General features: G+C 40.9%; 6 protein-coding genes across 14 annotated transcripts; 2 read left to right on the top strand and 4 right to left on the bottom strand.

Moving 5' to 3' along the window:
• Nucleotides 1-12,399: 12,399 nt before the first annotated feature.
• LOC117765178 (ras-like GTP-binding protein O-RHO) lies at nt 12,400-18,742 on the top strand. Its single transcript, XM_034591524.1, has 4 exons — nt 12,400-12,510; nt 14,857-15,012; nt 16,425-16,752; nt 18,511-18,742. Exons 2-3 carry the CDS (start codon nt 14,857-14,859, stop codon nt 16,653-16,655), a joined length of 387 nt encoding a protein of 128 aa, XP_034447415.1. The 5' UTR covers nt 12,400-12,510; the 3' UTR covers nt 16,656-16,752; nt 18,511-18,742.
• An 11,756-nt stretch (nt 18,743-30,498) lies between these two features.
• Nucleotides 30,499-41,813, bottom strand: LOC117765125 (targeting protein for Xklp2-like). The gene is made up of 15 exons (XM_034591417.1): nt 41,739-41,813; nt 41,207-41,329; nt 40,768-40,899; nt 40,465-40,588; nt 40,014-40,091; nt 39,213-39,322; nt 38,907-39,055; nt 38,388-38,698; nt 35,323-35,542; nt 35,083-35,178; nt 31,987-32,160; nt 31,756-31,902; nt 31,564-31,675; nt 31,274-31,440; nt 30,499-30,943 (listed from the first exon to the last, which is right to left on the bottom strand). Exons 2-15 carry the CDS (start codon nt 41,313-41,315, stop codon nt 30,833-30,835), a joined length of 2,040 nt encoding a protein of 679 aa, XP_034447308.1. The 5' UTR covers nt 41,316-41,329; nt 41,739-41,813; the 3' UTR covers nt 30,499-30,832.
• A 15,155-nt stretch (nt 41,814-56,968) lies between these two features.
• LOC117765121 (targeting protein for Xklp2-like) lies at nt 56,969-67,472 on the bottom strand. 4 transcript variants are annotated; one of them, XM_034591411.1, is made up of 16 exons: nt 67,420-67,472; nt 66,888-67,010; nt 66,447-66,578; nt 66,144-66,267; nt 65,684-65,761; nt 65,404-65,520; nt 65,091-65,200; nt 64,784-64,932; nt 64,258-64,568; nt 60,478-60,697; nt 60,238-60,333; nt 58,623-58,796; nt 58,392-58,538; nt 58,200-58,311; nt 57,593-57,759; nt 56,969-57,262 (listed from the first exon to the last, which is right to left on the bottom strand). In XM_034591411.1, the coding sequence occupies exons 2-16, from the start codon at nt 66,994-66,996 to the stop codon at nt 57,152-57,154; spliced, it is 2,157 nt and encodes a 718-aa protein (XP_034447302.1). In that variant the 5' UTR covers nt 66,997-67,010; nt 67,420-67,472; the 3' UTR covers nt 56,969-57,151. The 4 variants fall into 4 exon arrangements, with proteins under 4 accessions (XP_034447302.1, XP_034447303.1, XP_034447301.1 ...); XM_034591412.1 differs by lacking the exon at nt 67,420-67,472 and adding an exon at nt 67,137-67,404; XM_034591410.1 differs by lacking the exon at nt 67,420-67,472 and adding an exon at nt 67,137-67,160 and having other exon boundaries at nt 65,404-65,526.
• LOC117765128 (DENN domain-containing protein 2D-like) lies at nt 66,414-101,433 on the bottom strand. 6 transcript variants are annotated; one of them, XM_034591422.1, is made up of 19 exons: nt 101,172-101,429; nt 97,294-97,360; nt 97,081-97,167; nt 96,831-96,896; nt 94,958-95,044; nt 94,708-94,773; nt 85,596-85,643; nt 84,596-84,691; nt 83,082-83,257; nt 81,743-81,855; nt 80,250-80,319; nt 80,075-80,152; nt 77,550-77,690; nt 73,764-73,912; nt 72,844-73,015; nt 72,695-72,742; nt 71,210-71,293; nt 70,890-71,127; nt 68,947-69,258 (listed from the first exon to the last, which is right to left on the bottom strand). In XM_034591422.1, the coding sequence occupies exons 1-19, from the start codon at nt 101,199-101,201 to the stop codon at nt 69,191-69,193; spliced, it is 1,884 nt and encodes a 627-aa protein (XP_034447313.1). In that variant the 5' UTR covers nt 101,202-101,429; the 3' UTR covers nt 68,947-69,190. The 6 variants fall into 6 exon arrangements, with proteins under 6 accessions (XP_034447317.1, XP_034447313.1, XP_034447312.1 ...); XM_034591421.1 differs by having other exon boundaries at nt 70,890-71,132; nt 71,212-71,293; XM_034591426.1 differs by lacking the exons at nt 68,947-69,258; nt 70,890-71,127; nt 71,210-71,293 and adding an exon at nt 66,414-66,424 and having other exon boundaries at nt 72,634-72,742; nt 101,172-101,433.
• A 2,624-nt stretch (nt 101,434-104,057) lies between these two features.
• Nucleotides 104,058-120,121, top strand: LOC117765139 (serine/threonine-protein kinase 38). Its single transcript, XM_034591450.1, has 14 exons — nt 104,058-104,136; nt 107,265-107,402; nt 108,081-108,132; nt 108,535-108,657; nt 110,138-110,221; nt 110,319-110,442; nt 110,531-110,685; nt 115,038-115,149; nt 115,279-115,340; nt 115,939-116,056; nt 116,148-116,271; nt 116,474-116,569; nt 117,411-117,505; nt 117,596-120,121. The coding sequence occupies exons 2-14, from the start codon at nt 107,272-107,274 to the stop codon at nt 117,730-117,732; spliced, it is 1,413 nt and encodes a 470-aa protein (XP_034447341.1). The 5' UTR covers nt 104,058-104,136; nt 107,265-107,271; the 3' UTR covers nt 117,733-120,121.
• A 1,897-nt stretch (nt 120,122-122,018) lies between these two features.
• Nucleotides 122,019-131,522, bottom strand: LOC117765156 (mitochondrial carrier homolog 1-like). Its single transcript, XM_034591482.1, has 12 exons — nt 131,324-131,522; nt 129,179-129,263; nt 128,280-128,386; nt 127,380-127,442; nt 126,230-126,287; nt 125,847-125,898; nt 124,274-124,333; nt 124,075-124,168; nt 123,377-123,415; nt 123,231-123,298; nt 122,619-122,694; nt 122,019-122,441 (listed from the first exon to the last, which is right to left on the bottom strand). The coding sequence occupies exons 1-12, from the start codon at nt 131,498-131,500 to the stop codon at nt 122,367-122,369; spliced, it is 954 nt and encodes a 317-aa protein (XP_034447373.1). The 5' UTR covers nt 131,501-131,522; the 3' UTR covers nt 122,019-122,366.
• Between the last annotated feature and the right edge of the window lie 3,717 nt (nt 131,523-135,239).

The following is a 135,239-nucleotide window of genomic DNA, read 5'->3' as shown; positions in this document are numbered from 1 at the left end:
CAAAATGGCGGGCTTCCTGTTTGGTCGAGCATATCTATCCAAGAGACTTATTTGTTTGTTATGAAAAGACACATGTCCCTGTCGATTTTTGTACATTTCGGCCAATCGTAGTGCCGGGGCTGCACTTTAGGGGGCGCTAGTCAGTTATTATGCCACGCCCATTTCTTAAAACCATCTGAATGTCTGCAGGGGGGGGCTGTTGCTACACAAATGTAGTTTGAGGGAGTTTGAACCTCCAACACCGAAGTTATAGTAATTTCGTGTGTCACGGCGAGGTGATGAACTTTGATGCCACGCCACTATTATGGCGTTTGACGAAAAGTTACAGTAATCTTATGCCTTCATTATCAATGTCTTGAGACCCATTTGAAACAGGTTTGACGTGGCTGCGGGCAGTGGGTGAGGAGGAATACCTCCACGTGTAAGACGTTCCAAAAACAAGACATTTCCTGTTGCCACCAGGGGGCGCTGTGATTTTAAGTCATGATTTCTGTGTAGATGTCATCAGGCCGGGACTCTTGTCTTACATGTCTAGTTTGGACTCGATTGGACCATGTATGTCCGAGATACAGAACCTCGTGTTTTGATGGCGTGTAATCAAATTTTGACGCCACGCCACGGTCACACCGTGTGACGAAAAATCGATCTTTGAGTTAATTTTGATCTCCGCCTTGTTGTGATGACACTCATCTCAATTAGAAGTTGATCAGATAAAAGCCCTGGGACAAGTACATCAAAGTAAAAATGTGGAATATGGCCAAAATGGCCACTAAAACCAAAATGGCGGGCTTCCTGTTGCGTTTTTCATAATGCTCCTTGAGACTTTTTTTCATGATTGGTCACGATACACCTGGGCTACGATTTTTGTGAAGATCGGTCAAAGGGAAACCTAGGGGCTGCGTTCCAGGGGGCGCTGTTGAGCCATTTTGCCACGCCCATTTCAAATTACTCCAGAATACGTAAATTTTCACCACTTACTAATTTCCTGCAAAGTTTGGTAAGAAGTTCAGCATGTTAAAGCCCTCAAAAAGCCAATTCACTTTAGTCACAATAATCCTTTCAATTTCAATAGGGCCTCTCACCATTCGGTGCTCGGGCCCTAATAATAATAATAATAATAAGAATAATCCTTTCAATTTCAATAGGGCCTCTCACCATTCGGTGCTCGGGCCCTAATAATAATAATAAGAATAATCCTTTCAATTTCAATAGGGCCTCTCACCTTCGGTGCTCGGGCCCTAATAATAACTAGGGCTACGTTGTAGCACTGACGGGCCCGAGCACCCGCACGTTGAAGCCTGTTGCGGTCGGTGGAGAGAGCGATCAATGACCAAGCGCACGTCTCCGCGTTGCACGCGTTTTGTGCACTGCGGCAAGGACAAACGCTTCACTTCCTGCGTCCGTCGAGCGACGTCGAGCCTTGCCTGCTAATTGCGCATTACGATCCACGCCATCAATTGCACATCACACTGTGAACATTTTATGTAAATCGAATGATAGTTGTAAAACAAAGCTTACTTCCTGTTGCCAGTAGGTGGCGCCATCACTATTATTACCTACAGACCGATATATCTGTTCAAGTAGGGGCTCTGATGTAGCTTGAGCAATTTTGTGTCAATCGGACAATGTTACAACAACGTAATTTTCACACTGATCAATAGGTGGCGCTATGACCCTGAACTAATATTAATATATGGATGTGTTCAGGTCAGGATTGTGATCATAGGTCAGTAGTTCGGAGCCGGTTGGATAATGCAGAGTGGATTTACAAAGTACTTCCTGTTTCATGGCGAATCAGTAGGTGGCGCTATGACACTGAGTAAATATTGACACATGGAGCTGTTCAGGCTTGGACTATAAGCATGTGACAGAAGTTTGGCAGTGATAGGACAATGCACACTGGAGTTATGACAACATCGTCTCCTTTGGCGAACGATGATCCTTCGCCGCACCTCAATGTTTACACGGTTTGAGGAAATGTCACAATTCTGACCATGGTCAAATGACTTGACTGAGCTCTTTTGAGCTGTACATTGTAAAGCAGCCAGGAGCAGTGCATCAAAGTATAAAACATGTCACTTCCTGTAGCCAGCAGGTGGCGCTGTGATTTTAAGTCATAATTTCTGTGTAGATGTCATCAGGCCGGGACACTTGTCTTACATGTCTAGTTTGGACTCGATTGGACCATGCATGTCCGAGATACAGGACCCCGTGTTTTGATGGCGTGTAATGAAACTTTGAGGCCACGCCACGGTCACACCGTGTGACGAAAAATCGATCTTTGAGTTAGTTTTGATCTCCGTCTTGTTGTGATGACACTCATCTCAATTTGAAGTTGATCAGATAAAAGCCCTGGGACAAGTATATCAAAGTATAAATGTGGAATATGGCCAAAATGGCCACTAAAGTCAAAATGGCGGGCTTCCTGTTTGGTCGAGCATATCTATCCAAGAGACTCATTTGTTTGTTATGAAAAGACACATGTCCCTGTCGATTTTTGTACATGTCGGCCAATCGTAGTGCCGGGGCTGCACTTTAGGGGGCGCTAGTCAGTTATTATGCCACGCCCATTTCTTAAAACCATCTGAATGTCTGCAGGGGGGGGCTGTTGCTACACAAATGTAGTTTGAGGGAGTTTGAACCTCCAACAACGAAGTTATAGTAATTTCGTGTGTCACGGCGAGGTGATGAACTTTGACCCCACGCCACTATTATGGCGTTTGACGAAAAGTCACAGTAATCTTATGCCTTCATTATCAATGTCTGGAGACCCATTTGACACAGGTTTGACGTGGCTGCGAGCAGTGGGTGAGGAGGAATACCTCCACGTGTAAGACGTTCCAAAAACAAGACATTTCCTGTTGCCACCAGGGGGCGCTGTGATTTTAAGTCATGATTTCTGTGTAGATGTCATCAGGCCGGGACTCTTGTCTTACGTGTCTAGTTTGGACTCGATTGGACCATGTATGTCCGAGATACAGAACCTCGTGTTTTGATGGCGTGTAATCAAACTTTGACGCCACGCCACGGTCACACCGTGTGACGAAAAATTTATCTTTGAGTTAGTTTTGATCTCCGTCTTGTTGTGATGACACTCATCTCAATTAGAAGTTGATCAGATAAAAGCCCTGGGACAAGTACATCAAAGTAAAAATGTGGAATATGGCCAAAATGGCCACTAAAACCAAAATGGCGGGCTTCCTGTTGCGTTTTTCATAATGCTCCTTGAGACTTTTTTTCATGATTGGTCACGATACACCTGGGCTACGATTTTTGTGAAGATCGGTCAAAGGGAAACCTAGGGGCTGCGTTCCAGGGGGCGCTGTTGAGCCATTTTGCCACGCCCATTTCAAATTACTCCAGAATACGTAAATTTTCACCACTTACTAATTTCCTGCAAAGTTTGGTAAGAAGTTCAGCATGTTAAAGCCCTCAAAAAGCCAATTCACTTTAGTCACAATAATCCTTTCAATTTCAATAGGGCCTCTCACCATTCGGTGCTCGGGCCCTAATTACATTTAAACCCGTATTATCCGTCGATATAACCAACGAATTCTTTAAAAACCCTAGCTCCACTGAGATTGACCATCTCGTCGATAGCTCTGTAAAGTCATTACCATTAACATTAGACTCAATAGCGCCTCTAAAAAAGAAACATGTAAAACATAGTAAATTAGCTCCGTGGTATAATTCCAAGACACATGTATTAAAACAAACGTCAAGAAAACTAGAAAGGAAGTGGCGCTCCAGCAACCGTGTTGAAATTCACCTAGCCTGGAAGAATAGTGTTGAAGCATATAAGAAGGCCCTCCACAAAGCAAGAGCTGCCTACTACTCCAAATTAATAGAAGAAAATTAAAACCCCAGGTTTCTCTTCAGCACTGTAGCCAGGCTGACTGAGAGTCACACCTCCACCGAACCCAGTATTCCTCCATCCCTGAATAGCAATATCTTTATGAACTTCTTTAATGATAAAATTCTAACTATTAGAAATAAAATCAACCATCTCCTGCCCTCAATTGGCACTAATACACCATCAAGAATAGAAATCTTAGAAACTGCTGAGAATCTTATCAATTATTTAGACAGCTTCTCTCTGATCACCCTTGATCAGCTGACCAAATGAAGCTCATGTTCTAAACCAACAACTTGTATCTTAGATCCCATTCCTACGAAATTACTTAAAGAAATTCTGCCCCTAATTGATAGTTCGTTACTGAACACAATCAATCTGTCATTATCATCAGGATATGTACCACAGTCCTTTAAACTAGCTGTAATCAAACCCCTCCTCAAAGAATCCACCCTGGACCCGGAGGTTTTAGCCAATTACAGACCGATATCCAACCTCCCCTTCCTGTCTAAAATCCTTGAAAAAGTTGTAGCCAATCAGCTGTGTGAGTTTCTCCAGGAAAGTAATGTATATGAAGACTTTCAGTCGGGGTTTAGAGCCAATCACAGCACGGAGACCGCCTTCTTCCACTTGTGTAATATCTCAAAAATCAGACATGTCCTTTCTCAAAAAGATGCAGAAAAAGTAGTCCACGCCTTTGTTCCATCCAGACTTGATTATTTCCTTATTATTATTTCCTTAGTAATTCCTTATTATCAGGCTCCAGCAGTAAGTCGTTAAAGACTCTGCAGCTTGTCCAAAATGCTGCAGCACGTGTCCTGACAAGAACCAAGAAAAGAGACCACATTTCTCCAGTATTAGCTTCACTACACTGGCTTCCAGTTAAATCTAGAATAGAATTTAAAATTCTCCTCCTCACTTCAAGGCCCTTAATAATATGGCACCATTATACCTCAAGAGCTGATAGTACCTTATCAACCCACTAGAGCACTGCGCTCCCAGAATTCAGGCTTACTTGTCGTCCCTAAAGTCTCTAAAAGTAGAGTAGGAGCCAGAGCTTTCAGCTATCAAGCTCCTCTTCTGTGGAATCATCTCCCACTTTCAGTTCGGGAGGCAGATACCATCTGTACGTTTAAGAGTAGGATTAAAACCTTCCTTTACGATAAAGCTTATAGTTAGAGCTGGTCCAGGCTTGTCTTAGACCTGCTCTTAGTTATGCTGCTATAGGTCTAGAATATCGGGGGACACATGACACACAGAGCTTCTCTTCCCAGCTTTTCTTTCCTCATCACATCAAAGAAATTAATATCTCATCAATACATGTTACTGGGAATCGAACTGCCGACCTTCACGTTGGAGGACGACTGCTCTACCTCTCAGCCACAACCACCGCCACCCATAGCCCACTATAGTCCACAATTATGATCCATTGCCGCCATCAGGATCCACCATCAGCTGCCACCTCAATCGTGGTCCACCACCACTATCAGAAGCCAGAACGATACAGGATCCACCATTACGATCTCTGATACGCGATCCACCATCATAATCCATGATGTGGCAGCAGCTTCGGCCCTGGATCTGCGGACGATAAGGCAAAGGGACTCCGGGGAAGAAGTCAAGTCAGTAACATGATGGTGGATCGCGTATCAGAGATCGTAATGGTGGATCCTGTATCGTTCTGGCTTCTGATAGTGGTGGTGGACCACGATTGAGGTGGCAGCTGATGGTGGATCCTGATGGCGGCAATGGATCATAATTGTGGACTACAGTGGGCTATGGGCGGCTGTGGCTGAGGGGTAGAGCGTGTCGTACTCCAACCTGAAAGTCGACAGTTTGATCCCCAGTCTTCCCCATCTGCATGCCGAAGTGTCCCTTGGGTAGATGCTGAACCCCGAATTGCCCTCATAGAACAACAAAGTGTTGCTAATAGATGCACTGTATGTGTGTGTGTGTGTGTGTGAATGGGTGAATGTAAAAAACTGTACTGTAAGAGCCTTTGAGTGGTCATCAAGACTAGAAAAGTGCTATATAAATACAAAACCATTTAGTGGCATCTGATCTTGATGGTGGATCATGGTGGCTGCTGACCATAGACTATGATTACAACAAGACTGCTTGATATACAATATGTCTCCTCAGATACTCGACCATTACTGACAATAATTCATTGACCTTCAGTTATGCTACAAAGTGTTTATTTATCTAATCAACTGCTGCAAATACCTTTATCTTTCTGATGTTCTCCTTTACACTTGACATCTATTGCACTTCTGTCCGTCCTGGGAGAGGGATCCCTCACATGTGGCTCCTCTCTGAGGTTTCTCTACCTCTTTTTACCATGTTTCCTTACTCTTGTTGAGGGTTAAGGGCAGAGGATGTCACACCTTGTAAAGCCCTATGAGACAAATTGTGATTTGTGAATATGGGCTATTACAAAATAAAGTTGATTGATTGATTGATTGATAACACAATGCAAAGCTGTGGCTAATGTTAGCATGCTATATAATAATAATGTGAATGAGATATTTGCATAAGAAGTCTTATGCCTGTTCCCTTGAAACTTACTGTATTATTCTGCCGAATAAATAAATTGATAATTAATCCTAACATTTCTAATTCTACAATAACTGATCAAATCAAGATGATCCGTTTTATATTATATGTACAAATTTGACAGATTTTATCCAAAGCGATTTACACCTCTGGGACATTGTTTGTCATTATTCAAAACCTGATGATCCAGCATTAAGTGAGTTGGGGGTTCAATATCTTGCTCATGGACACTTCAAAATGGCAATTAGCCATGTAGAATCTTTCTTTTGCTGCCAGTCAAACCCACTGAATTCAGTTTCCCTCGCAGAATACAATTTGCTTCAAACTAGTGAAAATAAGAGTGTAATCAGGCAGAAAGGTGTTTCTGGCCTTTTGACCACAACATAGTAACAGCTGTTTGCGGTCACCTTGATAAGGCGGTGGGGAGAGCTCTCTCCTTGTGGCTGCTTGCGTCACAGTCGGATAATATTATTCACTCCCATTTCTTCCCATGCGGGGCTGCTCCAACAAAGCTTCCAGTCACATCTGATTCTCATGGCCATGCTGTTGTTGTCAAACCAAAGGGTTAAATGTTAGACTGGCAACATTTTGCTAAATAATATTTTTAGTTGCATCCATGGTTAGGAGCAGCTGATTTACAGTGAGCTCAGCAACATTTCTATCTTCTGTCGTCAGAAGTCGTCAGAGCTCGCCTTGGTTTCTCTCTTTCGTCTATTTCCAGCAGGTCTGATACAGAGAAGTATGGATGTACATTTCATGCAGACTTCACCTATCTTGCATTGTGACCAATGAGCAAGTCTATTATTAGAAATAATGCACCTCTGCTTTCAGGTCAATGCTATTAATGAAAAATGCTGTACTCACCTACAGCTTAAAAACTATGGTTGTGGGATGACAATTTCACCACATTATTATAGTATCAAATAACTTATTAAAACCACACTTAAATCATTTGATGTGTACTTTTTCTTGTCACATCGACATGATTTCACTTCACTCTGGGAGCTGTTATTGCATTCATCTTTAAATACGTGGCTAGCTCTGTGCTATTACATAGGCTAGCTTTGCCTCTGGTTAAGGTGCATGTAGATGCTACGTTCCAAGGCAGATGTGAAGTCATGTCACATAACCAGCTAGTTTGTGCTTCGTGACTTTTGATATCTATATCTATCTCTCTCTCTCTCTCTCTCTCTCTCTCTCTCTCTATATATATATATATATATATATATATATATATATATATATATATATATATATATATATATATATATATATTTATACAGACTATAGGGGGATGGGGGTGGGAGTGGGGTGATGATTGGTAGGGGCCAAACCCAGGGTCTTTTGTCATGCTAAGTACAATATCAGCTCTTGTACTATTCTGTATTTTGATGTTGGTGATGTAAGTAATTTAGAAATGTGTTTTTTGTTTTTGTTATTTTGCAGTACATGTACAAAACACCAGACTGCTCTGCTTTGTGCACAAACACAGACACCACAGACCGTGAACAGGTCCACCTGTACAGTTCAGTGCGACTGTCTCTCTGTCAAGGCTGCTGAGGGGTCTGGATGCTCCTTTTCCTGCTGTCATATCAGCAGGGTCACATCTGCAGCACAGCAGCTGAAAACACACAACACAATGACAAGTTACAGCCAGCACTCAATCTGGACCAATAACACATGCTGTGGGCCCCTTTACTCCTGCACTGAGCAGGTATTTCCTTACAGATATAGGTAGGCCTAATTTATCCTGTGGCGCTGTTGTTGTTTTCTAATGACTGTCTCTGTGTGGTTGTATTCCTAATGTATATTCATTTATTCTCAGCATTTCTGTCATGGGAACTTCTAGAATACAAAAGAATCCACAACTTTATACTTACAACCACAGTTGCTTGGACACCTGTGCATACGTCACATGACATGCGTACCTTTTATGGCATGAGGCCAAGTTAAAAAGGGACATTAGAAACTATGTGGCCGTGATTTAAATAGAATAAAATAGAAATAGGCCGACAGGTGGGTTAAAGAATATGCTATATTTTTCCAATTCTCAATTATGAATTGTTTCAAGTGTATGTCTATGGAGGACCCAATAAAACTAAATTGAATGGTCTTAGTCGTCAAAAGCTGCTTTCAGACATTCACTGAACTCTAGCCAGCCCCCCCCCCCCCCCAAAAAAATAAGAACTCCACAGAAAGTCCAGAGGAGCCGCTGTAAGAACACAGCAGAAGATCCTCTGCATGATTCCCTGCAAGCGAGTGGGCGTGTCGATGACGTTTCTAACACGCAAGAGATGCAAAAAAGAAGCGGTGCTCAAGAGCGCTTTTGGAGATAAGAACCGGTGTCAATGTGCTGTAAACAGAAACATGTGATCTCCGCAGCAGAATTCATTCATTACATCCTGCCTCTGTCTGCTGCACCACCCCACCCTGATTTTTTTCTCTGTTTCCTTTTAAAAATCTAAAAATAGAATCTATCAGCCATTTTGTTACCAAACATAACAAAATAGTAGTTACATTTGAAATAAACCCAAATCAACATCATTGTCATCAGCCTTCTGATTTTCTCTGTTCCTACATGACCCATGCAGTGATGAAGCCAGCATCAGTTACAGCAGATCAGTTTGTCAGTAAGTCAATAAAAGAAACTAAGAATAACTAACATGCATACAGTACATAACCATGAGTACAAGTACAATACTGAGACTGATCCTGCATTATTACCTAAAATCTTTACCATCAAACTGCATAATTTTTATCATGTGGGCCAAGATCCCATTTATAGTAATAAAAATACTATCAGCAGCAGTTACACACATACCCAACACTATACTGTACAGTGTCGACAACAACAGTGCACGAAACAGACGAAACAGTGTGTTGGCCTTCAGTTTTTTCTGAAATGGATATATACTGTATGGTATAGTATGAGTAGTAGAGAGGTTCATGACACAGGCACTAATAACAAAGTTTTTAAACAATTCAGTGAGGGTGTGGGCTGAGTGCCACGTTAATAAAATACAGTGAAACAGGCACAAGCTTTACTTATCAGGCTGTTCATTGTCTCCTTTTGTTGTTTTGTTTTGCTCTTGGTGTTAGCATGATAAAACAAGTGTACTGTTGCTTGTGATAAGTGTGTGGGTACACTGTTAAGATTAGAAAGGATGTAAACGCACCATCACCAAATAGGACCGGCAGAGGGTGGATCATCTAGACATCTAAACATTTTTTAGTCAGCGATTTGTCACGCAGCCGTCTTTTTTCATCTGCTGCTTTCATCACCTCTACCAGACATCTGTGAAATACACCCTTTTCAGCCATTTTGACATGAAATAGGTAAACACAGGTATTACTAATCGCATTCATTAAGGTTGGGCTGAATTTAGCCCAACCTTAATGAATGATCCTTATCCATAAAAAAGATGTTACGAAGCATTAAAGCTCCTTCAATCCATTCAATTATTATTATGGCAGCCACTGAAATACTTCCAGGTCATTTCACTCAGTCAGGAACCTTTCAAAGCAAAATGACTATTTGAACACACCCAAGGACTTATGTAAAGAACTGTGTGCCAGAGTGGTGGTGACGCTGTGTTTTGGTGCAGCAATAAAAAGCTGTGATCAAAGTTCAGTGTCCTGTGTGCGCAATGCCGAGACAACCCATGGTGACCTCTAGTGTTACAATGCATATTTGCATCAGATGCTGGCTCCATCCACATGGCCCCTAGGATTTACAATGACATGATGTCAGACAAATAAAAAGGGATTTAAATAAAGTTGTAAGGCACACACAACTGGAGTCACCCAGCAGACAATGGTGTCAAATCAGAAAACAGATGCAGTTCTAAAGGGTCAAACGAAGAGATGACGAAGGTCAATGTGAAGGTTACAGGTATTAAGATTAGATCATATTACAAACAGTGATGTAAATGATAATCAGAGCAGAAAAATGTGAAGATTCCACTAGAACTAGAAGCAAACACAGGAGCAGGTTTATAGGGTTTTATTGTCCAATCAGGTGAGGGGGACACATGACACATGGAGCTTCTCTTCCCAGCTTCTCCTTCCTCTTCTCCATCCTTATCACATTAAAGAAATTAATATCTCATCAATACATGTTACTGACTTGACTTCTTCCCCCGAGTCCCTTGCCTTATCGTCCGCAGATCCAGGCCACATCGTGCATTATGATGGTGGATCGCGAATCAGAGATGTGATAGTAATGGTGGATCCTGTATCGTGTTGGCATCTGATAGTGGTGGTGGACCACGATCAAGGTGGCAGCTGATGGTGGATCCTGATGGCGGCAGTGGATCCTGACTGTGGACTATAGTGGCCTCCGATTGTGATGGTGGATCCTGATCGTGGTGGCTGCTGACCATAGACTATGATTACAACAAGACTGCTTGATATACAATATGTCTCCTGAGATACATAACTGACAATAATCCATCAATTCATTGACCTTCCATTATGCTACAAACTGTTTATTCTAATCAATGCTGCAAATACCCTTATCTTTCTGATGTTCTCCTTTACACGTGGCATCTATTGCACTTCTGTCCATCCTGGGAGAGGGATCCCTCACATGTGGGTTTTTTAGTAGTTTTTCCTTACTCTTGTTGAGGGTTAAGGGCAGAGGATGTCACACCTTGTTAAAGCCCTATGAGACAAATTGTGATTTGTGAATATGGGCTATACAAATAAAATTTGATTGATTGATTAATTGATTGATGGTTTCAGGAGGCAGACACCATCTCTACATTTAAGGTTAGATTTAAAACGTTACTTTTTGATAAAGGTGAGTCCTGAACCAGCCCTTAGTTATGCTGCTATAGGTCTAGACTGCTGGGGGAACTCCCATCATGCACTGAGCACTTCTCCCCTTCTTTCTGTCTCTCTGCCCCCACATTTATTTATTTAACTATATGTCACTAATAATGGTTACACAACTGTTCCTGGTCACCCTTTCCCCCCCAGTCATTATTTCAGGTCTTTTTTGGAAGAAATGGACGCTGTGTACTCCAGACCAAAGATGAAAAGGACCATCTAGACTGTTACCAGCAACAAGTCCAAAAGCCAGGGTCTGTCATGGTATGGGGTTGTGTCAGTGCACTTGTTAAAGGTAACCTACACTTCTGTGATGGTACCATTAATGCTGAAGGGTACATAGAGATTTTGGAGCAGCATCTGCTCCCTTCAAGACAAAATCTTTTCCTGGGACGTCCATGCATATTTCAACAAGAAAATGCAAAACCACATTGTGCACACATTACAATGGCATGGCTGCGGAAGAAGAGGGTGGGGGTGCTGGACTGGCCTGCGTGCAGACCAGACTTGGCTACAATAGAAAATGTGTGGCACATTTTGAAGTAGTACGAAGACCACGTACTGTTGCACACCTTAAGACTTGTTTGCAGGAAGAAAGGGACAAAATGACCCCTGAAACACTTCATCACTTGGTGTCTTCAGTCCCTAAACATCTCTTAAGTGTTGTGAAAAGGAATGGCAACATTACAAAGTGGTGAATGCTTTACTGTACCAACTTTTTTTGAAATATGTTGAAAAAGTTTAAATTGAAATAAGTGTTTATTTTAAAAAACAATAAAATTCATGAGGTCAAACGTCAAATAATGTGCTTTTGTATTGTTTGTATCGTAATACAAGTCAAAGATAATTTATAAATCACTGTTCTCAGTTTTAATTTAAATGTAACGTACCGTCCCAACTTCTTCTGATTTGGGGTTGGAGTTAATGATGGAGTTTCCTCTCTCCAGTCACTAAAGGGTTTGCTCATTGTGGGAACTGCTGTGTTTCTCTCTCATTTGAAGGTCCTTTAAAGACCCTCTATGTCAAGTGTCTTGAGATAATGTATTTTATGAATGGACCTATGCAAATACAGTGGAGTTCAATGTGGGCGGGGCGCAGTCTTCCTGACGCTGTGGGGGGCGGGACTGTGACTCCGACAGGAAACCGACAGAAAGGCGAGTATCTCTGATAAAACAGTAGAATGGCTCCGAAGTGGCTCCTCAGAGGCGCTGTCTGCCTCGGAGCTCCGTGTGGAGCTGGAGCGAGCTGCCGGGTTCAGGCGACATATCGCGGTGTGACAATGTTCTGTGTTGACGACAGGCTAACGGTCCCGATCAACTCAGCCAAGTTACGCCGGGTTCACACCGGAGGCGGAAGCGCCCCGAAACGCCGCGCAGCGCAATTCGGGGCGCTTCTGTAGGGGTTCGGGGGTAAATGATGATGGTCTTCATAGCCCCCCCCCCCCCCCCAACCCCTCTCTTTCCTCTCTCTGTCTGTCTGCTTGTGTGCTTGTAGTGGATGGGCAGATGGGGAAATGTAATCATGTGGGGGAAAAATCGGGCATATTGAAACTCCAGGAGAACAGCAGGGAAATCCAATGTATGGGGTGCATATTTGATCATTTATATATTATATATATGTCATTTATATCGTTTAAAACGATTTTCAGTGTGTTTTCTGGCCCCGAGCGAAAAAAATAGACCAGACGCGGAAAACCATCGCTGCAGAGCGCGATCGCGTCCTCAGCGCTGCGCGACGCTTCGCAGCCGATGTGAATAGCCCAATTGATTAACATGGGGGCGGAAAGGAAGCGGACCGCTTTTCTTGGCGCTGCGCTGCGCGGCGCGGACCATCCGCGTCCGTGTGAACCCGGCATTAGCTACCTAACACTTTCAGCGTCCTTACAGAAGCTGCTACAAGTTAGCTGCTACTTCAGTGCTTCACACAGGCCAAAAGATGTTTGAGGTTAAAAAATAAGGTAGATAAGGTTGTAAAATTATGTTAAATCTGAAGTGGTTCACCAGAGGTTAGGTTGACACATGTGATGGGCCTTTATATGAGAGGTAAACAGCAGTGAGGAAGTGAAGCTCTGATGCAAAGTAAACTTGGCAAATACTCCTGAAACACCAGCTAGCTGAGGAGCTAACACAGTGTGTAAATACGGATGAAGCTGGATGGTTAGAGACTAAAGGGTGTGTATGGTGTCATGTGAGAGAGAAGCCACCACCCTAAACTTCTACATCTGGTTTGACGGGATTTTATTCAGGCACAGTTTGAAAACTCCTGTCAGAGAATATATTCTGAGATTACCATTTCCTGCTCTGGATGGAAATTGGCGGAACCTAATAACATCAGACTATTAAATTGGTTGATCTTATTTTAACAGCATTCAAACACCAAATCCAGAATGCAATCCAAGCTCTCAGTGTGGAATTAGATGGTTTGATATATTATTGCGTTATCGACTGTTATCAATAACACTTATTGACAGGTGTTATTGACTTTTGGCAACAACCTGCTCTAATCAGAAATGATGCCTCATCCCACATGTTTGCATTCACAGCCACATTGCTGGTAGTGATGTGCCCAGTTTTAGTTGTTGGCTGCCACACAAGAGGCGTGACGGATGGTATTTACACAACTCTGTTATGTTATGTAGTGTTTTATCTGTTTTAGGCCAGAGTCTAATTGGAAAATCATAGTTGGTCAGTAAACTGCTTTGGCCCTAAGTGAAACACTGTAAATATCTGGTGGAGTACCCTGAAATACTGTGGGCCAGTTTTTCACATGCCCATGATGCCACAACTAGATGTCTTGTACCTCTTGTCTAACGTGCAACAGACAGAGACTCATATTGGGATTATCATTTGTTCACTGTCTGGGATTTGTTGATCTGAGGTGTGAATGTGATTAAATTGCTACTTGGCTGCACGTCAGCACTGGATGATTGGGACAGTGGAGTAATGTCAAGAACTCCCAATGACGCATTACAAGTGATGTCAGTGTGTGGGCTTACATTGAAAACAATGGATGTACACAGTAATGTGTGCCTGTGTCCGAATGTTGCTCTCCCCCCTCTCTGTTCTCTCTCCCCCTTTCCCCCACCTCTCCTCTCAACACAACCTGTCAAGGCAGATGCCCCCTCCACCTTGTATCTTCCTGTGACTTTCTCTTTGTGGGAACAGTTGAGTTTCTCTATAATTTTGTAAGGTCTCACCCTTACTCTGTAAAGTGCCTTGACATAATGTATATTGTGAATTGGCCCTATACAAATACAATAGAAATACTAATTTAATTGCCTCCAAACTTAAAGGTTCACTTTGAGATTGATGCTGTGTTCAGATTGGCAACAGTGGTGCATGAAAAACGCAGCCTCTCTCACTCCCTCTCCAGCAAAAAGAAAAAGTTACATTTTCTTAGTTTTGCCTGCAAAGCAATTTGGCGTCATTAAGCTAAAGGTTTCCAGAGTTTTGTTAATTCTTTCCTGGATCCATACCTCACACCATCTTCAAACTCTCATCCTATCCTATTTCATCATTGTGCTTGTACACCAATCAAGCTCCTCACCTTGCAGGGTTGTTTTTGCTCTGAATGCACCGAATCAATAACAGAGTACATGTCTTTCTTCATTCTTTCAGATGGCTGCAATCAGAAAGAAACTAGTGATAGTTGGTGATGGAGCCTGCGGCAAAACCTGTCTCCTCATAGTGTTCAGCAATCATCAGTTCCCTGAGGTCTATGTGCCCACTGTGTTTGAAAACTATGTGGCAGATATTGAGGTGGATGGTAAACAGGTAAGCTGTTTATTATAATGTCACATTTTGATGTTCCGTTCTTTTTGTCAGGAGTCAATTAACACAACACGGGTGTGTAGACTGAGCCCCTGACCCTGAAGTTTGTTTCCCAATAGAACCTGAGCAGCACTTGGTTGTTAAGGGTGATACTGATATTTATATTGGACAGTTAAAAAAAAGATAACAATATATCTAATGTTAGTAATGTGTTTTAAACTAATGCTTTTTCCTTTGTGTCAATGAAACATGAACAAAGAGACACTATTTTTAAATGATAAACTTGTTTTTGAAATTCTGTCATTTCATGTCTAAACATACACTGATACAACACATATACATTACAAGGTAATATTGGGTTGTATATTGGCCTGGCTGATTTGTCCATTGACATATATACGTAGAATCCACATTGGCCGCTGGATCGAACGTTAACGTCGCTAATATATTGGGCGCAGAAAACTGGCCTGTAACCAAATGTTTCACAGTTTTAAACATGATTTAAACAAAATCTTGAATTGATTTTCAAGAAAATGTTATAAGATAATAAAAGTGCCTCTGGATTTCGGTTTAGTTGTATTTCAAAGCTTCTCCCTCAGCCAGAATTCGCCTGTTGTCTGAATCTGAATACCCTTCCTGTTTAACAACAGCTGATTATGAGCCATGGCTTTTAAACCTGATAATAAATCACCAGTTTGACATTTTGATGAACTATTAACAAATTGAACAAAGCTCAATAATAACTTGTTTAGCCTGTACATCAACAGAAAGAGAAAATTGACTGTTATGTACTGGAACAATTTTTTGTCGAACAACAGTTAACCTATCTTCACTACACTTCTATCAAACTTATCTGCTGTTTGCCTGGAAACCAGATAATGAGGATATAAGTCCTCATAAAACACACATTTCTCATGTAGTTTTTGTACGAGATACCAGAGGTGTTGTAAGTGTATTTTCAGGATTTTGGAGAGAGCTGGCTCACTGTCTTTCTCTGCACTGAACACATAGACATGAGATTAAAATGCATCTGAACGTGTGTTTTCCAAACCGTTGAACTATTCCTTTATCACCTTCAATACTCACATTTCATATATTGAAAGAGTTATCAGTGATTGTGAAGACATTAATTACATCACAGGGTTATTCTAAATGGTCATTCTAATATTTTCTTTGTCTTCTCAATGTTGATATATTTTATGCTTAAATTTGAGAGTTTCTGTCAATTTATTTCTACAACTACACATATTTTCTAATAATTTACAAACTTGAACTTCTCATTCCATAACCAAATATTTTGTAATGTCTGGTTTGTAATATATGTTTGTATATATTACTATTGGTAGAGCAGTGTCTTTTAATGCTAATTAGGGGTTTGTGAAGTATGTAAGTATTAATGTCCTTGACCCCTGTAGGTGGAGCTGGCTCTCTGGGACACAGCAGGACAGGAGGACTACGACCGACTGAGGATTCTCTCCTATCCAGACACAGATGTCACTCTCATGTGTTTCTCCATCGACAGCCCTGACAGCCTCGGTAAGATTTCTTTCCTGCCATTGTTTCTGACAAATGTACCATTTGCTCCACATTCAACAGGAACACTTTGTGCCCGATGCAGAGAACATTCCAGAGAAGTGGACTCCTGAGGTCTTCTATTCCAATGTGCCTATAATTCTGGTGGGAAACAAGAAAGACCTGCGGAATGATGAACACACACGTCGAGAGTTAGCTAAAATGAAACAGGTGAGTGGGGCCTGTACTTAACTGTGCTCATTCTGCAGCTTATACATGTTTAAACCTATGTGGTTATGTTCATACTGAATTTCATGATAATCCCAAAGGTTACTGATGTCAAAATGCACCGAATTAATCTTGGAAAAACAGTTTGTGAAACTGTAAGAGCGAGGAGTCTCCCATATTCTGCACTTTTGTTCTGGCATCAAAGCTATGCAAGATAGATGGTGTAAATGTATATCTGCACACACAGAGAGATAATATTGTGCAATGTTATAATTCCTCACTCCCTATCTCTCTACCTCTTTGTGTCTCTCACACACATGCACACCTCATCAGTACTCGCACACACACAAACATGACGTGCACGTCTACATGTACACTCAAAACAATGTAACAACTGAAACCTACATTTTGCTGTGAATATCTGTATGAGTTACAGCATGCTAAGCTTTCACTGTGTATGTGTAAGTGTGTGTATTTGTGCGTTTGTTTTTAAAATAAACATTGTTAGTATTCCATGAACAAACTGGCATTTTAAAGGATTGAAATACAGGAAAAAATTAATATTTGATATTTTTGTACACGACTGAAGTTGGTGACAAAACTTAAGTCATTATAAGGGAAAAATATATTAATATATAATTTTTTATAGCAGTTTTGGGTTAGGTGCATATTTGTCCTTACTGTAATGGGAGGATTTTTTTCTTTTTAATGTTATACTACACAAAAACAAATTATGCAAAAACATTCATGTTGTTGCTCATCAGTGTCATATGCCAGGCTCTGTCAACCCTCAAAAATTAATCTCAGTACCATGTTGTATATTAAAAATATGTTTAATATAAAAACTGGTGTCATTCAAACAAACCAGTATTTTTAAAGGGTTAAAATAATGAAAATTAATGAATATTTGTGATCATCATGATCAGGACTGATGTTGTTAAATATTACAGCAGATTTAGGGAGTGGACATTGTTGTACACGAAGGTGCCGAGAGTGTTTTTGAATGTGACACTACACCAATGACATATGCCAGGCTGTGTTAACCCTCAAAATTAATCTCATTACCATGTAGTATATGAAAAAAATCTTTTTTATTTTTTTTTTTTTAATGAATGAATTTAAATATTTATATATATTTATGATCAGGACTGAAGTTGGTTAAAAAATTACTTAGTTATTAAAACTGACAAATAATATATATATGACTGACTATGACATTCAGCTTAGGTCTAAAAAGAGTGTTTGTCATGATTGTTGGAACCAGAGGCCAAGTCCGAAAGAGAAGAACAAGTCAATATCTAGGTCACATCATTATGAATGATTTATGTGATGATGACAATGTGCAGCATCAGTGCTGTATACCCTACTGCACAGTTTCTGTGCAGATGATGTGGAAATAGCACTTTTCTAGGGCTTACTTCACTCACTTTACACAGCACATCTGTGGTGCAGTCAAATCATTTAAAACTGAAAAAGCTTTAGAATGATGCATTCTGAAATTTGATCAAGCTTCAAAAGGGACACGTGCAACCATAAAGTTCTGACATGATTTATCTTGGTCTAATTTTTTTAGATCATAACAACCTGTCATTTTAACAGGGGTGTGTAGACCTTTTTTATCCACTGTATGTATCAGCTGCTAAGAAGATACAAAGATGTAACGAGATCAAACAATAAAGTCATCCCATGTTCTGACACTTTTTAAAAGGATATCGATGAGTTGAGCTGATTTTATTTTTCTTTTTTGATGCGGCCACACAGGAACCAGTGAAGTCGGATGAGGCGAGGGACATGGCTAACCGGATCAATGCCTTTGGTTACTTGGAGTGCTCGGCCAAGACGAAGGATGGTGTTAGGGAGGTGTTTGAAATGGCCACCAGGGCAGCACTGCAGGCCAAGAGACGAGGCAAGAAAAGCGGCTGCTGCCTTTTATAGAGTGTCAGGTAACGCAGGATCAGGAGGGAAATAAACATCCAAGAAAACATCCCTGTGCCTGTTTCACCAAGGTGGGCACAGTTGACTGGGGAGTTGTAGGGATGAAAAAAGGAAGGTCAAATGCTATGGTACAGTACAGTAATCGGACTTATACCTGCCTACCGAACTGTTGGAAGACTTCCATGGCTTGCAGTGTGACTGTGCTTGTCTTTCATTCTGTATGTTTTTCACTCTCCTTAATTTCCAAAGTTAGAACTTTATTTAAACCCGCTTTTCTTTTCTATGAACCTGTAATACTTCATACAATTTTCCATTCAAATACAGAGTTTGATTATTTGCAGTTAAGTATAAATACATAATGAGACCAACTTATGAGTGTTTTATACCTGCTTTTTAATTAACACAAGTTGATTGAGTTAACTTGGCCTTAAAGTGACAAACTGTGATTGAAATAAATCAGAGTGTACTGTCAAACACGCTGTATACGGGTGGGTATTAAAGGGTTAATAAAATGTTATTGCCCTTTGGACAGTTACTGTAAATTCTGAAATAGTAACAGCCCTTAATTTATAACTGCTACAGGGGGGCAGAGCCTTTTTTTAAACAAACTGAAAAGACTTGATTCCTTGATTTCCCCAGTTTTCTGAGATTATTTCATAATTTAGTAAAAATCCTCCCAATTTATCATGTGATCACTTTTAATTTGCTGTTAATGCAAACTGAACACTGTCTACCTGACAAATTCAGTATAATGTACATTTCTATAGCACAGTATCCTTTACTACACAGTTGTGTAGTGTATTTTCTTCCTTCAAAATAAATACTGTTTTCAGTTAGTTTTTGTAAAATTACTTTACCAATATTTGACATCAGTAGGGTAATAGGATGAATTGCTTGCTGCCAGTTTGCTTTTAACGTGAAACATTTGCACAGGACTTGAGTCACTTGTGGAAGTGAGTGAAAACAGTGTTTGTGTTGAAGAAGTGACGCTCAGAGGATAGTTGATGGAATCAGTGCCATGGGACTGTCAGCTATAGTGAATGTTCATCTGCAACACACAGTAATTCCACACCTCAGTGTTTTAACCCTTCTTTTGTTCTCTGGATGTTAGACATTGACAGGGTTTCCCCCCCCCCCCACTCTGCCAGTTCACTCATGTTTACAGCTGTTATTTTTCTGCTCAGTTGTATGTTATGTTATGTTCACTTTGTGATATTCTACTGGTTTTTGTTGTATTATTTGCACACAGCTAAAATCAAGAGGTCGGTGTGGTAAACACTTGGAAAATATATGATGTCAGATTATAAAATACAAAATGCAAGCAACTCCTTAAGGATCGGTCATTTGTAATATTCTTTTGTATACAAATGTATCCTGACATTTCTCCAGTCGTCTTTTGTAACGTATTCTAAAGGAAATAAATTGTAACCGAGAATGACCAAATTGTGCCTCTGGCGTCTTGTGCTTTCTCTCTTAACACCATATCAGTTATGACGAATCATGTTATTGTCCATCGAGATCCCAGCGTTTTCAAGGTTCCCCATGCGTCAGGCTGAGTATCAAATCATACACATTTCCATTTGATTGTTTGGTGCAGCCATATATAGCTTATGGCTGTGAAGAGCTTCTGTTCTGCCAGTTGATTGTTTAATTGTTTTGACCTTCATACTGTAACTTGTCTTTGCAGTTATACTTTGTTTATACACATATCACATGAACAAATTAATCAACATGTGGTAACAAATGCATCAGTAGTACCAGCACTCAATTAAGTAAAACATGGCCTTTATATATCTACTGTTCTGTCTGACTTCCCTGGGGCTCTGTAGAAAAGACAGGGACTTGGATGTAAAAACTCTCTAACGACAGGAGATAAATAATTAACACATGGACACAGAATTAAAACAGAGAAAATGTATTTTTCATTTCATATGCAGAAGTTGGTGGGAATGGGTTAACATTCTCAGTTTTACAAGCAGCATCAAAATCTTTTTAAAATCTATTAGATGTGTCGTGGGAATTCTGTGGGCTCAGATTCCCCTGTTCTGACTGAAAGATCAAAGTCATTCTCGTAATTAGGGACATTTCCACCCATGAACCTTTCCAACCAGTTTCAGTGAGATCAGTGCAGCACCAATACCACACCATCTATGTACCCTCACTTCACAAGTTACTGTCATGTGCTTGCAGTGTTCTTGTGTCTGTGGAGGTGAGTTGACTGAGTCTTGTCACTAATTAGAACAATGTTAATTAAATTCACATTTGTAAATACTCGAGAATGTTGAAATAGCATATTATTGTGAGGAACTACTTATTTATTTACACTTCTTGTTATGGTTTAGACAGATTGATGTCTGTATTTGCCTGCCTTGAATACAATTAGCAGATGACGGGGTCATCTAGTCCTAAATCCCCCAGATTCATCAGATGAAGCCCACCCCCTCACCTCCCTGCTGAGGCTCAGTCCACTTCTAGATGGATTTTGTCTCACAGCAACAGGACACAACTTGGCTTCTGGGAGGCGATGTGCTGAGATACATATAAATATAATCATTCTACGATATGACCCCTGGAGGGACGTCCCACAGAATTGGGTCAGGACTTTCTGCAGAGTTTTGCCTTTTCACACGCAGCAGATTCTTCACTCAGACGTGTTCACAACAACACAGAAATCTTACGGAGGATTCAGGTGAGGGGTGGAGCAGCAGGCAGACGCAGGATATAACGTTTAAATTCCACTAAAGAGATCACGTTTTTGTTTACACCACATCGACACTGGGGTCGGCCATTATCACCAAAAGCTCTCTTGACGTCTCTGTCGGTGTCTTCTATGTGTGACAACACTTTTTCATCTGGAGATATGTTTTCGTTTTCTGCTTCTGTCCTGTGTTAGAAACATCATCCTGTCACAGGAGTCCTGCCACAAATTCCTGATAGTATGGCTCTGAAAGGAGATGAAATACAATACAATACAATCATTGGAAGACTTCCTTAAAAAAAAGTTGTCAACAGATTTGACAATTTACTCCCACAATGAAAGTTGTCTTAAGAGTCACAAACCTGTGTCAGGCTCAATAATGAATGTCTAATGAGGAAGTCCCAAGATCACCATGGCTGAGTTGGGTTTGAAGTCATCAGTGGCCAGCAGTTCTTTGACCTGGAACCATGACAGGGTGGTCAGAAAGCAGTCAGTCTTTGTGATTCTATTCAGAATATACGCTCACCGGCCACTTCATTAGGCACACCTGTTCAATTGCTTGTTAACACAAATAGCTAATCAGCCAATCACATGGCAGCAACTCAGGCATCTAGACGGGGTGAAGACAACTTGCTGAAGTCAAACCGAGCATCAGAATGGGGAAGAAAGGGGATTTAGGTGACTTTGAACGTGGCATGGTTGTTGGTGCCAGACGGGCTGGTCTGAGTATTTCAAAAACTGCTGATCTACTGGGATTTTTCACGGCGCAACCATCTCTAGGGTTTACAGAGAATGGTCTGAAAAAGAGAAAATATCCAGTGAGTGGCAGTTTGTGTGGACGAAAATGCCTTGTTGATGTCAGAGGTCAGAGGAGAATGGGCAGAGTGGTTCGAGATGATAGAAAAGGCAACAGTAACTATAATAACCACTCGTTACAACCAAGGTTTGCAGAACACCATCTCTGAACGCACAACACGTCGAACCCTGAAGCAGATGGGCTACAGCAGCAGAAGACCACACCAGGTGCCACTCCTGTCAGCTAAGAACAGGAAACTGAGGCTACAATTCGCACAGGCTCACCAAAATTGGACAATAGAAGATTGGAAAAACATTGCCTGGTCTGATGAGTCTCGATTTCAGCTGCGACATCCAGATGGTAGGGTCAGAATTTGGCATAAACAACATGAAAGCATGGATCCATTCTGCCTTGTATCCATCCTGCCTTGTATCAACGGTTCAGGCTGGTGGTGGTGGTGTAATGGTGTGGGGGATATTTTCTTGGCACACTTTGGGCCCCTTAGTACCAATTGAGCATCGTTTAAACGCCACGCCTTGTTGAATCTATGCTACGAAGAATTAAGGCAGTTCTGAAGGCAAAAGGGGGTCCAACCTGGTACTAGCAAGGTGTACCTAATAAAGTGGCTGGTGAGTGTATATGAAAAGTCTGACAGGGACAGTATAACTGTAATTTGCAAAGTTGTCCACAGATTAGATCAAATCCCCACTAACCTCCTTTACAACCGACACCACAATCATGAGTCATGAGGTGAGACCAGGACATGGGTAACATCCCAGACACATGGGCTGAAATCAATCACTGATCACTATATAGTCCACCATATAGTGAGTTCGTGATTTTGTAGTGTTGTCCGAATGTGAACATTTTTATATCCTAAATAGTAGACTTATTGTTTCCCACAATGCACTGAGAAAAGTAGTGTACAACCGATGGTCACTATCAAGCAAAATATGCCATCATGTATGTAACGCTTTACCAGAGGACTTCAGACTTGCTTGTCTCAAAGATTAAGCCATGCAAGTCTAAGTACACACGGCCGGTACAGTGAAACTGCGAATGGTTCCTTAAATCAGTTATGGTTCCTTTGAATACCAGAATTCTCGTTTAAGAGTCACTAAAATGAGAAACTATGACAACCCTCATATTATTTTTGGCAAAAGTGGGGATCATTTATAATCCATATCTAACTTGGCACATTTGGAAAAATTATCTCAAGGACTTCCTTTCCTTATAAGTCCCAAAGGCGTAATAGCAATGGATGATTTTCTTTTCAGACACAAATCATTGGAATGCTCGTTCGGTAGTCAACTATAAAAACAGACCTGCTCAAAAAACTCTACAGTTAACAAATAATTATATTACTGTTAAACCCTGTACATCATTTAAATGACTGGTTCCTCTTGATCTATGACGTCATCAGCAGCAGCTTCTTTAAATGGTACCCCGCAAAACGCCAGTGTCAACGTCTACAGTGAAGAGGCGACTCCGGGATGCTGGCCTTCTAGGCAGAGTGGCAAAGAAAAAGCATATCTGAGACTGGCCAATAAAAGAAAAGATTGATATGGGCAAAAGAACACAGACATGGACAGAGGAAGATGGGAAAAAAGTGTTATGGACAGACGAATCAAAGTTTGAGGTGTTTGGATCACACAGAAGAACATTTGTGAGACGCAGAACAGGTGAAAAGATGCTGGAAGAGTGCCTGACGCCATCTGTCAAGCATGGTGGAGGTAATGTGATGGTCTGGGGCTGCTTTGGTGCTGGTAAAGTGGGAGATTTGTACAAGGTAAAAGGGATTTTAAATAAGGAAGGCTATCACTCCATTGTGCAACGCCATGCCATACCCTGTGGACAGCGCTTGATTGGAGCCAATTTCCTCCTACAACAGGACAATGACCCAAAGCACACCTCCAAATTATGCAAGAAACTATTTAGGGAAGAAGCAGGCAGCTGGTATGCTGTCTGTAACGGAGTGGCCAGCGCAGTCACCAGATCTCAACCCCATTGAGCTGTTGTGGGAGCAGCTTGACCGTATGGTACGCAAGAAGTGCCCATCAAGCCAATCCAACTTGTGGGAGGTGCTTCAGGAAGCGTGGGGGTGAAATTTCTACAGATTACCTCAACAAATTAACAGCTAGAATGCCAAAGGTCTGCAATGCTGGAATTGCTGCAAATGGAGCATTCTGTGACGAAAGCAAAGTTTGAAGAACAAAATTAATATTTCAAATAAAAATCATTATTTCTAACCTTGTCAATGTCTTGACTATATTTTCTATTCATTTTGCAACTCATTTGATAAATAAAAGTGTGAGTTTTCATGGAAAACACGAAATTGTCTGGGTGACCCCAAACTTTTGAACGGTAGTGTATATACCTGGGATTTCAATCTTTAGTTTTAGGAGGTTGTTTTCCTCCTCCAGTTGGACATTTCTTTTCTTGAGAGCTGTAGTCCCCCCTCTCTTCTGTCTCTTTCGACTCTCGACTCATCTCTTCTACTCCACTCTCCGAGAGGAGCTCACCTCTCTTTCTGCTCAACTTCAATGGAGGAGAGGTGTAGTTTTCCAGCTCAACAAGCCAGGGAAACTTCCTCGCCACAAACTCTACCAACCTGCAAGCAGGCCTGCCTGGAGCAGACTGCTAAAACCTTCCAAAGGCAGCGACGTGAGAGCCTTCCTAAGAACTTCAGCACAAGAGCTGCATCGCACAGCTGAACCACAAAAACAGGAGCCACAAACCAGCAAGACGACTTCACTGGACTTCAAACAGCACATCAACCTTTTTTAAACTGGGCTTAATAATTATACTAGGCAAAGCAAAGACTTGTTCGATTCCGTGTGATGTTTATAAGTTTGATTTTTTGTTGCTGTGATATTTTGGTTATAAGTTATTTGAAAGTCAATGTTAGTTATGTTATGCTCTTCAGTCTTTCTTTGTGTAGTGGTCAAACGTTTGGGGTGACAGTTGAATGCCAATCGGGTTCACCACATATATCCAGAATAAACGGGAAGGGAGGCTGATGATTCCAGAAATAGACAATGTATTCAAGTCTGACACATGATTTCAAAAGACTGATCAAACAGCACAGGATCATGTGCAAAGTATGGAGTACTGGCCTGTACTTGATATAAATAACAGATTAAAGAGAGAAGTTAAAGACTCAAGACCCAATTTAACAAAGCTAAATTATCATGTGTAAAACGAGCACAGCACACTTTAAGAATCCCAACACTGGTGTGATTGCACGCGATATTATACATTGAAATAACAGAAGAGGATCTCTAGTTTACGGAGCCAATAACTCACCAATATTCAAGCCATTACACCAGGACTGCACAGTACCCGTCAACCATATTGCACGTTGCCCATAGAACAAAATAAAATAAAACAAAGAAACCAGAAATCAAACAAATTAATCAGAAAGAAAACTAATTCTAAACAAGGCCAAATAATCTAAATTAAATCTTAATGTGGGAATGTGGGATCCGTTATCTTTTTTTGTGGCCAGCCGCCTTTTTGAAAGCACACTCACTCACACAGGCACACTCGTACTCACATACACATATTTATATAGTAAGTACACCTTTAGTAATTTGTGTTTTTATACTTTATCTTCATAATAAATGTTTTTCTTTCACAAATGTTTACATTAATGTTGCATAAGTGTGAATTTTGCCAACCTCTACACTGTCAAGAACTCTATATCCTTCAACTTAGCTAACTATCTATATGGTAATTTTGGTTATAGTTATTAATTTAATTGTTAAACAGAGTTCCAAATTTGTAGTTAGTACTTTCATGAGACTTAATCAATAACTTGGCTATCTTTTCCCTTCCTTTGAAGGGTGGTGCCCCGAGGTAACTTTAATCAATTAAAGTTATTTAATATTAATATTTTTAATATGAATATTTTTTCTGATAACCAAATTTATTGAATGCCCAAAGGCACACCATTTATTGGTGTCACGTTTAATGCATCAATTGCACAACAAGTAGTATCAAAATCTTTTACTGTCATAATGACAAGGTTCATGTTCTACATAAGACCTGAAGGGCAAACCCCCCGTCTGACCTCAGGGACCAAAGTGTGAGTGTGGCTGTAGCTGAGGGAGAGAGCGGTCGTCCTCCAACCAGAAGGTCGGTGATGGCAAACTGTACTGTAAAGCTCTTAGAGTGGCCATCAAGACTATAAAAAGCGCTATGTAACTACAGACCATTTACCATCTTCCTAATGGACACCAGCCTCAGCGCCATTTTTCATTCTCACCCTAAAGGCACCCTGTGGTTATTTCATATAAATTAGCAAAATTTATGTTTACAATCAGTGTTTCTCACCAAAATTCATCAGTAGTATCCTTAAACTCCCAAAAATGTGTTCAGAGTTTATATTAATGAGGGAATATTGTTTTTTATTTCAGCGCAAGACTATAAAATAACTAAATGTTAAACAAGAACAGAAAAGAATGACTTTGGGGCATTCTGATGCTCTGTCCACCTTTTAGTCTCATGACCTGATTCCTTGAGGATCTTGTATATTAAAATTCAAACAGGATTGGTTACTGTCAAAGGGGAGTGGTGGACTAGCAACTTCACAGGGTAAAAAGAACATAGAAACCTCAGAGAGAGCCACATGTGAGGGATCCCTCTTCCAGGAAAGACAGAAGTGCAATAGATGCCAAGTGTAAAGGAGAAAGATAAGGGTATTTGAAGCATTGATTAGAATAAACACTTTGTAGCATAATGGAAGGTAAATGAATTGATGGATTATTGTCAGTAATGGTCGAGTATCTGAGGAGACATATTGTATATCAAGCAGTCTTGTTGTAATAATAGTCCATGGTCAGCAGCCACCACGGTCATGATCCACCATCAGCTGCCACCTCGATCGTGGTCCACCACCATTATCAGATGCCAACACGATACAGGTATAAGTGAGAGACATCAAAATGGTTCTACATGCACATGTTCCTGAGCAGAGGTCTTATCAGGTACAGGAAAACAGCAGTGAGGGCTTTAAACTGAGACTGTAGCATAAAACTAAAATTTAGGGTTTGGAGTTAGGGTTAAAGTGATACAATAACAAACTGACGTCAGTAAAATCATCCACACAATATCTAAGGTTTCATAATAAGAGATAGAAATAGATGGAGTTTTTGTTCTGAGGGAAATTTAACACAAGGAATTTTATGTTTCTTCTTAATTTTTTTACTTTTGAAAAAGTGGTCACCAGTTACTTCAATTGTATTGGATTTGGCTGCAATGTTGTTTACCCCTGAGACTCCAAAAGTGTTTTGTTGACGCAAACACTTCAGTTCATTGGCACAGTGACTGGTGATCCTACTTTTTCTGAGACTGAGACTCTGAACATTCTGATAACTACTCTTATGACAATGACTGAAGCAGAGAGCTGTGTCCAGACCTTCAAGAGAATCAAGACATTCCTGTGAAATGCAATACAATAGGAATGTGTGAAAGCACTGGCCACGCTCCCTATGGACAAGGAACTAGTGAACATGCATGAATTTTAAAGAGTGGGTAATATATCACTTTGCATATAATAGATTAGCACATTTTAAGTACAAATGAGTAATGTAATTTGAAGGTTCAGTGTGTAGTATTTAGTGACATCTAGTGGTGAAGTTGCATGTTGCAGCTGAATACTCCTCACCCTCCCCTTCCAAACATGAGAACCTGTGGTAGCCTTCAGTTGTCCTAAAAACTCAAAAGGTGTATAATATGTCCAGTTTGGACAACTGTAAAAAATATCGCGGCCTCCATAGAGAGGACCCGCTCAGGAAGTAAACATAAAGTATTTAAATATAAGTGTCCTATTATAGGGTAAAGAAAACAACCGTTGTACAGTGTAGGTAAAACGCACAAATTAAAACACTAAGATTATTTTATATTCAATTTCAGCCAATAGATCCCATTCACCTAAATCTTACACACAGGGATTAGATTGTGGCTATTTCAGTCATTGTAGAGCAGAGGTCACTAACAGGCAGACCCGGACCTACAGCCAAAACAGAAGGTTACGATTTAAAACCTGACGGGGCGCTTCTATTTGTAACCGGCGCAGCTTTTGTAGTCTTTACGGTAGTGAGTTTAGCAGATGAGGAAACGCACAGACCAATTGCATGCGAGTTAAGCCATCCCACTTGATACTACTCAGCCAATCAAGTCTGTGCATTCCAGGCGGTAAACATTGCGACTCTACAGTGCAGACAGATGAGAGAGTTAGAGGCAAGTTACACATGAAAAGACGGTAGAAAGAAAAAGAAAGATAGATACAGGGAGAGAAAACAAAGGGAGAGAAACAGAGGAGTGAGCCGAGAAAGGGAGAGAAACAGAGGAGTGAGCCGGAGAAAGGGAGAGAAACAGAGGAGTGAGCCGGAGAAAGGTAGAGAAACAGAGGAGTGAGCCGGAGAAAGGGAGAGAAACAGGAGTGAGATGTAGAAAGGGAGAGAAACAGGAGTGAGATGTAGAAAGGGAGAGAAACAGGAGTGAGATGTAGAAAGGGAGAGAAACAGGAGTGAGACGGTGAAAGGGGAGAGAAACAGAGGAGTGAGCCGGAGAAAGGGAGAGAAACAGGAGTGAGACGGAGAAAGGGAGAGAAACAGGAGTGAGACGGAGAAAGGGAGAGAAACAGGAGTGAGACGGAGAAAGGGAGAGAAACAGGAGTGAGACGGTGAAAGGGAGAGAAACAGAGGAGTGAGACGGTGAAAGGGAGAGAAACAGAGGAGTGAGACGGTGAAAGGGAGAGAAACAGAGGAGTGAGACGGAGAAAGGGAGAGAAACAGGAGTGAGACGGAGAAAGGGAGAGAAACAGGAGTGAGACGGAGAAAGGGAGAGAAACAGAGGAGTGAGACGGAGAAAGGGAGAGAAACAGGAGTGAGACGGAGAAAGGGAGAGAGACAGAGGAGTGAGCCGGAGGAAGGGAGAGAAACAGGAGTGAGACGGAGAAGGGAGAGAAACAGACGGCGAAAGGGAGAGAAACAGAGGAGTGAGCCGGAGAAAGGGAGAGAAACAGAGGAGTGAGCCGGAGAAAGGGAGAGAAACAGAGGAGTGAGACGGAGAAAGGGAGAGAAACAGAGGAGTGAGATGGAGAAAGTTGAGAAACAGGAGTGAGACGGAGAAAGGGAGAGAAACAGGAGTGAGCCGGAGAAAGTTGAGAAACAGGAGTGAGACGGAGAAAGTTGAGAAACAGGAGTGAGACGGAGAAAGGGAGAGAAACAGGAGTGAGCCGGAGAAAGTTGAGAAACAGGAGTGAGACGGAGAAAGGGAGAGAAACAGACGGAGAAAGGGAGAGAAACAGAGGAGTGAGACGGAGAAAGGGAGAGAAACAGAGGAGTGAGACGGAGAAAGGGAGAGAAACAGAGGAGTGAGCCGGAGAAAGGGAGAGAAACAGAGGAGTGAGACGGAGAAGGGAGAGAAACAGAGGAGTGAGCCGGAGAAAGTTGAGAAACAGGAGTGAGACGGAGGAAGAGAGAGAGAGAAACAGAGGAGTGAGCCGGAGAAAGTTGAGAAACAGGAGTGAGACGGAGAAAGTTGAGAAACAGGAGTGAGACGGAGAAAGGGAGAGAAACAGGAGTGAGCCGGAGAAAGTTGAGAAACAGGAGTGAGACGGAGAAAGGGAGAGAAACAGACGGAGAAAGGGAGAGAAACAGAGGAGTGAGATAAAATTGGTTGAGACTTTTGAGTCAAGATGTGAAACAGAAAAAGGGAAATTCAAGCTTTTGCTCCCTTTATTTTACTCAAGTTAAGCCCTTTATTTGAACATGCACAATTTTCACATTTTATTTATTTTCTCTTATTTTGAAATGCAGCCCTACTTTTATTTAGTTAATGAGAGAACATTATACATATCTGCAATCATACATATATGTTCAGTTCTTTGTCAAAGTTTTTGAATCGTACTGAATTCATTTGATTTGACAGTCAGGTATTTAGTACATGCAGATGTTGATACAACTACTAGGCCACACACACACACACACACACACACACACACACACACACACACACACACACACACACACACACACACACACACACACACACACACACACACACACACACACACACACACACACACACACACACACACACACACACAAGTTAGACATTATGATCTTCCGGACCTTTGCTTCAAGAAATTTTCTCTAACTGGACCTCTTTAAATTTTAGTTGAATACCCCTGTTGTAGAGCATGTGGAAACTATTGTACTTCTGTCCGTCCTGGGAGAGGGATCCCTCACATGTGACTGTCTGAGGTTCTACGTTTTTTTCCCCCTCCGTTAATAGTTGTTTTTTGTGGCATTTTTCCTTACTATATATTTGTGAATATGGGCTATACAAATAAAATTGGATTGATTAAAAAACATTAAAAAAAACTCATCTGTCATCAAAACAAATTTGCCTCCAAGAAATTGGAGAGGAACCGCCACTGGTTTAAAGCTGAAGTTGACTGGTATTATGCAGGTAATACACATGTTCATTAAATGTGACTAATTTTGTTGACTTTTATTAAGAGTTATGTAGCAAGAAGATTATATACAGCATGTCGTTAAAATCTAAAGCTCAACAGGAAGGAGATAACAAAAAAAAACTGCTTCAACGGTTTTTCAAACATTTCCAACAGAAATAAGTTTTGATCACAGGCGGAAACGATCAGAGAACTTTGGAGTGTGAGGGACCGTGAGAGGAACGTCACTCTTCTTAACCAGAACAGGTTTGTAGTGTTTGACGGGCTGAGCCTTGTGAACCTGCAGAGGAGATGCAGAGGAAGAGTGTCACACACACAGACCATCTGATACAGCCCATACAAGTCATTTTGTAAAAACACAACATTCAAACTGCTAATTGGTTTTAATGCTGAGGCTCGTCCATGCAACTGATTTTAAAAACATGTTGAATCTATTAACAAATTAGTCGCACATTGGTAAGATAACAATGGATTCTCAACTGCTCTTTTAACATTATGTAGATAATATATCATAATTTTCATTACAGGTTAAATATACAGCTACACTGTTGTCTCATAGTATTTCCCCTCATCTCCTCTCACAATGAACGGTGTTGTGTTTGAAAGTGACCTGTTCTTGCCGCAGCCTGGTGATCTCCTCTTTTTGTTGCTGCTCCTCCTCTTGTCTCTGCTCCTCCTCCATGAGCTCACTAAGAGCCTCCTTCTCGCTGACCAGTCGCTCGTACTCCTGGCGCTCCCGGGCACGTCGCTCCGTCGACAGCTCAAAGTTCTCCACAGCTGTGGAAGAGTGAGTGACTTAAGAGCAGTGACAGATATCGTCAAGACGACAGATATCGTCAACTCTACATGTAGCTTCATCAGGCTCCTGGTGAAGAGGAGAAAATGAAATGTCAGTCCTACCTGCTGCAGCTCGCTCTGGCTTTTTGGGCAGGAAAGGTTCTTTATGAGTGACGGTGTTGGGTCTGGCTTTGAATGTTGCTGCTTCCTCCTGTTGCTTCTGCTCTTCTTTCACCTACAAGGCAGAGAGATCGTGTGTGAATGTTGTGAAGAACAAAAGGTGCTTGTGTGCGTTCAGAGGCAGATCCATCATACCATCTGCTCCCAGCGACTGTTCTTCACAGAACAACGTTCATCCAGGAGAAGTCTGAAGGGCTCCGGCTTTGTGGCCTCCAGCTTCTTCTTTTCAGGGAGAAGCACAGACTCAAAGTCTGGCAGCGGCTGGGCCTTGAACTGAGGGACCTGAAACGTTCAGAGGACAGTGATTGAAAACTGGCTCTAAGACATCCAGCATAAAGACACAGCGGCTGAGGAAGTGAGACTCACCTCTTCATTCCTCTTCTCCTCCAGCCTCTTTTCTTTCATTGCCCTCCTCTCTCGCTCCCTCTCGTCAAAGGAGAAAGGACAGACCTCCACATGGTGGTGCTCTGGGAGCCGCGGCTGGAAGGGGAGGCCAAAGTGAGGCACTGGGGGGGGCTTGATTGGTGACGGCTGTTTTACCTACAAGACACAAAAGCAGGTTTAGGTCATTTACAGGGGTCTGAGCAGGGGGAGGAGTTTGTCACAGTTGATGCTGCAAGCATTGATTAATATCAATTACTCTGATCAGTTGGATTTTAATTTGCATCTATTAAGAACAAAAAACACTGAAAATATGTTTTAAATGACTGAGCAGAAGGTGATGGCGTTTTGTTCAACCACTTTTAAAGTCAAGTCAGTAAAAGAAAAAAAGCAGCTAGAGAATTCTCCAGTTGGAGAGACCGTTTATTAAATATCTACTTTCACATTTCTGAACCTAAACAGATTCAAACATCTACAATGTACTTGCCAAGTGCTGGGAACTACTCTATGCAGCATATTATCTGCAGACCTGAAGATTACAGTTTGATGCTTTAGGGTTATAAGTGCTCCTTATTGTGTCAGCGACCCAAGAGGTCATGATGAATGATTGGTTAATCCAAATCAGGTGTAGATTGCATCGCTAATCGTATTGATTGCAAGAGTGAATGCAATATTACAATATATGACATCATTATCTGACGCGTCACATCAAGTCACACTAAAGTGACACTTAATAAAGATGATTTGCTATGATTCTTTCCCAACAGGTGTTGAAACACTTCATCTTCAAATTGAATACCTACAGAGAAATATTGGACCATCATGCACTGAGCAGTTCTCTCTCTGTCACTCCATTTATTTTACTTAATGTCAATATGTATTTATCCCTCTCTTTTTCTGCACGTGTCCCTGATTCCAGAGCTGCAGGATTCAGACGACAACAATTATTATTAGGGCCCGAGCACCTCCGGTGGAAGGCCCTATTGTATTTCGAAGGATTTGTATTTCCCTTTTGGGGCTTTTTCAGGGCCTAGACATGCTCAAATTGTTACCAAAGTTTGCAGGGAATTCAAAACCCCAAAAAGTAATTGTATTCTGGAGTAACTTGAAATGGGCGTGGCAAAATGGCTCAACAGCACCATCTAAGGAAAAGCCCCTCAGTTAGCTTTCACTGATCTCCACGAAAATCGGGACACCTGTGTATCATGACCAGACGCACAAAAAAGTCTAGAGGTGCATTGTGAAAAATGCAACAGGAAGCCCGCCATTTTGGCTTGAGTGGCCATTTTCCACATTTTTACTTTGCAGTACTTGTCCCAGGGCTTTCATCAGATCAACTTCAACTTCTGGGAATGTCATCTCAACAAGATGGAGATATGAACAACCTCGGTATATTTGATTTCATCACACGCTGTGACCGTGGCGTGGCGTAGCATTTTGATGACACGCCATCAAAACATGAGGTTCTGTATCTCGGACATATTTGGTCCAATCGAGTCCAAACTAGACATGTAAGACAGGAATCCCGGCCTGATGACATCTACTTAGAAATCATGGCTTAAAAACACAGCGCCACCTGCTGGCTACAGGAAGTGACATGTTTTATACTTTGATGAACTGCTCCTGGCTGCTTTACAATATACAGCTCAAATGAGCTGAGAGAAGTCATTGGATCATGGTCAGAATTGTGACATTTCCTCAAACTGTGTAAACATTGAGGTCCTTTGGCGAAGGATCATCCTTCGCCAAAGGACACGATGTTGTCATAACTCCAGTGTGCATAGTCCTATCACTACCAAACTTCTGTCACATGATTAGAGTCCAAGCCTGAACAGCTCTATGTGTCAATATTTCCTCAGTGTCACAGCGCCACCTACTGATTCGCCATGAAACAGTAAGTACTTTGTAAATCCACCCTGCAGTATCCAACCGGCTCCGAACTACTGACCTATGATCACAATCCTGACCTGAACACATCGATATATTAATATTAGTTCAGGGTCATAGCGCCACCTACTGATCAGTGTGAAAATTAAGTTGTTGTAACATTGTCCAATTGACACAAAATTGTTCACGCTACATCAGAGCCCCTACTTGAACAGATATATTAGTCTGTACGTAATAATAGTGATTGCGCCACCTACTGGAAACAGGAAGTAAGCTTTGTTTGACAAATATTCGATTTACATAACATTTTCACAGTGTGATGTGCTATTTGATAGCGTGGACCGTAATGAGCAATTAGCAGGAAAGGATCGACATCGCGTGACGGACGCAGGAAGTGAAGCGTTTATCCTTGCCGCAGTGCCCAAAATGCATGCAACGTGGAGACGTGCGCTTGGTCAATGATCGCTCTCTCCACTAACCGCAACAGGCTTGAAAATGCCTGTGCTCAGGCCCGTTAGTGCTACAACGTAGCCCTAGTTATTATTATTATATAAATATCTCACTTACCATTTCCATTATAACAACCAGTCTGATGATTGCACAACTGCTCCTCTTCTCTGTACCCCTCCCTCTTACACCTCTCCCTTTTCTCTGCTCACCCCAACCTGTCGAGGCAGATGACCGCCCACATTGAGTCTGGTTCTAGAGATTTCTTCCAGTTAACAAGTTTTTTCTTTCCTGTTGCCAAGATGCTGCTCATTGTGGGAACTGTTGGGTTTCTGTATACTTTTTCAGGTATCGACCTTACTATGTAAAGTGCCTTGAGATAATGTATATGATGATCTGGTACTATCAATAAAATGTTATTTAATATTGTCCTTCATTTTAATTTGAGACTTTTTCATGACCTGCAGAAACTCTGTCTGGTTACTTGAGATAAACTACATTTTATGAACATCTGAACTAGAATTATCTCCCCTCAGACCCACCCAACTGACTACTTCTCCCAACTGCATCTTTGTAGAAAGCCCTGGAATAGTGGACACATGCATGCTGAAAAATGTCCTGCCCAACACACATGCACAATATTTGTCCTGGTTATTGTGGATATGTGAAATATTCTTGGTGAATATCCAGTAAAGCGAATAAATGTTAAAGTTGCTTTCCATACAAGACAAACAAATGTGTCCTTACTTCCTCGACCTTGCGATCCACACGAACCCTCTTCTTCAGAGCAAAAGCTGGAGACTCTGGAACAGTTGGATGCAGAACTTTCCTTTCTGGCACTCCCTGTTGAGAGAAGGAAATCGACTTTACTACATTTATTTATGGGAAGAACCTTTAAAGCTTCATGTTGTCAGAACAAGAACCCAGCAAGTTTAATGTGAAGCCTGTATCTGACATAGAAGTGTCAGCAGCAAGTTTCAAACTCACCACGACTCCTTCCAGGATCCTTTTGGGCAGAGGCTGGGATTTAAAGGTATGTGGCCTCTCTTCTTCCTCAGACTTCTTGGAAATCTGTCTCTCCTGGAGCCTTTTTTCAATCTGCAGCTCAAAGCCTTCAGGTACTGTGGGTTCCTTCACGGCTGGCTTCTTCAAATGCTCTGCACCTTCCAGTAGTTTCCTGTTTAGCTCCAGAGCCTTGAATTTAAACCTGGGATTAGAACATAAGATTGATTAATTAATGGCCCATGAAACTCAATGATGCACTTTCCAATTGATAATAAACTTGAAACACCATCAGTGTTAGACATTAAATAAAGCCTGAGCCCGTCAGACACTTTAAGACAGGGTGTCAGCTCAGTATTTGTAGCTTGAACTTTGATAGTTATTAGATTGCAGCCACACTCATGTGGTGAAAAGAAAGAGCTTTGTATTTATCTACCTTACCTTGATGTCTTCATCACGCATCGACGAAACAGCGCCTGTGTTTTGATACAAGTTGGGGTTCAGCGTGCATAGTTAGCATCTGAGCAGCAGTGTCAAGTGAAAAGTCTGACAGTGCTTTAAGTGACAAGAGTAGTAAATGCGCGCAGTTGCCAGTAGAGTTGCACCTTGAGTCCAACCACACATTTAAGGCAGCACGACATTGATTTTGAGCCATGTACTGAGTTGATGAGTCTCAGGGTGCGAGCGTGTTAAGCCTGCTCATCCAGTGCAAGCACCCCCAGTAGAGCCAGAGACACCAGTTTTGGTGTTAAGCACTTCATGTACTAGTTTTCACATTTTGTCCTCACTGCTGCTCTGATGGACTTTTCTCTTTCTGGAACAAGTTGTAGGATTTATGTCAGCAGCTCAAAATGTATTTTATGTTAATGAGTCATTCTGTCACTTTTCTTTTGCACCGTCACAGATATTAATGACATTTTTCATGTTGATTTAGTCACATGAGAAAAATGGAACTTCATGCTTTTCCTAATTAAAAGGAAGATATGGGCTAACAACCCTTGACTTTTAGTGGGGACTCTTAAGTTTGACAGGTCATATCTCCCTTAACAGAAATGGTTCTCATATGGTTATAAAACTCTTTTCTAATTCCATATTCATCTTAACAGTATTCTATCCCCAACATAAAAATAATACCATTGTTGAATTGCAAAAGATTGAAATGGGCAAATTTTCTAATGTCATCAACACCTGCACAAAGTATTTGGGTCGATGCCGAGATATCATCACTGAGTCCTTGATGCAACAAAAGCAGAGCCATTGATCAGTCCACTGTCATAAGGTTATGTTATGTCAGTCCAGGCATCTGTGTCTCAGAGCTATGACAGCAAATAAGATTATAACGATTCATTTACAGCAGGCAACATTTACAGTTATAACACTGTTTGCTCATAATATATACTGACCATGACCCTCTGGAGGAGGAAGCGGAGGGACTAATAAATTACTGAGCCATGGCGCTTTGATCCATCTAAATTAATTCATCTTTTCATACAGTTCCCACGTTTTTAAAAAGCTTTCACAGGTTGCCACGTTTCCTAAGCCATTTTCAGACATAACCTGTGGATATAGTCGGGAGAGATGGGTCCGGACTTTACCTGCAGTTTGCTTTTCACACATGCACAACACAGCGGGAGGTTCACAACAGCAACAAATCCTTCACATTATTCAGGCGAGAGGTGGTGCGGCCGGGTGCAGCAGACAGGAAGTCATGTTCATTCTGCTGCGGAGATCATATGAATTTCTTGATAACACACAGACACCGGTGTGATCTCTCATCACCACAAACTCTCTAGACCTTTTCATTGGTGTCTTCTATGTTTATGACACCCCTTTTTCACTGAGGCATATTTGTTTTCTTTTTGTTGTTAGAATCAACATCAAGCAGGGGTTCTCACATCAAATTCACCTGAATTTGATGTGACCTCTTGGGTCGCTGACACAATAAGGAGACTTAAAGGGGACATAGCATGCCCATTTTACCACAAGTTGATATGGTTCCTTGGGGTCTTAATGAAATGTCTGTAACATTCTTTGGTCAAAATACCACAAGGATCATTTCAAACAGCACCCTTTTTACCCTGTATAAAACAGCCCTCCACAGAGTGAACTGTTTTGAGTGCCTGTTCCTTTAAATGCTAATGAGCCAGCTCCCCCCTCCCCCCTCATGATTTTAAACGATATAAGTTACATATTTTATATGATATAAATTATCAAATATGCATCCCATACTTTGTATTCCCCTTCTGTTGTCCTGGAGTTTTAATTTTCCCAATCACATAATTAAATGTCCCCCTCTGCCCATCCACTACAAGCACACAAGCAGACAGACACAGAGAGAAAGAGAGGGGTGGGGGGGGCTATGAAGACCATCATTTACCCCCGAACCCCGACATTCAACGGGTACAACAACAAGCGGAGAAAGCAGAATCGCGGGCTGACCTTATATATACAGTCTATGGGGCTGACCAGCGCGGAGAAATGCGCGTCCCGTGTGAACAGCCAGGCGGCTGCGTGCTTGGGAACGACGCTGTGCTGCCTCGCTGCCTCCGGTGTAAACCCGGCGTAACGAGTGTGGGGGGACGGGGGGGGGGATGAGGTGGGGGTGGGCCAAGGACATGTAGGGAGACTTCCAGTGCCTTGTTACGACACAAAACCCAGGAAGCTCAATCGAGTCACTCAAGCATGACGTTTCTGACTTAGAGGAACTATAACAAAACGCGCGAGTGTTTTTTCCCCCGAGTTTTTGGGTTGGTAGACATGCCAGATACCCACATTAACCTGTAGAAGCACTAACAAAGTGGACTTTGCATGCTATGTCCCCTTTAATATCCGGGGGCCAGGTGGAGAAAGTCTGACATTTGCGTTCAAACATGGCCATCTTCAGGACTAAGTGTGGAGAATCTCTGGAGTTGAATTCATGTCTGAAAGCAGCTCTAGTGTGACTTCTCGCATTTAGTGCACATTTGGTTGAAGGCTCCAGAAAGCAGGTCTAACCACCAGTTTAAGAAAGTGACAAAGACGTGATGGTGTGCTGAAGAACAGGCTCTTACTTGTGAAGTTGGTCCACCTCTTCAGCCTCCAGCTCAGCACTGCTCTTCATAGTGGTGGGCCGGCTCCTCTGGCGGGTCATCAGGTGTGGGGTATGAGGTTGGGTGAGCTTCAGCTGGTCGCCCTTCACTGGATGTGGCCCTCTCTCTTGACTCTGGCGACTACGCAGATGGTAGCGGTCAGGGGTTCGTTTTTGGTACTGCTCAATCTGCTGAGCCATGGGCACATAGGCTCCTGACCCCTCCACCTTTCTCTTGTTGCCCCTCGACAGGTTGAAGGGTTTGGGTATAGTGGCACCTTTCATGGCCTTTACCTTTAAAAAAAATAAATGTATAACATTTTTTTTTTTAAGTAAAGTGTTTTTATTATGTCTCATTTGTTTGCTTTCAGACCATCATATTACTGCTCAATAAAGAACTGAACTCTACTTCTATAGAGACAGGATGAGCTGAACACAATTAAGGCAACAAAATCTGAGTATATTCAGAATTTGGATCAGGTGGATCATATGAAGAACTTACTGGGGAGGAATGTTTGCGAAGCTGACTGATGAAGTCCACTTCTTTATCTGCTGTACTGGATGAAGTAGTCGCCTTAATGCGGTTGTCTGTGGTGAAATTGAATTCTTTAGGCACAGTCATGGACAGGACCACCTTCTTCGGGGGTGGATCTGAAATAACAGTGACACAGATTTCCTTCAAGAAGCAAAGTGAACCTTGATCCATTTAACAGTCATATTCAAATGGTACCAACTAACAGCTTGTTGTTCAGCACATTGAACTGAATTAACTGCAGCCACACAAAGTCAGTCACTAATATCCACTCACTGCCAGCCAGAGCAGCTTTGTAGCTGGCCTCGTTCTGTCTGCGGTGCAGAGCCACTTCCTTCTGGAGGTTCCTGATGCGCTCCAGCTCCTGTTCTTCAGAGCTGCACAGCCTGTTTAACACATCAGCAAACATCTGTCTCATTTAAAGTCGAATCTCCACTTCTATACAGTCAATACTATGAAGATAATTAAGATTGAGAGGAGTTGATCTCATTATACTTTTCTACAGATTTCTGTTTTGGAGTAGACAAAACCATCCAGACAGATTCTGCATGTAGTTAAAGGCAGCCAGCCGATGACTGGTCTCACCAGAAACTATAATATTTCTTAGTTCAACATGCACACAGCATATGAGACCAAATCACCATGTTCAAAGGGCTCTGAAGTCACTGAAAGTCATAAATTAAATCCTCATATCTCAGCATTTTTCACCTCCCTCCGATCCCAGCTGGCTTTTCACTCAGCCTTTGAATGTGGCCGTTCACAACAGTTAACACTTACTTTACTAATGTGATAAAGCGAAAAGTCAGACCAACATATTATTTTCTAGCACAAGCAGACCCATCAGTCCCTTCAGGATGCTTTATAATCGCACAGATATTCTGAGTATAAGTCTTCTTACTCTGGCAACAGGACTCCTAAAACAAACAGCCGCAGTAGAAAACTTGAATGAAACACAACCAAAAAGGGGATACAAAGTGGGGGAGCCGACAAGGCATCACAATCATTTGTAAACATGTAAGAACTATAAGTACTGAATCTATAAACGTCTTGGGATGAAAGGACAATCATGACACTTACGGTTTGGATTTCTTTGATGGTGTTGCAGCCGACTGTGTTGGAGCTGAACCGGTTGTTGTCACTTTACGTTTTGAAATCCTAAAATGAGAGGAAAAAAATAAAAGATTAAAATTTGAATTACATTAAAAGGACAGAGATGCTAACAACTTAATCTCAAGTTCCCCAAACACCTGATTGTGCATTTACTACTTCCTCTGTATGGGACTGAGTGTCAATACAACTTTAAACAAAGCACAAACAAGCAGAACATGAAACCTTTGGCCTCTGTGCTTGTGCACTTTGTCACATGTTTAATTCAGTGTTGCCATTTGATGTTAATACAAATGTATTATCTGATGCCTCAAGAGCGTGCAAGAATAAAGCTGCAGACTTCATCAGCAGTTACTGTGCAGCTTGTGGCAGCACACTTCGATCACACTGTAGTGCATGTGTAGCATCACAAGAACTGCACCTGCTTGGCTGGGCAGGGGGTTGAGTCGCCGTCCTCCTCTTTGGTCGGCCATTAGCCCGAGTCGCAGTTTCAGCTCCCCAGGATGTGACAAGGTTTGGAGGTGGAGATGTGGATGTGCCAGGACCTGGAACATTGATCAGTCCACATGGATTCACATTGACCAAGTCATGAGGACACTGAATTACAGAAGACCAGAGGAACGCACACTAGGACCAAGCAATCTTTTAAAACCACCTTAAAGTAGCTTAACAGAAAATAAGGAGTGCATCCTTTGTACTTGGCTATAATGCAAAGTTAACTAACCGCTGTCTACATCCGTGTTGACTTGAGGAATCACGATGACTTTGGGCAGGTTGGGTGAATTGCTTCTCATAAAGGGCCAGTCAGGTCTTAAAGGTGTAGTAAGGCGACCCTCTGCTCCCCCGACCTGTTGTTCTGCAGGTGAGACACAGAGGAAGTAGATGTGAACTCAAACAGGTGTTTTAACCTACATACTGGTTATTCTTTCATACAGACTGTTTGCACCATCAGTTTCAGAGCCTGGGTGCGTGGGAACAAGAGAGAGAAACTGTCTGCACTAAGATTAACTTTAGAGTGTTTGTATTTTAACATGTAGAACCAGGGTTGCTCATCAGGACTGGACACAGAGGAAAACAGCGTTCGGCTGGTCAACAAAGGTCCAACAAGTGTTTCCTACCGTCTGAGGAGGTCAATGTTAAAGTGCAGTCCCACTGAGACTCACCGAACCACTGATCATCACCGTCGTTATTCTCCAGCTCCTTCAAGTCGACGACGTGGGACGGAGCATCGAACTCGTATCGGTCAGCGGAGCCACAGTCGCTTTCCGCCATTATTCAACACGAAGCTTTAGAAAACACGAGACATCAAAGTCAGTTTAACGCATCAACATGTGTTTAACCAGCAGTTTACACATGACAACCGTCTGAGCTGAGTTAAGAACAGGACCGAAGCGGGACAGATAACAGAGAACCTGGTTTATCTTTAAGAATAAATGATCGGAACGTTCAGTCAGTGAATGTCTCCGGAGACAGTTTCTCCGGGTGAGCTGTAGTCTCCATTGGGTTCCTGTTATGGAGGAAGCGAATGGCTAACGCTAGCTAAGCTTAAACATGAGCTGCTTCAGAAGCGTTAGGTCGTTAAATGAACCAAAGACTCTCACACGTTCAGTATCGATTCAGTCATTTGATCAGAGTTCAGCTTGAATCCTCAGTTTGTGACGTTTCACTCAATATGAAAGAAGCGTTGGAACTTACCGACACTGTTTTCTTTCTCCGAGCGTTCTCGGACTTGGAAGCTGCGCGGAGGAATGTAACGTTAGCTTTTAAATATAAACTGACCAATACCTGACGGCCTGTTCATCAACTCGTCGCTCATTGGTTCATAAAAGCCAACTTCCTGTGACCTGGCCACGTGATCACCGCGGCTTGTATACGGAAATGAGGACATGTTTTTTCCCTTTTTATTCAAATACACACAAACAATAACAAAGAGCCCATAGTGTCGACTAGATGACAGGTATATGAAAGGGGGATATTTGGACAAATATAAGAAAACAAACACACACACACACACACACTCACACACCTCTTACGGTTCCAAACCACCAAAAGGGAGACACAGGGACTTCTCTTGAATAACAAATACATTTTTAATCATTTATTTAAACTACAATGAATATGATATTTACCCCAAAATGGCCTACAGATGTGCCACGTCAGGCAATGATGATGCACTTCTGGATGTTAGCCTAAAGTTGCCCACTTGTAAAATAGCAAATGTGGCCCCAACATTCCAAAACTAAACTGGGCCTTTTTGGCAAACATGCCGTGCTCTAGTCCAGGTGTAATCTGGATGTGAACCTAAAATGGCCCATGTGGTAAATGGTGAATATGGCCCAAATAGCACAAAACAACTTCAGGCCACCTTTGGTTCACATCAATTCAATTTTATTTGTATAGCGATATATCATAATATACATTATCTCAAGGCACTTTACATAGACGGTCACAGGGAAATGTTAACAGGTCGAAATGTCATTGACATAAGTGATAATCTTTGGCCGAAATTTGTTCGAAACAGGGGATTAAAAAAACATGTGTTCTAATGTTTCGTCTGTCTAATTGCAAGGCTCCACCTCAAAATTAAACATGTTTTAAAGAAATTCTGCCGCAGGGTAGAAACCTTGTGTATTGTGTGTAAAGTGGGTCTCCTTGACCTTTGGGGTAATCGCCCATTTGACAAATTTGATTAAAATCATGACAAAGGATGCATTTCAAGACAGCCCTTGTAAATGTGTTGTTACATTTTTAACATTTAGGTTACACTTATCAGTCACTAAATTTGGCAATCCAGAATTCACATTAGATTGCATTAAATGGTTTTGGATTAACTGAATAAAGATAAGGGGATATCTTTACAAAGCTTATTCTTCTCTCTTTGGGTACAATTTAAGTTATATTTAAAAAAGTCCATATGGTCCCAAAGGTTACCCATGCAATCCAATAGATCACTTACAGACAAATTGCCCTTCTCATACCAATAACACTTACTTATAGATTTCCTATTAGTTGTATTTAACAAGTATGTGTGCTGGGACTAACAACAACTCTCAGGTAAATGTGTCATTTATCCTGCATACAATTAAAGAAAAGTACAGAAAATAATGAGTAGACACTTTAAGTCCTGTCTGATGGTTAATGCATAAAGTGTATGTGAGGGTTAAGTCAGGGTGAGATTTCATAAAAACTGTAAAAATTACTATTTCTGGTGGTCCAAGTGGAAAGGTCATGGAGCAGGATTGCCCCTCTGGGAACCATGATTGTGTGTATCAAACTCTGACACTTCATCCAATAGTTGTTGAGACATTTCAGTGTGTACCAAAGTACTGAGCTGAACAACTGACTTTGCCGCCCACTAAAACATAGAGATATGTGTGTGCGTTTTGAGAGAACTGAACGTATCCAGTAGAGGAGGTCAAATTGTGCCCACCTATGATGATACTTCCATGAAACCTGAACCAAATCAATCAGATCCCATTTTTCTCATGAAATACTAAATGCAAAAGATGTTGAGGGTGTATTCAAAATAATGAAAAATGATTATGCATATCGTGTATCTTAACATACTTTTTTTTAAACAGATGTTGATGTATCTTGTGACTTTTTTCTTTTCAAGTCTTTTGTGTGTGTGTGCACGTCTGTGGATCTGGGTGGCTGATGCATGCAGTTGTCTTCATACAGAGAAATAATGTGTTGAACAAATGTTAAGTAGCTATATGGTTGGTTTTATCTTGGTCTATGCATGTTCAGTTCACAGATGAGACGGTTTCTGAAGTTCATGAGTTGTTATGGGAATGAACTGCTGAAGCTTGGTGACACTAGGATCCATCATCTAACTCAATTCTACACCATAAGAAATAGTTAATTTGTGACTTTGAATCATGAAGTGATATGGGATTTTCAAACACATCCACATACATTTGGATGAAATGTAAAGACGACATTTAAACTTTAAATTCTTGATTCTTAAAAACTTGATTCTATTTAAATTAGATACACTGGCAGACATTAAAGTTTATCTAGTCAGATATTCATCCAGATCAGTGATTCCCAACTTACTTGTGACCTGAGTTATTTTTTACTTTTTTTAGTCTAAATGCTGAAGCCCGAGTGCTGACAGGACCTAGAAGGACAGATCATATTACTCCTGCAGCTTCTCTGCATTCTATAGCATTCTGCAGCTTCTATACAATTCAGAATAGAGATCCTGCTCCTCACACACGAAGCCCTTAACAATCAAGTCCCTTCATATATCAAAGAGCTCATAACACTGTATTGTTCAAATAATAATAATAATAATAAACTTTATTTATATAGCATTTTTTTAAAAAGAGTTTGCAAAGTGCTTTGAAAACAAAACAAGACAAGTAAATTAAAACTTGAAATGAAAAAGGGGTAAAATGACAATAAAAACTAGGGCTACATTGTAGCACTAACGGGCCTGAGCACAGGCATTTTGAAGCCTGTTGCGGTTAGTGGAGAGAGCGATCAATGACCAAGCCCACGTCTCCGTGTTGCATGCGTTTTGCGCACTGCGGCAAGAACAAACGCTTCACTTCCTGCGTCCGTCTGGTTTGGTAGTGATAGGACTATGCACACTGGAGTTATGACAACATCGTGTCCTTTGGCGAAGGATGATCCTTTGCCGCACCGCAATGTTTACACAGTTTGAGGAAATGTCACAATTCTGACCATGATCCAATGACTTGTCTCAGCTCATTTGAGCTGTATATTGTTAAGCAGCCAGGAGCAGTGCATCAAAGTATAAAACATGTCACTTCCTGAAGCCAGCAGGTGGCGCTGTGATTTTAAGAAATGATTTCTGTGTAGATGTCATCAGGCCGGGATTCTTGTCTTAGATGTGTAGTTTGGACTCGATTGGACCTTGTACGTCCGAAGTACAGAACCTCATGTTTTGATGGCGTGTAATCAAACTTTGACGCCACGCCACGGTGGTAATAAATAAATTACATTACCAGAGTTTAAATTGATAAAAAATAAGAGTCGGGTTCACAACTGCGGAGACAACCTATTTGAGAAAATAGGTTTAAGAATAGAGAGGATGACAGTGTTTTTTCCGAGCATGGGAAGTCTGAGTTTAAATCAGTTATAGCAACTCAAAACTAAACTGCAATGTGCTGGATTGGGGAGCGTATGAATGTTGTTTAACTGAAGTGAATATCAGGGACTGAACTAATCTCCAAGTCTCAGTGTCTCCGACTACACCCTGATCTGGACTCAGCTCCACCAAGAGAACAACCACAGCCAGCAGTGGTGCAGCCTGATGACCAGTCGGACACTCAGCTGCTACCGCTGCAGAGGGCGCAGGCAGCAGCTCCAGCCGTCCCTAACCTCTATCCAGACTCCGACCTTGTTGCAGCGGAGGATGTGGACAGGCTTCCAGCATACACCACTCCATATGTGGCAGCCCATATTCCACGGCAAAATGGGAAAACGACAATTCATGGCCTAAATGCAACCTCGCAAGCACCGAGGGGGCGCTAGTCAGTTATTTTGCCACGCCCATTCCTTAAAACCATCTGAATGTCTGCAGGGGGGGGGGGGGGGGGGGGGGCTGTTGTTACACAAATGTAGTTTGAGGGAGGTTGAACCTCCAACACCGAAGTTATAGTAATTTCGTGTGTCACGGCGAGTTGATGAACTTTGACGCCACGCCACTATTATGGCGTTTGACGACAAGTCACAGTAATCTTATGCCTTCATTATCAATGTCTGGAGACCCATTTGACACAGTTTGACATGGCTGCGAGCAGTGGGTGAGGAGGAATACCTCCAAGTGTAAGACGTTCCAAAAACAAGACATTTCTTGTTTCCACCAGGGGGCGCTGTGATTTTAAGTCAAGATTTCTGTGTAGATGTCATCAGGCCGGGACTTGTTTTACATGTCTAGTTTGGAGTCGATTGGACCATGTATGTCCGAGATACAGAACCTTGTGTTTTGATGGCGTGTAATCAAACTTTGATGCCACGCCACGGTCACACCGTGTGATGAAAAATCGATCTTTGAGTTAGTTTTTATCTCCATCTTGTTGTGATGACACTCATCTCAATTTGAAGTTGATCAGATGAAAGCCCTGGGACAAGTTCGTCAAAGTAAAAATGCATTTACAAAGCAGAAGTTTTGTAGATTAGAAGTAGAATCCATTGTTTCACCTACATGTGCTGATCTATCCAAGGAGCGAGGGCCCTTTAATACTCCTCGCACCTTTAACTTTACATTGAAGTTCTTAAACCATCATCACAAATACAACTTTTCATCACTGTGTTGGGATAGAGTCGTGATTGCCATTTTGTCTGTGATTCAAAGTTTGAAAATGGTCTGTTCATGTTTGTTTACAAGGGATATTCTACATCTTATCCTATATATTAAATCATATAAACTCTTGTTGCTTTTTACATAAGTGAGATATAAAAAATATGTTGCAGTTGTAATATTTCCATCTTCCTGCAGAAATTGAACTCCAAAATTGAATTAGTTGAGATCTCAAATTTCCTTCAAAATTAAGACAAACACAATCAAGTAACACTGTATCGATTTACGGTGATAGTCAGCAGCAACTGTCTTATTCTGAAAATATCTGACAGTTAGATGCTTACTATCGCTATTTGATCACCAGCCATAATGAGGTCACTCTACTCTGCCTTATACAGCTTGTTGGAGCTAAGTTCAGGTGAAGGTGCTGATGGCTGATGAATTAAAGGAAGAAACTAAACTTGCACCTGTGAAACAGTGAATTTTCAGCTTGTAAAACAGCAAAACTTTAGTCTCAGTGGAATAAATCCTGAGAACAAATTATTCCATTTTGAATCTTTTAATAATTGTTTTAAATATGGGAGGGAACCGGAGCACCTGGAGAAAAGCCACAACAAGACTTAAGTCTGAGTGGAATAAATACTGAGAGCAAATAATTCCATTTTATACATTTTATTCATTCTTATAAATGTGGGGATAACAGGAGCACCTGGAGAAAACATATTTAAATTTGAAAGTGAAGCTATCGGAATAACATCATCCACCTTTTATCTCCGGAAGAAGGAAGAGAAGCCTGCTCTGAAAGAGGAGAAGACGCCAGGCTTTTTGCACAGGCGTCTTTTCAAAGAGGAGCTAATTGATATCTCAAGTTCTGGATCTCTTAAAAGAAAGGAAACCAATAGCATCTCTGGACAAGGCCACTTCTTACACAACTCCTTGAAAATGACCTCGTCAAGGATTGTGTTGGGGTTGAAAGTTGAGTCAATGTCTTTGACCTCGGCCCATATTCTCTCCAGCAGATGATGACTTGTGTCTGTTATGTCGACATCAGTCCGGGTCACCTTTGCCTTATTATAGCTTCGTGTGATGAGCTGGTCCAAGAGAACACTGACATACATTTTACATCTGTCTGCTGCCAGCATCTTTGCAATCTTCTCCCTGGAGTTGCTGTCTGATGATGCTGAGTTCTCCTTTTCTTTGCTGACCTCTGATGATGTTGTCTGCTTCGATCTTTTCTCCTCAATGCTGCTGACCACTGCTGGTGTTGACTGCTTCGATCTTTTATTCCCATTGCTGCTGACGACTGATGATGTTGACTGCTTCGATCTTTTCTCCTCACTGCTGCTGAACTCTGATGATGTTGACTGCTTCGATCCTTTCTCTTCAATTCCGTTGGACACTGCTGGTGTTGACCGCTTCGGTCTTTTCTTCCCACTGCTGCTGACCTCTGATGATGTTGACTGCTTCGATCTTTTCTCCTCACTGCTGCTGAACTCTGATGATGTTGACTGCTTCGATCCTTTCTCTTCAATTCCGTTGGACACTGCTGGTGTTGACCGCTTCGGTCTTTTCTTCCCTCCGCTGCTGACCTCTGATGATGAAGTCTGCTTCGGTCTTTTCTCCTCAATTCCGTTGAACACTGCTGGTGTTGACTTCTTCGGTCTTTCATTCCCTCCGCTGCTGACCTCTGATGATGTTGACTGCTTTGATGTTTTCTCCTCAATGCTGCTGACCTCTGATGATGATGACTGCTTGTTTGTTTCCAGTGAGTCGATGGCCATAAAAGCCTCTGACACCCTTTTTGTGTGGCAGTTAACTTGGTTGTTCAGCCACCAGCTTATCAACGACAGAAAACAAAACACCCTGGTCTGAATGTCTGCATATATGCCCCTGTGTGCATCAGGAACAGCCACCTTTTTCACTGGACCTGAACTAATGTCTGAATTCCTTCCAGGTGCGATGTGCGCATAGATGAGATCTGAAAGCTGTTTTGTGAATACAAGAACCTTTTCAGATGGAGGCTTTTTCAGTGTTTGGAATGCAGAACTTTCATTTCCACCTCCCAGCTTCTCCTTCTCCAGAAGCACAGCGTCAATACTAGCCATCAATGACTGTATCGTCAGCCTCCTATTGACTTTGGTCTCCTCCTTGAATTTTTTCGCGACCCCTGTCAGTATTTGAAGCGTCCCTGCTGTGGCAAAAGTCTTTATGAAAAGACTATTGATCGTCCTCATTCCTTTACTGATTGAGAGGTTTGGCTGTGGAGATTCCTTTCCATTTTTGCTTTCCTTATTGATTGACTCAATAATTTCATCTAAAGCCATATCAATCTCTGGAGAAAACGATGAATTGAGAAAGAGGCTGTCATTGAACTCATTAAAGAAGTCTCTGATATCAGTCAAACTATTGTTGATTGTTTCCTGGACAAGCATCTTCCCACTGTCCATACTGCTTGTTGTTGAACCTCCCTCTGAGGAACTACCTGACTTGGAGCTGACTCCTGAAGAGTGGGAGCTTGAAGAGGTCCTACACATCCGAATGGGATCATCTGAAGCGTCCTGTTCCTCTGAGGAAATGGCCTGACTTCGCCTGCGCGATTGACACTCGAGCAAGAGTTTGATTTTTGCATCTGCCTTTAACGTCTCGCAGGCATAACAGATCATCTTCTGGACTTTAGCAGGGTTAATGAGGCGGGTTGGTATAGGCTTCTCAGAGCTCACACAGGTGGAGCTTGCAGACAAGGTGGAGTTGACAGTCTTCGTCACCTCCTCTACAACCAAGTCTGTGAGCTTATCCAAACTCTTAGACTTTGTTGTGCCTGGTGAAAGACTGTCGTTGAGAGTGTCGCCCAGAATGGACCGAACTTCTTCCTCAGACAAGGGTGCATCGTCGGGACATCGCTTTGCAATGGCATTTGAAATGGTCGTCATTAACTTCAGCAGAAGATCTGCCAACATAAATGTTGTAGCTTCATCCGGTTTGCATGACTTCAACAGCTCCCACTGCTCTGCAGTGATCTTCGTAAAAAAGGACTCGAAGTACGGGCGGACAGTCTCTACCTTTATATCCATTTGTTTCACTCTCCGAGTGATCTCCATTGCGACTGTTGTTTGTTTCAATATGTGTTACGAATTGTTATTTTCGCTGTTCAAGATGTGTTTTCCAAATTCTCATGAAAAATCTCTTATCTTCTTTGTTCTACCAATTCGCTGGTTAGTGCAGACTGATTCTTCACTTCTTATTTTTCTGAGATAAAGAGCATCTTTAAAGAATAGAAAGGGAATTGAAGCAAAGGAGTTTAAAGGAATTGAAGCAAAGGGGGTTAAAGGAATTGAAGCAAAGGAGGTTTAAGAAATTCAAACAAAGGGGGTTAAAGGACTATGATGTGACTAATAGATCAAAGGAAACCATAAACTGTTTTGCCTGCTGCCGTCTGGCCGACGGCACCGCAGCATCCGGGCCCGCACCACCAGGCTCAGAGACAGTTTCATCCCCCAAGCCATAAGACTTTTAAACTCCTCCAATCTGCAATAACTCCACTAAACCAGCACCTTAGCATATTTGCACTATTGCACATAATTGCACTATTGTTTTTTTTCTTTAGGTGTATATATATATTTAGATATATATATTTTATTTTCTATTTTTAATTTTTGATATTCTGTTTTATTCAATATTGTTTTGCTTGTAATATTCGGAGCATTGCTATAAGAGAGCCTGTGACCCAAGCATTTCATTGCCAGCGACTGCTTAATGTAATTGTTGTGCATTTGACATTAAACTCTTGAATCTTGATTCCACTTGGATCGACCTTGTATTGCAGTACCTCTAGGAACGGTGCACCAACTCAGTAGATGGCGGTAATCAGTCCAAAATACTCTGTTTAATCTATGACAATACCATGACACAAAGAAGTTTTTTTACAGTGATCTTCTGGGATCACATGATCAAAGTCCCTTTCCCAACATATTTTAAGGCCCTCCAACTTTGGAAATGTATATAAATATAATCATAGAATTTTGATGCTCCCTTATTTTTGTGCTCCATCTTAGGTGAGAGATCTTCAATTCCAGTTGTACCTTGAAAATGTGTTTATTTGAAATACAGCAATGCCTAATTTAATAACCAATGCCTAGGTACACTGAGTGGAACTAATGCAGTCCCATACAAAATGCCATATATTATATAAATATTGTACATTTCATGAAGGTAGGACATGTGTTAGGGCTGTTGGTGTTGGATTGTATTAGTTTTAGCTTGGTGTACCTAATAAACTGCTTCACTTAGTTCCTTATGCAATACGTTACCCTTCATGTCCATTGTATAATACTTTGTGCATTGTCAGGGATTTGTTCTGCAGTTGAAAAACAAATGACTTAAGATAAATTGTGAATAAAATTCACATATTTTTCCTTTGGAGAAGTGATGAATGTCACTGTCTGATCTGTGTCAGCACCAAAGTTGAGATCTGCGATTTTGTTTTATGGTTTGTATTAAGCATATATTTAACAAAGCACTTTGTCAACTCCAAATACAAATGACTTCTGAGTCCTGTTTTCTATTGCTTTTTTCAAAATGTCAGTTTTTACTATGTATGACTGATCTGTGGAGAAAGGCATTTTCTTCGTCATCATTCCTGTGTATGCTGAGTGAATATAATAGAAGTGACACTAAATCTGATTCTGATTGTGTTGCAAGTTGATTTAGCGCAGCATCGCACAAGCCAAGAAGTTAAAACCGGAACAATACGAGCTCTTCACAGAAATATCAGTAGTGGCATATGTACCAACCAGTAACTAACTAAAAGCTGAAGAGCAGGTTCACACTGAACACATGGGGAACATTATGCTGCCTGTACATTCTACACACTAAACCTTTAAGGTTTCTACATTCTATTGGCCAGGTATTCAGTATCCTAAGCATCCACATTTAGATTTAAAGATGGAAAAATAATTACATTACCAGAGTTTAAATTGATAAAAAATAAGAGTCGGGTTCACAACTGCGGAGACAACCTATTTGAGAAAATAGGTTTAAGAATAGAGAGGATGACTGTGGTTTTTCCGAGCATGGGAAGTCTGAGTTTAAATCAGTTATAGCAACTCAAAACTAAACTGCAATGTGCTGGATTGGGGAGCGTATGAATGTTGTTTAACTGAAGTGAATATCAGGGACTGAACTAATCTCCAAGTCTCAGTGTCTCCGACTACACCCTGATCTGGACTCAGCTCCACCAAGAGAACAACCACAGCCAGCAGTGGTGCAGCCTGATGACCAGTCGGACACTCCGCTGCTACCGCTGCAGAGGGCGCAGGCAGCAGCTCCAGCCGTCCCTAACCTCTATCCAGACTCCGACCTTGTTGCAGCGGAGGATGTGGACAGGCTTCCAGCATACACCACTCCATATGTGGCAGCCCATATTCCACGGCAAAATGGAAAAAGGACAATTCATGGCCTAAATGCAACCTCGCAAGCACCGAGGGGGCGCTAGTCAGTTATTTTGCCACGCCCATTCCTTAAAACCATCTGAATGTCTGCAGGGGGGGGGGGGAGGGGGGGCGGCTGTTGTTACACAAATGTAGTTTGAGGGAGGTTGAACCTCCAACACCGAAGTTATAGTAATTTCGTGTGTCACGGCGAGTTGATGAACTTTGACGCCACGCCACTATTATGGCGTTTGACGAAAAGTCACAGTAATGTTATGCCTTCATTATCAATGTCTGGAGACCCATTTGACACAGTTTGACATGGCTGCGAGCAGTGGGTGAGGAGGAATACCTCCAAGTGTAAGACGTTCCAAAAACAAGACATTTCTTGTTTCCACCAGGGGGCGCTGTGATTTTAAGTCAAGATTTCTGTGTAGATGTCATCAGGCCGGGACTCTTGTCTTACATGTCTAGTTTGGAGTCGATTGGACCATGTATGTCCGAGATACAGAACCTCGTGTTTTGATGGCGTGTAATCAAACTTTGATGCCACGCCACGGTCACACCGTGTGATGAAAAATCGATCTTTGAGTTAGTTTTGATCTCCGTCTTGTTGTGATGACACTCATCTCAATTTGAAGTTGATCAGATGAAAGCCCTGGGACAAGTTCGTCAAAGTAAAAATGTGGAAAATGGCCAATATGGCCACTAAAGTCAAAATGGCGGGCTTACTGTAGCTTTTTTCCAATTGCACCCCGACCTTTTTTGTTTGTCTGGTCATGATACACCTGGGCTACGATTTTTGTGAAGATCGGTGAAAGCTAACTGAGGGGCTTTTCCTTAGATGGCGCTGTTGAGCCATTTTTCCACGCCCATTTCAAATTACTCCTGAATACAATTACTTTTTGGGGTTTTGAATTCCCTGCAAACTTTGGTAACAATTTGAGCATGTCTAGGCCCTGAAAAAGCCCCAAAAGGGAAATACAAATCCTTCGAAATACAATAGGGCCTCCCACCGGAGGTGCTCGGGCCCTAACAAGTGAACAAGTAAAATAAAAGGTGAAAAGAAAACGATAAAATCACAGTATCACATGAAAGCAAGTCTATAAAAGTAGGTTTTAAGAAGTGATTTAAAAGAAGTCACTGACTCTGCGACCCTTATCTCGTCAGGTAATCCGTTCCAAAGCCGAGGGGCCCTGATGCCAAAAGCACGGTCACCTTTCGTTTTTCAACCTTGACTTTGGAACAGCCGGCAGGGCTCCACCTGAGGATCTAAGGCTGCCTGCAGGCACATAAGGGATCAGTAATTATGTGATGTAGCTTGCTTCACTTAAAACTAATTTCTAGGACCGCCTTCTCTCACTTGCATAACATCTCAAAAATGTCCTTTCTCAAAAAGATGCAGAAAAACTAATCCACGCCTTTGTTCCATCCAGACTTGATTATTGTAATTCCTTATTATCAGGCTCCAGCAGTAAGTCGTTAAAGACTCTGCAGCTTGTCCAAAATGCTGCAGCACGTGTCCTGACAAGAACCAGGAAAAGAGACCACATTTCTCCAGTATTAGCTTCACTACACTGGCTTCCGGTTAAATCTAGAACAGGGGTCTTCAACGTTTTTCAGGCCAAGGACCCCCAAACTGGTGGAGAGATGGAGCAGGGACCCCCTACTATATATATTGTATAAAATTGTGTTTTATATTAAAATGGGCCTAGTGCCATGTATAAACATAGCTACCCTGTTATTGTGAATTCAATACTAAGCTATTCAAATAATACACAGGTTCATATATTCATGTTGTTATTTTAAACATGTGCAAGGTATAGGAGCTGCAGTGTGTGCATTGCTGACTGAAAGATAACGTCTTCCACTTCCTCCATTTATCCGTTCGCTACAATATGTTGGATGCATGTTAATGTGTATTTAAAGACATTTAAATTTGTGGGAAAAAAATTGGTTGGAGAAAAAAATTTAAATTAAAAAAATATAAAAAATTGTCTAATCAACGAAAAATGCCGCGACCCCCCTGCAGTACCTCCGCGGACCCCCTAGGGTTCGCGGACCCCCTGTTGAAGACCTCTGGTCTAGACTGCTGGGGGAACTCCCATCATGCACTGAGCACTTCTCCCCTTCTTTCTGTCTCTCTGCCCCCACATTTATTTATTTAACTATATGTCACTAACTTTGTTTTTTCATAGTCTCTTCCTCTCTCTGCAGGTAACTCTTACTCTACAGCTGCAGGATTCAGACAACAACAACAACAATTTATAATTATTATTATTTATTATGTTGCTGCTATCTTTAGAAACATTTACATCTGGGTTAGGGTTAGATATTAAATGGTTAAAGGGTTAAATATACATCCATTCCTGCCATTCAGGCCTGCAACACATTCCCCAAAAAGTTGGGACGGGGGCAATTTAGGGCTAGTTATCAGGGAGAATGATTAAAAAATGATGTGATTTGAAATAGGTGATGTCAACAGGTGATTGTAATCATGACTTGGTACAAAAGCAGCATCCAGGAAAGGCCCAGTCCTTTAGGAGCAAAGATGGGCCGAGGATCGCCAGTTTGTCAACTGAGAAAATTACTGAAATGTTTAAATATAGTGTTCCTCAAAGAAGGATAGGACTGGATTTGGATATTTCATCCTCTACGGTGCATAACATAATTAAAAGATTCAAGGAATCTGGAGGAATTTCAGTGCGTAAAGGACAAGGGCGCAAGCCTAAGCTGACTAACCGTGCTCTCTGATCCCTCAGACGACACTGCATCAAGAACCCTCATTTATCTAGAAGCAATAGAACCACATGGGCTCAGGATTACTTTGGCAAACCTTAGTCAAGCACTACAATACGTAGTTACATCCACAAATGCCAGTTAAAACTTTACTGTGTCAAAAGAAAGCCTTATGTTTACCTATCCAGAAGCGCTGTTGACTTCTCTGGACTGGAAGGCATCTGGGATGGACCATAGCACAGTGGAAACGTGTACTGTGGTCAGACGAGTCACTATTTCAGGTCTTTTTTGGAAGAAATGGACGCTGTGTACTCCAGACCAAAGATGAAAAGGACCATCCAGACTGTTACCACCTTCCCAACTTCTTCTGATTTGGGGTTGGAGTTAATGATGGAGTTTCCTCTCTCCAGTCACTAAAGGGTTTGCTCATTGTGGGAACTGCTGTGTTTCTCTCTCATTTGAAGGTCCTTTAAAGACCCTCTATGTCAAGTGTCTTGAGATAATGTATATTAGGATTGGATTTATACTAAGGCTGTTAACGCGTGCGATTAATCTGGAAACCTTAACGCGTTTTTGTTTTTTTTAACGCAAATTAATCACATCACCAAGTCTGACCACTATTTCCTGCCGTAGTCCTCCAGCGCGGATGTTTACCTGCCTGTGGGTGAAGAAGTAGTGAAGTGATGAGTGAAGAGACGGACCCCGGTGTGCTTAACGGCAAATTTAGATTTAAAAAGCTTCGGAATGGGAGTTTAGATCAAACCAAAGTTGTGTGTACATACTGCAGCGATGAACTGTCTTTCCACCGTAGTACAACGAGTCTGAAGTACCATCTTCGTGGAAAGCACATCTTTGCTAACACAGACGCTAACACCGAGACGAGATCAAGCCGTGCTCCTCAAGCTACACTGGCGGAGTGCAGCAGAGCCGGCTCTGTCAACAAAACGACAACAACTAAGCTAACTAATGCTATCGCTAAATGGGTCGCAATAGACTGCAGACCCATCAACATAGTTGAAGACAAGGGGCTTCGAGACATTATCCAGATCGCCTCAGGGGACTCATCCTACAAAACGCCTTCGAGGGGAACTATTGTCACAAGAATCCATGAACTCTATGGAAGTGAAAAGGCAACGAAAGTGGAGCAGCTGGCACGAGCTTCATTTGTTGCACTGACAGGAGACCACTGGACATCAGTCAGCAACCATAACTACCTCGGCATAACAGCTCATCTCATAGATGATAATTGGCAGCTGCACTCGTTTGCGTTAGGTGTAGTGAAAACAGAGGAAAGGCATTTCGCCGAAGCATGCGCTCGCCAGTTTCTTGACGTGGGGGGATAACGGACAGGGTCATCACTATTGGAACAGATAGTGCTCGGAATATGGTAGCGGCAGCAGGGAGTCTACCATTCGAGCATATGCCTTGTGTAGCGCACATTATACAGCGGACGATCACAGGGTCTCTCCGTGACAGCGGGTTTGATGGTGCATTAGCCAAGTGACGTAAAATAGTCGGACATGTCAAACAGTCCTGCAAACACAGCAGAGCTGAACGTTCAGCGGCACACAGGTGTCCGTGATGAGCAGGTTCAAAGCAAAGGAAGACTTAATGACTGGAGTCATTTGACACAAGTTCACAAGTATCAAGTAATGTTATTCATTGTAGAGTTTGAAAAGGGACTGTTTACTTTGTCTCTTCAAAGACACCATGGCATTCATTTTCTTTTTAAACCTTAAGCCTACTCAATGTAAAATTCATGTGGGTAAAATGTCGTTTTACAAATTATTTACAGGCAAGCAGTTATTTTTGTACTTGATGTGGTTGTCTGCTAATTAAGTTTGCATTTTATGGGTGTTGTTGCTCAGTGAATTAAGATATTCTAATTGGCTGAGATGTAAAATAAAGTTTTAAAAAAGCCCTAACCAGTTTGTTATACATTTCTTTATTCAAACACCCTACTTGTAAATAGTAGTATTTTAATTGTATGATTAATCACAGCCTATTGACATGATTAACTTTTTTAATCGATTAACAGCACTAATTTAAATATAAGGGTCCTATTATCTGGTAAAGAAAACAACCATTTGTACAATGTAGGTAAAACGCACAAATGAAAACATCACTAAGATTATTTTATATTCAATTTCAGCCAATAGATCCCGTTCACCTAAATCTTACACACAGGGATTAGATTGTGGCTATTTCAGTCATTGTAGAGCATGTGGAAACTATTGCACCTCCGTCCGTCCTGGGAGAGGGATCCCTCACATGGGACTGTCTGAGGTTTTAGGTTTTTTTCCCCTCTGTTAATAGGTTTTTTGTGGTATTTTTCCTTACTATATATTTGTGAATATGGGCTATACAAATAAAATTGGATTGATTAAAAAAACGTTAAAAAACAAACTCATCTGTCATCAAAACAAATTTGCCTCCAAGAAATTGGAGAGGAACCGCCACTGGTTTAAAGCTGAAGTTGACTGGTATTATGCAGGTAATACACATGTTCATTAAACGTGACTAATTTTGTTGACTTTTATTAAGAGTTAATGTAGCAAGAAGATTATATACAGCATGTCGTTAAAATCTAAAGCTGAACAGGAAGGAGATAAAAAAAAAAAAACTGCTTCAACGGTTTTTCAAACATTTCCAACAGAAATAAGTTTTGATCACAGGCGGAAACGATCAGAGAACTTTGGAGTGTGAGGGACCGTGAGAGGAACGTCACTCTTCTTAACCAGAACAGGTTTGTAGTGTTTGACGGGCTGAGCCTTGTGAACCTGCAGAGGAGATGCAGAGGAAGAGTGTCACACACACAGACCATCTGATACAGCCCATACAAGTCATTTTGTAAAAACACAACATTCAAACTGCTAATTGGTTTTAATGCTGAGGCTCGTCCATGCAACTGATTTTAAAAACATGTTGAATCTATTAACAAATTAGTCGCACATTGGTAAGATAACAATGGATTCTCAACTGCTCTTTTAACATTATGTAGATAATATATCATAATTTTCATTACAGGTTAAATATACAGCTACACTGTTGTCTCATAGTATTTTCCCTCATCTCCTCTCACAATGAACGGTGTCGTGTTTGAAAGTGACCTGTTCTTGCCGCAGCCTGGTGATCTCCTCTTTTTGTTGCTGCTCCTCCTCTTGTCTCTGCTCCTCCTCCATGAGCTCACTAAGAGCCTCCTTCTCGCTGACCAGTCGCTCGTACTCCTGGCGCTCCCGGGCGCGTCGCTCTGTTGACAGCTCAAAGTTCTCCACAGCTGTGGAAGAGTGAGTGACTTAAGAGCAGTGACAGATATCGTCACGACGACAGGAGCACAGTGAGTTCACAATAGTGAAGGAGACTCGGAGCAGAAGGCTGCAGCTGCTTCACCGTCAGACAACGTTCAATACCTGATCATGTGATCAAATTATAATCAGGCCTTAAGCATGAAGCTGCGATCAACAATATTTTCCAATACTGATACAAACTGTTAAAAACTTCCAATTTCGTTTGAACTATAATGTTTCCACTGATCAGATAATAAAACTCACACAGATCAGTTGGAGTAAAAAAACAGAGGTTGTGTCTTCAGTAAAGAACTGACTCAGCTCCTGTGAGACCATCACTCCACCTGATGGGAACAGAGTCCAGTGGAAACTCTACATGTAGCTTCATCAGGCTCCTGGTGAAGAGGAGAAAATGAAATGTCAGTCCTACCTGCTGCAGCTCGCTCTGGCTTTTTGGGCAGGAAAGGTTCTTTATGAGTGACGGTGTTGGGTCTGGCTTTGAATGTTGCTGCTTCCTCCTGTTGCTTCTGCTCTTCTTTCACCTACAAGGCACAGAGATCGTGTGTGAATGTTGTGAAGAATAAAAGGTGCTTGTGTGCGTTCAGAGGCAGATCCATCATACCATCTGCTCCCAGCGACTGTTCTTCACAGAACCACGTTCATCCAGGAGAAGTCTGAAGGGCTCCGGCTTTGTGACCTCCAGCTTCTTCTTTTCAGGGAGAAGCACAGACTCAAAGTCTGGCAGCGGCTGGGCCTTGAACTGAGGGACCTGAAACGTTCAGAGGACAGTGATTGAAAACTGGCTCTAAGACATCCAGCATAAAGACACAGCGGCTGAGGAAGTGAGACTCACCTCTTCATTCCTCTTCTCCTCCAGCCTCTTTTCTTTCATTGCCCTCCTCTCTCGCTCCCTCTCGTCAAAGGAGAAAGGACAGACCTCCACATGGTGGTGCTCTGGGAGCCGCGGCTGGAAGGGGAGGCCAAAGTGAGGCACTGGGGGGGGCTTGATTGGTGACGGCTGTTTTACCTACAAGACACAAAAGCAGGTTTAGGTCATTTACAGGGGTCTGAGCAGGGGGAGGAGTTTGTCACAGTTGATGCTGCAAGCATTGATTAATATCAATTACTTTGATCAGTTGGATTTTAATTTGCATCTATTAAGAACAAAAAACACTGAAAATATGTTTTAAATGACTGAGAGCAGAAGGTGATGGCGTTTTGTTCAACCACTTTTAAAGTCAAGTCAGTAAAAGAAAAAAAGCAGCTAGAGAATTCTCCAGTTGGAGAGACCGTTTATTAAATATCTACTTTCACATTTCTGAACCTAAACAGATTCAAACATCTACAATGTACTTGCCAAGTGCTGGGAACTACTCTATGCAGCATATTATCTGCAGACCTGAAGATTACAGTTTGATGCTTTAGGGTTATAAGTGCTCCTTATTGTGTCAGCGACCCAAGAGGTCATGATGAATGATTGGTTAATCCAAATCAGGTGTAGATTGCATTGCTAATCGTATTGATTGCAAGAGTTAATGCAATATTACAATATATGACATCATTATCTGACGCATCACATCTAGTCACACTAAAGTGACACTTAATAAAGATGATTTGCTATGATTCTTTCCCAACAGGTGTTGAAACACTTCATCTTCAAATTGAATACCTACAGAGAAATATTGGACCATCATGCACTGAGCAGTTCTCTCTCTGTCACTCCATTTATTTTACTTAATGTCAATATGTATTTTTCCCTCTCTTTTTCTGCACGTGTGCCTGATTCCAGAGCTGCAGGATTCAGACGACAACAATTATTATTATATAAATATCTCACTTACCATTTCCATTATAACAACCAGTCTGATGATTGCACAACTGCTCCTCTTCTCTGTACCCCTCCCTCTTACACCTCTCCCTTTTCTCTGCTCACCCCAACCTGTCGAGGCAGATGACCGCCCACATTGAGTCTGGTTCTAGAGATTTCTTCCAGTTAACGAGTTTTTTCTTTCCTGTTGCCAAGATGCTGCTCATCGTGGGAACTGTTGGGTTTCTGTATACTTTTTGAGGTATCGACCTTACTATGTAAAGTGCCTTGAGATAATGTATATGATGATTTGGTACTATCAATAAAATGTTATTTAATATTGCCCTTCATTTTAATTTGAGACTTTTTCATGACCTGCAGAAACTCTGTCTGGTTACTTGAGATAAACTACATTTTATGAACATCTGAACTAGAATTATCTCCCCTCAGACCCACCCAACTGACTACTTCTCCCAACTGCATCTTTGTAGAAAGCCCTGGAATAGTGGACACATGCATGCTGAAAAATGTCCTGCCCAACACACATGCACAACATTTGTCCTGGTTATTGTGGATATGTGAAATATTCTTGGTGAATATCCAGTAAAGCGAATAAATGTTAAAGTTGCTTTCCATACAAGACAAACAAATGTGTCCTTACTTCCTCGACCTTGCGATCCACACGAACCCTCTTCTTCAGAGCAAAAGCTGGAGACTCTGGAACAGTTGGATGCAGAACTTTCCTTTCTGGCACTCCCTGTTGAGAGAAGGAAATCGACTTTACTACATTTATTTATGGGAAGAACCTTTAAAGCTTCATGTTGTCAGAACAAGAACCCAGCAAGTTTAATGTGAAGCCTGTATCTGACATAGAAGTGTCAGCAGCAAGTTTCAAACTCACCACGACTCCTTCCAGGATCCTTTTGGGCAGAGGCTGGGATTTAAAGGTATGTGGCCTCTCTTCTTCCTCAGACTTCTTGGAAATCTGTCTCTCCTGGAGCCTTTTTTCAATCTGCAGCTCAAAGCCTTCAGGTACTGTGGGTTCCTTCACGGCTGGCTTCTTCAAATGCTCTGCACCTTCCAGTAGTTTCCTGTTTAGCTCCAGAGCCTTGAATTTAAACCTGGGATTAGAACATAAGATTGATTAATTAATGGCCCATGAAACTCAATGATGCACTTTCCAATTGATAATAAACTTGAAACACCATCAGTGTTAGACATTAAATAAAGCCTGAGCCCGTCAGACACTTTAAGACAGGGTGTCAGCTCAGTATTTGTAGCTTGAACTTTGATAGTTATTAGATTGCAGCCACACTCATGTGGTGAAAAGAAAGAGCTTTGTATTTATCTACCTTACCTTGATGTCTTCATCACGCACCGACGAAACAGCGCCTGTGTTTTGATACAAGTTGGGGTTCAGCGTGCATAGTTAGCATCTGAGCAGCAGTGTCAAGTGAAAAGTCTGACAGTGCTTTAAGTGACAAGAGTAGTAAATGCGCGCAGTTGCCAGTAGAGTTGCACCTTGAGTCCAACCACACATTTAAGGCAGCACGACATTGATTTTGAGCCATGTACTGAGTTGATGAGTCTCAGGGTGCGAGCGTGTTAAGCCTGCTCATCCAGTGCAAGCACCCCCAGTAGAGCCAGAGACACCAGTTTTGGTGTTAAGCACTTCATGTACTAGTTTTCACATTTTGTCCTCACTGCTGCTCTGATGGACTTTTCTCTTTCTGGAATAAGTTGTAGGATTTACACTACCATTCAAAAGTTTGGGGTCACCCAGACAATTTCGTGTTTTCCATGAAAACTCACACTTTTATTTATCAAATGAGTTGCAAAATGAATAGAAAATATAGTCAAGACATTGACAAGGTTAGAAATAATGATTTTTATTTGAAATATTAATTTTGTTCTTCAAACTTTGCTTTCGTCAAAGAATGCTCCATTTGCAGCAATTACAGCATTGCAGACCTTTGGCATTCTAGCTGTTAATTTGTTGAGGTAATCTGTAGAAATTTCACCCCACGCTTCCTGAAGCCCCTCCCACAAGTTGGATTGGCTTGATGGGCACTTCTTGCGTACCATACGGTCAAGCTGCTCCCACAACAGCTCAATGGGGTTGAGATCTGGTGACTGCGCTGGCCACTCCATTACAGACAGCATACCAGCTGCCTGCTTCTTCCCTAAATAGTTCTTGCATAATTTGGAGGTGTGCTTTGGGTCATTGTCCTGTTGTAGGAGGAAATTGGCTCCAATCAAGCGCTGTCCACAGGGTATGGCATGGCATTGCAAAATGGAGTGAAAGCCTTCCTTATTTAAAATCCCTTTTACCTTGTACAAATCTCCCACTTTACCAGCACCAAAGCAGCCCCAGACCATCACATTACCTCCACCATGCTTGACAGATGGCGTCAGGCACTCTTCCAGCATCTTTTCACCTGTTCTGCGTCTCACAAATGTTCTTCTGTGTGATCCAAACACCTCAAACTTTGATTCGTCTGTCCATAACACTTTTTTCCAATCTTCCTCTGTCCAATGTCTGTGTTCTTTTGCCCATATCAATCTTTTCTTTTTATTGGCCTGTCTCAGATATGGCTTTTTCTTTGCCACTCTGCCTAGAAGGCCAGCATCCCGGAGTCGCCTCTTCACTGTAGACGTTGACACTGGCGTTTTGCGGGTACCATTTAAAGAAGCTGCCAGTTGAGGACCTGTGAGGCGTCTATTTCTCAAACTAGAGACTCTAATATACTTGTCTTCTTGCTGAGTTGTGCACCGGGGCCTCCCACTTCTCTTTCTACTCTGGTTAGAGCCCGTTTGTGCTGTTCTCTGAAGGGAGTAGTACACACCGTTGTAGGAAATTTTCAGTTTCTTCGCAATTTCTCGCATGGAATAGCCTTCATTTCTAAGAACAAGAATAGACTGGCGAGTTTCACATGAAAGTTCTCTTTTTCTGGCCATTTTGAGAGTATAATCGAACCCACAAATGTGATGCTCCAGATACTCAACTAGCTCAAAGGAAGGCCAGTTTTATAGCTTCTCTCACCAGCAAAACAGTTTTCAGCTGTGCTAACATAATTGCACAAGGGTTTTCAAGGGTTTTCTAATCATCCATTAGTCTTCTAAGGCGATTAGCAAACACAATGTACCATTAGAACACTGGAGTGATAGTTGCTGGAAATGGGCCTCTATACACCTATGTAGATATTTCATTAAAAACCAGACGTTTCCACCTAGAATAGTCATTTACCACATTAACAATGTATAAAGTGTATTTCTGATTAATTTAATGTTATCTTCATTGAAAAAAACAGTGCTTTTCTTTGAAAAATAAGGAAATTTCTAAGTGACCCCAAACTTTTGAACGGTAGTGTATGTCAGCAGCTCAAAATGTATTTTATGTTAATGAGTCATTCTGTCACTTTTCTTTTGCACCGTCACAGATATTAATGACATTTTTCATGTTGATTTAGTCACATGAGAAAAATGGAACATCATGCTTCTCCTAATTAAAAGGAAGATATGGGCTAACAACCCTCGACTTTTAGTGGGGACTCTTAAGTTTGACAGGTCATATCTCCCTTAACAGAAATGGTTCTCATATTGTTATAAAACTCTTTTCTAATTCCATATTCATCTTAACAGTATTCTATCCCCAACATAAAAATAATACCATTGTTGAATTGCAAAAGATTGAAATGGGCAAATTTTCTAATGTCATCAACACCTGCACAAAGTATTTGGGTCGATGCCGAGATATCATCACTGAGTCCTTGATGCAACAAAAGCAGAGCCATTGATCAGTCCACTGTCATAAGGTTATGTTATGTCAGTCCAGGCATCTGTGTCTCAGAGCTATGACAGCAAATAAGATTATAACGATTCATTTACAGCAGGCAACATTTACAGTTATAACACTGTTTGCTCATAATATATACTGACCATGACCCTCTGGAGGAGGAAGCGGAGGGACTAATAAATTACTGAGCCATGGCGCTTTGATCCATCTAAATTAATTCATCTTTTCATACAGTTCCCACGTTTTTAAAATGCTTTCACAGGTTGCCACGTTTCCTAAGCCATTTTCAGACATAACCTGTGGATATAGTCGGGAGAGATGGGTCCGGACTTTACCCGCAGTTTGCTTTTCACACATGCACAACACAGCGGGAGGTTCACAACAGCAACAAATCCTTCACATTATTCAGGCGAGAGGTGGTGCGGCCGGGTGCAGCAGACAGGAAGTCATGTTCATTCTGCTGCGGAGATCATATGAATTTCTTGATAACACACAGACACCGGTGTGAGCTCTCATCACCACAAACTCTCTAGACCTTTTCATTGGTGTCTTCTATGTTTATGACACCCCTTTTTCACTGAGGCATATTTGTTTTATTTTTGTTCATCATCATCAAGCAGGGGTTCTCACATCAAATTCACCTCAATTTCCACGGACTTAATATCCGGGGGCCAGGTGGAGAAAGTCTGACATTTGCGTTCAAACATGGCCATCTTCAGGACTAAGTGTGGAGAATCTCTGGAGTTGAATTCATGTCTGAAAGCAGCTCTAGTGTGACTTCTCGCATTTAGTGCACATTTGGCTGAAGGCTCCAGAGAGCAGGTCTAACCACCAGTTTAAGAAAGTGACAAAGACGTGATGGTGTGCTGAAGAACAGGCTCTTACTTGTGAAGTTGGTCCACCTCTTCAGCCTCCAGCTCAGCACTGCTCTTCACAGTGGTGGGCCGGCTCCTCTGGCGGGTCATCAGGTGTGGGGTATGAGGTTGGGTGAGCTTCAGCTGGTCGCCCTTCACTGGATGTGGCCCTCTCTCTTGACTCTGGCGACTACGCAGATGGTAGCGGTCAGGGGTTCGTTTTTGGTACTGCTCAATCTGCTGAGCCATGGGCACATAGGCTCCTGACCCCTCCACCTTTCTCTTGTTGCCCCTCGACAGGTTGAAGGGTTTGGGTATAGTGGCACCTTTCATGGCCTTTACCTTTAAAAAATAAAAAAGGAACAGAGAATCGTAAGAAAGTTTCTTAATGTCTGTTTTTATTATGTCTCATTTGTTTGCTTTCAGACCATCATATTACTGCTCAATAAAGAACTGAACTCTACTTCTATAGAGACAGGATGAGCTGAACACAATTAAGGCAACAAAATCTGAGTATATTCAGAATTTGGATCAGGTTGATCAGATGAAGAACTTACTGGGGAGGAATGTTTGCGAAGCTGACTGATGAAGTCCACTTCTTTATCTGCTGTACTGGATGAAGTAGTCGCCTTAATGCGGTTGTCTGTGGTGAAATTGAATTCTTTAGGCACAGTCATGGACAGGACCACCTTCTTCGGGGGTGGATCTGAAATAACAGTGACACAGATTTCCTTCAAGAAGCAAAGTGAACCTTGATCCCATTTAACAGTCATATTCAAATGGTACCAACTAACAGCTCGTTGTTCAGCACATTGAACTGAATTAACTGCAGCCACACAAAGTCAGTCACTAATATCCACTCACTGCCAGCCAGAGCAGCTTTGTAGCTGGCCTCGTTCTGTCTGCGGTGCAGAGCCACTTCCTTCTGGAGGTTCCTGATGCGCTCCAGCTCCTGTTCTTCAGAGCTGCACAGCCTGTTTAACACATCAGCAAACATCTGTCTCATTTAAAGTCAAATCTCCACTTCTATACATTCAATACTATTAAGATTGAGAGGAGTTGATCTCATTATACTTTTCTACAGACTTCTGTTTTGGAGTAGACAAAACCATCCAGACAGATTCTGCATGTAGTTAAAGGCAGATTAACATATATATAAGAGTATAAGTCTTCTTACTCTGTCTTCCCAGTTTTGGAAGCTACTGTCCCAGTCTTAGGTGCAGTCCTGGAATTTGTCTGTCCACTTCTGCGGAGGACACTACTGGATTTTCGAGCTGGTCTGGCAACAGGACTCCTAAAACAAACAGCCGCAGTAGAAAACTTGAATGAAACACAACCAAAAAGGGGATACAAAGTGGGGGAGCCGACAAGGCATCACAATCATTTGTAAACATGTAAGAACTATAAGTACTGAATCTATAAATGTCTTGGGATGAAAGGACAATCATGACACTTACGGTTTGGATTTCTTTGATGGTGTTGCAGCCGACTGTGTTGGAGCTGAACCGGTTGTTGTCACTTTACGTTTTGAAATCCTAAAATGAGGAAAAAAATAAAAGATTAAAATTTGAATTACATCAAAAGTACAGAGATGCTAACAACTTAATCTCAAGTTCCCCAAACACCTGATTGTGCATTTACTATTTCCTCTGTATGGGACTGAGTGTCAATACAACTTTAAACAAAGCACAAACAAGCAGAACATGAAACCTTTGGCCTCTGTGCTTGTGCACTTTGTCACATGTTTAATTCAGTGTTGCCATTTGATGCTAATACAAATGTATTATCTGAAGCCTCAAGAGCGTGCAAGAATAAAGCTGCAGACTTCAGCAGCAGTTTCATGTGTTGTACTGTGCAGCTTGTGGCAGCACACTTCAATCACACTGTAGTGCATGTGTAGCATCACAAGAATTGCACCTGCTTGGCTGGGCAGGGGGTTGATTCGCCGTCCTCCTCTTTGGTCGGCCATTAGCCCGAGTCGCAGTTTCAGCTCCCCACGATGTGACAAGGTTTGGAGGTGGAGATGTGGATGTGCCAGGACCTGGAACATTGATCAGTCCACATGGATTCACATTGACCAAGTCATGAGGACACTGAATTACAGAAGACCAGAGGAACGCACACTAGGACCAAGCAATCTTTTAAAACCACCTTAAAGTAGCTTAACAGAAAATAAGGAGTGCATCCTTTGTACTTGGCTATAATGCAAAGTTAACTAACCGCTGTCTACATCCGTGTTGACTTGAGGAATCACGATGACTTTGGGCAGGTTGGGTGAATTGCTTCTCATAAAGGGCCAGTCAGGTCTTAAAGGTGTAGTAAGGCGACCCTCTGCTCCCCCGACCTGTTGTTCTGCAGGTGAGACACACAGGAAGTAGATGTGAACTCAAACAGGTGTTTAACCTACATACTGGTTATTCTTTCATACAGGCTGTCTGCACCATCAGTTTCAGAGCCTGGGTGCGTGGGAACAAGAGAGAGAAACTGTCTGCACTAAGATTAACTTTAGAGTGTTTGTATTTTAACAACATGTAGAACCAGGGTTGCTCATCAGGACTGGACACAGAGGAAAACAGCGTTCGGCTGGTCAACAAAGGTCCAACAAGTGTTTCCTACCGTCTGAGGAGGTCAATGTTAAAGTGCAGTCCCACTGAGACTCACCGAACCACTGATCATCACCGTCGTTATTCTCCAGCTCCTTCAAGTCGACGACGTGGGACGGAGCATCGAACTCGTATCGGTCAGCGGAGCCACAGTCGCTTTCCGCCATTATTCAACACGAAGCTTTAGAAAACATGAGACATCAAAGTCAGTTTAACGCATCAACATGTGTTTAACCAGCAGTTTACACATGACAACCGTCTGAGCTGAGTTAAGAACAGGACCGAAGCGGGACAGATAACAGAGAACCTGGTTTATCTTTAAGAATAAATGATCGGAACGTTCAGTCAGTGAATGTCTCCGGAGACAGTTTCTCCGGGTGAGCTGTAGTCTCCATTGGGTTCCTGTTATGGAGGAAGCGAATGGCTAACGCTAGCTAAGCTTCAACATGAGCTGCTTCAGAAGCGTCAGGTCGTTAAATGAACCAAAGACTCTCACACGTTCAGTATCGATTCAGTCATTTGATCAGAGTTCAGCTTGAATCCTCAGTTTGTGACGTTTCACTCAATATGGAAGAAGCGTTGGAACTTACCGACACTGTTTTCTCTGAGCGTTCAAATTGTGACGTCACCTGACCGCCCTTTCAAATCAACCAATGGCTAACGAGCTTTTCTTCTACTCGCCGCCATCTCTTCTTCTTCCTCTCAATATCGTATTGGTGGACCGCCGCCACCTTCTGGACTGGAGTGTGATTGGAATAATACAATTATAAGTAATAAAATAATTAAAGTATTATACTCTATGTCCTCCCTGCTGATACTGAGGATATTAAATAATTACTGCTTCATTACCAATCACATCTTTACCACTCATAAATGTACTGTTAATTTTAGTGTCACCTAATCTCCTCGCCGGAATTATGTCTAGATAGATAACATTTGATTGATCGACAGACAGGCTTTATTGATCTCAAACTGGGGAACTCCTGTGCAGCAAGGTATCAGGCACATAACACACTCAGCAACAACTAAAAACACTCTACAAAATATAAAGAATAAAAAATCCTATGTCCAATAAAAAGATGTATCCTTCCCCAGTGAAAAGTTCTCGAGGACTTTGGAGCTGAAGAAGTTAAGATAATAATTAATTCCCACTTCCTCCTAAAATAACAGAGGCTTCAGTCCAGTAAGGATTCAGTCCAGGAAGATTTAACTAACTTCCATGACAGTCGACAATCACATATTTTGTTGTTGTTGAAAACAGGGTCTTGTTATTTCTCCTTAACAGTCTGCTGATGTTGGGGAAATTGTGTGTACAGAAATGAAGATATTTCAAAAACCAAAACCAGTTTAATCCACTGGAAGAATGAGCTAATAAAGATTTGATTTAAATAATTTAAATTTGTCAAACACAAGAATGCCCTTAAGCTGCTTTAATTAGTAGATATTATTAAACTAATGTGAGCTATCCCTATTTTTTACTTTTCATAATTATTATCCAATATCGATATTTATTTATTTTGTTGGGGTTTGGAGTTTTGTTTCCTTATTTCACATTATTTGTACATGATTCTTTCTTTTTTCCCTCAACCTGAGATGGAATTATTTGATCAAGAAAACATGAATTACATTACATTACATTTCATTTAACTGATGCTTTTATCCAAAGCGACTTCCAATAAGTGCTTTCAACCATGAGGGTACAAACTATAACAACAAGAATCAAGAAAGTATATATATATATAATTTCTTCAAAAAAAGCCAAACTACAATGTGCTATAAGTAAGTGTCATTTAGGTGCTACTAAATTGTTAGTTTAAACTTTTGTGCCTTGTTTGTTTGTTACCTCAGGTCATTCCCTCATTTAGGAACCTTCACTATTAGACTGCACCCATGCTTCAAACAGCAGTTCACAAACCAGTGGGTTGCCAATAGTATTTCATTCAGCTTTTTTGAGATCATGTAGATTAAATCTGCTTTGAAGTTAATTCCTGCATAACATTATAACAACATAAAATTGCATTAAGCAAGAAAACAGACAGATATGGACAGACATATAAATAGAAACCAACAAAGAGAAATGAGGGCTATACTTGTTAAGAAATCAGAGAATGCAGGTATGTGGACATGAAAAACTAGTCTTTATTTGAAATGATTTTCCTGCTCATTGGCACAGGCCGCAGGCCAAGAATCAACACCTGGAACTCAACTCCCTCATTCTGCCAGTGTTTGACAGAGTAGCAGCAAGCTAGCCATACAGTAATTCACACATTGCATACATATTTAAAACCAAACTGACACAGGACATCATTCACATCTTTTCCTATGTACTCTATTATATACACCAAAAGCCCCGGCTGAAAGTTAGTGTTTCCTTGCTTTGTCCCTTTTCTTCTTTTCTTCGTATTCTAGGATCTTTTTGTGGAATATTCCTGCAGGACAGAGGACAAAAGCATGAATTAGTGCACCGGGGGAAAAAAGTGTTCAACAGCAGATATTTTTCAAGTTCTTCTTATCAGCTGGCTGTGATTTGGCTTAAAGAAAAATGTAATATTGCGCAGGAAAGTAACTTAAACGCACATAATTAAAGGTAATTCTATAGATGAACGGTGAGACACTTAAGATAAAATACGCTATGATAACTAAGTGTCAAAGAAGAGTAAAAAGTTGAGTAAAAGTAAAAAAAAGACCTAGGTTGAAGTAAAAGAAGTGAAGTGTGTGATTAAAAAGGTGAAGTGAGTCTTTTTCGGACCACTGTTTTCCTCCTAAGGGGGACGGACATGTCCCTGGGGGCAGTCACACTGTGGTCATCCCTTTTGGAGAAGGAGTGAATTTGCATTGTTTAATTGTGTCACCTAATGTCTAAAGGGTGAGGTCGCATTCTATCTCCACCATGAACCAATTAACATTCATTGTGTATAAAATCAAACAATAAAGCAATATAAGGCAGAAGGGGAATTAGACAAATGTGTGTTGTAGGAAATCATTGATGGAACGATATACAACAACATTAGAAGTAATTTTGATAATAGTATTATGAACTATTATAACATTAATAAATATTACTAAGATTCATAAATGCATGCAGCTATATGGCAAGGGAAATAAAACATAACATTCCTAGCTGCAGTGTGTTTATTTGGTAAATGTGTAGATGTATGTTAGAATATCTCAGACTTCTAAATTCTCAAATTAGCTTTCATTAAATATGAATGGCGTAGGAATTTTAATCAATTTACCTGAAATCAATTAGAAATCTCTATTAAACAAATCACATCATTGCACTAGTTAAGTTGACCTGACTTATAACTTACAGGTAATGACCGACTGTTAAATATTGTCGCCCATGTTTAGGTGTGGAGAGTGACAGAGTATGCAGTTCAAAAGAGAAATGCTGTTTTGTAACCATGTGAGGCAGCTGGATTCAACACAAGCCAGAATCCATCTTTCCAGACTCAAGGCTGCGGTTCTTTCTCTCATAGGAGAACTTGTCTGTCACCCTTTAGTCTGTGTACCTGTCACTTGGAATCTGTTGCATCTGAGAGAGACGTCCGTGCGTGTGCATGGGCACTCCCAAAACTGCCACAGATTATGTTGCATAATTATTGATTATATTGCATATTTAATAAAAAAAGGAACTCTTTGAGCTGCAGTGTGAATGTGATGTGAGTTCACTGAAGTCCGCTTCTCACATAGATATCAAACTGCAGTCCCACAAGGAATCTGGCTGTCTGGTCTGTCTCATTCTCACTGTGAAGTTCCCCCGTGTGGGATCAATAAAGTTTTATCTTATGGTAAATGGTCTGTATTTATATAGCGCTTTTCTAGTCTTGATGACCACTCAAAGCCCTTAACAGTACAGTTTTGCCATTCACCCATTCATGCAGTGCATCTATGGATAGCACTTTTTTCAATGAGGGGCCATTCGGGGTTCAGCAACTTGCCCAAGGACACTTCGGATCGAACCGTCCACCTTCAGGTTGGAGGATGACCGATCTACCCCTCAGCCACAGGCTTATCTTTAACTTGGCTCATTTGTGTGTGATGTCTTCACAGTCCTCACCTTGCTGCGGCCCAGGCTGCTGCTGCTCCACCTCCTGGATAAACAGGTCAAACATCTGTGTCTGGAGGAACTTCTTGACAAAGTGTCGAGTGGTCTTGGGCTCAATGGCCTTGTAGAAGCTTCTCTTTTCAAACACTCCCTGCGCCCCGTGACGGTATTTCACATATGAGGCGTAATGGCCGACTGTTTTCACAAAGAAATGCAGGAAGGCTTCCGACACCACTCGGTTCAGCTCCTCCACCGCTGAGAGAAAGAACAGAAAACATTTGTGATGATGGAGCTATGTTTCTCCTCGTCACTGTCTCTTTTTGTGTTTACTCACTTGATGCTTCTTGTCTTTTACTTAGTGCCTCTAGTATTTCTGTTTGGAGCTTTGGGGGCAGAATAGAGGCTTCATCCCCAGTCTGGTAAAGGAGGGTTTTACAATGTTACACTTCAAGAAATCAAATTTTAAGATTTAACGTTATTTGAGTTACTCAACCACAAATTATACATTTGCATACAGTTATGTTCACAGGTAATATTTTTTCTCTCTCACACACACACACACACACACACACACACACACACGTGGCCATGCAGGTTCCAACTCCTTCTATTAGTAGATGGTTAATATGTTCTTTCTTTTGAATCTGGCAGAGAGGACGAGAAATTAAAGAAGAGGCAGGACTGAGATTCTGTCTCTTTTCTTGATCAAGTGTGGGCAGCAGTGTCCCCTCTGCTTTTTGTCTATTACATGTTGGCTCGCGGAACACACACACACACACACACACACACACACACACACACACACACACACACACACACACACACACACACACACACACACACACACACACACACACACACACACACACACACACACACACACACACACACACACACACAAACGTTTTTCTTGGTTGCTTTTCTCCGACATTGTCCTCGCTATATTCAAGTAATATTTCATTAATGGTTTCCATTAATGAAATGTTGGTGCTTTCTTGTTTTTTAAGATCGGCAATATGAGCTTATTAAAAACAAAAAAAATATTATAATAATTTGCCATCCTGTTGGGTATCTAACATATCCAACATTTGGAAATAGATAAATCCATGGTATAAATATATAAATTTACATTTACAAATTCTTTGCAATCTATCCCTCCATGTCTTCCCAAGTCTTTTTGAATGTATAAGAGAGTGGCTCTGAGGGCAGCATTTTTAACTTAGAATTATTCCAAATACTTATTTGGTTGGGATAGTATTTTTTTTTCACAGCATTTAATTTACTACTAATTACAACATTTACTGATTTACCTTTTTGCTTGGAAAAAAGAGCTAGTAGAAAGCTATTAGGCTGCAGCTAATTGATTTTCCATCTCTATCCATTGTTCCTCATTTGCATTGTAAATGATTGAAACATTTGAGTTAAACTGTAAAACTCCAGGTTGAAGAGGTTTAAGCCTCCCTCCTTTTGAGGGTAATGTAATAGTTTCCTCTTTAATCTGTGAGCTTTGTTACACCAGATAAATTAGGAAAGGAGTGAGTTCATTTGTTTAAAGAAAGGGTTTGGTGAGGCAATAGATATAGCTGGAATAAACCTTTTAAATGAATCCTTAAGGTAAACTTTTTTCAGCAAATGGTTCAATTTCCAATGCAAACAAGGAACGTGATAAAGGGCATCCTTGAGCTGTACCTCTAGTTTAGACCATTCAAGTCAGTCGAAAGCCTTTTCTGCATCAACTGCCATTAGTGTTATTTACACAAATTTTAACTAATATTCAACGAAAAGATTCAATACAGTTCAGTTAACAAAGCACTCACCAAAAAAAGGAAGGTCTTCTTTTTATCCTCAGACAAGTCGACCATCAGCTGTGTCACAGAAGAGGAACGGGACAGAATGAGGACGTCGCTCTTGAATTCACAAGTAATGCCACTCCTGCCTTTGTACAGTTTAAGTAATGGTAACTCACATCACTCTGGTCGATGGCCTGGTCCAGCAGGCGCTTCTGGACTCCCAGCAGATAGGGGGTGGGTGCCATCACTACATCAATCAGGATCTCAGGAACAATGGAGATCAAGGTGTGCTGCCAGGTGAAGGGGTAAAGGAGTGCTGCTACTGCATGAATGACTTGGGATAATGTGCTGCAGAGAGATGAGAGTCAACATCAGAGCTGATTATGAGCAAATAGACTGGATTTGATGAACCAATCTGATTGATAGTAAAAATTTCAATATTTCCTAAGGTTTCAGCTGCAGAGTTTAGGCTTTCTATGAGGTGCATAGGTTTTATATCAAAATCAAAATTCAAACAAATGAATTTTCTGCAGACCAATAGATTGGGAGTCTCTAATTCCATTTCCAAGTATTTTGGGAACTTTCTTAGATGATATACTTTGATGACACCAACACTGATTCGATCCATAAAAAGGTTTTCTTAAAGGTTCAGTGTGTAGGATTTGGTGAAATCTAGGGGTGAAGTTACATGTTGCAGCTGAATACCCCTCCCCTCCCCCCTTCCAAACAAAAAGAGAACCTGTGGTAACCTTCAGTTGTCATAAAAACTCAAAAGGTGTTTAGTTTGTCCAGTCTGGGCTACTGTAAAAAACATGGTGGCCTCTGTAGAGAGGACCCGCTCCTGATATAAAGTAATTAAATACAAAGGGCCCGTTCTAGGGTAAAGAAAACAACTATTTGTACAGTTTAGTTGATTATACTTATATATCAATAGGATTATTTTATATTAAATTTCAGCCAATAGATCCCTTTCACCTAAATCATACACACTGGACCTTTAAAGACGCTGTTAAAGAAACAAAAGGTGTTCATGTTGAAAAGCATGTTCCACACTTCTTTTGTTTAGTAGGTGAGTGTCCAGGTAAGTATGTAATACCCCAGTTCATCCGCGATGAAAATGATCCGTCTCTCCAGGACAGCGGCAGCGAACACCAGTAACACCTCATCATCTGTCAGGCAGTCGAAAAGTGTGGCAAAGTTCACATGTTCCAGCCATGAATCCAGTGGACGCGTCAGACTGATGATCTGATGGAGAGTGAAAACTGTCACAAATACGTCAACAGTGGTAGCAGCAGTCTTTTCAGACTGTTACTGCACCTCGGTCTAAAGTCACTATAGCCTTGTTGAGATAAAGTGATAAATGTTGGTTAGTTTCAGTGCTTTTCAGGATTTATTACATCCACTTTACGTGAATGTACTGTACATGATGACAGCAGCAGCATCACTGCCATCATGAACCAGAGGCTTTGTTCAGAAGAACTGGTATTTACATCTGTCCTGACAGATCTGACCACAAGTGGTCAGTGTTCAGCACGTGTGTTCATGTCTGGCATTAACATACATCCTGAATATGTCTCCTGTGACCACTTGTGATCAGATCTCACTTCCCTGCTCTATAAGCACAAAAATGGTAGTTTTTAATGCTAAAAAAAAACCCAACACGTGTGTTTGCAAATATCAGATTTTACAAATGTGTTCCACCCAATGAAAGTTGGCTACAGGAGTTTTATTGTAATGTCCACTGTCAGGTATATAAAAGAAATAAAGGAGACTGTATGGATCAGGATGAAAGACCCTTACTGGGCCCCAGGATGTTAGCGACACACACCCAGGTCTGATCCGCCTCTGGTGGGCCTGCCTCAGCAAAGGGGGCCTTGTGATTAAAAAGAGGAAACGCCCAATGATGCTTAGGTACACAACTCATGATACTCTCCTAACATCCACTGGTAGTCACTTATATCTGCTGGTGATCACTAACATCTGCTCGTGGTTGGTAACTTAACACTAAACTAATGCGGAAGACCTTCAAACGTACAAGGGGTATTCACCATCTTGTCCTATGCTCTAAAACACTGTCACTATGTGTGTGTGTGTGTGTGTGTGTGTGTGTGTGTGTGTGTGTGTGTGTGTGTGTGTGTGTGTGTGTGTGTGTGTGTGTGTGTGTGTGTGTGTGTGTCTGTGTGGGCATGAGCGAGTGAGAGAAAGAGAGGTAGAAAGCAAGCAGAGTCAGGAGGGACTGAATGAATCTCGTGTAGCTGTGAGAAAAGATTTTACCAATTTGTGGCCTAGAACGCATTTCTGTTAATACAGCAAAAAGAATGTGGCCACATTTGTCCCACACCACTGTGGCTTGAGTGATCTCAAGATACATTCCGGATAAAATTTGGTGTGTTCACTCCGGTAATTAGCACTGACCACTTATGATCGGTTCACTCAGGATGAATGCTACCAGGTGTGAAGGGTGTCAGAGTCTTTACGGCGTCAGGGAACCATTTATCTGTCCCTCTTTGAGTCTGAGGGCTGGTCACAGTAGAACTGAACTGCAGCAGAAATGATGGCAACAGTGAATACTTGAGATGACACAGATGCTGAGACATGGTATGTGGCCTGATGGGAGAAGTGTTAGGTTTCTGCTGTGAGCTACAGGTTGGGTAATGCAGGACAGGTTCAGACACAACCTTACACTGACACACCCACCTGGAGGATCTCATGTGACACTGGGTTTCACTGTGTGTGTGGGTTTGTGGGAGTGTTTTTTTATCCTCTACATTCCCAACCTTCAAAGACATAGAAGAGAATCAGTAACCACACAACTGCCTCTGCACTCATGATGATCAGTATCAGAGCAAGGGACTGTCTCTCTGTCCACACAGCTCTTTGGAACCTGTCTTTAGAACCTTCTATCCATTGGCCCAATGTTTTCCTCTTGTGTCACTGAATGTAGTCATACTACTTTAATGCAGCTTGGCTGAAGTCCCAGTCAGCCAGCAAGAAAACACTTGCACTCCTCACTGAAGCCTGCCTGAAATCTCTGATATATATGTTTACTGTCTTTTCACTGTCCATAGTCCTTACAGTTGAGTCAGTCAATAGGCGGTGAAATTATAAGGATTTGTGCGATTCTCTGCAACCTGACTTGTAACCAGGGATGGGCAGTATTTATGATACGTGAAATGATTCATATTTTTTATCAAAATACTTAAGTGTTTTGTATTTTTGTAGTTTAGTTGCGGTTTAAAATACTTTCTGTGAGTTGTCTACGTGATGACTAAAAAAACTGAAAATCGATACATGATGCCTCTGATTGGTGTCTACTCAGTAATTTGCCCAGGCTTGTTGATATCACAACATTTAGGTTCAGAAAATTGATGATCCAGCACAAAGCGAGAACCAAAAAAGAAGCACAAGGTGAGAAATGTGTTGGTGGCCAGATCTCCATGGATTGTTAGCATAAATTGTGACAAATCTTAACAGTTCCTGTTAGGTGTTGGTGTTGTTGGTGTTATTTAACCCAAGCAACATTAGCAGACCTTAATGTTAGCTTTCAGCCTATGTTAAAATTTCATGAGTTGTGCACGGGGAAAGAAAAAACTATAAAGCGTTTCAGGGTTGTTGTTTAACATTACTTTATAATGCCACAAGATGTTTTAACTTAGTAAAACCACATGTTTTTTGTGCCTTATTGTCATTAACAACGTTGTGCTGCAGAGCCATGAAGGAACAGTTAGTTCTCTCATCCACCACTGGCATTTGTTGTACCTCATAACTTCTCTAAGTCCAACTGTGTTACTTAGTGGGGGGTGTTTTGTGTTTAAGGAGAATAACTCTGTGCTATTGCGTGGGCAGTTGAATGATTGATTAATGAATTACTTAGACACTAGTTGCTATGGCTAAATGTGCGATCAGGTGTCTGCAAATGAATGACTTGTTTGTCATTGTCGTCAGTGTTGCTGCTGCAAAGTAGCCCCTTCATTACTGTAGGTCTGTTGACTGGTTGCAGACATAAAAAATGTTTTCACACCCCACACATGGGACATGTTGACAATACAGATGTTTATTTTGATACATGGCGTCGCTGCTGTATTTTGTAGTTTATTTTGATACACTTACAATAAGGGTATTTGATATTTTATTTTTAAATACATTTGGATGTGTCTTTGCACATTCCTGCTTGTAATCTGGATCCCAGCAGTACAGGATTTTAGTTTTGATCATTTTGATCTTGGCACCCTGAGTGTGATGTCACAGGAAAATAACAACTGCATGAATTTGATTCCAAAGCTGCCTTCAGACGTCCAGTGAGCTTCAGACAATCTCCTGACATTCTCCGATAGGGTCTGTATCTGAGAACGCAAATGTCTGACCAGCCTCCATACTCTCTTCTGCCAGCCCTCTAGTAAAAACTCTGGATAATGTCAGAATGAGCCCATGTGAGAACACAGCAGGAGATCCGTAGGCTACGGCGTAGCTTGGACGCAGAACCATGAATTGGGCTTAATATGTGACGTCCTGCCTGCAGCACCACCCCTCACATGAGCGCTCCGCAGATTTCTGTGTTGTCAAAACGTCTCAACGGAGAATGTGAAAGGCAAACTCCAGAGAAAGTCGGACCTCAATTCTGTGGACATCCTCCAGAGTTCATGTCTGAAAACGGCTTTAGTTTGTCAATAAAAAGGTATTGACTTTTTAATTAACATTGGGCTAACTGATAAAACTACAGACAAACTGTTAATTCCTGATAAGATGCTACCAAGACGAGAAGAGAAACGACTATGTGGATCTGCATAGTCTACTGTGTCAATAAAGGAAAAACACTATTGATACAAGCATCGTTAAACTTTATGTGTACTGTTGTGAACAGAAGGAGGGGTTTAGGTCTGACCTCAGTGCCCGACTCAGGAATGAAGCTCTTAATCTCCACAGTGTTTCCCGGAGCTGGGAATGGGGCCTCCCGCAGCTTCTGCATGAATGGATAGATCATAGCCATGGAGATCTGCCGCCGCTTCTCCACCTCGTCAAATATCTGGACACAGACAGGAGAACGCACAGTAATGGGGCATTAACAATATATCTCCACTTACTAATTAGACCAAATGAAACAAGAACATAGTGGGATAATGTGATTCTTTTCTTTTATTGGATAGTAGGCAGTGTTAAAGTCAGCAAATTTATTTCCACACCACTAGTACCATTAGTACAGTCATTGCATACTAATCAATCAGCTGAAAACACTTTCAGTCTAATAGCTTCCGGGTTTACTGCAGTGTTACACAATTACAATCAAATAACAGGAAGTGGATGATAAAGATATTTCTAAGTTTCATTCCCATTTAGAAAGGGTCCACCTTTGACCACTGTTTTAAAGATAAAGAGCTGTAGTTCCAAGCAGGACATGTTTTATTGTGAAGTCTGACCTTTAAACACAGTGGAAACCTCAAAATCAAGCAGAACTTTAGTACTACAATACTGAGACTGTAGACGAGGACAACAGGTAAACATTTTGGAAAAAATATAGTGCTGTGCTAAAGTTTTCAGCACTTATGATTCTTAGATTCTGACTCATCATGTGTCTGACTGAAACTGGTCCCAGATTCCTTCTGCAGCTCGACGATGAGCCCTAACACTAAAGAGACATGGAGAACAAGGAGTCGAGCAGCAGATGGTCTGGTCCCCCCAGGGAGCTGATCTCAGCATCCTGGAGTCAGTGTGTGATCACACGAAGACACAAACACTGAGGCCCGTACACACCTGGCATTAACATCTGGCCTCACATGCGTCTCGTGATCAGATCTCAGATCAGATCTCACTTCCCCCCTCTATACGAAGAAACGCGTACGTCATTTCTGTTCATGAATATCAAGGTCTGTTATTTTCACCCAGTCTGAGTACATGAGAGGGTCCGATGTCACTCTGTTTGTGTGTGTGTCGGCACGAGCGAGCGAAAGAGAGATAGAGAGACGAGTCAGGAGAGTCTGAATGAATCTCGTGTGAAGAAAGAGTTGACCAATTTAAGGAAAGTATCGATCATTATATGGTGATCAGTGTTGATATTGTGGCGGATGTTACAAACAAATCAACGAGAAGAGAATGAATACGTTTGATTTATAGTATTATAGTATATATATATATATATATATATATAGTGAAACTGCAGCGGGTCAGAGGACGTCAACTGAGGTCCTTCACATGTGGCCCAGGACACATTCACATTCCCACTGCTGAAAGAATGTGGAAACATGTGGCCCAGATCACCTCCCAATCTGATCAGATCTATGTCGGATTGGAGTGCATTCCCACCTGTATTTAGAGCTGTCCACTTGAGATCAGATCACAAAAAACACATGTTCATACCAGTTGTGACAGACTGAATCCACTGACTAACTGTGGAAACTCCTCCAAGATGCTCTGTACAAACCACCTGACAACTGAACCTTACACACTGTGCAGGTGAACAGAGAACTGCTGCTGCTGCTTTAAAGGCAGAGTGGTCACAGCAAATATGAAACAGGTTCTTTCTGTTTACTGGAGTTATTTGTGGTATTATTACTATTATTATTTTTAAATGATTTCTTTATTATTATTATTATTTTAGACAGCATCTTCATCTTATTTTCAGTGCCCAAAACATTTGCTCCGCACTGCTAAATTACATTTAACTTAAAGTTGCTGACTGTTTCTTAAGGAAAAATATTTCCAATTCTGGGAGGCAGAGAGATTTAAGTGAGCCTGACGCACGTCAATATGGAGCACTTGATTTGGTACCACAAGGTGACATTTTTAAATCTCTTGTTTTGTCCAACCAAAATATTCAGTTTAATCCCACACGAGACGAAGAGAATCGGAAAATTGTGTGGGTAAGGAGGTGGTTCAGTTCAGCATCTCCAGCTAAGCCAGGGGGTGAATAGTGCTGCCGATTGCTGTTAGCTGATTACTCCCCTGTTTAAAGGAGGCAGCATGTGAGAGCTGACACTGACACAGAGAGACACACGCTCTGTAAGTGCAGATCCAAAGAGATTAACGTGAGAAACAAGAATTTATGAAAAGAACTGTGCCCCAGAACAGCCGGGCAGCAAGGTGCGAGGTGGCGTTGTGTTTTTGTGCCGTGTTCTACACATCTGGAGTTACACGTTATAAATGAGAAACTGGAGAAACCAAACGTGCTGTAATTTTGCTTGAAAGTTTTTAATTATTAGAGATTGATATATATAGATTAGATTGTTATATTCATTTAGTCAACCTGTCAATAGCATATGGAAGTTGATCATGTGTAGCAGTGTAAACACACAATGTTTGTCTTTGTGTTTGAGACCCTGTTAAAGGTCAGACTTACAGTTAACTGGGCCAGATTAATAAATGGAAAAACACTCACTAATTTCCTCTTTTACAAATGTTAAAAGTTGAGCTCACCTTGGAAAAGAGGCCGAAACAAGCCAGACTGCTAATGATGCAGTACGCCTCCGGGGGACGAGCTCCTTTCCCTCCGGGCTTCAGGTTGTCAGGTGAAAATAGAGAATACTTCATGAGCAATACGTGAGTTCAAAATTATGACACACAGTGAGACCGTTTCAGAAAAGACACTGACCAATAACCTCCTGCAGTATCCATTTCTTCTGCTGCCATCAACCTCAGTCAGAACAAAGGAGAAGGTCTCACTACAGACAGAAGAGGAAAACTCACAACCAGAGCTTTACACGACATTTCACATTGTATGAAAGTTAGGACAAATTTAATATTTTGCTGAATACTTTTTGTGAGTGAGAAAAAGTTAAAGAAAAGGCTCAGCAGCAAACAGACATCCATGTTCTGCTGTTACCTTGTATTTCCTAAACTTTGAATAGATCCTCAATGATGGCGTGAGCAAAGGTCTGATCAATTATATTTGTAAAACAGTGAGAACTTCATTAACTCATCAGGCTGCATTTGACTTATTAGCACATGTAGTGCAGCTCAGCTGTTGATAAATGATACATCGACATTACTCTGTTATCATTTGAAAACACATTACAACTGTTTACATGTGTAGGAGATGAGCTATTATTCCAGCAATCTGTGAAAAATCTGCAATCAACAACCAAATACTTCCTGTGTGCACCGGCACATGCATGTCCAGTGTCCCTGAGTTGTCATGTGACATTTCAGGCGTGTAAGTATGGACAGGGATTAAAACTGTTAAAGAGCCAAACGCTTGTGTGAACAGAGGTCGTTTTAGTTAGAAAACACTGTTTTTAAACAGAAAGTAGCAGTATGGAGGTAGCCAAAGTCTCTGACTCTCGTGGCAACACTCAGCCAACATGAGCTCTTGTAATAAACTGACTGCAGCTCTGAGATTAAAGCTGACAGATGCCTACACAGGCAAAGGGAGCTGTAGTCAAAGTGCTTCCAGCAATAGGTTTCCACTGTCACACATGTCATGAAGAAATGACAGATCCTTTGCATTCTGACATGAGTCATGAGAACAAAATCTTTGCTTTGACCTCATCAGAGAAGTGAGCTTCTGAAGTCTCCAAAGACACATCTGGATAGGACAGAGTGGAAATAAGTGCTGTGGATAGATGATGCCATAAAATCTCTAAAGATGTATTTGGAGCAACTTTTGATGAGACAAACAATCTAGCCATTTGCCAAAATGTTGTGCTGTGGAGCTGTGAAGCAGCCAGTGGGATGGGAAACATTGCACCGGTAGATTCAATTAAAAAAAAATCAGTAGGTTAAAACAGTGAAGGTGAAAAGAGGCCTCAGTCCCCTGAGCTGAACGTCACTGTGGGTAGATCTTAAACAACCTAAAAATATCTTGGAGCCTAAAGTGATCTGCAGGGAGAACATTCTTCAGTCAACAAGAGAAAGACTCTGCTACAGAAAGTGTTTGCGAAGGGTGATTCTATCCAGACATTTGGCACAATCACTTTTTCTTTTTTTTAGATTTGAGTATGTGAAATAAAAAGAGAGTATTAACATTTAAAGAAGAAAGACTCAGATTGACCTCTTTTCACTCATGGATCTTTTATGAACTTTAGTGTAGAGTGAAGCAAGAACACAGGAATTAAGGTTGTCAGAGTGATTAAGGAGCCGACAAACCTGTGGTATTCTGTTAAAGGAGCCCAGCTGATGCCTTCTGGGAAACAAAACAATGTGATTGCCTTTAGCGTCTTCTCTTCATCCTCCTTCTGGGATCTGGCCATCCCATCCCTCTGAAAACACACAGTAGATAATATCAACATATCTTGATTTGGTTTGCGTGCTTCATATTGGTAATTTAACACATCCTCTTGAACAAAGTGTTAACATTGATAAGCTGGGAATTTAATGATTTGGGGACTGAGTTATGACAGAAGAAGGGGCCGACTACAGCTACATCCACACTACCACATCAATTCTGCTCCAGATACGCCTGGTGTCCGCACTACTCTGGAGTTTCAGAGCCTCTTAAACAGAGAAGTTTGGAAATGCTGCTGGACCCGTTTCAGTATGAAAACTTTAGGACAGTGTTTAGGTCTGGTCGGGCAGCAACAGGGATGTTTGGAAACTGTGACGTAAACACTCACAGCCGCTTGCTGGTCTTTACGGTTATGACGTAGCCTTTGCTGATTCATCAGGCTCCTATCACCTGACCCCCTCCCAGAAGAAAACAACTGGCATTGGCTTCAACTACCAGTGTAGAGCACAACATGGATAATCAGTTACAAGCATTGCTGACCCTGTGTTCTTTGCTAACAGCATTTTACAATGATACACCTGATTACACACGTAGGAGCCAAGCTATTATTCCAGCAATCTGCAACAATTCCCGTGTCCAGCTGGTCCTGAGTGGGACGCCTTCCTGTTCACCAGCACACGCATGCCCAGTCTATGGGAGTTGTCACGTTTTCAGGCGTGCTAGTATAGACGGGGATTCAAACTGATACAGTGCCAAAACGCTTGTGTGCACAGAGACCGTTGTAGTTTGAAAATGCCTTTTCAAACTAAAATGTATTAGTATGGATGTAGCCTATGCCCCCACTTTTTAAACTGTGTCCTGCAATCCTAATATCAGAATCTTTTACTTGTTGCTCGGGTTCATGTTTTGGAAACAGCAGCAGGTGAAGTTTCCACACAGGTCATTATGACCTTGCTACAGCAACAGAACTGGCCCCTGTGCAGTTAATATAGTTATGGCATTTGTGTTACAAATGTTACATCAATAGAAACAGGGGACCTTCTTAGAGCCAGAGAAAAATCAATAAGTTATTTTACTTTGAGCTTTTTTTAATTGTTGTATTTCTTACCACTAACTGTGGATAATATACTACGTTGGACAGACCACACAACTTTGCCTTGGATCGTGTATTACTGTGATCTGTCTCACTCACCAACACATCAGGTGTACTTTCTCAGGCTGATCTCTTGTGTCTACATGGTGTGACAGTGACAAACTGACCTTTGGAAACTGGTAGGTGATCTGAGGCTCATAGTTGCTTCCATCCTTGTTCTTCTTGAGGCTGACAACCACCAGATACTCAAAGAAGTACTGACCACTGAAGTAGCGGTGCTGCCTGGATGTGTTGGGTTCCACTGTTTGGCCGAGTGGCTCTGCAGGCTCCTGGTCTTTCGATCCTTCACAGAGTGCAGAAATACATTGTGCAGGGTTACTGCTGTAGTCCAAACAGAAATGTCCACAGGCCTCTTTCTCAAACTACCCATCTGTCCTGTTGACTGCACTCTACTGCTCTGCTCAGAAACCATCCGTCACCCCCACATCAACAGCCCAGTTCACCCTGTCTCCCTCACAGTCCGCCAGCCTGCTCATGTGTTCTCTGCTGCATTCCTCCCTTTTTGTTCAGAACAAAAGGACACCAGCAAGGAGGGTTTTTTTCTACGGTCAGCAGGCTCCTTTTCCTGCATTTACTAGTCTGCTCTATTTTTCATGAAATGAGAAAGGAAGAACTGTCCATAAAAACTGTCAGTCCGATTCCTTTGAGCCTCTGAATTATAGGGTTATGTAGAAATGACTTGTTTATACTATTTTTTTCTTAATACCCTTGAATTAAAGCTGAAAGTCTGCACTTCACTTACATCTTGATGTTTCATACTCATTGTGGAGGTGTAAAGACAAAATTTTAAAAAATTGTGTCACTCTACAAACACGTGTGGACATGTGCGTTTTTTCTTTAGATTATTTCTTCAAATTGTAGAAAAGTGGAGAAACTTGTGTATCATGAGTTGCACTGTTGTCACTGTGGAGACAACTATCATTGGATAACTCGGTACCTGATGATTTTCAGATAAGTGCTACACTTACATTTTTTATTTCTGAGCAGATTCATGGGCATTTATCCATTAGCTATATGACTATATCTTCAGAAAGTGTAAGTCACACTCTGAATATAAATCTGTGTATCATGTCAGTGAAGGAGTGTAACTTTTGATCAGCCATCGGGTGCTGGAGGTCAGAACCCATGAGTACTGCTGCAGCTCCAGCTGCTGACTGTGTTGATAAGCAGCCAAATAAGTGGGTAAAAACTCACGATAGGAATAGATAATAGAGCACAGAGAATAGAGTATTGAGTAAAACATTATGTATAAAGTGTACTGTAAGTGAAAATATCACTTACAGCAGTAAATACAGAACCACTGACTAATAGAAATAACAATAGAAATGAAAAAATAAGTCAGTTACTTGAGTCAGTAAACTAAAACAAAACTAAAGTGGTACTAAGTAATCATGATAATAGGAGTAAGTAATAAGGAATATTGCATGTGATAACATAACAACAACAAAAAACTGTTTGCAGATCTTCATGCACTGCAATGCACTTGCATACACTGTCCTTTTTACCTCAGGCAATATACAACAGCAGGTCCTGTTCAGTCTCTGTTCCACCAGTCAGTGTAATGCCTAATAACACTTTGACCACATGTTCCTGAATCATGTCGCTGCAACAGAACACTCACTGTCTTTTCTGCCTCTGCGGAAGGAGGACCACATGGCACTAAACCTCTTGAGGGCCCCTTGTCGTCCACCTTCATCTTCACCTGATGGAATGGGACCTGATGGAGAAACAAAAGCTGCTCATCACTGACACTGTCACACAATCACACAACAACATTACCCCCCGCTCCTCTTTTTAACTTTATCGTTAAAACTATATTTAACAGAATAGACAATGCAGAAAAGAAGTTTTGGAATTTTGGTTTACATTTTAGATGAAAAGCATGTATATTAATTTCCTAATTCAAGTTCTATATTTTTGGTAGAATTTGTGTTTTGTTTTTTTATTCATTGTTATTTATAAATAAGTTTAGGTTAAGGTTAAACTAAAATATCGAGGCTCAATTATATATGTCATATTGTCATAAATATTTAATAACATCATCTTTTTTTGTTTGTTAACATGTCAGTATCTATATCGTTGGGCTCTATAAATAATACACACTTGATAATATGTTTATAATTAAGAATCTTTTGAGTAATTTCTTTCCATCATGATGCAGTAAACATCTGGCTCACTCATTGATTGATCATTGAGCTGAAAGATTTAAATGTGTGCGTGTGTCAAATAGTGGTTGTATGCAAGAGATGCAGATGTGAGACCATAGCAGATCAAAATAATTTTACTTTTAATTCAATACTGCTACTGATAATATTTGAATACATCCACAGGAAAACAACCCTGTGTTAGCATTTGAGTAATTTATTTTACCACAAATGACAAGTTAAGATGAAATTGACTCATAGCATTATTAATTATATCATATCTATAGAATGTTTAAAAAATAATATATCGTCAATCTGCCGCACAATAATGTGATATCATGACAGTCCTATTATCAGTTATGAAACCTTATTTTGACTATGCTAGGTAACATGAAAAGAGAGACTTTTATATTGTCAGTCAAAAGTGAAATGTATCATGAAGAAACAGCCTTATTGGACTTAAGCGACTGTTCTTACCGTGGTTTCCAGCGACATCAGAGATGATGTTCCCTATGGGCTGTTCACCTACACAAGACAGAGGTTTGGTCAATATAATGCAACTCAGGAACAGTCCTGATTCAGTGACAGGGACTGTCCAATGGCTGCCATTCTGCTGGCATTATGCTACACTGTGGAAAAATATTATATTATTAAACCTGAGGTAAAAAATCATCTAAACTCAAATCCAGCACCCAGTAGAGCTCATACCTCCAGCCGTGCACTTAAATTCCATACCAAATCCATCATGTTCATTCAGACATGGTTCTATAACTTTTGAGGATACAAGATAGAAACCTTAATGGCTTCTATCTTGGCTCACGTCCCACCTTTCCAAGGGGCATACAAGGCATTTCTGAAATACTGAAAGAATTCCTTTAATTTATTTTTGCACAAACTTGAGTCAACTTTGGAACTCTCAAAAATATACAAATTAGGATGTGAAAAGAAGAAAGAACGCGGCAGAATCAAATACTGCAGAAAACAAAGAAGACAAAATGCCTATCAATGAGATGCTGATCAAACTTGATGAAGTAAAGACTGTAAAATGTGAATCCCACATGAAGAATGTGAGAAACTACTCTGTACCAGTAAATTGTGAGGAAGTTACTATATGATTAAAAAAATTAAACATAGGAGGAAAACTGAACATTGAATGGATGCAACATACATTTGGCCTGAGAAAGAACACAATGAAGTGACTGCATGACTTTTATGAATTTGAGAGGGGAGATTCCTCTTGATTATAAATGCATAAAATAAATGTGCAAGATGTATGAGAAACAACGTGACAACAGAAAATAAGACCTCAGTAAGTTAATGTTATGGCAATAAAACAAGTGCATTTGCATTTTTTAGGATCTGAAGCTCTCTCAGTTTACACAGATGTATTTCCATGCGATGGAAATAATCAAAATACTTATTTAAAAATATATTTCTGTGTGTCTGTTGAAAGAAATTGCTGGGAATACTACGCATTATTACCTTTAAATTCAGGTCACAGCCATGAGTTACTTATTAACCTTGATATACGCAGTCAAATAGTCAAATAGCCTAAAGCAAACACTTGGGAGCCTGGAATACAGACTGAACTTTGAGTCTGAACTTTGAGTCTGAACAACTGCAATAGTTGAAGCTCAACTATGTTAAATCAAAGGTCAACAGTGTGATTGTTATGCTTGCATTTGTGACTGAAGAACTGAATCTTAGAATGAATGTATGACTGTATTTTAGAGGTGTTCAGACTGCACATAGTCTTCAGTGCAGAACCCTGCAGCATGAGCCACTCAAAATTAGCTAATGTGAAGGTGAAATATTCATGTCACATCACTGTCAGTCCCACGACTGTATTTTCATTCATGTCAGGAACCAAGACCACAGTAGTTTGATCAAGAAGCTCATAATAATTGAGGTGAGTGAGATAAACTTATCTATAGCTGGGTTATTTCACTGTGTCCGATACACATGCTGTTTGATAAACATTTAAGTATATGATAGGATAGAGAAAATAATAACATGCAATTTATTGTAATTATTATCAATACTGTATATTAGATTCACAACTTTTGATTTCAAACTTAATCACAATGTACTCGAGCAGCCATCAATAACATCTCCTTGTTGTATCAACAGCAGCACTCTGTTGAATCATTTGTTTACTGCAGACTCTGAGGAAAGAATTTTTATACTTGTGCTGCATTCAAGTCACATGGGAAAAAAGCGTTTGTCATCTTTTAGATAGTGAATGTACAGCAGTGGTTTAGCATAACTAATACAGACACAATCTTCAACTTATACTTTTTTCTGTAATAAAATAGAATAACATAAAACAGAAGACTAGCTATCACCACTACAGCTGGAAACATGATGAACTGGATGAGTTGCGAGAACAAATGCTCTAAGCCAACAATCCCAAGATCAAATTCTAACAGAGACAATCCGGTTTCATGGTGAGCAAGCCAATAGCTAACAAGCGCCCCATAGAGGTGACACTGCATGAAACTCTTCAGTGTTATTTAATGTCTTCATCTAAGTGCTGGGGCTAAAGTTAATTTTACAATCAGGGGAAGCATTCAAGAGTGGAAGTAGGGGGAACTGATTTGACCAGACCCACAAAATCATAGGAGAAATGATACATCATACTGCGGTGTCCAAACATTATACGTGTCCATATTTGATGAAAGATGGGGAGTCAATAAATGTCGCAAAACATTCATAGTGCCGGAAAACTTCTACTGACACAAAGGGGTGTGGTCTATAGCCATCCCTTCAGCATCAAACACAAACACAAACACACACTCTTCAGCATCACAAACATACCCACATAGACACACACTAAAGCATTACACACAGAATCTTTCTGTCTCCTATGCCTCAGTTGAAATTCAGTTGCTACAGCAGCAGTAGGCTGACTTCAGCAATGCTATCAGGAAAGCTCTCTAACTTTTGCGCCGTGGCTGCATTGCATGTGCAGTGCTACTTGCTGACAGCTCGGTCGCGCTATCGTCCATAAAGTTGTTACCATCCATGCAGTCAGTCAGACCTCATAGTTTCCACTGCAATTGCACACTTACCCATACGTGGCGAGCATTGCAGTTCTCTCCCTCTCATGCAAGTCACTCCAGTCTTTGTGAGAGCCACGTTCTTGTGTACAAACACACCCCTGCCACCACCGTAGAGTCAATTAACTCTGTGGGAAACACTGCAGTGCAAGTGAAACACATTCCTGGATCCGCCCATTTATTTGGATCAGCTTAAAAATTGGATGAGTTCTTTCCTAATCCATACCGAATCCTTCAAGTTTTGTGGTAATCCATCAAGTAGTTTTTGCTAAATCCTGCTAAAAGACAGACAGTCAATCCATCATCATAACCTCCTAGTGGTAAAAAGAGGGGCACTCAGAGTGTATACATACACCAAGGCCCAACAGACCCCTTATAAAACCACATTTAAATTCATTCCTTCCAGCTGTTTTCGCGTAATCCTGCTAACTGACAAGTGCAGATGAAAACATAACCACTTTGGCAGAGGTGGCCATAGCTGTTGCCTCAAATGCACTGAAATCAAAAAAATGTAAATTGTATGACGAAAATCATATTTACATGTCAGAGATGAAAACTGGACTACAATGTCGTTTCAACAAAACCTAGTCAAAAACTGAAAAATCAATTGACTGAAATTTGTTAAAACTGATACACAATTTCACCAGAAGATAAAACTAATTTAAACTCCAAAACTGCCAAAATGAACAATGGTCACCAGACAGCTCTAGTCCCTGCTGAATCACTTAAAGACAAAACTGGTAACACTTTGCCACAAGCTGCCTTCTTTTAGGTTTGTGGTTGTCAGTGCAATGTTTGGTTTGCTGTCAAATAGGTCTCACATTTATCAACACTTAGACTCTTATATTAATTAAAAAAGCTGAGTGAGCACAAACGGTACATAATAAAGACTGGTTTCACTTTCGGCCTGGTTCACCTCCCTGGTTCCTGAAAACGACCTTTTCTTAAGTTAACAATACAAAATCTCTATTGACAGGAGAAGGAGCTTGCACTCTGTCAATAGCAATGGCGTGATAAGGGTGTAAATAACAGTCCTGTTGAACAGCTTTATACCCTGAGGCTGCTGAACATGTTACAACACCAAGCTGTCTCGTCTGTAAGCAAAGGAAGGTGTAGCTACTGAGGCTTAAAAAAGCACTGAATCCTGTTCATGAGGTGTTTTCAACTTAGGAAACATGAAACCTGTTGATATAAAATAAAAGCTGCCCACTTTGTGTTTAGGTTGTAAATTGTGTGTGACGTTTTATTCCAAATAAAGCATTTTTTAGCTAACTTTTCCATTTCTTTTTCACTAGTGATCCCTTTTAGGGATCCTAGTGTGAAGCCAGTGCGGAAAGACTCAGTTAAACTGCAAAAAAAGATGTATTTGTCAATGCAGCTGTTGAGGCAGAAAAATAATCACCCGTATTACACATGTGGATCCATTAAAAAGCTAAAAGTTGATAAACTAATATCTGATGGCAAATGTATTAGGTATAAGTTGATTTTAGTTGGGAAACTAGCTTAAGTACGTGCACTGGTTACAACCACACATCCGACTTTAGTCATATAGTTAAAAAGATCAACAAAACACCAAAATAACTTGCACGACTTAACTGAAACACACCAAAGTGCATGTTGTATTTAGTGGAAATAATCTGATGGCTCTAAGAAACAAACCACTGAAGTCAATTATTATTATTATTATTAATAATAATAATAATAATAATAATAATTAATAATAATAATAATAATAGGCCGTCCTATCAATAATAACATCATTACATCTATAAATATCACTCTTCTCATTTCCATTATAAAAACCAGTCTGACAAACTAATGGGGGTGTAAACATTGGTGGAGCACATGACACCCGGATATAAGAGTTCCCAGACCTGTTGGAGACAGGTTACAGGTTCGCTACTGAACCAGTTAGTCGGTAACATGAGTTTTGGTTCCCATGTCACGTTGTGCTGCTCGTGCCGGGCTCGCACTGTGAGTATGTGGTCCCTGGAGCAGTCTCCGTACAAAGTTCATGTCAGTACTCACTCCATCTGTTCTGTGCGCCTCCTCTCCCCCTCCTCCTCGTCACCGCTTCACTCATGGCTGCTCCACACACACCTCGGTCCTCTGGGTAGTTTCAGAGTCAGTGACACAGCAGCAGCGGCGGCTCTCATCGTGTCCTCTCCGACTCAAACATGTCATCCTGCTCCGTGTGCTCACCTCCAACTAAAACCAGCAGCACCAGCAGCAGCACCAGCACTCCGTCTGAGCGCAGGAGCTGCTCTCCGTGCTGCGTTCAGGGGACGAGCGAAAAAAACCGGTGCGATGCGACTTTAGTTCGCTGAAACGAGGAGCCTGGTTTGCTGCCAGTGAACACAACAAGCAAGTCAGCCACATTTACTTAACAACAGCTGGACAGAGCCGAGGGTTAACTTAAGTTCATGTAGAGAAACAGAGATCAGCCAGGCTCCTTCTTTCCAGCTGCAGGCAACAAACAAGCTCTAACACGAACATCTGGAGTAGACTAGTGCAGCTCTTACCTAATAAGAACCTGTTTATGGAGGGTTTTCTGGGCCAAAACTATATATATAAATACATAAATAATTATATAAATACGTAAATAAAAGGATAAATAAATATATAGATACATAATTATAAAATTAAATGCCTAAATAAATGTGTATTCATACATTTATATATACATTTATTTATGTACTTATTTATACATTAATATATTTTTTAATTTTTTTATACATTTATTTATATATTTCGAATTTTATCTATTTATTTATCTATTTACTTATTTATACTTTTATATATCCTTTGTGTAACTTGCTGGACAGTACAAAATAAAACTGTCAACTTCAGTCATCAAAAGGCAGGGGGCGGGTTAAAGCTTCTGATTGGTTTGTGAACAGTGTTACAGACCCAGCAGGCTCAACCAGTCGATTCAGCTCTCTTGGATCGAGCTATGAGTTTGGTTTGCACTGTGAAGCTACAATCCAGCAGATGGAGATGAGGCAGAAAGAAGTCATATGATTCAAAATATATATAATATGGTCTTTTTAAAATAATTATTTTTAATTATTATCTGGGAATATTTTAAATACTAGACATTCTAATCTACTCTCTATACCAGTTGGTGGAGGTAATTAGGGCTGCAAGATATTAGGAAAACATGCGATATGAGATAACGTTGTTTAATATCGCGATGACTATATGATTTGCGATAAATAAACATAAACAGTCCCTGGCTAAGGTCGCAGAGTCCACGACAGCTCCGTGGCCGGGAGAAGGCGTACAGCCCAGCCACAGCGCCACCAAGTCCGAGAAAGACACCAGGGAGCCATGCACAGCTCCACTAAGTCCACTTACAGTGTTAATTTGAGTCTTGTCATACATGTTTGGACCACGGCTATGTCAAATATCTGTTTTCAAATTCTCTGTTTTCTTTCTATTCTCTTCTTATTCTCTTCTTCCGAACAATGATTCACTGACTGAAAAACCCGTCAATGATCTGAATGACTTCCATGTATCATCTAGGGCAGCAGGGCTCTTCTTATTCTTATTCAATTCGATTGCCGGTTGGCAACCAGATGCCGGTGCTATCTTGAATTAGGCAGAAGCAGTAGATTCATGTTCAACCACCAATCAGAAGCTTTAACCCGCCCCCTGACTTTTGATGACTGAAGTTGACAGTTTTATTTTGTTCTGTCCAGCAGGTTACGCAAAGGATAAATAAAAGTATAAATAAAAGTATAAATAAATGCATAAATAAATAGATAAAATTCGAAATATATAAATAAATGTATAAGTAAATAGATAAATAAAAGAATAAATAAATGTATAAATACACATTTAGTCATTTATTTATGCATTTAATTATATAATTATGTATTTATTTATGTATTTATTTATCCTTTTATTTAGTTTTTTATAATTAATTAGGTATTGAAATATACAGTTTTGGCCCAGAAAACCCTCCATACATGTTAAATGTCAGACAGCTGAATCTGAAACACTTTATTAGCCCTTCCTCCTACTGCTGACACAAAGTGAATGGCCAATTAGATAGATAGATAGATAGATAGATAGATAGATAGATAGATAGATAGATAGATAGATAGATAGATAGATAGATAGATAGATAGATAAATAGATAGATTAAAAAAACAACAAAGTTGCTGAAATATATGGTCTGTATTTATATGTTTTGATAACCACTCAAAGCACTTTACAGCACAGTTTTGCCATTTACCCATTCACACACATATTCACACATGCAGTCACTGCATCACTCATCACTCATGCACTGCCAGCACAGCCATCAGGGGCAATGTGGTGCTCACTAACTTGCCCAAAGACACTTTGGCATTCACACTGGGGGATCCTGGGACCGAACCGTCGGACGACCCATATTTCCCAACTAACTTCCAGCTTTTCGCTACAATACCTAAATTCATATTGGTGCTACAGAACTGCTTGCATCACACGGATAAAAGGAGGCAATTGCAGATTTTAAACTGATTCTGCAGATTTCTAAAAGACTGGTAAAAGTTTAGCAGAGAAACCATTATACACCAATCAGACACAGCATTTAAACAGTTAAAGTGTTAATGTTGTGGTGGGTCTATGCATGTAAAGTAGTGATGTGTTCCATTTGAACGTCCCCTGAAATTGGATTTCAGATGCAGAGACAGACGAACCTCTTCAGCCACGACCTCATAATCCAAGATGGCTGTTCCATGCATTAAAAGTCAAAAAGCAGATACTATTATCGCGTTCGTTTTATTTGTCTCTCATTAAAGCAGTCATACACACAGTGCTGCCCAACATTCACATGTGGACATATTGGTATGCACAATATATTAAAATTTATATTGGTGGTTTATACCTGGCTTTAGAGCAAAGCCTTTGTCCCCCACACTATGAGATAAAAAAAATATTAGTTTTTCTAGAACCCAGTGAACTGAAGCCTGAGGTAAATGTAATACAAAATACATACTGTGACATATTCATAAAGATCCCATCACAGCCACAGAGGTCATTGTACAACTTAATTCACACAACTAATAGAACTTCTCATAAATAGTAAATTGACCTTGACAGAATTAGATTGTCAATGTGACAACATAAATAAGGTAAAAGAAATTATGACATCATTTGCAATAGTCCTAAGCACATTGTGGAGATTTCGTCCCTCTAACATCCCAGACTCATGATAAAGGTTATGTTTTCTTGTTTCCTCTTATGTTGAATTATTTCCTATTATTTTGTATACTCAACTCTTGTGTCGTCTCAGCGAACTTCACTTCCTGTCCTGTGTTCCTCCACCTGTGGATCACCCTGATTATTTCCACCTTCACCTCCCTAGTTTCTCTCTCTAGTGGATTTAGTCTCTGTTGTCCTTCTTCTGTTTGAGAGTTCACTGTAGTATTTGAGTCTCACGTCCCAGCCCTTTGTTCCCAGTATATTTGTGCTTTTGGACTCATCTTCTGTTTTTTAACTTTCTCTTTGCTTAGTGATGTGGATACTGTAACCTGAACTCTATTTTGAGACTTTAGCTCAACTACTCGGTGTGTCTTGACTCCTCTGTCTGTTGGCTGCCAGCTGGGTATCACTCCCTCCTTCTTCTCTTGTTTTTCATTTCCCCCTGTGTGTGAATGTGAATGCTGCTACAGGATGTGGCTGCAGGTCTTCTCCATCCTGTCTCCTCCTCACCTGATCACACCTGCTGCCTCCATATCTAAGCCCAGTATTCACCCAGTATTCATTGAATCCTCTGTTTAACCCAGTTGTATACTGAGACTTCTGTTCCTGCTTTTATTAACATGTTTTCACCTGCGACCCTGACTCCTGCCTGTTTGTGTGTGTCAGGTTCAAACCCTCCATCTGTTTCCACTGCTCCCTGTCTGGTTTCTGTCATGTTCCACCTGGATTAGATTCATCACCTGCCTCTCCGCTCTCACCCCGTTCACCTACAAACTGTTAGATCATCCGGATTCTTCTGTTGCTCATTCTAATATTCAATAAATCTCTGTTTAACTTTTACTCTGCCTTCATGTCTGAGTTTAGCGTTGAGGTCCAATACTTGCTTTAAACTTTACACACAGGTGTTGTCATAGACAGAAATAATATATATAAGATGGAAGCCCAATATAAAATAAGAAAATTACTGAAAACATGTCATGCAGCCTCTGTGTGTTCCCATGTTTAAGACTCTGCTCTGTCAGGGAGCTTTCAAAAATTCAAAGCAGCAACAAGATTCTCCAGGAAAACTAATCCCCCAACCCAATGCATGATTATTACATTTCAGTTTATGTGTATGTCATCAGAGTAAAGGTGTGTTCAGACTGAACACTAGGGAATATTTCCCTTTTTGTTCTAATGGAACACAACTCAAAGTGCCAGGTTATAATAGCTGCACCTGTTTGAATATGATTGGATGTTATTCGTCACCTGGAAGCCAAGCAGCTTCTGAATTAGCCAGTAACAGTGAAGCTTGAATCAAACCGCTGATCATTTAATTGTGTGACTTTGTAACATACCTGTCTTCTTCACCTGGTCTTGAGAACCACGGAGCTGGGAGGCACCATCACCATCGGAGACCGGCTCTGAGATTGAAATGCAAAAAATAAAGCCTACAAGGTTTGCATTGACAACTGTGACCACTTGGTGTTCTTCATGAGGGACCAAACTGATTTGTCATGGTATTGAAAGAGAATGTCTAATTAATGTCACCATCTTGGTAGATTAAAATGAGTGAGAGGAGCTGAAATATGAAAGTATTATGTTTACCCTTCCTTGATGAATCTCGCACTGATGAAAACGACCGCAACCCTCTGGGCCTTCTAAATGCACCCTCTTCATTGCTGTTGTGCCTTTCTGTAGAAAATTCATGACATGCAGTAAGAGGTGTCAGTAACTAAAAGGCTGTCTGAGATGCAGGTATTGTCTTGGACCAAATATAGGCATTTTACATCTTTGTGAATGTGTGTGACTTGATCATACTTTTTATACGAAGAGATGAGAAGTTGAAACATCTCCTTGTGTTTGGAGACAGTTGCTGCTCCGCATCACAGCCACAGAGGTCATTGTACAACTTAATTCACACAACTAATCGAACTTCTCATGAATAGTAAATTGACCTTGACAAAATTATATTTTTCATAATGCTGCATGATTGCTAATTAGTCTTAGATTATTATGACATAATGTCAATGTAACAACATAAATAAGGTAAAATAAATTATGACATCATTTGCAATAGTCCTAAGCACAGTGTTGAGATTTCGTCCCTCTAACATCCCAGACTCATGATAAAGGTTATGTTTTCTTGTTTCCTCTTATGTTGAATTATTTCCTGTTTTATTTTGTATACTCAACTCTTGTGTCGTCTCAGCGAACTTCACTTCCTGTCCTGTGTTCCTCCAGCTGTGGATCACCCTGATTATTTCCACCTTCACCTCCCTAGTTTCTCTCTCTAGTGGATTTAGTCTCTGTTGTCCTTCTTCTGTTTGAGAGTTCACTGTAGTATTTGAGTCTCACGTCCCAGCCCTTTGTTCCCAGTATATTTGTGCTTTTGGACTCATCTTCTGTTTTTTAACTTCCTCTTTGCTTAGTGATGTGGATACTGTAACCTGAACTCTATTTTGAGACTTTAGCTCAACTACTCGGTGTGTCTTGACTCCTCTGTCTGTTGGCTGCCAGCTGGGTATCACTCCCTCCTTCTTCTCTTGTTTTTCATTTCCCCCTTTGTGTCCTTTCTGTCTCCCCCTGTGTGTGAGTGTGAATGCTGCTACAGGATGTGGCTGCAGGTCTTCTCCATCCTGTCTCCTCCTCACCTGATCACACCTGCTGCCTCCATATCTAAGCCCAGTATTCACCCAGTATTCATTGAATCCTCTGTTTAACCCAGTTGTATACTGAGACTTCTGTTCCTGCTTTTATTAACATGTTTTCACCTGCGACCCTGACTCCTGCCTGTTTGTGTGTGTCAGGTTCAAACCCTCCATCTGTTTCCACTGCTCCCTGTCTGGTTTCTGTCATGTTCCACCTGGATTAGATTCATCACCTGCCTCTCCGCTCTCACCCCGTTCACCTACAAACTGTTAGATCATCCGGATTCTTCTGTTGCTCATTCTAATATTCAATAAATCTCTGTTTAACTTTTACTCTGCCTTCATGTCTGAGTTTAGCGTTGAGGTCCAATACTTGCTTTAAACTTTACACACAGGTGTTGTCATAGACAGAAATAATATATATAAGATGGAAGCCCAATATAAAATAAGAAAATTACTGAAAACATGTCATGCAGCCTCTGTGTGTTCCCATGTTTAAGACTCTGCTCTGTCAGGGAGCTTTCAAAAATTCAAAGCAGCAACAAGATTCTCCAGGAAAACTAATCCCCCAACCCAATGCATGATTATTACATTTCAGTTTATGTGTATGTCATCAGAGTAAAGGTGTGTTCAGACTGAACACTAGGGAATATTTCCCTTTTTGTTCTAATGGAACACAACTCAAAGTGCCAGGTTATAATAGCTGCACCTGTTTGAATATGATTGGATGTTATTCGTCACCTGGAAGCCAAGCAGCTTCTGAATTAGCCAGTAACAGTGAAGCTTGAATCAAACCGCTGATCATTTCATTGTGTGACTTTGTAACATACCTGTCTTCTTCACCTGGTCTTGAGAACCACGGAGCTGGGAGGCACCATCACCATCGGAGACCGGCTCTGAGATTGAAATGCAAAAAATAAAGCCTACAAGGTTTGCATTGACAACTGTGACCACTTGGTGTTCTTCATGAGGGACCAAACTGATTTGTCATAGTATTGAAAGAGAATGTCTAATTAATGTCACCATCTTGGTAGATTAAAATGAGTGAGAGGAGCTGAAATATGAAAGTATTATGTTTACCCTTCCTTGATGACTCTCGCACTGATGAAAACGACCGCAACCCTCTGGGCCTTCTAAATGCACCCTCTTCATTGCTGTTGTGCCTTTCTGTAGAAAATTCATGACATGCAGTAAGAGGTGTCAGTAACTAAAAGGCTGTCTGAGATGCAGGTATTGTCTTGGACCAAATATAGGCATTTTACATCTTTGTGAATGTGTGTGACTTGATCATACTTTTTATACGAAGAGATGAGAAGTTGAAACTTCTCCTTGTGTTTGAAGACAGTTGCTGCTCCGCATTCTGAGAGAAAAAGAAATAAGAATACACAAATATAAGACTAGGTCCATGATACACATCAATTTGTCGACTAGAAAGGAATTGTATCATAAACAATATAATTTTCTGACTTGCAAGCCAAAGAAATAAGTCTATATCCCATCAGCTTCTGGCATATTCAGAGAATATTTGACACTATTTGACATTGAATCTTGATTTTGATGCTGAGCTCAACATGGTGATGACTGCTACATTGGGTCAACCATAATATGTACTTTGTTAAGGTTAGAGAAGCATCATGGTTTGGGTTGAAATTACTCATTTGAGTTGAGAGGACATTTGATGTTATGGTTACAATAATAACAATATGGTTAGAGTTATGAAACAATCCTGGACATTTTCCTACTAATTCTACCAACGTGTCTGTCTGCCTGTATGAACGTATGTATTTATGCATGTCTGTCTGTCTGTATGTATGTATTATGAACACATATCTCGTTAACTGTTCAACTTATTGACTTCACACTTGGCATGTGTATGCTTAATGGTCCAGGGAAGTGCAGTGTCACATTTGGTGCGTTTTAGACACGCGATATGGTCAATATTAATACAATTTAAATAAACAAGCAACCAGTGCTCTGTAACAGTCAGTGGGGGTGGGGCAGTGTGCTTTCAGTCTGTGGACCGGTTGAACATGACTTGGATAAACTACAGTAGTGGTCAGCAACTGGGTCAAACTTCAGGGTCAAAATGGTCACCAGATCATTTTGATAATTCGATTAGTTTTGTTTTACCATATTGGAGTGACACACAGACACATAGCACAGGTGCTGACCTTAATCGTGATAACAACATTCATAGACTCGCTTTCCCTTTAGCAAGTTGTCTTGCAAGAAGTTGTGAACTTTGGTCTGAAGAGTGTGTCGATTGCTTAACAAACCTCTGAAATAGCCAACATTCAGTGTATGACAAAGTAACCAGTTGAGTCAATTATTCAAACTTATAATATATAATATAAAAGCCACTCACATGAAGAGTAATAGTTTCATTTGATAAAAAACATTGACTATAAAATCTGTGGATAAAATCAGGTAGGATGAACACAAAGTTTTCTAACTTCACTCTGCACCATAGACTGTCTATAAAAAGCTCTGCACACAACATCCAGCACACAAACAATACAAAGTGACAGTATATTGTACAACAGTTTGAAGGGGACTCACTAAAGACAAGTAACAATTCTGAAGTAGCTGCAAAGCATTAGCACAGGAGAAGAGAACAGAACATTACAGACAACAACAGACATTAGTAGTTGATTTTAAATAAACATCACCATTGGTGGGATATGGGAAACAAACATGACTTTATTATTCACTCACTCATTAGATTTTTCTGACTACATCTAATTTGTTATCTAATTTTGTGTTCCATAATAATCGTCTTCAATGTTGTATCTTTAAATGAAGGCAGGTCTGGCTGTTGTTCTACATTAGAGCAGCACTTCTAAGAAGTTACAGTGACCACACCTACAAAACACAATACGCTGTTGGTACACTGACTCCATAACTAACACACATTTATGACCAAAGTGCAGCGTTTCTTTAGGTTATCTCCTAAAGGTTAGCAGTAATCAAGAAGGGGCATTCTATTCTCTGTTGTGCTGCTGACATGAATGTAAGTTTCAACTGCATGTGGTTCTCTCTTCATCCTTGTTCATTACACAAGCTGGATTTACAACCTTACTCCTGCCAGTGGTGTCATACAGTATATCATGAAGCACGCAGCAGAACCACAACTTCTACATTTGATAGTCCAAACATGTTACAATGATGACACTTTGTACTTTTGCTTCAGTAAAATTTAGAATGCTGGACTTACGTGTATACATGTATTGTTTGTGGTCATTTTAATTGTTGTTAATTATTTCCTAATAACAAGTGTACGAGTGCAAACCACAGAGGTAGATGAAGTGTACTGGTCAAACTAGTACGGCAAATCAAAAAATTCTAAATCTTACTTCTCATTTAAAATTTTTAATTAAAAGTGTTCATTATGTAGAATGGACCCCAGTGTTTTATTAATTAAATACTTTATTTGTCATGATTACCAGTGAATATGCAAAATCTTCAGAATTAAATTATTATATTACTTATTATAAAATCCAAAATGTAGTGCAGTATTTTGACTTTTAAAATTTTGAATTTTTGAATTTAAACGTGTACTATAAATAATGTCCCAGAATTCTCTGTTTAAGTTTGACATGTCCGAGCACGGAGACAGACGTTTAGGAGAAACCATATTTATTATTTGAAACACTTAGATCAAACCAAACCAGTGAAAAACTAAATAAATGAGTTAATTATTAAAAATTGAAATGTATGCAGAATAGAAAACGGAATGCAGAAATTAAATCATACATAAGTTACAAATATACACATTCTGAACTACAGCCAACAAGCTGTGGGCTGTACTATACAATCCCAAATATTTGAGGACCAGTTTTTGTTAGAATCAGTTCCTCATTCATGCCATTTGGGTATAAATGTAAAAATCCTCTTTGTTTTGACACACACACACACACACACACACACACACACACACACACACACACACACACACACACACACACACACACACACACACACACACACACACAGACAGGTTGGTTTTGTGTTAAAGTTAAAGTTAATGTGATGCTCTCTGAGCAGGCCCCCCCCCCTGCAGGAGTTTGGTCGTCAAGGAGATGTACCTCATCTGGTCTGGCTGCATTTTATAAGCTGGTGACGCTCAGTCGATCTCTCTCCCCATGGCTTCCACAGCATTTAGTTTCAGTTCTGATTTGATTTCTACATTTACATTTCCTTTTCATTTCTTTAAATAATCGTATTCTTAGTTAAAATTCATGTGTGTTCTACACTACTTTGTCCAGCCTTGAGCCAGGTTGTGACAGTTACCAAAAGATCAAATAATAGTAAAGCAAGTAAAGTACAATGTTTTATTGATTCCAACAATAAAAAGACCATTCCCCCTTTTAAAATGACATAAATTATCATGAGATTATCAGTATATATACTGCAGGGACCCCAATTTAAAATTTAGTTTGTTTAATCAGCCACCACCACAAAGTAATTAGTAACATGTATAGTCAGTGTTTCAAGTTCAGGTTGATCAGCACTTCAGTCTGCTCCTCCTCTGATACCGATCAAATAATTTTTGTTTCACTTACACAGAGAGGAAATGATACAAACATTGAGATGGTTTGAACCCTGGTGAGTAGAATGCAATGTGAACTGATGAGATGGAACTTGTTTCACTAACTGCAGTATTCAGGAGGTAATCCGTTATCAGTTCTGGATTTTACAAGTTTGACTGCAGAAAGACTGTCACTTGTACTTTGTGGCCACATTTACTGTTTTTTACACATGATTAGAGTAAATGGTTCAAGTTCAAGTAAATACATTTGAAGCCTTACCCTCTGAGTCAACACCAAAATGGTGTGCTGATGTAAATCTGCAGGAAGTGAAAGTTGACAAGATGAAAGTTCTCTATTCCTGCTGTCATGTGTTCACAGCAACTGTTTCTCACACTTTACATTTCACTGTGCAACATTTGCTCTGATTTCCAACCTGCTGCTGACTGTTTCATTGCACCTCAATCTTTATCCAGAATTCAGTGTCAAGTTGATCATAAAGGAGCAACAGACAAAGCACGTGGAACACACTTACCACTTGTGCGTTGATCATAAAGGAGCAACAGACAAAGCGCGTGGAACACACTTACCACTTGTGCGTTGATCATAAAGGAGCAACAGACAAAGCGCGTGGAACACACTTACCACTTGTGCTTCCTGTGACATCTTCTCCATTGTCTTGAGCTGATGTAAGAAACTATTTATCCACTGGATTCCCTGTTAATGAGCTGACTCCGACACAACGTTGACTTTATTTCTCCATCAGTAAATACAAGCTCAAGAGGTTCTCTTTCCCAGCAGTCAGTAGTATGCAGAAGCAAGTGCAAATGTATGAGGAAGCGCTTATTTAAGTGAGCGGTTGGACTTCAGTCTATGGCTGGGATTTCCTCTGACAATGTTTAACCACAGTACTGTGACGCAGATGACACAATATGTGTGTGTGTGTGTGTGTGTGTGTGTGTGTGTGTGTGTGTGTGTGTGTGTGTGTGTGTGTGTGTGTGTGTGTGTGTGTGGGTGTGGGTGTGTGTGAGTGTGTGTGTGTCTGCGTATGTGTGTGTGTACTGTACAGTTAAACCGGTTCATCTACTTTTTGGATAATGTTTAGTACTGTGTACTTTCCTGACTCTTTAAATCATTTTGAGGCTACTGGCCCAAGTTAGATCCTGTGTAAGCCTGTTTGATTCTCAATAAATGATCTTCACATCCTTGGAGTGCTCTGCCTTTGGGTCCTGAAATCTTTGACCATAACTGACTTGTGCCATCTATTGGTGATATAAAGATGGAGCAGGTGCCAGACGATAAGATGGGTGTGATGGAAGTAGTCCTGCTGTTTTGGATCATTTGTAGACAGTGCAGAGATGACTTGAGGGAACTGCAGTTGTCTATTCAGATGATATAAAAGTGTGAATAATCCTCTGTACCTCTGGTTGTAATGCAATAGTCTTGAGTTTTGGCCATCTTTCTTAAATACATACAACATATGAGGGCTAATAATTTGATATGCTGTTCAGAGTGCAAAGGGCATGATCAAAGTAATCTTGGAAATCTCAAAGTTATGACAGTACGGCGGAAGAAAGATAAAGCTAGATGAAGACACTTGAAGCTTTGCTATCTGAAGCAATGATAAGGACCACAGTATTATCAGCATTTAGCTGTTGTTAGCCATCCAGACTTTTATGGCTGTCAGACAAATCCCCCAACAAGACGTTTATCCGCTTAAAAGACAAACTGCTGAATAGCTTTAGTGGTAAGAGATACTGAATTTGCTAGTGATGTGAATTGGGGCGGCTGTGTTTCGGGAGATAGGTTGTCCACTAACCAGAATGTTGACGGTTCCATCCCAGTCGTAGCCTTTCCGCATGCCGAAGTGTCATGGGCATGATACTGGACCCCAGATTGCCCCTGGTGGCTGTGTCGGCATTGTTTGATTTATGTCTGATAAAGAAATTGTTGTACATAGTTGCACTGCATGAATGTGTGTGTGAATGGGTAAATGGCAAAACTGCACTGTAAAGCTTTGACTAGAAGAACGCCGTATAAACACAGACCATTTACCATTTACTTCAGGGACAGGTGTTAATACCAGGTCTGAGAAAAGTGTTAGTTTGGTTCATGTGATCAAAAGTATATTATAAAGCAACATATTGCTTCTACCAATGCTGAAGAATTCTCACTATCATCCTAAGAAAGGAGAAAGAAATATTTTTACATTAAATAAACTGTACATATACATACTGTAAAAATAGCTAATCACTTTAGCTTGTTATACTAAAACCCCTCTTGTTATTACCAGTGGTGGCTCCAGCCACATTTACCAACTCTTTTAAGGATGGATGAGGTGACCTGTTCAATGTGTAAACGTAAAATATTTGGGCTCTACAGTGGCAAGCCACTATTTAATCACTGTTTGAATTACATTACTCACTTATGCTGAAAATTCATTCATCTCCCATTCAAAGCAGCAAAGTGATCAATTACCCTCTCATTAAAATCATGCATGTACCCTGCCCATGGGGAGCTTGGTCAGTGCATTTAGATGTCCTCATCCCATTGAGGTTCTAGTAGTACAAAGTACATCTTATATAGTACACCATACTCCACAATTGGAGTACCTGATATCTGAATGAAGAGCCTCACAGTCCATGACAGTGATCTGGTTGAAATCATTCTGAAAGAGGCAGTACTACACTGAACATGCTGCAGCCAACTGGATATTCAAAGGTATGAAAACCATCTCAAGGCGAAATTATGAAAATCTAATTAATTGAACTATTCTTAAAAAGATTATGACAATCATGAATTCATTATTATCTATATTTTCTTTTGTAGATCAAGGGGGTGGCACCCTATCGCCCTCTATTGACCAGCAGCGACCTACTGTAAACTCAATTGAGTTACTGCTGCTTTTGATTCTTATGTTAATTTGAGGGTAAAATTTTACAATTTAGCTAAGATAAATTTGTACGTTTCTATTTTCAGTTAGTTTAGATTATAATGGACTGGACTGAGTGCTGTAGTCACATGGTGGACTTTACATTTGTGTTTACACAAGCGACGACTACACACTATTGATCAGAGTGGGAGAAATGGAGACTGGTGATGAAGCAGGTTGACTGTGAAGCACTCCACCAGAAAAAGACATAGAAACGTGAAGTTAATGTTTCCATGTGGAACAAGATTTACAGACATCAGTCAGACAGCGGCAGGATCTGAAAAAAAGAGCTTGCCTGCGTTGATCTTAGTTTTCTTATCACATCTGTGAGAAGCTTCATTCAGGGACAGGACAGTTTGATCACAGCTCAGACTCTTTGGAGTGTGTGAATATGTTACTCAGACCACAAACTCAGCTGACTGACATCAGTGAGAGCAAAGTATAACGTCTGTGCTGATTCAGCATGGTGAATAAAAAATGTTTCCTCTTTTTGTTTTTACAAGGTAATTTACTGTATTGACTGTAAATAGTCTGAGCTCCACCTCCGAGTTGGCCAGTCAGGCGTGCTGCTTTGACACGGTTTAGCCACTAGGGGTCATGCTGAGTTGTGACTGATGGTGACACGCAGCACTCAGTGACACAGAGGAAGAGACGGCAGGCACCGCACCTTCGACCAAGGTAAGCGAACAAAGACAACTCTGAAAATACACAACAAACAGACTAAAGGACAACATGTCGGGTGTTTTCTTTCTTTAACCTTTACACCAAATTAACTGTCGACACACTACCGTACAACCTTGTATTTGAAAACAGACGACTCGAGGTGTTTTAGCAGAGAAGTGGCTAACGTTGGCGAGCTAACTTTCCCTTCGCTGTTTGCTTTGGGTAACTTCAGGTTGTCAAGTTCGTGAAAGTGAAGATCGAGGTTTTCCGACGAAATCTTTCAAAATAAAGTTCCTAATAACGAACGGGTGCGGAAACTGTCCTTCTCAAACGGGTCAGTTTTATTTTGAATAAGGTTTCCGGTTTAGTGTCATACTTTATCTTCTGACTTCACCCAGTCAGGAACTTTAATAGCTAACTAGCAAGCTAACTGAAGTTAGCTGGTTAAAGTTGTTGTTTATAAGGCTGTGGGATATCGGGAGCTGCGTAAACTTACCATCGTATATCAGATTTGAGCCAAGATAACGTTTAAGCACCTTAAATGTTAAGTTAAGTTCGTATCTGCTTGTTCTGTGGGTGATGAATGGCTACGTTGCAACCGAGAGGAACAACTTCAGAGGCTACGTGGTGTTTACGCTGACTGAGTCCCAGAGCTGAACAAAACTAGCTTCACTATATGTTTTTTAAATAGTTACCAACACTATATGTCTTTATGGAGGACGACACGATGAGCCCTCGTTTAAATTCTGTACAAAATACGTTACCTAAACCTAAGGTCCGGTCGCAGGAAACGCTACAAACATTTAGATTATCATCAATACAAGGCTGAGGATACAAACTGCTCGTTCTTAATACAATGAAACTTCTCACTGCTTAACATGAGGCGGTTCAGTATGACAACAAACACATGGTTTCTATTTCGGAAGCCTGACAGCACCACAATAATTTGAATGTAGCCCCCATGGTAAAGGTTTTTGTAATAAGAAAACATCCCCATATTTTACATAGGGTCGTAACTGTATCAGGTTTTCACTCTATAATGAGTTTGGGATTATATCACAGTATATGCCATTTCACAATTATTATTTCCATCACTTTTATGAAAGTTGAAACATGAAATGATTTAGTTAAATGAATTGGTCGTTAAAGTTTGATATAAATATATATGTGGACATTTATTTTGCAACTAAATAAAATATACAAGAAATTATGTTAAAAATACTAGTATCAAAATTCAATTTGAAAAAGGATCGTGACACAGAGTTAGATTCTATCTGTGTCAGTACCTGGTATTAACACCCGTCTTCAGTGATGTGATCATAAATGGTCAGTTCTAATTGTATTCAGAGATCCAATCACTCGGAGATGGTCCTGGACGCATGTGACCACATTGATTATGCTGTGTGAACATCAAACCGTCCTGGGCCAGGAAGGACCACCTACTTAACTGCATCTTCCAACCTGCTACCGTTTCACAATTAATCAAACAAACTTCATCGTTTCTCAGTGACCATACATCGATTTACCACAGTCTCAACACTGTTCAGCACATAATGACTGAAACTTTCCTTAAATTGATAAATCCTTTTCTTAACAGCATAGCTGCATGAGCTTTGTTCACTGCCTCCTGACTCCTTTCTATCTCACTCATGCACACAGACACAGTGACATCAGACACACCTTTATACTCAGACTGGAGAAAAACTGTATAATGAAGTCTATGTGAACACAGGACATTTGTGATTGTTTGCGAGCAGGGAAGTTAGATCCAATCACAAGTGGTCACAGAAGACCCATTCAGGATACATTTTACTGTCGGGTGTGAAATGACAAACATAGAGCTGACCACTTGATGGGAGTTCTCAGGATGGATGTTGATACCAGGTCTGAACAGGGCCAGTGAGACAAAGAACATTGCACACAGCTTTACAATGAAGCAACAGCACAAAATACTATAGTTATTCAATTCAATTTTATTTGTACTACTCAGAATCACAATACACATTATTGACAATATTCAAGAGGAACCCAACAATTCCCACCACAACCAAACCCAATCCCATTTGAATCTTTTATGTTGTTATGGGGAGTGTAAACATTTCTTTAGCTTATTATGAAACTGTAGCAGGACAAATGATTCTGTAGAGGGCTGCTATTGGGGTAGACAATGCAGGGCACCAGAGTGTGACACATGCGACCAAAAGGCAAGGAAGTGAAACATTTTCCTTGGACAGTTTAGATCTAATTAAAATGTCAGACTAAATATTCTTTAGAATTAAGTTAATTTACCTTTGAAAGGATATACTTGCATGATTATGCTATGATATTCTCATTATACTAGTGGTTTAAAACGGTTTCACAATGATGACAATAATATAATTTATCACAATAATTTCTGGGACAAAATATCGTCCAACAACATTTGTTATTGTGACAGCTCTACCTTATTACCTTTTGAATAATGCACCACACCAGAGGTTTTCTTGCACAGTTTACAGCTTTAGTTCCATGAGCGCAACTCACAAAAAACATGACAAGCGGCGTAAAAATATTTTTGATGGGTGACAATTGTGAACGCATGTTGTGATCGTCCTCTCTGGTGAATGCACAACCAACGTGCTTGATTTGAGACATTACCCTGTTGGAAATGTATGCACTACACCAATCAGTATACTCTGTACAGTACACAATTTACTACATGAGAGTGTACTGACTGCAGTATCCGATTTGATTACAGTGTAAATGTAGACTCAAATATGAGCTCAGTTTCCCTTAAATCTCATCTGTCTCAAATATGGAATCTGCTAACATTGCACAAATCCAATTTCGTCATTATTTCTTCATAACTGCAGTGTCACAATGTTATTGCTCTGTTCAGGCAGCAGAGCCCATAGCTTTCCTTCCTCTTTCTCTGGGTAGCCACCATTGTAATTTTTACATTTAATAGAGCAGACATTGCAGCCTACTCGGCTGCTTCCAACAGCAATCCATTATCTAATCCAGCGTCTTTCTTCTCAGTGGTACAGTAGTACAGTGCTGTACTTTTGCTCAGCCTATGTGGCAGCAATGTGGACTGACAAAAGGTGGACTGTGTACTGTATGGTGGACATGCGGCTCACTTTGTTGTTTTCGTGTATTTGCAGGTAAAGCATGGCGATGACCGGCCAGAGCTCATGCTCCTCCATGAGTAACCACACTAAGGAGCGGGTCACTATGGCCAAAGTGACCCTGGAGAACTTCTACAGCAACCTTATTGCCCAACATGAGGAGAGAGAGATGAGGTAATGTCCAAGACTTTCACATTGACATATGGGATTCTTTTTAAATGGCTACATGCTAGGTTTTTGCAGTGCTGCCGACAGATGTGCCCGGATTAAATGTGACCCCAATGTTTGAAATCCACTGTACTCTTCAACTATCGTTTTATCTCATAGCGAAACAGAAAAATGACTGCGTCTTCAAATTCTACCCTAATATAACTAGAGCTTAACCTCCTTAACTCAAGGTTCGGCATCAAGGACAGCACTGTATACTACAGTTATACTTTAGTATAGGTTTTCACACATTGCAACCACATTATGTGTGGTATCTACACTTGTAGATACTTTATTGTGCAAGAAACTGTCTCTTCAGAAGAAAGAACCACAAAGACTTGGAGGAAATTGCCTTTTTTTTCGGATGCAGAAATGTTTGGTAGTGGTCGACTGTAAGGCGAGGTTACATCTGTGTGCTATTCAAAGGAATTTTGTAGTTTTTCAACAATCAATGAATCGGACTTGATTGATTGATCGTATGGTCTCTCCTTTTGCTCTGAATTGTTGTACATTGTTTTACAAAGTGGCAGTGAAGTCTATGATTTTGCCTTATTTCCATATGATATAATGCTATATGCCAAATGATATAATGGGGTGTGCATACTCTATTTGGTGGCTATAAAACACAAGTAATTGTCTTTCCAGACAGCAGAAGCTGGAGAAAGTGATGGATCAGGAGGGCTTGGCTGATGAAGAGGTGAGTTACATCTGCAGGGTTTCCCACAATGCTCTGTTGCAGTATGTGTTAATTCCCTCAAAGTATTTGCGTCAAAGTGTTGGTCAGATCATGAGGCTTGCTGAAACAATACTGTGCGGTGCTTGATGTTTGTTGTCTTTGAGTGAACAGTATTTTAGCATTCATTATGACTGTCTTCACAAGTGTTTGATCCAAAGTGGCCTCTTGTACAGATGTAGCAGATTTTTTTAATTATCAGAACGATGTAGCTGTTTTCTGTTTTACCCCTTTCCAACAAGTAGTTGGTTGGTAGATGTGTTTATCATTATTCCAACATATCTACAAGGCAGTTCTTCTAATTTAGTTCTCAATTTGTAAGCATCACAAAGATATATATTTAAAAGTAGGGTTTGTGCTCTGCAGAAACGTATTCGGCGCTCTCAGCATGCAAGGAAAGAGACAGAGTTTCTGCGTCTGAAACGAACTCGTCTGGGTCTGGAAGACTTTGAGTCCCTGAAGGTGATTGGCCGAGGAGCTTTTGGAGAGGTAAATACCCTTTTACACACAGTGTAAAAATACATTGCTACTAGTTTATTTTAACCTGCACGTGCTGTTAATATGGTGAATTTGTTATGTTTGACAACCCGTAGATGATAGTACTGATGACATCATCAAAGGTGATGCTCCAGTTTGACAGGCACCGCATTAGACTTAATAATAAACACACCTACAGAAGTGTGTACTCTGTTGGATCACAGTGGCACGCAGAGAAGATACTCTTTTATCTGTGACAACACACACAAAACACTCAGGTCATACCAACAATGTCTTTCTACACAACTGTCCCCCCTGGTCTTATAACTTACAAGGCCACATCTGAAGTTCTTAAGCTATGAGCAATAGAAAGTCAAGATTCATTAAAAAATATATATAAACCACTCAGGCACACTGTAGAGACACAGCAGTGGAGTGTGTGTCTGTGCGCAGTTACCTTTCCCTCAGGTTCTGGGATCACTACACAGCTACACAATTATTTTATATAATCAACCGCTCATAGTGATGAATTTAACTCGGGACAAACGTTTCCACACGGTAGTGTTTAGTTGGAGGAGGCGGACTGACTCCATCTGATTGGTCAAATATATTGACATGCAGAGTGTGAATGCGCGGTGCATGAAACACCATTTATCACAGTTTTTGCCATCTTTTGTGATACCTCTATTGCACACGTTGATCTCGCCAAGACGATAGATTTTCGATATATCGTGCAGCCCTAGTTCTAACTAGAGGTGGATCGCTGTCAGTGCAGCCATCCTGCAGCCGCAAGTTATGTAATGTGACATGGTGGTGTTCTGCAGCACCGGCAAAAGTTGGACACAATTTCTTACTAGCATGCATTGCTTTAAGTCCAGCATGCATCGTTAAGTCAGAGCTGCGAAGCACCGCATTAAGTCAAATGAGTCGACTGCTTGTATTTAACCATCAGTCCACCCATCCATCCCATTCTTGTTGGAATAATTACTCAGGAATGTCTTGAGGGAATTTCTTCATGGCCTCTTGGATAAGTGATTAGAATGTAGTTGTCGGAGATCACTGTGACATCCCAAGACGCATCTTTGGCCATGATGCAAGAATTCATCAAATTCATGACACAATTTCAGAACATAAAATGATGACTTTATATGCAAAAGGTCTAAGGTCAGTTTTACCCTTATTATGTTCCGATACAACGGCTTTCTGGTCTTTAGACAACATTATAACTCTGGGACAGAAGGGACTGTGACCAAGTGTCACATTAAAGCAGATGCTAAATTTGTTGTACAGATCTTCTGTTAAAGTCTCTAGACAGCATGTTACACACTGGCAATCATTCACTGGAATCATACATGTCAGTATAAGGATAAAAACATACGTCTGCATAGAGATGGGTGTAAAATGAAGCACGACTGGTTGAGAGACCAGAGACGATTTTCCACTGATGAAGCATCTGTTGGTTTGGTCTGAGCTTTGCTGTGTTTGCCTCTAGGTCCGTCTGGTTCAGAAGAAAGACACCGGTCACGTATATGCCATGAAGATCCTCCGTAAAGCTGACATGCTGGAGAAAGAACAGGTGAGGCAGCAAAATGGTCAAACTGGAATACTACTGCTGTTGTTTGTGAATGACATTTTTGAACCCGCCTGTGTTTGTGGTTGTCCCTGTCTGTTAGGTTGGTCATATTCGTGCTGAGCGCGATATTCTGGTAGAGGCAGACAGTCTGTGGGTTGTCAAGATGTTCTACAGCTTCCAGGATAAGATGAACCTCTACCTCATCATGGAGTTCCTGCCTGGAGGTTTGACCTCTAACCCAACAACACTGTCATCTGTTTTAATCCGTTTCTCCTGACTGTAAATCTGACTGTTTCTGCTGCTGTGCTGCAGGTGACATGATGACTCTGCTGATGAAGAAAGACACTCTGACAGAAGAAGCCACTCAGTTCTACATAGCAGAGACAGTGCTGGCCATCGATTCCATCCACCAGCTGGGCTTCATCCACCGAGACATCAAACCAGACAACCTGCTGCTGGACTCCAGGGTGAGTCAGTTTTCATTTACTGTTTTCAGTAGACTAGATACAGATCAGTTTAGCTTCTTCCGGACATGCACTGAAATCTGCAGAATCTGCTGACATTCTCCCGAGGAACTGTATGTGAAAATGCAAATGTCCAAGCCTCTGGACTTTCTCTGGACTTTCACAGCCAGCCTGCCTAGTAAAAACTCTTGTCTTATGTCTAAATGAGCTGATATGAGAACACAGTAGGATATCCTCTGAGGGATGTTTTTAACATGAGACAGATGCAAAAATGGAAAAAACTAAAAGAAAACAAATATCTCAGGATGATGCAATACACGTGTCATGGTCTGTTGACAGTGTTGATGTGCTGTGATCACACATGATCTCCGCAGGAGAATTATTACACCACACCACACCCTGCCCCTGCTTGCTGCACCACCCCTTACCTGAACGCACCAGAGATTCCTGTGTAATGAATGCGTCAGAGCGGAGAATCTCTTGCACTGTTGTTCATGTGTGAAGGGCAAACTCGGGTGAAAGTCTGGACGCAATTCTGCGGACATCCTCCAGAGTTCATGTCTGAAAACGGCTTTTGTCAGTTTACATGTGTTTACGTAAAGATGGAGTAAGTGATTCTGGAGAAGGACTGCTTGACTGAACTCCACAGCAAAGCAAATACACCCTCTGAAGAAGCACAGAAGGGATAGCTAAAGCTAAATATTATATTATATACAATACTCTGACTACTGACAACAGGTGCAATGAAGAGGCAAAAGCAAGACAACACCCAACAGGGGAATGGTTTTGCATGTGGTGGCCACAGACAGCTGCTCTCTAATTATCCTTCCTGACTGATTCAGGAAGGATATGTTCTGCTAGTGTCCTTGTCACTACTGGTAGCATGAGGCGGTACCTGCAGCCTAATCAGGTTGCACAGGTAGTCCAGTTTGCGGTGTCTCCCAGCACAATCTCAAGAGCATGGAGGACATACCAGGAGACATTTATACAGGGAGAGCTTGACAGGGCTGTAGAAGGGCATCAATTCACCAACAGGACCAGTATCTGCTCCTTTGTGCAAGGAGGAACAGGAGGAGCACTGTCAGAGCCCTACAGAATGACCTCCAGCAGGCTACTGGTGTGCATGTTTCTGACCAAACTGTCAGAAACAGATTCCATGAGGGTGGCATGAGGGCCTGACATCCTCTAGTGCAGGGGTCACTAACAGGCGGACCCGGACCTACAGCCAAAACAGAAGGTTATGATTTAAAACCTGACGGGGCGCTTCTATTTGTAACCGGCGCAGCTTTTGTAGTCTTTACGGTAGTGGTTTAGCGGCTGAGGAAACGCACAGACCAATTGCATGCGAGTTAAGCCATCCCACTTGATACTACTCAGCCAATCAAGTCTGTGCATTCCAGGCGGTAAACATTGCGACTCTACAGTGCGGACAGATGAGAGAGTTAGAGGCAAGTTACACATGAAAAGACGGTAGAAAGAAAAAGAAAGGTAGAGATACAGGTAGAGAAAACAAAGGGAGAGATACAGACGACTGAGCCGTAGAGGGTTGAGAAACAGAGGAGTGAGACGGAGAGAGGGAGAGAAACAGGAGTGAGACGGAGAAAGGGAGAGAAACAGATGAGTGAGACGGAGAAAGTTGAGAAACAGAGGAGTGAGACGGAGAAAGGGAGAGAAACAGGAGTGAGACGGAGAAAGTTGAGAAACAGAGGAGTGAGACGGAGAAAGGGAGAGAAACAGAGGATTGAGACGGAGAAAGTTGAGAAACAGAGGAGTGAGACGGAGAAAGGGAGAGAAACAGAGGAGTGAGACGGAGAAAGGGAGAGAAACAGGAGTGAGACGGAGAAAGGGAGAGATACAGAGGAGTGAGACGGAGAAAGGGAAAGAAACAGAGAAGTGAGACGGAGGAAGGGAGAGAAACAGATGAGTGAGACAGAGAAAGTTGAGAAACAGGAGTGAGACGGAGAAAGGGAGAGAAACAGAGGAGTGAGACGGAGAAAGGGAGAGAAACAGGAGTGAGACGGAGAAAGGGAGAGAAACAGAGGAGTGAGACGGAGAAAGGGAGAGAAACAGAGGAGTGAGACGGAGAAAGGGAAAGAAACAGAGAAGTGAGACAGAGGAAGGGAGAGAAACAGATGAGTGAGACAGAGAAAGTTGAGAAACAGGAGTGAGACGGAGAAAGGGAGAGAAACAGATGAGTGAGACGGAGAAAGGGAGAGAAACAGAGGAGTGAGGCGGAGAAAGGGAGAGAAACAGATGAGTGAGACGGAGAAAGGGAGAGAAACAGAGGAGTGAGACGGAGAAAGGGAGAGAAACAGACGAACAAAGTGGGGGAGTGGGATATAAGAGGGGAAGAAAGTGATTCTAAAACTGTTCAATTGTTAAGATGTGTTGAGACTTTTGAGTCAAGATGTGAAACAGAAAAAGGGAAATTCAAGCTTTTGCTCCCTTTATTTTATTTTTCTGAAGTTAAGCCCTTTATTTGAACAATTTTCACATTTTATTTATTTTCTCTTATTTTGAAATGCAGCCCTACTTTTATTTAGTTAATGAGAGAACATTATACGTATCTGCAATCATACATATATGTTCAGTTTTTTGTTACGTGACAATAAATATTGTCAACGTTTTTGAATCGTACTGAATTCATTTGATTTGACAGTCAGGTATTTTAGTACATGCAGATGTTGATACAACTACTAGGCTACTTAAATATATATCACACTAAATAGTTAGACATTATGATCTTCCGGACCTTTGCTTCAAGAAATTTTCTCTAACTGGACCTCTTTAAATTTTAGTTGAATACCCCTGCTCTAGTGGGACCTGTGCTCACAGCCCAGCACCGTGCAGCTCGATTGGCATTTGCCAGAGAACGGCAGAATTGGCAGGTCTGCCATTGGCGCCCCATTCTCTTCACAGATGAGAGCCGGTTCACACTGAGCACATGTGACAGGCGTGAAAGAGTCTGGAGAAGCTGTTGTGAATGTTATGCTGCCTGTAACATCATTCAGCATGACCGGTTTGGCGGTGGGTCAGTGATGGTCTGGGGGGGCATATCCTTGGAGGGTCGCACAGACCTCCATGTCATAGCCAACGGTACCTTGACCACTGTTAGGTACCAGAATGAAATCCTGAGAGAGATTGTCAGACCTTACACTGGTGCAGTGGGCCCCGGCTTCCTCCTGGTGCAGGACAATGTCCGGTGTCATGTGGCCAGAGTGTGTAGGCAGTTCCTTGATGACTAAGGCATTGATGCCATTGACTGGCCCTCTCGTTCCCCTGACCTTAATCCAATTGAGCACCTATGGGACGTTATGTATCGGTGCATCCGACGCTGCCAAGTACCGCCACAGACTGTGCAGGAGCTCACTGATTCCCTGATCCAGGTCTGGAAGGAGATCCCCTAGGACACCATCCACCAACTCATCAGGACCAGGCCCAGACGTTGTCTGGTGTGCATACAGGCACGTGGGGGCCATACACAGTACTGAGTCACATTATGAGTTGCTGTGATAAAAGTCACGCAAGTTGGATCACCCTGTGAATTCAGTTTTTTCTTAGATTTTCGGTATGATTTTGAATCCAGCCCTCAATGGGTTGATGATTTTGGTTTCCATTGACCGTTGTTACATCATTTTGTTCTCAACAAATTATAGAATGTACATCAGTAAAGATTTTTATCTTGAAGAATTCGTTCATCAAGATCTGATGTGTTATTAAAGTGTTAATCTTAATTTTTGTGAGCAGTTAATATTGCAAAATATCATCAAACAAACAGCATCCAAAACAACTAGAGACAGTTAGTTATGTAGATTGTTTTTATAGAATTACAGAGACAGAAGAGATGTTCTTTAGTTTGTAGCTAAGTTAACAAGGAAGCAACATTACCTGCCAGAGTAATTCAAATAATTTAACAGTCCAAATAATCCTGTTAATAATCTGTTAGCAGACTTGTGTTTTTAGGTCCCCTCACAGGACCCTTCACACATTTACAAACATATACCGGGATACAGATCAGAAAGTGAGACTGCAACTAACATTACTTGGGTTGTGGGTTGGCAAAATCTACAAATGCAGATAGGGTTACACGGTTTCCCATAGTCGCCACAAGATCTCAAGACAGTGATATTCGCAATCACACTGCTAGCCACCAGCATCGTCCATCAGCTACATAGAGAGAGGCACTGCCCCTCATCTTACCTCCAGTCTACATATGAAACACAAATCTAAGCTACTAGTGTTATTTATGATTGCAGTGAAGACTTAGCTTGCAGCACTGTACTGAACTTGGTTATGGGCTCGCACTGTGTGCTACAGACCTCAGTGTTAGAATATTGTGTTTCGTGTGTTTCCAGGGTCACGTGAAGCTGTCTGACTTTGGTCTGTGCACTGGGCTGAAGAGGGCTCACCGCACTGAGTTCTACAAAAACCTGAACCACAGCCTGCCCAGTGACCTCAGTAAGCAAAGTCAGTAAACCTTTTCCTTTATTTCATCTAAAGTCTGCATGCAACCTCAGCTCATATTCATCACACATTAAGGTCCTTAATACAACAGGAGGGTGTCACTTTAAATAGTGTGCTGCGCTCTCTCCACAGCCTTCCAGAACATGAACTCCAAGAGGAAAGCAGAGACCTGGAAGAGGAACAGGAGGCAGCTGGTACGTCTGAACAGATATGATAATATTTTGACAGCGTTTTGGTCATATTTAATGAGAGCTGGCTTTTCATCCACATTTATGAAGATTGTGTATGGAACATATGAGCATATAGATTACAGTTTAAAATAAAATGGGTAAATTTACCCTCACCTGAGGCCTAAATGTTTTTCACAAAAGGGAATAATGCAATAAGTCAGCTAATATTACGATTTACTTCATATTTGATGCGGACTGGAATATGTCTGTATTTTTGTCTTTAATTAATTTTTTTTAAAGTGAAAACACTCCTGTAAAGTAACATGTTTATTTTTCAAAGCAAGTTATTTTTTAGTATATAAAGTAATCTTGAAAATATCCAGCCCCACAAATATTTACTTTTTTGACTCAACACTTCAACATCTGTTTCACAGGCTCAACAATATACCAACGTCATGTCTAGAATTCTGTTATGATTTATCTAGGTGATAAATATGAATACAAATTAAACAGGCTTTTATGAATCTGAATCAGAATGAAGAAACAAATGTTCAATGTTCATAACAAGAAGCCTATTAGAAAATGTGTCACCTCACAGCAAACTTTGTGTTGTTCCTGTCAGGCTTTCTCCACAGTGGGAACACCAGACTACATCGCTCCAGAGGTCTTCATGCAAAATGGATACAACAAGCTCTGCGACTGGTGGAGCCTGGGAGTCATCATGTATGAGATGTTGATCGGTAATGACTCACGCACACCACCTCATTCACCTCCGGGAGACTTAGGCCAGATGTGGTCAGAATGACGATGACTGGTCTTTGTGATCTACAGGTTACCCTCCGTTCTGCTCTGAGACGCCTCAGGAGACGTACAGGAAAGTGATGAACTGGCGAGAGACGCTCACCTTTCCCCCAGAAGTTCCCATATCAGAAAAGGCCAAAGACCTCATCCTCAGGTAAGATACACCTCTGGGCATCTCCCACCACTCTCACACTTACTATAGTCGTTGATGCAGCCAGTGGTCACACGCTGATAAGTGCTTGCACTCGTTTTGTATATTTATGGTGGATGCATTGTTGTTTTGAACAAAGATCTGAGACAGCATCTGACACCTGAAATGGTTTGCATGATATTAAGTGAACACATGTCATGAACAGGTTCTGTTGTGAGGAGGAGCACAGGATCGGGGCTGTAGCTGTCGAAGAGATAAAGTCCAATCCTTTCTTTGAGGGCGTGGACTACGACCATATCAGGTAAGGACTGTTGACATACGCTCATCTTAATTTTGACTTTACGACATTGAGACATGTGAAATCTTCCCTCGTACTTAGATGAGTGATAGTTAAGACTATCAACTACTAGAGACAGTATGTTGCTTTCAGGCATGCACTGAACTCTAGTCTAATCTCCTGCAATTATCCAGAGGGGCTGTAAGAGAGAACACAAATGTTAGTCAGTGGCTCCGGACAATCTTTGGAGTATTTCCTGCCAGTCCCCTTGTAAAAACTGGATAATAATAATATCTGAGTGAGCCCATGTGAAATTAAAAAGAGGTATACACGTAGAAGTCGCCAACGAAGACATTAACTTGGAGAGATGTCCTGCCTCTACCTGCTGCACCACCACCTGACCTGAATCCTCCGGAGATTCCTGTGTTGTTGTGAACCCGTCTAACTGGAGAATCTGCTGCTGCTGCGTTCTTCATATGTGAAACACAAACTCCGGTCCCCAGGCATTTTCTGGAGTTCATGACTGAAAACAGCTTTTCTGCCTTTTAGCTGTTAAGATCTGTGTGCTCTAAATTGATTGTAATGGGTTATCTTTACTCTCTAGAGAGTTTATGAAACAGCTAAATCAGATAATACGTTCACTCAAAAGAGCCTCTTTATGGAGCACCCCTCTGGTGAACCCCAGCACAGACCTTGTGTCATGTATGAGTTGTGTACTAATGTTTGTGTGTTCTTTGAAGCTGCTTTATGAAGGCCAGGCTCATACTGCAGATCATAGCTGTTTCTCAGCTCTGTTCTCACCAAGTTCTCAAATGCAACATTTCCCCCTCTGACTCTTCTCTAACTTGACTGATCTGCTCTCCAGGGAGAGACCTGCTGCCATTCCCATCGAGATCAAAAGCATCGACGACACCTCCCATTTTGATGAGTTCCCTGATTCCGATATCCTCACACCAACAGGTACCTTACTGTTCCTGATGAAAACATTTCAAATTTCATGCCTCTGCTGTGAAGTGCTTGAAAACCCTGCTCCTCCTCTTCCTCCTCCAGCCACCCCAGTGTCCAACCAGACTGAGGTTGACCTGAAGAACAAGGACTGGGTCTTCATCAACTACACATACAAACGCTTCGAAGGCCTGACCGCCCGAGGAGCCATACCGTCCTACATGAAGTCAGGAAAGAGATGAGCACCTTCAACTGGCTTTTATCCGACACCGCCACGAAACCTGAATGAGTCGTCCAAACCCCTGAACTTCAGCCCTGAAGGAGAACGCTTCCTGTTCTCAGCGGTACCTGACTGATGAGGATTCTCGTCACAGGACTTTGCAAATAATAATGGGGCTCAATTACATCCATTGCTTTCCACCATAGGAACTGCTGCCTTCATCTCCGCAGGTCTTCTCTTTCTCTGATGCTTCCGAGGGTACCTCTCTACTTCCTGCTTATACCTGAGAACAGAACTGTGGGATTAAAGTGATTCTCTCCACTTGCCTTTTCCACCAGTGGATGCAGTGGGACGTCTTCACTCCTGATACCAGCATCATCTACATTCCCTCTCTATAAACCAGCAGCAGTCTGTTGCACCTACCAGGGGTTCTTGTTCTAAATCAGGACATCCACTCGGCTCACTGCTTTATGTTGACTTGTCAACTCAGACGTTGCGTTCAGCTGTCACTTGAAGTGAACTAGGTGCTCTTCAGGGATTCTGTCCAAATGTTTCTCGTTTCCTCTAAGAGCTCAGTGCTGCTGGCTCTTTCAGACGATCCAACCAAAGACTTTCTGCTTCATCTCTCTGACACGTCACGTCCTTAAACTTAGATTTTTAGTCCTTTTATAGACTAGTGCTAGGAATATTTGCTTGTTGATAAGTGTGAATATGAGAATGATGCATTTTGTGAGAAACAAAACACAAGAGTCTTGTTACATTTACATTTGACATTATGTTCAATTACCTTGAGCACCTTATGTGATGTCTGATCAGTAAAGTCAGGCCCATTGGTTTGTTTGGATTGGTGTTTTCATTCGACCGGATAAGAAAACTTTCCCCACAAATGTCTGCATTGGAATATTTTAATGCCACAAACTTGTCATACGTCAGTACATCTTCCCATTCAAACTTAAATTAAAGCAGATGAATGGATCTATTAATAGAACTGCTGAACTCACTGCAGCCACCAAGACAGAGCGTCAGCTCGACTTGCTGCATTAATGTAACGCCGCAGAAAAACCGGGGACAATAGTTCTAGATTCAAAATCTTCAGCCTTGCGAGAATAAGTAATCGTTTCATGACAAATGGCCTCAAATGATCCTGGATGAAGAGAAACAATTCTGCTTGTTAATGTTAGCCCCCCCCCCCCCCCTCTTCACCTCTGCTTCAGCTGCTACATTCACAAGACATTGAAATGTTTTGGTTGATAACCGTATGTTGAGATTTTTTTCTTTAATATATTTTGATGTGTAATAGCATAATTGTTCATTCCTGAGGTCAGGATGTTTGAACTTTCAAATCTGGGAGCACAGGGCTTAACATTTTCCAGTGAACACAATATCCAAAATGCTGTCATTTAAAATGAATGTAAATTAAGTTTTATGGAGTCGTGGAGAAGAAGTTCCTCCTTTTTTTTTTTTTGCCACAATAATTTTAAAATGGTGTTTGTGTGACTGGTCTGGACCTTTTATTTTCCTCTTCGTCCTGATCTGAGGTGCAACTAGAAGAACATTTCTCCTTTCCCAGGAGAAAATATGAAACGTTTGGAATGTGACAATATTGACACCATAAATTGAATCATTTAGCCTCTTACATGGTTGAAATTTATCGAAAAAGATTCATGAAGTCAAATTATAAGCTACTCTTGTAGGTTTGACTCACTAAGTCCAAATTGAATCATATTGGTAAGTCAGAATTGTTTTTTAGTTTATATCACATTTTGATATATGTATATATATATTTTGTAAGATTGACATTAATTTTAAATACACAGTTTTGACTTAAATCAGACCAAGTATTTTATAATTTTGACTTTTAAAAAAATGACATTTTGTTCTCTTTAACATTTTCTCACGTTTTCCCTGTTTGTGGCAGGAATGATCTTCTGTATGCACCAGCTCAGTCTGAAGGTTTTCCTTATCGTCTGTTGTAAAAAGCCTCTTCAGGTAGTGTGTAGATGAAGCTCAGCACGTTGTAACACGTTGTAGAAAAGCACACAAGGAGCTTTTTTCTTTGACTATTATTGGAATGCTCCTGCTCCGCATGCTTTGACCAGACAGCAGATGAGTCTGATTCCAGCAGCAGAGCATGTGGTCTGGTTTCATGATGCCACTTGGTGGGTGAGTGAATGAGATTTCAGATAGTGCGTGTGGATGTTTTCATGATCTGGAGAAACGATGCAATGTTCTCCACATGCAATGCTCAGATGTGTGTGTATGCTGTAGCACATGTGACCTGAGAGTGAGAAGTGGGGGGGGGGGGGGGCGGGTTTGGGAAGGTGGGTGTACATTATTTAAACCACTGTTCTCTCTGTGGCGTGTGGCTGTTTTTGTTTTCTGCTATTTGACAATGAATTACTCTGCACTTACTGAGTTGTGTCTTCCTTCACATCTGATCGTCTTCATTGTAATTCCTCTGTTGTGCCTCCTAGAGGAACAGTCAGTCCGAACCAGAGTCAGTTGTCAACTTAAGATCCGATCTTCAGCAGACTGGAGTCCCAATGAGACCAACTAAACCTGATTTTAAACTTAAAGCAAAAATATCTGAGTGCCAAGTTTAAACCCTGTTAAACTGAAAAACAGGTTATGCATGCGTACAAATTAATCATTTAATCAATGAATCATTTAAAATAATTATTGCTTTTATCAAAGCAATATTGCTCCAAAATCAGTTTTAAAATTGTCTCAAAAAGTTCAAATGATGCGTCACTTTAAAGCCTGAGAGAACATTGAACTGCAGTTTGCTCGACATTCACAGGAGCTGAAAATCTCATTTGTAGGATGAAGTGAAACATTTCATCAGTCACGGATTAACAAAACAGTGACATCACTCAAGCTGTTCTTTAATGGCACATGTGGAAATTAATATAAGGTGTATTAACCATTAGTAAGGCCATTGGTGACAAACTTTAATCCTTTATAAAGTGAGTAGTGACAATGACATGATTGATGTAAGCAGGGGCGGATGTTACTGGGGGGAAAGGGGTCCAGTCTCAAATATGTTGCAAACATACACCTGGACAAAAGGATTAAAGGATTTCATTTTGGTAGCCAAAGGTCACGGTGGCCTCACAAAATATGGTTATGTTTTTCTTGAGGGTGATATCTTGAGATCAGCTGGAGGGAATGTCTTCAAATTTGGTTAAAACATTCACTTGGACTCAGGGCTGAACTGATTAGAATTTGGTGATCCAAGGTCAAATGTGTAGGTCACAGTAACCTCCCAAAACACCTTTTAGTCAACACTACTGGTTGGTGGAGGAGTGCAACTCCAGGGCTGCCACAACAATATGAAAAACATGAGGTCTGAATACTTAGTGAATGTAATAGATACAAATTACTTAATATCTAAATTTCCACTTGAGAAGACATTAAATAATTAATTGGTTTGATTTGATAATAAAGGGTGTATGTTTGAAATGAAATGAAAGAATGATTAGAGATTTTTGTAGAAATGCATAAATTACCTACTATATATCCTGTTTTACATTTTATTACTGAGAAAAAAATCCAGCTGCCTTAATAAAGCAAATGTTCATATTAGAACATCAGTGAAAATATGAATATTAGCATTAACTTTAATAGATAAGTAAGTTGGAGGCAGATACTCAGCTGTCGAGTCTCTCCTGCTGGAGGAAGACAAACATGAGACACAAACATGAGACACAAACATGTAACCCTGAGCATGTTCTCATAGATGGCTAAATAACTGCTCCATTAAACATGAGCTATTTATTTATGCTTTAAGTGGTGCCTTATTAGAACTTGGTGCCCAGATACTGAACATGAATGGAACACTGCTGAGTAGGAAAGCTTTTATTTTGGTAACAGCCGAGGAAGCATGAATGAAAACACAGCTCCACGAAGAAAAAAGACAAGCGACGCGACCAGTTTAAATGCAACACATTTTTCAGCTTTATGGAATAAAAAAGTTTCTGCAGAAAGGTATTCTAAAAACAAACTGAAAACTCTTCAAACATGATATAAAAGTAAAATTTAAGACACATACTCCTGTACACATGTACATATTTAAATATCTTGTAGTTTTACGTTTTTACCATCATATGTAAGTTGCATTACATAAGTTGTGTTACGTTGCAGCCTGCCACACACACAAACAAAAAATAGCAATTCTTTATATAGTCTCAGTAAAACTAGACACACACTATTTCCACAAACAGGAACAAAGACACTGTTTAGAACTGCACTGACACACAAAGCCTCCTGATGCTGCTTGTCCTGTGTCGTTTCAGCCTCACTGTCATCGTACTGTGTAACAGTCATGGTGACTGGTCAGAATGTGTTGGGGTTTGTGTTTGATCATGTGATAAGATCAATGAGGTTATAACAGCTGCTGTCTGCTGTCGATGGAAACGTTGGTTGAGGATGTTGATGTACTGCAGAACCCCTGAGCCTCTGCAGCTGGCCCTATGGAGAGGTGGCCATGACATCCGAGGAGGACGCTGCAGTCGAGAACTAAACAATGCAAAGTAGTTGAGAACGAGCTCTGTCCTCACCCCACTGAGACCAAACCAAAGCTGATGTTAAAAAGTTTGATGGCAAGCGAGAAACTGAGTCTCTGCTGAACATCCCAGCAGGGTGACAGTGATGATGTCAGTTCTCGATGGAGGGCAGGGAGGTGACAGGCACCCAGCGGGAAAAGAAGCTGGATCCTCTGTAGAGCTGACCCTGACGGGGGGGGGGGAGAGATTATTATTATTGATTGATAATTGATAAGTCTCAACTCTAAACCTGGTCAAAGGGACTTCATAGAAACGATGATTTTAAATGAGGAGTATATTTATTAATATCATTTTAAACATAGGTCTTTCCACAGGATGAGTGGGAGTGACAGAGTGGGCGTACCTTGTGGCTCAGGTGACTCCAGCAGTGCAGCCAGGACTTGAAGATGGGAGAGCGAGGAGGAAGACCTGCAGCCAGACTGACACAAAGCCCAACCAATCACACTTCAACATCTTCGCCGGGATTCTACAAATACCACTAACTATGTTGTTGCCCATTCAAAGAAGACAATGTAATAGTTTGTGATATAGCTGCTGTGTGTGCTATGATCAAATGAAAATCAACAGCTACAACCTACGACCTTGGAATTTGCTGAAAGCTCCAAGTTCACAAGGTTTGACGTGTTTGCTCCTGTTTTCAGAAATAGTGGAGGCCAACAGTGTCACGATCTAACCAATACAAGCCGGCTGTGCACACTTGTTGTCACCATGAGCTCTGCAGCAAGCAGCAAGTCACTCAACACTGCATCATCAAAGCAACATGAGGTCACTGCTGATGTCACCATTGTGCACAGGAAGTGCAGTCTAGGGTTAGGGTCTCAGGACATAGAGCGTGAAGGTCAGCGGTACTATTGATACTGAGTGACGACTACACGTTGAATCCCATCATATTGTCATTGAAGAGTGAAATGATTTTCCATGTGAGAATTTAATCATGTTGGAAGAATCGACTCACCCACAGTTGTTGACTGCCATAAGATCAGCCACCAACATGAATGGATATGTGAGAATACTCACTGCAATCTAGAAAACAACACTGCATTAATCTGAAGTCATGACAAATAGGAATAGTTCAAATAACAATGGAACTGCTGAACTTACCCCCATCACAAACTTAGTATAGCTTCTGACTGCTGAGGCCTGACTGAACTGCAACACAACAAGAGAGGACACAGTGTACTGGCTTTATATGGAACAGGACATTTGATTTAATTTGGAAGTTGAAAGCTGGAGGAAATTGCTAAATCAAATTCAAAATCAAAAGTCTGAAATATAAAAGTGGAGTACATTAGGTGAAGAAGCCGAGTGTTGAAACATGTTGTTTAACATCAGGTAGTGAGGTCCCCCTCTCAAATAAAATTTGATTGATTGATTAGACTGTTTCTACACACACACACACCAAAGTTTTTCTGAAAACCACCAGGTTTTAGATGGTTGCTTTCAAACAAGGCATTCGGCTTCGGGAAGGGTTTATACAAAGATTTCTTCTTTATCATTTGTGCTTCCAGCTTTTTGCAGCAAATCACTTGCCTTTCAGCTGTTGAAGCAACATGTTTCAACTCAGCGTCTTCATGTGATGCACTTTAGCTCCCAGCTAACAGTTGTTGCAGAAGGTGTAGACTAGTTTCTTTTACATGCGAGTGATTCAGATATTCCAGTCTTCCATTGGAACTTTGTTTATGGCTTTTTGTAAATGTATATGCATAACAAACTGTCTTATTCATTACTTTTCATCAATATTTAATGTATTGTGTAGTTATAAAATAATAGTGCTTGTCATCACAGATAGAGATACTTACACTGTCGTCTACAGCGTAGGTATTAATAAGGTGAGAGAGGAGGTTACAACACCACAGGAAGAGAACCTCTCCCAGCATGTGGGGTATGAGACCTCTGCAAACACACAAAACACTGCTCAGACTGGTGGAGGTCAAAGATCTAATCAACATGTCGGAAGTATTTTATTAAAAATAACTGTAAAATGATTTAATTACTCACACATAGAATCCAGCCACTCCTTCCTCCTTAAATATGTTGGTAATACAACTGATCATCCCACTGTAAATATGACATCAAATCCATGAACAATGTAAAAATCTACAAAGAAAATGGGTTTCTTGTTTTCAGCTTTTAAATGTCAGCTTCATGACTCAGCTATTGTCTAGTGTCTAAGCTGGTGAAAATGAAGCAGCTCTGAGTCGGTTCTTCCCAATGCTCCTCGCAGCAGTTTGAAGTAGATGGGATGATGCTGTCATACTTATGTGATCAAATCCCACCTACAGTGTCCTGATGAGGCAGATTAGCTAAATTTCCAAATATGAATCAACTAATAATAATAATAATAATAATAATAATAATAATGATAATGATGGTTGTGACAAAAGCACCTGAAAAATATGAATATCTGAAAGTTAAAAAAATCGGACACCAACTTGTTAACCTCTGTATATAGTGACCTTCATTAATAGTGGACTAGTCCGCCATTCGTAACCTGAATTCAAATTGCGTACCCATGTACAGGGATTAAAGTGAAGACAAATCTTCCCAGTTTGCACAGAAACATCGTAGAACAGCTGCGTGTACACACTGTCCTGCATTTGGTTGTTTATCTGTCGTTACAAGTTCACTCAGTATGACCCACACTCAGTCCTTACAGCTCATTCTGCAAACGTCTCTGGGCTCTATCCTCAGTGTTCACTGTTATGATGATTATATATTTATATAAGTATACATTAGTAGAACCTGCCAGAGTGAGACACTGGGAGACATGAGCAGAGTCTATGTACTGAACACAATAAGCAGAAACATAAGCAAAGAACAACAAGCTGGTAATAACACTAGGCTTTAAATGAAACACTTCAACTGACCCAATGAGCCTTAATTCAAACTTTAAACACATAGCACCTACCTACCTATCGACCTACTGCCCTCCCTGCCTTCCAATCTACTGGATAACTAGCTAACTTTAGGGGGAACTCCAGCACATAGACTGACCTATTAAACAGCAGACTTAGTGTTACCTTTAAATATTGTTGAATAAACTGCAAGTATAAAATCAATGATAAAGTTGTTTTATCCTTGCTGATCCCATACATGGCCTCTCTGGAATCTAACTGATATTAATCTGTTGTAGTGCAGGGGAACTATAATCCCTACATGTATTTAAGATTAAAAGAAAGAAATACATAAATCTACTTCAACAGTTAAAAATATAAAGCTGTCTCACTGACTGTGGGCCTTGCTAGTCACTCACATCAGTCAGAGGAGAGCTCTGTGCAAACCAATCGTTTCCTACTGCTGCTAGTGCTTCACATTAAGTGCTTCACTGGTGATCTATGGCCTTTATTGTGAAGCAGCTAGAAAAAAAAGTCCTGTATTTGTTGATAGGGGTTACACTGTGGGGTCAGAGAAATCTGAAGGATTATAACTTTAATAAATAATAATTCAGGATGTTTTTCTGAACTTTAACCTTAATTGTTGGTCATTTAGTCGTGCGTATTTAATGGTTGTAGAAAAAACCTGGTTTCAAAGGCTGTACAGGAAATTACTGCGGCATAATACCAAGTCTTACCTGTACTTGACCTCTCTGCCAACAAACTGGGCCATGCAACGCACTGACATAACTGCCAAAAGGAAACAAAACAGGTGATCAGCAAAGATATGTCATTTGTTCTGACAGCAATTTCTGCTCCTCTATTTTATGTAAAAACAAACATTTTTCATCATAGCCGGTCGGACAAAACAAGACATTTGAAGAAAATCATTGGACTCAGAATTTGTGATGTGAATTTTCACAATAGTCTAACAATTATTAGACTAAAGGATTCATTGAGAAAATAACTATAAAAATAACTTCACAACTATTCAATAATGAAAATAATACAGCTGCTTTTGTATATCGAGCATAAGCTTTATATGGTGGAATAAAGTTTGACAGCCTTAATGAGGACATACCATGAAAAGGATGAGTGGCTACTCTGGACAGGCACTGGATGATCATCTCATGTGTGGTCTGAAGACATGAAAACAATGCGAAGAGACAGTTTGATAAAAGGATGAAAAGATGTGAAATGAAATGTTGGCTATAAGCCAAAATATCTGTTCATTTTCTGCTGGATAAATGTGTTTGAGTAGGACTAGTTTCTTTCTGGTAAAAACTACGAAAAATGTCCAAATGAGCCAATGTGAGAAGGAGATCCTCCGCAGGATTCACCACCATTGAGTGGGTGTGTTGATGGCATTTCTAAAATGCACTACACGCAAAAATGTTTTAAAAAAAAATAAACTAAAAAGAATACATATCTGAGGATGAAAAAGACGTAGAAGACACAGACAAAAATGTGAGGAGAGATTGTGGTGATAAGGACCGATGCCGGTGTCGATGTGCTAAACAAAAACACGTGATCTCTGCAGCGGAGTTAAAACGTTAGATCCTTCGTCTGCCTGCTGCACCTCCCCTCACCTGAACACTCCCGTAATTTGTGTTCTTGTGAACTTTGTGAATATGTGAAAGGGAAACTACGGAAAACGTGCAGATCCAATTGTGTGGACATTCTCCGGAGTTCATGTCTAACCTTAGTTTCTAAACATATATTTTCGCCACATCTCTTTTTGTAGTTCAACAAAAGAAGCCTTGAACAAACATGAATCAACACAGTGATCATGTACAGAAAGTCTGGCCTAACAAAATGTTGTCTATTAGTGAGATATTATAGTCTGAAACTGTCTGATTATCAATCAATCAATCAATCAATCAATCAATCAATCAATCAAATTTTATTTGTATAGCCCATATTCACAAATCACAATTTGTCTCATAGGGCTTTGATTAAAGAATGAGAAAGATTAATAAGAGTTATTATGAGTAATACGAGTATAATTTGCTGTACACTTTTGGTATTTGCCAATTTTCCATACTCTGGTCTTGAACATTTTTAAGAACTACTTTGACAGATTTATTTTACACTGGAACAAAACTACCAACATGACAAACAGAAAGTAGGTAGTGAGTATAACAACACAATGCAATTACATCTCAGCAGTAAGCCTCCACATGAATTGAGCCAGGGATGATCCCAAAGTCGGGAGCAGGGTGACCTCTCACCTCTTTAACCACTTTCTTGAGTGAGGTCTGAAGGTCGTCTCTCTTGGCTAGAAGCTCCACCTGCTGAATAAACAAGTTAATTACTCTGACAACTCTTTATAATACCTATACCTTTCGATTCTTTAACACCCTCGACAGCTGTTTCTGTCCGTCCCTCTGTCTAAGCTAAGGTGTAAGGGCGATCATGTGTTTGCCGTCGCTGCTCAAAAGCTTTGGAAGAATTTTGCGTGTTCTAATTCTACAACTGAAGCCACACATATTTTCTCATGCTTTTGGGTATTCTTAAGTTTTATTCACTTTTAGCATATAACTTTTTGTTTTAATTTCCATCTGGAGCTGAGACATTCTGCTTTTATACCCTGAAGGCTAGTTCCATAATCGGCATGTGTGAATCCACTCTAGGTGAGGCCCTTGCAAGTAACACTACGAGTTAGTAATACGGACTGACTTGTGGTGTCTTCAATTTAGCATTTCTGGTGTGGTCATTCTCAGTCCTTAACCGATGTCACAACAACTGGAAGCTGGTTGAGCAAGGTATTTTTTCCTTCTCTTGTGGTTTTGGGCTATAATCAGAGGTATATTGGCGGTCATTTGATTGATTTTGCCTGTGGGTTTCTTTGTTTGGATAAGAAATCCCCAGTTTGAACATCTTCTCTGCTGTCATTCAAAGTCTCTAATAGCAATCTTGTCTTTTGTATGGGCTGGTAAAAATACCCAAATTCATAAATCTGTGCTTCAAAGGCTAAGATCTGCTGCAGTTTAACTTTGCCCAATCCACTCTTAAGATCTGGCTTCAGTTTCGGCCTTCAGTCAGCTTTCTGCCCCAATACAAGGCCCCGTAAGCAACAACAATAACACTGTCATGATATCTGTGCAGTCTTAGTCACAGAAGTTGCTTACCTGTTTAACGTTGCTCCTGACCATGGTGGAGATGGCACTGGTTATGAAACGAGGTGAGAAGCCACGGAAGAGTCCCCTCTTTCCATCCACCTTCACAATGTGCTGTGCTGAAAACAAACCCATCTCCTGTCGGCTGGTCTTAATTCATGTCCAGCGAAACTGTTACAGAGCACTCACACATATGAGACCTCAGCAGGAACGTGTGTAGTAGAAGCTGAGAAAAGCTCAAATCTTCAAGTGGCAGTGCCAACACCAGCCAATCAAATCACACTTAAACTAGCCAATCAATTTATATTCTTTCTAATACAGATCCTTCCTGGCATCAAATGAACTGAGCCTGGAGAGAGGAGGTAGAGGCAGTGGTTGAACCTGGTATGTGTTCGTCTGTTTGTGGAGTATATTTTCAAAGTACTTCCCTTTGGCATTTCATGAAGAGCTAGCATGGCACGTTAGCATGTTAGCACGAATGCCAGATATGTTGTGTGTATGTTGTGAGTGCTCAGTAAGATCTGGTATAAACATTCATCCTGAATGATCCAACAAAAGTGGACAGCTCTTTGTACAGGTGTGAACACACCTGAATAAATCCTCAAAGCATCTTGAGATCCTATCACTCAGATCTCTCTCTCGCACCGACTCAAACCCATTGACAACAGGAGCATTTATAAACTCAGACTGGGTAAAAACATAATTTGGTCTTCAGGAACAGAAATGACGTGCATGATTATTTGCATATAGAGCAGGAAAGTGAGATCTGATCCCAGTGGTCACAGGAAGCATTTTAACGGCAGGTGTGAACAGACAAACTTAGAGCTCTCCACTTCGGATCGGATCTAGGACAGATTATGAAACCAGGTCTGAACAGGGCATAAGACAATAAATATTCACACCTCACTCACCATAGGAGAAGAAGCCAGGTAAGTATAAGACTCTTCTTCCAAACATCGTTGTGCCCACAGTTGGAGGAAGAGGTTCATGTCCCACCTGGAAACAACAATAGCAGAGATCAAACACAGCTTCTCTGCTTCGTGGGAATGAAGGAAACCCTGACAACTATTGTAATGACCAACTAGAATTACTGCATCAGAGTTGTATGCAGTCAAGTTGCAGGAAATATGGTCACAATCCCCCGTCTGTTCCTGAGTTGTGGTGTTGAATAATGACCAGAAAGTTGAACTTTAATGTCTTGAAGTAATCCTTCACATTTTTGTGTGTGATAACACAGTGCACCATTAATCTTAAAGGGAAAAGATTTGAACTCCAAACAATGCAACAGCGTTTAGCTGCTCAACAAAATCTTAGTTTCATTTCTGCAGAAAAGTCGTGGAGACGTTAAATAGTTTTCCATGGAACACCAAAATGTTCATAAAGTGCCTTTTTTTCAGTTTACGGAAGCGCCACCAGATATACGCCAGGTGTTCTGCCTTAAGGTGCTTGTTAACCATGGTCAGTTTAACACTATAGCTCCTTCCTCTCAAAAAGGCACCATCCACTGGCCTCTGTGGCACCTCAGATTTATCTGAATTTCTATTACATGCGACGGAGAGGAATTTTTAGGGGTTTAATCAATGCCTCGAGAGGAACTTTAATTATATATATTCTGTTTGGACATTTGTGGTATTAAATGGCACTGTTGTCAAGCAGGCTGGATAACTGTAATGCTCTCCTATCTGGTCTACCCAAAACAGTTATAAATTGTAAATGGTTTGTTTTTATATAGAGTTTTTCTAGTCTTGATGACCACTCAGTACAGTTCGCCATTCACACACACATACAGTGCTCTGAGACACATGTGCTCACATTCTGTTTGCTGTGTAAACACAAATGCATCCTGGGCTAAGTCTACTCAGCTGACCTCTGGCCTGTTACAGTTTCACAATGAACCAAAATATTTCTACCCTTCTCAGTGAAGAATTTAATTAGAAAAAAATTCTAATTAATTTGTTCCCGATATTAAAGAACAACTTCATGCACCCATTTTATACACATTCCATATTAGGGATGAAACGGTTACCGGTTTCTACTGTGGTCAAATTCGTGACTGTTAGAAGTACCATTTCATCTTTAATTACTATAGTGATTGTTGATAATGTAGCATTGGCATCAACCAAAGTTAGCAATTCTCCAAGACACGGGCGCAGCAAGCAACGTGCATTAGTTGTGTGTTGTGCATGTGTGAATATGAGAATGTGTCTTTTTATTTAACAGCCATCCATCCATCTGTCCATTTTTCCTGATAATCTGGTTGAGTAGACACTCACTTAAGCAGGTATTGTAGACATTTCTCTCATCAGCAATGCCTTCCAGCTGCTACTGGGAAATTCTAATTAGCCCAAGTGCAGATTTGTCTGATTGATGCTCAAAAGTTCCAGTGCAGTCAAACTATTGTTGAGAAAGCAGAGCAGAGGTAAAGGTCTTACAAACAACTCAAAACGTCCACATGGACAGGCAGGAAGGCAGCCATGAAAACAGCTGAAAGTTAGGGTCTCATGGCACAAGACAGCAGAGATGGTGTGCTGAGGTTTAGGAAAGCATCATTTATTAATATTGAACATGTTGCATGTCTGAATCGCATTAAGGTTTGCACTAGACTTTATCAAGCATGTTACAATCGACCTTCCATTTGTGAAGTCGATTAGATGAACGGCTCATGCAGGTGGAATTAGTAGGTAGATGGTGAACCTGTCGGTCTACACCAGAGTTCAATCATCAGAGCAAGTCACGGTAGACACTGTCAGTCAAAACTAGGAGAATATTTGACATATGACATCATTATGTAAATGTATTTGAAAAAGAAACCGAGGACTGAATTGTTCCTGAATGTTTGATAAAACAGAGAATAGTCCAAACTCTTGTTTTTTGACGTCACTGCTCTGGACCTCTGTCCCAGCTGCGCTCAGGTGAATGAGCGCACTGCATCATGGGACATGTGAAGGAGTCGGCCCCCACCACCGCCTGTATATAAACAGGTGGCCAACAACAATACCAGCGGCGGTGATGTCGGACTGTCTTTCTCCGGTTAGCTACTTAGCTACATTAGCTACCTGTATTAGCAGCTTCACGTACAGCAGCGGGTGTGTGACGGCTGTCACTCCCGCTCCCAGCAGCAGCACGGCGGTGTCCAGAGCCACGGGGGTCGGTGTAGCATCCGGGTCCACACCGACTGACAGGTTTTCTGACGGCTCCATCTTTAGCTGCCGTGACAGGAGGACACCGCTCATCACCGCTGTGCGCAGCTGAAGGCTAGAAAGATAACTTCCGCTTACAACTTTCAAAATAAAACGCGGTGCTTCAGAGGTGATAGAGGTCCTGTGCATCGAACACACGCAGTATAAACACATCGTAGTTTCTACGCGACACGAGGGCACAGAGTGGGTTTGATTTGATTAGCCTGCTGTTTGTCACACGTGGGCGGAGCTTCGTTCGTTTGGGACTGATTTACAGGTGACCAGTAAACGTGAGCTGCCGGAAACTGCAGTGGTTATATATCTATGAGATTATAAAGACAGGATATAAGGATGGAGTTAATAAAAACAGCAGAGTCAAACTATAAAAAAACATATACAACATATGTATGTGAACTAGTCAGACACATTGTATTTACTGGAATGTGAGTAAGCTCATAACAATCAGTTATAGTTATAATTGTTATCATGGACTTTATATAGTTTGAATTATGGAGTGTATATATGGTCCGTACCATTGACTGTATACAGATCATGGGCTGAATCTATGGTCTGTACTTTGGACTGTATATAGACCATGGACTGTATGTATGGTCTCTACCGTGGACTGTAAACACACTATGGACTGTCTCTGTGGTCTATACAGTAAATAAAGTCTTTGATTTAAATGCAAAATTGCGTCACCAATCAGCAAAATACATTTTTTGTTATTTCTACTTTTTTTTCACCAACTCACCAGAAAAGAAGACGAAGGAGAAATTTTAAAGGCACAGCTCAGCCAATGTCTACCATATTATTATTATTATTGCTGTTATTGTTGTTATTATTATTATAAACCTAACATGCAACACATTATGCACCCTTGTTTCTGCAGCAGGTTGACTGCAACTCTGTAGAAAGGGTTTAAATTCAGCTCAGAGTCACTTCAGGATCTGCAAAGCAAAGAGCACATAATCAATTGTATGCATACAGTCAGCTCATGTGAAACGTTGAAGATTGTCTAAATAATCTGATGTGAACAAAGAAAACAGATGACGAGGCCACAAAGACCCATCCACTCTTACCCACACTCTCAAGGGACACGAGGCCTTAATTCCAGCAGGTGGTGCTATTAGCCTGACAATGGTCTTCAAGTAAGGACCAAACAACAGTGGCTCGATTTTAATTTGTGTGTGTGTGTGTGTGTGTGTGTGTGTGTGTGTGTGTGTGTGTGTGTGTGTGTGTGTGTGTGTGTGTGTGTGTGTGTGTGTGTGTGTGTGTGTGTGTGTGTGTGTGTGTGTGTGTGTGTGTGTGTGTGTGTGAAGGCTACCAAACTTGTATTTATTGATTATTATTATTATAATTTTTGCAATGTCACTGACCCACATCACTGTCTCACCTCCTGTCAGCAGTTAGTGGTGTGCAGGCTTAGCTAGTGAGGGTGGTGGGTGGAAGGAAAAATAGATCTGGTAATTATATTTATAAGTAAAATTTGAAGAAACAACAAATAAGCTCCTTGAAGGTCTGTGTAATAAACAGGGTGACACTAGACTCAGGGTTAGGGTGAAAGCAAAGCTTGGGCATCCCTGTCTCACTTCTCATTCAGTGAATTTAAGGACTGTATTATGAATCTAGGGAACATGAGATGATAATCTATCTCCCATCTTCATGATTCTTTGTTATATGTTGTGTCTTGGATATGTCTTCATCCATAGATTCTCTCTGGACTACATCAACAGGCAACCCACCCCCCACCTCCAAACAACAAGAACTGTTACTGAATCCTTTCAATGCAAACATGCACCTATCACTTTTTGTAGTAATTTCACCTTTTTACTTTAAATGCTTATATCATACGACAACTGCTGCTATCTTGAAAGGCTATTTACTTTATCCCGTGAATGTACATTACATTACTTCCCATGAAGTATTTTTGCACTCTCAATCCATTTAAGCACTATTCTGGTTTGCACTACTCTCATCCTATCAACCGTGTGCCTTATGACTGCATACTATGTTGTACTGTTTACTATGTTTGAGTACTTAATAGGTTGCGTACTAATATGTTGTTTTTTTGCGTACTTATATGTTCTGTCAACTTATGTTTACAGAGGAGTGGCAGCAGAGACATCATTTTTGAATTACAGTCTAAACATAACACTGAATCAATCATGAAATACAACATTCATTCCCTGATTGAATTCCCTTGTTAAAGCTTGAATTGTGGAAATGTCAACAGGACACTTTCATTTACATATCATCTGGTGTCTTTGTTTGTGCACAGTATCGTCACAATGTCATTCATGGAAACATATTTAACATCAGTTTATATGCGAGACGTAGAGCCACTCTTGCCACATACAATGTCTAACTGAAAAGTTTAGGATAAACAATATGATTGGTAGAAGTATAGGAGCAAGCACACACACACACACATACACATACACACACCTCACAAACAAGTGTAATTTAACGAGCAGACGCAGTGGGTCAGTTGATTTACGATTATTATGACAGATGCTGGTTTCAGCCCACTGACCGCTTCCATTTACACTGACAGACAAATGGATACATCGGTTATTTCAAAGTGCTGCAGTCTGAGCAATAATGCAGTGGCAGTAAAAATGAGGCTTTAAGAGCCAATCCCTTCTTTCATCACAACACGCTATCCTCATGTATTGTACCCATGCCTGATACTGCTTATACTGAAAAATCTGATTTGAATTCAGGTCACAGATGAAAACTAAGGTGAATAAACAGTTGTTTTTTTAATTAATTTTATATTAATTATGGTTGTAATGGCTATGTGATATGTGTGATGATGATTAGATGGATTTTATTACCTATTCTGCAGTTCCCTGTAGCTCTTTTAGCAACTTAGCAAATGGTTCTGGTTTTAAAGCCCATAACTTTACTGTTTTGGTTGTGTCTCTGTGCTCTCATCAGCCTAGTTTCTAACTGCAGCAGACAGCTGTTTTCAGTGAAAGCACTTTAAAACCACTGTAAACCTCCTCCTCTGCACCAAACAGCAGAAACTATACCTGGTGAACACAATGGAGCATTTAGCAGTTCAAGAAAGATTTGTCTCAGGAGGTTGAAGGGACCAACATTCATCAGGTGAACACCTTTGCTTTGAGGATTGGCTGGAAGTGCCAATAGGGAAACGTTTGCTAACATGTAATAACATAATAATCATGTTCATTTTGTTGAAGTAATTTACAGATCTCAGGGAATGGTTGGTTTTGCCTCAGATACTGTGAAATGATGGAGGGTGAACAGTACAATTCAGGAGGAGTAGAGGAGGGAGAGTGAGCTATACTACCATTAGCACCACAAAGTCCTTCTATTATTAAAAAAGAAATCATGGACTTCATTGTCGATGAACTTAGATACACAATATATCAATGTGCTTTTCTTACCCAATGTGCCGTTAGTGTTTTCGGGTAGAGTAGAGAAAATTCAGGAGGGGTAGAAGGCAAAGTATTTACTCACAGGCAAAAAGGTCATATTTAATAAGTCATTCTGAATCAAGCAATTGTAAATTGGCAAGGAGCAGACAAAAATCCCCCACTTGCGAGAACAATGCTAGAAGACATATGTACACAAAGACAACAATGACAATCGGCGACTGGAAGGGCACTCAGAGAGCTCCTACTTCCGCAAACTGTCCCCTAATGAAACCACATTTAACTAGATCAGTTTATTTTTTTAAGATTTGCACCCAATATCAAACACTCATAGATATCAGTTCCTTAAACATGCCTGATTTTCTTCATCAAGATCCTGGAGTTATTCT

This window comes from Hippoglossus hippoglossus, chromosome 7 (genome assembly GCF_009819705.1).
Source record: "Hippoglossus hippoglossus isolate fHipHip1 chromosome 7, fHipHip1.pri, whole genome shotgun sequence".
Lineage (NCBI taxonomy): Eukaryota > Metazoa > Chordata > Actinopteri > Pleuronectiformes > Pleuronectidae > Hippoglossus > Hippoglossus hippoglossus.
The sequence above is the reverse complement of the archived record's forward strand: the minus strand, read 5'-3'. Positions and strand labels throughout refer to the sequence as shown.

Bases quoted from the DNA above. Each gene is read 5' to 3' on its own strand.
- LOC117765178 (XM_034591524.1), top strand. From the start codon at position 14,857: ATGGCTGCAATCAGAAAGAAACTAGTGATAGTTGGTGATGGAGCCTGC. The intron at 15,013-16,424 runs GTAAGCTGTTTA...TGACCCCTGTAG, and splicing joins TTGAGGTGGATGGTAAACAG to GTGGAGCTGGCTCTCTGGGA.
- LOC117765125 (XM_034591417.1), bottom strand. From the start codon at position 41,315: ATGGCGGAAAGCGACTGTGGCTCCGCTGACCGATACGAGTTCGATGCT. The intron at 38,699-38,906 runs GTAAGTTCTTCA...TTTTTTTTAAAG, and splicing joins TTCGCAAACATTCCTCCCCA to GTAAAGGCCATGAAAGGTGC. The intron at 31,441-31,563 runs GTAGGACTGACA...ACTCTTCCACAG, and splicing joins GCCAGAGCGAGCTGCAGCAG to CTGTGGAGAACTTTGAGCTG.
- LOC117765121 (XM_034591410.1), bottom strand. From the start codon at position 66,996: ATGGCGGAAAGCGACTGTGGCTCCGCTGACCGATACGAGTTCGATGCT. The intron at 65,762-66,143 runs GTGCAATTCTTG...TCCTCATTTTAG, and splicing joins CCCCCTGCCCAGCCAAGCAG to GATTTCAAAACGTAAAGTGA. The intron at 58,539-58,622 runs GTGAGTCTCACT...TGAACGTTTCAG, and splicing joins AGGAGAAGAGGAATGAAGAG to GTCCCTCAGTTCAAGGCCCA.
- LOC117765128 (XM_034591421.1), bottom strand. From the start codon at position 101,201: ATGGAGAAGATGTCACAGGAAGCACAAGTG. The intron at 95,045-96,830 runs GTATGTTACAAA...AATTTTCTACAG, and splicing joins AGACCAGGTGAAGAAGACAG to AAAGGCACAACAGCAATGAA. The intron at 77,691-80,074 runs GTGAGCTCAACT...GTCTGTGTCCAG, and splicing joins GTTTCGGCCTCTTTTCCAAG to ATATTTGACGAGGTGGAGAA.
- LOC117765139 (XM_034591450.1), top strand. From the start codon at position 107,272: ATGGCGATGACCGGCCAGAGCTCATGCTCCTCCATGAGTAACCACACT. The intron at 108,133-108,534 runs GTGAGTTACATC...TGTGCTCTGCAG, and splicing joins AGGGCTTGGCTGATGAAGAG to AAACGTATTCGGCGCTCTCA. The intron at 110,443-110,530 runs GTTTGACCTCTA...GCTGTGCTGCAG, and splicing joins CATGGAGTTCCTGCCTGGAG to GTGACATGATGACTCTGCTG.
- LOC117765156 (XM_034591482.1), bottom strand. From the start codon at position 131,500: ATGAGCGGTGTCCTCCTGTCACGGCAGCTAAAGATGGAGCCGTCAGAA. The intron at 129,264-131,323 runs GTAGCTAATGTA...TGTTGTTTCCAG, and splicing joins ACGTGAAGCTGCTAATACAG to GTGGGACATGAACCTCTTCC. The intron at 126,288-127,379 runs GTGAGAGGTCAC...TCATGTCTTCAG, and splicing joins TCAAGAAAGTGGTTAAAGAG to ACCACACATGAGATGATCAT.